Source organism: Oncorhynchus mykiss, chromosome 29, assembly GCF_057628025.1.
Source record: "Oncorhynchus mykiss isolate SJ-2025 chromosome 29, ASM5762802v1, whole genome shotgun sequence".
Lineage (NCBI taxonomy): Eukaryota > Metazoa > Chordata > Actinopteri > Salmoniformes > Salmonidae > Oncorhynchus > Oncorhynchus mykiss.
The window spans coordinates 34,464,506-34,598,996 of NC_143050.1; the positions used below are offsets into that span (position 1 = coordinate 34,464,506).

Consider the following 134,491-nt stretch of genomic DNA (forward strand, 5'->3'; position numbering starts at 1 on the left):
GTTTAACTATAAAAACTTACAGAGTCAATTTCTTTTTAAAGCTCACAGTTTATTCACTGTTAGTCAGCACCTCTACACTAAATCATTTTCTCTGTGTGCGCCAGCGCATGCTTTTATAAGCACAGGTTTAACAACAAAGCCCAAGGAGGTTTTCCAATGCCTCGCAAAGAAGGGAACTTACAGTATTGGTAGATGGGTAGAAATAAAAAAGCAGACATTGAATATCCCTTTGAGCATGGGGAAGATATTAATTGCACTTTGGATGGTGTATCAATACACCCAGTCACTACAAAGATACAGGTGTCCTTCCTAACTCAGGTGACGGAGAGGAAGGAAACTGCTCAGGGAGTTCACCATGAGGCAAATGGTGACTTTAAAACAGTTACAGAGTTTAAGGCTCTGGAGAAAACTGAGGATGGATCAACAACATTCTCAACATACTTCACAACAATAACCTAAATGACAGAATAAAAATATTCCAAAACATGAATCCTGTTGGCAATTGTAATACTGCAACAATTTGTCAGAGAAATTAACTTTTTGTCCTGAATACAAAGCATTATGTTTAGGGCAAATCTAACATAACACATCACTGAGTACCACTCTTCATATTTTCAAGCATTGTGATGGCTGCATCAGGTTATGGGTATGCTTGTCATCGGCAAGGACTAAGAAGTTTTTTTTAGGATAAAAAGAAAAGGAATAGAGCTAAGCACAGGCAAAGTCTTATAGGAAAACCTGGTTTAGTCTGTTTTGCAACAGACACTGGGAGATGAATCCACCTTTCAGCAGAACAATAACCTAAAATGCAAGGCCAAATATACACTGGAGTTACTTACCAAGACGACATTGAATGTTTCCGCCTTATTCTGAAATGGATTAAATGGTTATTTTCCCTCATCAATCTACACACAATACCCCATAATGACATCACAATACCCCATAATGACATCACAATACCCCATAATGACAAAGCAAAAACAGGTTTTTAGAAATGTTTGCAAATCTATAAAAAGTAATATACACTACCGTTCAAAAGTTTGGGGTCACTTAAAAATGTCCTTGTTGTTGAAAGAAAATACATTTTTTGTCCATTAAAATAACATCAAATTGATGAGTGTAGACATTGTTAATGTTGTAAATGACTATTATAGCTGGAAACGGCTGATTAAAATAAAATAAAAACATTTTTTAATGGAATATCTACATATAGGCCCATTATCAGCAAACATCACTCCTGTGTTCCAATGGCACGTTGTGTTAGCTAATCCAAGTTTATAATTTTAAAAGGCTAATTGATCATTAGAAAAGGATTTTATGTTTATGTTTTATGTTAGCACAGCTGAAAACTGTCATTTTGATTAAAGAAGCAATAAAACTGGCCTTCTTTAGTTGAGTATCTGGAGCATCGGCATTTGTGGGTTCAATTACAGGCTCAAAATGGCCAGAAACAAATAACTTTCTTCTGAAACTCGTCAGTCTATTCTTGTTCTGAGAAATGAAGGCTATTCCATGCAAGAAACTGCCAAGAAACTGAAGATCTCGTACAACGCTGTGTACTACTCCCTTCACAGAACAGCGCAAACTGTCTCTAACCAGAATTAATGAGGAGTGGGAGGCCCTGGTGCACAACTGAGCAAGAGGACAAGTAAATTAAAGTGTCTAGTTTGAGAAGCAGATGCCTCACAAGTACACAACTGGCAGCTTCATTAAATAGTAACCACAAAACACCAGTCTCAACCTCAACAGTGAAAAGGCGACTCTTTTACCTATCTTAATCTTTTCATTTTATTGGGCAGTCTGATATATGGATTTTTATTTGCAACTCTGCCTAGAAGGCCAGCATCTCAGAGTTGCCTATTAAATGTTGACGTTGAGACTGGTGTTTTGCGGGTACTATTTAATGAAGCTGCCAGTTGAGGACTTGTGGGGCGTCTTTTTCTCAAACTAGACACTCTAATGTACTTGTCCTCTTAATTGAAAGACGAACTGTTGCCGGTTGTCGTGGTAATACTATGAAAGTTTAGATGCCAATCACCATATAAGTTAAAATATGAAAAAGCCTGGAAGGAGGAGAGATGACTAGAAACGATGCGGTTGACCGTTTTTATGTGTGGATTAACTGTCGGAGTAGAGGACCTTGTGCATTTCAGGTAAAATAACAACCTAATGTTTATATCCCAGGACAAATTAGCTAGCATATATTGTTGTAGCTTTTGTCACAGGGATAAACACTTTTTTTTTTTTATATGACCATCAAAAGGTTTGGGGCTGGACCAAAAACATCCCGGGCTGAAGCCCCAGAAGCCCAGGCCTAATGACGCCACTTATAATGGCTGTCATTAGCTTAGTGATTATGATGTCACTGGTTTATTACGGGAGAGATGCACATCCCACTGGGCACACACTGGCTGAATCAACTTTGTTTCCACATCATTTCAATTCAATTACGTTGAACCAACGTGGAATAGATCTGTGCCCAGGGAGATGTTTTCTCCAAAGAGGACGAGCCTCTTTTGTCTCCCTATTCCCCTTTCCTTCACAAATACGAGAAGGTACAGTTAGCAATGGGATGAGTTCTGATATCACAAACTCACTTTAATTCTTGACGTTTGTCCAACTGTCGCCAAGCGTCCAATTGCAAGGCTACGTTCAAAAGTCAAATAATGCTGTCTGATGTGAGACCAGGTTCCAGCATGGGCACTTTATGAAGTTAGAGCAAAAACTATCATCTGGATGTGCAACTGTAATACTGTCACCACCAGGAAATGAAATGACAATAGCAGCTCTATGAATAGAGTTTGGTGGTCTGCACTTTGGTCACGCAAGCAGCATCTGGTTGATTTGCTCTCCACACCTACAGAATATTACCTGGCATTTCTGTTTGAGCCTAAATCACCCATGGTGTTCACAGAGACCTTGGTTTCTGGCTTGAAAACAACACTACAGTTCTCTTCAAACCAAGGCGATTGGAAAAGAAATGCAACAATCAAGTCTTGCAAAATCAACCAAAACAATAAAAAAAGCATCCACTACGATTCCACAATTCCACAATCCCTCAGAAGACTGTCTTCTCCTACACTCTCTACTCTCTCTACTATAATATACGTTTATCTATCTGATATTGTGTCTGAGTCCTGTCTCATACGATGAAGGAATAGTGGGAAAGCCTGGAGGCTAAAAGCACCGTTCAGGGATTTCATATGCACAATGTTTCTCTCTGTTGTCCAACTCACTGAAACAACAGGGTTTCAACAAGAGCTGGGAGCAGAGAGCTGCTCAGTCTCTTCGATGGAGAGAGACACACACAGAGAGTGTGTGTATTTGCGTAAAAATAGCAGATCTCCTCAGGGCATAGAGACCTGAGAGAAAGGTATTGTGACAGTTTGGATGGAGCACACAACAGCGTTGTGACATTGAACAAAGCTCAAGTCAGGATAGCTAGAACGTACAATGACTCGAACTGATTTGTTCACTCTCAAGGTAGACCAACAGCATAGATTTCATGCTGAATGTGTGTTGAGGAGCAATCAGGACAAATGGCTGTACAGTAGTTTAGTACATTTAGTACTCTCTTTACAGTGACATGTTCTGGTAAAAAATGATCCTATTATGTTCGATATTCACCCCCTCAATTCTAACTTTCTTAACACAAACAAATTCTGCCGTTTCACCCAACATTTCTGCATACGTTTATCTGTTTTAAACATCACCAAGCTGCCACTCATTGTCTCTGGAAATGACAGCCCCAGAGCTCAATTCAAGGTATATGGTCATACTATCTGTTGATAAGCAACCGTTTGCTAAGGTTAGGGTTAGGTTTAGAATAAGGGTTTAAATCAAAATCAATCACATTTTATTAGTTACATGCGCCGAATACAACTTTACCGTGAAATGCTTACTTACAAAGCCTTTCCCAACAATGCAGAGTTAAAAAGTACACTTTAAAAAAAAATAACAATAACGTGGCTATATACAAGGAGTACCAGCACTGAATCACTATCCTGCGGGAGTTAAATTAAGGGTTAAGGTTAGGGTAAATTAATTATAATAGATAATTCCTAAACGTAGGCGTTAGAAGGCCCAGCCAATGTCTGTGCCTTATCCTGCAGGCCAGATACAAAGCTGCTTCCAGCTGATGGTGTAGTCTATGGACAGGTTCGTTACCCATCCACATCTCTCCTTTAATCAACTCCTGTAGTTGTTTACCGACTCACTGTAATCTGACACATCACATTTACCCTCGCACAGTAAAACTTCACACCTTGCCACTACTGACACACACATACACACCCACACACCCACGGTGGGCCACTCAAACGTCACACCTTGCCTCTAATCTTCCCTAACCCAGCTGATACTCTGACGTCGTAGTGATGTGGAACACCACAGGGGATAATGGACACACACACACGCGCACACGCACACACAGATTCACACAAGGTCCACTCACATTATGCACTGATAAACTGTGATCATAGCTGTCTTTTATTAACATGGGAATATCACCACCAGTGTGCTAAAAACAGATTTAGACATAGCCCATCACACACACACAATGCAAACTCTTCTATAAGATGTAAGCTGTGTTAGTGAGTGGCCATCGGTCCTACCTATGCGTTAATATAGTAAAAGGAGAGTGAAAAACAGGGAGACGTTGCCTGGAAGACGTCTCTAACAAGGGGGGATGGCTTGAGCGTGCATGTGTGTGCGCGGCTGTGTGCGTGTGTGTAGGGCTCCCAGCTCTGATGGACAGGTCTAGTAATTGATCATAAGCAATCTGGTGCAAATACCCTCAGGTCCTTGTGGCTCTGGATGAGTCCTTCTAGATTACTGTAGGAGAAGGTCACATTATTACAGCACTGTAAAATTCACATCTGGTACTGTAGGTGCTCCGCCGATGTGCTGAAAGAAAACAGTTTACACTACAAGAAAGTCACTCCCACTCACTATGCATGCAAAACATAACTTATTTATTGTGCTGATGTTTCGACCTTTCCACCTTCGTCAGAACATTAGCATAATAAATAAGTGATGCTTTGTGAACTCCTGTGTGCCGGAGTTCCTAGTCGTTTTTTAAATTAGAGCATAACACAGAGAATAAAAGAACACCAGGTTCAACATAGGGTTTTAAACATGGTTTTCTCCTGGATGCAAACACCTATTTTCGGGACTAAGGTGGGTAACTTGAGTCTGGCAATCCAAGACATCTACGTATACAGTATCTCTACTCGTACAGCTATTATGATATTAGAACTACAGTACTTTACAGTTCTATGGGCCAAATATCTATGCCACGTTTTTCTCCACCTCAGATATGTGAAACAGAACTAGTGAAAGGGAGCGTTATTCGGGTGGATTCTAGGATGGCGATGTTGTATAGGATAGGGATAGCGAGGATCCTCTGGTGAAGCTGCCATAATTCATCCTGCTGTGATGTCATTGTGCCACGTGGCGTCTGGGATTAAAAGCCAATCCCATCCATTATGTTGATATTCATTATTTAGCTGACTGACAGCTTATTCAGGGAGGATGACACCTCACCAAGATGAACTGCCTCAGGCGTCTGGAGAGCATAGGGCCAGACAGGAACTCAAGTCTCACCGACGCACGCACGCACGCAAGCACACACACCTCCCCTCAGACTCCACCCTCCCACAGCCCAGTTTCAATGCAGACGTCAGCCTCATGGCAAAGTCTCCTGACAGACAGAGCAGATTGATTTGACTCCAGCTCAGTGCCCTTCATCAGAGTACAGTCCAGTCCACTGGATACCCTTCCCAGGCTGGTTGGTAACATGGCATTCCCATCAGGGAGCTGCTGTTGTGTGTGTGTGTGTGAACTGTGAAGGACTTGTATTAAAACCTCTGTCTGACAGTTTTATCCAAGTGTCTGTTCTCATTTCAGTAATTCCTCTAGGCTACTTTTAACATTGTAGAACTAATGTAATACTTTCAAATGATCAGTACAACATAATTGGAGAGATTGGGTAAGCCAGACAGCCAAGTGGTAATCAGCATCGTTTTTGGCGGTGTGTGGGTGTAAATATGGGACAATCATCTTTTTTTACATCGGTGGTGTCCAATTCCACCACCTGGGGGTTTCATGGAATAAAATCCGATGTAATGACTTCTGAGGCCAGCATGCATCCCACACACTTGATCATGTAATGACACGCCAACAGCCTGGATTATCAGACATAAACCAAAGAGCAGAAAACCAGTTCAATATGATCCCCATCGTGTGGATCCCCAGTGACCTTCCCAATCGCTTCACACCGGGAGGACCGGAAAATACCCCTTCAAATTAGTGGATTCGGCTATTTCAGCTACACCTATTGCTGACAGGTGTAAAAAAAAATCAAGCACACAGCCATGCAATCTCCATAGACAAACATTGGCAGTAGAATGGCCTTACTGAAGAGCTCAGTCACTTTCAACGTGGCACCTTTATAGGATGCCACCTTTCCAACATGTCAGTTCGTCCAATTTATGCCCTGCTAGTACTGTATTCTGTGGAGTACTGCATTCTCACTAACGGGTGCAACAAATATAGCCTCTTACAAGGCATGCCTCAAAATGTGTTCATGAGATAGAGAGTCTTTCTCCGCCCACAACCTTTTCCCACAATGCACCATAATTCCCAGTATGCTGCTGTAAATATACAGCAACATTGCTGTAATTTTGCATCAGAGTAGTGGAATGCCATTGAGCCCCCATAATGCATTGCTCTTTACAGTACTGTAATAAAGAATTAGAGTAGCTAACAAATGTACAGCAATTTGTTACAGTGCAATGACGTACAGGATATCTCTTTTACCTCACAAAAATTTCAAAGGAGACTATTTCCAATTTTACACAGATCACATTGGGGATACTGTATTTTAAAATGTGAATATTATAATACCAACCAGCATTTTCACATTGTGGATTACCATTTCTCATTAGGAGGAGTTGTCCTACGCATGGAGAATGTCATCCACATGCAGATGCCTCCCTAAACACTGCTATTCTGGGAGATCCGGTTACAAGTATCAGCTCGAATCCCCAGCCCTCCACCCACCCTGACATCCTCTCTGTCAGCAGCGCCCACTTTACCTTTCCTCCACTCCCTACCACTATCCTCCCTTATTCCACTTCTCTCTATGGGCCAGGAGATCAGGGCCTTAATAACTAACAGGTTGATGCGAAACCTGACCAAACACTCACACGTTCCAATGTATGGAGCATGCAACACCCCCACCAGGGCCAAGTGTATCCGGACCGCTGTAGTAGTGTGGTGAATTCATTTTGACTAGGAACCAGCATGCAGAATCGGGGAAATGGGGTATCGAGTCAGTTGCACAACTGAATGCATTCAACCGAAATGGGTCTTCCTCATTTAACCCAACCCCTCTGAATCAGAGAGGTTCCCGGGGGAGGGGGGGCTGCCTTAATCAACTTCCACATCATCAGCATGCAGGGAGCTGTGTTTGTTGGGGGTTAACTGCCTTGCTCAAGGGCAGAACAACAGATTTCTCAACTTTGTCAGATCAGGGATTCAAACCAACGACTGGCCCCACTCTCTTAACCGTCAGGCTGCCTTGGGGAAACTGAAAACTGTTTGCAGGTCTACACACTTCAGTGGTCACAGCAAAAGAACTGAGGGATTAACATCTCATAGTGTGGATGACAGAAAGGGAGGGACAGGAGTCTGGAAGGAGGGAAAAGCCTAAAGACACAGGGATGGAGGAGTATGCGCTCATGTCTGTGTGTGTGTGAGAGAGAAAGAGTGGTTAAATACTACAACCACCTAAAAGAAAGCAATACCCAAACCTTCCATAACAAAGCCATCACCTACAGAGAAATAAACCTGGAGAAGAGCTCCCTAAGCAAGCTGATCCTGGGGCTCTGTTCACAAACACAAACACACCCCACAGAGCCCCAGGACAGCAACACAATTAGACCCAACCAAATCATGAGAAAACAAAAAGACAATTACTTGACATTTTGGAAATAATGAACAAAACTAATTAACACAAACTAAAATGCTATTTGGCCCTAAACAGAGAGTACACAGTGGCAGAATACCTGACCACTGTGACTGACCCAAACTTAAGGAAAGCTTTGACTATGTACAGACTCAGTGAGCATAGCCTTGCTATTGAGAAATGCCGCCGTAGGCAGACCTGGCTTTCAAGAGAAGACAGGCTATGTGCACAATGCCCACAAAATGAGGTGGAAACTGAGCTGCACTTCCTGACCTCCTGCCAAATGTATGACCATATTAGAGACACATATTTCCCTCAGATTACACAGACCCACAAAGAATTTCGAAAACAAATCCAATTTTGATAAACTCCCATATCTATTGGGTGAAATACCACAGGGGCCATCACAGCAGCAAGTTTTGTGACCTTTTGGCAAGACTTTTCCCATGACAAATAAAGCCCTTAAATTGAAATTGAGAGAGAGCGAGAGAGATGTGTGACCTGTTGCCACAAGAAAAGGGCAACCAATGAAGAACAAACACCATTGTAAATACAACCCATATTTACGTTTATTTATTTTCCCTTTTGTACTTTAACTACTTGCACATCATTACAACATTGCATGATATTTTAAATGTCTTTATTCTTTTGGAACTTTTGTGAGTGTAATGTTTACTGTTCCTGTTTTATTGTTTATTACACTTTTGTTTATTATCTAGTTCACTTGCTTTGGCAATGTTAACATATGTTTCCCCATGCCAATAAAGCCCTTAAATTGAAGAGGGAGGTAGAGAGAGGCCCATGTGGTAGGTACTGTACTTGTCTGTATCTTGAATCCCCTTGAATGTTCAGCAGCAGCACAGTGAGGTCACGGATACGCATGGAACGCAAATACCTATTTTCTTTAACCTTGATTTAACTAGGCAAGTCAGTTAGGAACAAATTCCTATTTACAATGGCGGCCTACCTCGGCCAAACCAGGACACCACTGGGCCAATTGTATGCAGCCCTATGGGACTCCCAATCACGGCAGGATGTGATACAGCCAGGATTCGAACCAGGGACTGTAGTGACACCTCTTGCACTGAGATGCAGTGCCTTAGACCACTGCACCACTCAGGAGCCCCAATTAAGGGAGTTGGAGTGCATTAAATCTTAAAGGCTCGTGCATTACATAAATCACTCATCACACTTCCTGTGTGTGTGTGTATGTGCACACGTACCTGCACTGGGCTCCCGGGCCCTCTATGCTTCCTCCATTATCTATGCCTGTAAAATGAGTCAACTAATTAAGCCTGTATTTCCAGCCAATTAGTAGACGGCTGACATCCTCCTCTCAGTGAGTAACAGGAAGTCACATCCCTCTTCAGCACTCCGCTGTAACTCCCTTTTACATTACAATCTCTTTATTAATTTGCATGTGTGCAGTGGCGGTTCTAGCTTGTATGGCTCCCTTGGCGAACCCCCCTATATAAATATATATATACAAAAATTAAGAGTCATAAATATAAAAAAAGAAGTAACAAAGAAAAATAGAAACAAATTGTAGTATATAAATACAAATAAAAAAGAGAATGCAATTATTACACTATTACCCTATTGCTAACAAAAACACACAAATACAACTAAATTGCACAAATCCTATATCACACAAATAGAATAACACACTTTTAAAGAAGAGAACCTGATTATTACACTATTGCACTTCAAACAAGAAACGCACAACTAATTGCATTACTAATTGCATTAGTACGTGCGCTATTTGATAGATTCCCCCACTCCCGGGCTCACAAACTCAGGGCGCCCACTCCGACAAGGTTATCTGACCCACAGTCCCACACGGTGACATCACTGCCGTGACGTGCAAATCAGCAACAGAAAACTGATCGTGCAAATGTCACCATTCGGGATATATTTGATTTATTTATTCATTTGTGCGGGCGCCCCATGCCGCCCCCGGCAAGATGCCGCCCTGGGCGGCTGCCCATGTCGCCTATGCCTAAATCCGCCACTGCGTGTGTGTAAGACTCTGTGACTCTTCATTAGGACCCTGGCAGTATTCTGCTGCTGCCACTACTTGGTCTAGTAATAAAGAGGGAAAGTGTTCTACACAGGTGTTGAGAAAGAGAGGAGAGAGTGTCACTGTTAATGGAGTTTCTCACCTGTTTTTCATTTGTGTGATTTGTTGAAGTTGTTTGACTTCACGACATTTAACAGTTGTATTTCTTAATGTTTGGATTTGGAACGGTCAAAAGCTGGAAAACAAAGCTTGGCACATCATTTGATCATAACCTCAACATCAATACTTGTGATGACCCCTGCTGGTTTGTATGTGGAAGTATTTATTAAAAGAGCATTGAGTGCAGTGAGTATTTACATTTCTCCAGTCTAAATCAAATTAAGTCAAATCAAATCTAATGTTATTGGACACATACACATGGTTAGCAGATGTTAATGCGAGTGTAGCAAAATGCTTGTGCTTCTAGTTCCGACCGTGCAGTAATATCTAACATGTCATCTAACAATTTCACAACAACTACCTTATACACAAGTGTAAAGTAATGAACAAGAATATGTACATAAAAATATGGAATAACGATGGCCGAACGGCATAGGCGGATGGTATAGAGTACAGTATATGAGATGAGTAATGTAGGGTATGTAAACTATATATAAAGTGGCATTGTTTAAAGTTGCTAGTGATACATTTATTACATCCAATTTAGAATTATTAAAGTGGCTAAAGATTTGAGTCAGTATGTTGGCAGCAGCCACTCAATGTTAGTGATGGCTGTTTAACAGTCTGATGGCCTTGAGATAGAAGCTGTTTTTCAGTCTCTCGGTCCCAGCTTTGATGCACCTGTACTGACCTTGCCTTCTGGATGCCGAATTTCTTCAGTCTCCTGAGGTTGAAGATGCGCTTCTGCGCCTTGTTCACCATGCTGTCTGTGTGGGCGGACCATTTCAGTTCGTCCGTGATGTGTACGCCGAGGAACTTAAAACGTTCCACCTTCTCCACTACTGTCCCGTCGATGTGGATTGGGGGCTGCTCCCTCTCCTGTTTCCTGAAGTCCACGATCATCTTCTTTGTTTTGTTGACATTGAGTGTGAGGTCTAACAGAACGTTTTGAAAGTCGATGTGAATGATAATCGATAGCATCAGTTTTATTTGATTTTTTTTTATAGCACAAACCTCTGAGATAGCTGTGTATTTTTATTCAACCAGAGATAATCAGTTATTTCCAAACATGTAGCCTATTCTCATTCCAAACCACAGGTGGCGCCCTCTGCCAACAGTGTGCTGTTGTACCGTAGAAGAAGAAAGTGACGTAATACGTATAAAAAATAGAGGCCATGGTCGAAGTGGATTGTAAACACATCAACTGTACCAATTGTAACTCTCTTTATTATCAACAAAACATGTGGTCGGATGTGTCAGCAATGCAGGGTGGTTACAAGATGTTTATGTTCAACTTTCAGGTTGATATTCTCGGCGGAGAGAAAGGAGGGCGAGCGTCCAAGCGAGGAATACAAACGAATCGGTAAGACCATACAGCTAACTAGGCAGTTTAACCTTATCAATGAATGAAGGCGCAAACACTAATTTCAACTGTACTCTACTGATTATCCACTTAGTTCGGCCTTGGACATTTGACGAAATATATACAATTAACATTAATATACAATTACAAACAATTAATTAAACAGGCTTTTTTTTTATGCATACGTATATTCATTACGGAAACCGTTTAACGTTTAAGAACCAAACGGAAACAAACGTTGTAAACGAAACGGGAAGGGACCTACCTGAGTTTGTCAAATAGAATAGAAACACTTGTTTCCGTTTGGAGTAACGTTAAACAGTTTCAAAACATGTTGCAACAGAATCGGCGTAATGATTATCGTAAAAATACATATTATAGTAAACCCACTTCAATTTAAAAAAAATACAAATATCCCTACGGCAATCTCATGTTTTATTAAGTTATTGACTAGTGGCCAATTTCAAAGTTGCAAAAAAAACGTTGAGGCGACCATGGGATTAACACATTTTCCAGATATGTGTTTGTACTTTCTCAGATAATTTGACATAAAATATGATTACTTAAGAGATTAATGTGCTGGTATATGCACATGATAGCATATTTTATGTGTATTATTTGATATTTACAAATACAAATAATGTATGCTGTCAGTTGTGCCTGCATGTCACATTCACACAGTAGCAACCTGACTTGGTGAACTACAAGATAATAGATTTTGGCCATTCACAGTTCACATTAATTGAATGCATTTTGCCTCATTTTACTGTAAAATTAACCTTGCATTGTTATACATAGATGCCATTTTTGTAAATACAGAATGTAAATTACAGTAAATACATATTGTTCAAGATGATCATTACTAACGTTGCATAATATTGTAGTCTATAGTGTACATTTATACCCCAAACCATTGGTTTCCAAATATTTAATGAGTAGGCTTTGCCAGTCATTATTTTTCACGATAAATCACTGTTCCAATTAAACCCAGTTGGCTTCTATTAAGCCCACGTGGCATTGAAACACTTGGAGATGGTGTGTTGTTATCCCTAATATTCAATGAACATGAGCATAAATATACTTAACAAAAATATAAACACAACATGCAACAATTTCAACAGTTTTACTGAGGTACAGTTCATATAAGGAAATCAGTCAATTTAATGTATAGATTTCACATGACTAGGCAGGAGCACAGACATGGGTGGGCCTGGGAGGGTATAGGCCCACCCACTGGGGAGCCAGGCCCAGCCAATTAATTGGTTGGCAAGAACAAAAGCCTAAGTCCATATTTGATCTCTGTGGATACTATTGGACCCCCCCTGTTATAAGTGCTACTTTCATGATGAATAGTATGGTTCAGTTTATTTTTAATATCTTTAGTGGTGATTGATATAATTAAAATGGATTATTTTAGAGGTGGGTTTATTTGGAACCCCCGCTGGGCTTAAAGGATACACTCGGTACCCATTAAGCCCAGTCTGGACTTTTCACTTGTTTTATCAAATATTTAAACATGTTATTAAAACATTTTTTAAGTAAAGTCATAAAAATTCACGAGAGATTAATCTTTCATTTTAGTCTCCACTTTTCTTACAAAAATTAGGGCACTATATTATAGAAATGTCTAAACTTAGATTTTGTTTGGCTTATAGGTAAACTTACCCTGTGTGTCTGTGTGTGGCGCTGACACCGAACGCATGCGTACATGGTTTTGCGCATGGTCAGGTCAATTCAAAATACTTTTTTTTTTCAACATTCACTTTACCTGTGGCCTTGTGTGTCGATTCCAGCTGGGAGTATGGCGACAAATGGAGAGGAGGCGAGTGGAGGAGAGGATGGGTCGGAGTCCGATGTGGCTGAGCTTCGCCAGAAAGTAGAGTCGCTACAGAAGCAACTGAAAAACTGCAGAAAAGAACTGACCACATTACAGAAACAACTGACCACATTACAGAAACAACTGAGCAAGTCTGAGAGGCTTCAGAAGAACACAGAAGGCTACAACGAAGACTTGAGGAAACAGGTAGGCTAGCTGCTAAGAACAATCTAGCCATCATTGAACAAGTCTCTGAAATGCACAAATAAATGAATTTACAAATGACGCTTATGTTTTTTTCTTTGCCGTGAATTGATACAATAGGTCGACAGGCTGAGTACAGAGATTCATGAACGGAAGACAAAGGCGAAAGAGAAAGCTGAAGCTGAGACACAGACAGCAGAATATACCTGGTCAGAAACTGGTGAGCAATCATATTGTGTTTGGATGGTTGTAAAATGAACACATGATTATTTCCCAGGACCAGCAGTTTGTGAATGATTTAGTTGTTTTTTATGTTGCTCTGCTCACATACAGATACGTTGACCCTTGTCTGTGTGCGTTTCAGATTATTACAACTACTACTATGGAGGAGGCTACTACCACGGTGATGGTGTGGCAACAGACACCGAGGGGATTGTGGTAGCAGAGGGGCAGGAAGCCACTGATGCCTCAGAGATGACAGCTGCAGAATCAACCAATGACCCCGAAACATATATGATTACAGATACAATGACAGCCACAGAGACAGTTACAGAAGTGTCTCTGGAGGGTGGTGTTACTGCTGCTCAACCAGGGGTGAGTTTGGATACCGTCCCCCCCACTCATTCTGTTCTGACTGAGGACATTGAGGTCTCTTGTCTAACCAAAAATAATCTTTATTTAAAGAGCTCATTTCCCTAATACAGGACCACAATCTATTTGGCGGGGCACAAGAAATAAAGGTTTTAGGTTGATGACCGTGCAAAAACGAGTTGGGAACTTTACTTTCTTTACTTGTGTTTGTTCCAGCAAGAGGTGGATGCAGGCTCTATAGCTGACATGCTGAGAGCCACTGCTGAGCAGGCCATGACACAGACTGGCTTTGTGTTTGATGAGGCCACCGGGATGTACTACGACCACAGCACTGGCTTCTACTACGACTCGGTACTAAACCACACACGCCATTACTATGCCATTATGTAACAGTCTTTTTAATTGCGTCACTCTCTCCCTCACCTAGGCCAGTCAGTTGTACTATGATAACAACACAGGGATGTACTACTACTACGATGCAGAGAGTGGCAAGTACCAGTTCCACTCCAGGATAGAGGTCCCTACTGTACAGCCTGTCTCAGAGACCAGCCAGGAGAAAAGGAGCCTGGACAAGAAGGGCAGGAAGTGGAAGAAAGTTCCAGAGAGAGCCTCTCGTCAGGAGGATAAGGTAGGTGACTATCCTGGAGATGAAGCGCTACAGGAGAATTACAGCATATTCTGGATTTATGTTCCTTTGAAATAATGATTAAGAAGGGGTAATTGTTTTAACTAGCTACATATTTCTCATTGTTGTATATAACTGACCTGTTATCCCTACTGTTTTTGAATTGTGCTCATTGGCTGACATGAGGCTCCTGAGGCATCTCACCTTCAGAAGTTTAGTGATTGTAATGGACTTCTTTAAGATACATTTCAACTCTGATCTATGTGGTCTCAGTTTTTAGTTTTTATTTCCAGGAGTGGTTTTAGAATTTCTGCAGCTATAGCCTTGGTTATTTATCCTGCAGAGTCTACTACATTTTCGTCAGGTACAGAGTTTTAGCTATTGCTCGCTGCCATTTAGTCGACTGAATGCTATTCCTCTGGTCGTGGGTAGAAGATGTGATTCACTCACTGACTAACATGGACGATTTCCTATTTCTGGAACTCAGTTTCTCGTAGAGATACACTTTTTACACTCCTCACATCAAACTCTACTTTTTTAGCAGAAAGACCCCATGCAGACATGATGTATAGCTCCACCGCTCTAGTGCAATGAAAGGGCATGTTTCAGAGCTCAGGGATGTGGCTGCTTGGTCTGGTCAAGAGGATGCTTTTGAGGATCACTCTCATTGTGTTGCAGCTTGAGTCAATGAATTGACTGTGAAGGCAGTATAGGCCTACTGTCTTTGAAAACGGAGACCCATATATCCAAAAATGATCCCTAAACAATGCAGGGAGGTTCCGATGCGGAGCACGCTGTCCAAATTCCTAGAAAGCCTCTTGTGTCCCGTGTCCACCTATTTAGTTCTCTGGAGATGCTTCAGGTGAATCCTCCCTTCTGATTGGTTGCATGTCTGCTCACAGGGCCTTGTAAAGGAGCTCGAGTTTGAGGAGTGGATCGAGCGGCGAATCCCCAAGAGGGGAGTGGCCTCGCGCAGGCAAAGGGGGCGGTCTGTCACTCCAGACACTCCTCCACAGAAGAAAAGCTCTTCAAAGACTCGCCGGGCAAAGAGCGCCGAACGCTTGCTGAAGAGGAAGAAGAGGAATGACTGGTCGCGCTCTGATGATGCGAGCAGCTCAAGGAGGAAGAAGGCTAAGTCGGACAGACTGGGCAGCAAGGAGGAGGCAGCTGCGTCAGGATGTGATGGCTTGCGTGGGAACAGCGAGCCTGAGGAGGGGGAGATCACCGAATCGGAGGGAGAATGGAAGTCTACTTCCTCCTCTTCTTCCCCCCCTCTTCGCACCAAATACAGCTCAGAGTCAGAGATGGAGAGTCAGGAAGGTGAGGAGAGGAGGGACACCGTTTAGGGTTATTCAGTCTGTCAACTTTTTCTCACTGTATAGCTTTCACTTTGTTAAACGTCTAACACCACCTGATTATTTGTTCATCGGTCTTCCTCAATATTTCCTGTAGTTAAAATCTTGCTCAGTATAATTGTCATGGGTATGTGATATTGTGTGCACATTCTGTCCCTAGTTGCTGAGGAGGTGTGGCCGCCCTGTGTGAGGGTGACAGTGGTCAGATCTCCTGTGTTACAGACAGGAACACTCTTCATCATCACAGCTGACTCTCCAGCCACCATTGGCAGGTCAGTACAGCACTACAGTCTCTGGGAGATTCTCAATTGGGAAAAGTCTGTCCTCTCCTCAACTCCTCCGTCCTCTCTCCTCCGTGACACAGAAACTGTTAAGTGGTCGAGGAGAGTGTCAATTCGTTAGTAGGCGAACGAAGGAGTCTGATCCGCTCCTCGATTACCTACTTTGACAGAGGATAGTGTTTTAAAATACGTCACACCCACTTTGAAATAGGTGCACACGTTTAAAAATGATATGCCACTTATCCTTTAATCCAAGAGTTGTTATCACTTTACACATTTAGTTTGAGATTCCACCACTGTAAACGTCATTTGCCTGATGACCCGCGAGTGAAGAAGGAGTCTCGTTTTTTTTCAGAGTTTCCTCCGCTCCTCGGTTACCTTTGACCTTTTTCAAAAAGGGGCGAGGACGGAGAAGAGGAGGCAAACAAAACTAGTTGGGATTCTCCCAATTATTTTGATTGAATAGGCCTATGAGTGGTCAGTTCATCAATTTCATCACAAGGGGGAGATGAGAGCTCAGATCAACACTTCTGACATAGAAGTTGAAACTACCTGTGGCATTTTGAATTACTGTTTTAACATAATTCTATATTTTCAGGGAAAAGGATATGAACCATGCCATCAGATTATCTGAAATGGGAGTCAGTAAGGTATGGCAACCTATTTCATTGATTTGTTTGATTCTGCTACATGCATTACAGGAAATCTACAGGGCTTCAAATTAGATGTGAATGGTATTGATGGGTTCTATATACAGTACCAGTCAAAGGTTTGGACACCTGCTCATTCCAGGGTTTTTCTACATTGTAGAAAAGTAGAGAAGACATCAAAACTTTGAAATAACACATAGGGAATCATGTAGTAACCAGAAAAGTGTTAAACAAATCTAAATATATTTTATATTTGAGATTCTTCAAAGTAGCCACCCTTTGCACACTCTTGGAATTCTCTCAACCAGCTTCATGAGGAATGCTTTTCAAACAGTCTTGAAGGAGTTCCCACATGCTGAGCACTTGTTGGCTGCTTTTCCTTCACTCTGCGGTCCAACTCAACCCAAAGGGATTTTTTTTTGTTTTATGTAAAAATGTATTTAATTGAACCTTTATTTAACTAGGCACGTCAGTTAAGAACAAATTCTTATTTTACAATGACGGCCTACCCAGGCCAAACCCTCCCCTAACCCAGATGACCCTGGGCCAATTGTGCGCCACCCTAGGGGATTCCAGATCACAGCCGGTTGGGATACAGCTTGGGTTCAAACCAGGATCTGTGGTGACACCACTAGCACTGAGATGCAGTGCCTTAGATCGCTGCGCAAGGTCAGGTCATCTGATACAGCACTCCATCACTCTCCTTGGTCAAATAGCCCTTACACAGCCTAGAGGTATGTTTTGGGTCATTGTCCTGTTGAAAAATAAATGGTAGTCCCACTAAGCGCAAACCAGATGGGATGCCATATCGCTGCAGAATGTTGTGGTAGCCATGCTGGTTAAGTGTGCCTTGAATTCTAAATAAGTCACCAACCTTTTCACCAGCAAAACACCATCACACCTCCTCCTCCATGCTTCACAGTGGGAACCAAGCATGCGGAGATCATCCGTTCACCTACCAAAAATCTCAAATTTGGATTATCAGACCAAAGGACAGATTACCACCAGTCTAATGTCCATTGTTCATGTTTCTTTGCCCATGCAAGTCGTATCCTTTAGTAGTGATTTCTTTGCAGCAATTTGACCATGAAGGCCTGATTCACACAGTCTCCTCTGAACAGTTGATGTTGATGTGTCTGTTACTTGAACTCTGAAGCATTTATTTGGGCTGTAATCTGAGGTTACAGGTAACTAATGAATTTATCCTCTGCTGCAGAGGTGACTCTGGGTCTTCCTTTCCTGTGGTGGTCCTGATGATAGCCAGTTTCATCATAGCGCTTGATGGTTTTTGCAACTATGCTTGAAGAAACTTTCAAAGTTCTTGAAATGTTCTGCATTGACTGACCTTCATGTCTTAAAGTAATGATGGACTGTCATTTCGCTTTGCTTATTTGATCTGTTCTTGCCATAATATGGGCTTGGTCTTTTTCCAAATAGGGATATATTATGTATACCACCCCTTCCTTCTCACAACACAACTGATTGGCTCAAACGTGTTGAGAAGGAAAGAAATTCCACAAATTAACTTTTTAACAAGGCGCACACCTGTTAATTGAAGTGCATTCCAGGTGACTGACTACCTCATGAAGTGGGTTGAGAGAATGCCAAGAGTGTGCAAAGCTGTCAAGGCAAAGGGTGGCCACTTTGAATTATTATTATTTTTAACACTTTTTTGGTTACTACATGATTCCATGTGTCATTTCATTGTTTTGATGTCTTTACTATTATTCTACAATGTAGAAAATAGTAAAAAATAAAGAAAAATCCTGGAATGAGTAGGTGTCAACTTTAAAAAAAAAAAAAAAATGTTTAATCCCAGTTTCATGCAGAGGTGTACTTTGACCAGGACCAACAGTGCTACATGCTAGTGGACCAGGGAAGCCAGAATGGAACTGTCCTCAATGGCAACCGAATCCTTCAGGTGGGTCAGACCCACACACACACACACCTTGGTTGGAAAGTGAGGTAGTAACAGTATTGTTTTCACTGCCCTCAGCCCAAAGCAAAGTGTGACCCTTGCCCTCTGACCCATGGGGATGAAGTGAAGATGGGAGAGACTGTTCTCTCCTTCCACATCCACTCTGGTACAGACACCTGTGACGGCTGTGAACCTGGACAGGTCATGGCTCACCTCGGCAAACACCAGAGAAACCAGCCTGAACAGACAGGTGCAGAACACAGCTGATGAATTTGCGTCAATAAATGTGTTACATCCATCTCTGTATGTTGTCTGTATAAGCCTGATGCGATGCTCACACACCTAGCTACCCATGTCCCACACAGCATGATTATTAGTGTAACTAATGCTACAGCCCTGTTTATAACTTTCCGGGTGTGTCGTTCCTCAGGTCCAGCTCCAACCAAAGAGGACAAGGAGCTGCTCAGACAGAAAGAACTGAAACAGATGAAGGTCAAATATGGCCTGAAGGTAAGTGACTTGTTCATCCACTACAACTTCATCTGTTGTCCCCTTATGCTGTTATGTTAATCAGTGATGAGTGATTCCCATTTGTAATCCTTTGTTGAAAATGTCCTTGCCAATCAGATCCTGCCCTGCCTTCTCTGTGTATACAGTACAAAGATGTTATCTTACAGAGGGTTTCGTCCAATTAAACGGTTCTGTTTTTGCTCGTCTCACATCTTGTTGACATGCACGTTGCAAGAGACTGAGCAGTCCCATAGCTTATGAACCTTCTTTCCTTGTCACTAACAGCAGGATATTACTATGTGTGTGTATATAACTGTGTTTAGTAAGTGTGTCTCCCTCTGTCCCAACAGAGCACTGAGTATGAGGAGACCAAAGCCCTGAGGAACCCCAGGTATGTTGACAGGGCCGAGTCTCGTCGTCAGACTGTGGGCAGCGAGGGAGCCTTCCAACGTGACGACGCACCCGCCTCCGTTCACATGTACGTGGTAATCTGATTGGTTCAGTTGATGGCAAGTGTGTGTGTGCACATAATGTGTGTGTGTAAGTAGAAAGACCAGGATGTGGTGAGTCGTTGCAATGTGCCCGTTTCCCTCCTGGTACAGTGAGATCAGTGAAGTCAACAAGGGAAGGAAGATGCTGGAGAAGATGGGCTGGAAGAAAGGAGAAGGCCTGGGCAAAGATGGAGCTGGAATGAAAGACCCGGTAATCTTAACATTTTCCCTTTCTATTAGGATTTTCCTTTTTTCAGAGATGGGATTTTCCCTATTTTTAACTAGGAATTCATAAATGGCTATATTTAAATTGACCAAACCTCAGACCAATATCCTCCACTTCATTTGTCTGGTGTCATCCCAGTTCTTTCCCACTTTGCTCACACATCTGATCAGATTTTTCCCCACTATTCCGGTTTTCCCATAGATCCAGCTGAAGATCCGGAAGTCCCAGTCAGGTCTTGGGGCGGGAGCTGCTGTGTCGGTGGACGAGGCTGGGTCTCTGAGCAAGAACAAGACCCAGAGAAACTGGGAGAAGGCCAGAGAGAGGTTTAATGACACCTGCCAGCCAGATACACCCACAGTCAAGAAGGAGCAGGGCCTGGTAACCAAACCTTGGGTTAAAGGAGAAGTGACTGAATGACATCCTAGGCCAATGTTTCTCAACAGTTCTAATCTGTATCTCAGAAAGGCCGGTCACACAATCCACCATGGAGAAGTGAGTAGATGACTGGACACAGACACACAGGGTGGCCTAGTTCCAATATATTTACTGACTGAATACACTTCTTGGAATGAGAATGGTGCTGGTACTCACTTAGATGTTATTCCAACTTGCACTAAAGTGGGATATCTCTTATGTTTGCAGTCCCTTCAGAACTGTGCACTGTTAGGAATGGGCTGTTAGGAATGGGCTAAGGGCGGAAGCAGAATTGGGTATTGTATGTTAAATTGTAAAGAATTAACATGCTAAATAACCTCCTTGTAAAGCAACTGTTTGTGGGCTACCTGCGGAATCTATCAACTGTACAATCATGCCTAATAAATGTTGCTTTGATTTTGTCTGCAGTACAAGAGATGTCATTGTTGTAGGCCTGAATACGTTAGTTACATGTACATGCACTTTTCCATGGCCATAACAAGCACCCACGTAAAAACCCGATGGCATTAGGACTGCACGGATGGACTCCTGTTGCCCGCCTGAAGCGGAGCCGAAAAAGTTTCTCAGAAGTTATAACCAACCGTCTTTAAGTTCGCCAATATCTCGGGTCCTCCGCCATCCATCCGTTAACTCGATGGGCAGCACGACCGAGAACCGCGGATGCAGTTTCGCGCGTTTCTAGACAGGAATTATTCATCCCAACGTTTTACTACTCGTAAAGGACCTAACCCTGGTTCAAGACATGAGTCGGACTTCGACAGAAGAAAGTGAATTGTTCAATGGACCTCAAAAGGTAAGGCAACTGTAAACCGTTAATACTGATGAAGAGGAAACAAGGTCTCTCTTGCGCTTGAGTAGTAATCCAGAAAACGTACAGGGAAAATACGTGTAGGGATAGAGGTGCAGGCCAACTTGATTGTTATTTTTATTCAACCCATCAGGTATGCTGTGGAATTTTATACAGGTTTACCACGAATGGCTCTTGATAAGAAACGTTGCGGAATTGACCTATAAATACGTTTGGTGAATTTCAATGTGTACTGTTTTTATTATGTAAGGTAATTTATTTTACTATAGGTAGCCTAGAGCGTTGGGCCAGTAACCGTATGGGCACTGGTTCCAATCCCCGAGCCGAATAGGTGAACAATCTGTTGGTGTCCATAAGCAAGGCACTTCGACATGATCGCTCCGGTTAGTCGTTCTGAATAAAAAGCGTCTGCTAAATGACTCAACTGTAAACTGCCACTATATGCATCATTTACATAGGCTACTGGAAGCTCCATATAGATTTAATATTTTATAAGGGAAAGAAATGTTCCCCTTGAACTGATTTTGGTGACAGACATTTTGGCCTACTCACTCAATCGAGGGAGATGTATTTTATAACAGACTGTAGTCATTGGTGCAGAGAGGCGACCTTGCCGGCAGGGGGCAGCCTTCGGAGTAAGTAAGGTGAGCCTACTGAAATGTGAATTAGTATAGCAATACATACTGTATGTTTCTTCCTGTTTTGTGCATATGCACTCAGGATACATGGTTGTATTATAATTTAAGGACACATTTGAAGGTGTTAATGTGTGGATGTAACCCCACTGTTACTTTATAACCTGGTTATAATCAGATCATAAGACACAATTTGGTTCAAATCAGATTAAGGGAATCATGCAGTGTACAGCGTTTCCCCCACTGTGCCAAGAATTTGATTGTTTTGTCCTTGGTACTGTTTGATTTACACTATGTCTAAGCTAGTTGCCAGGCAATAGGCACTTCATGCCTCAAAAACATCCACAGTCCCCCCCCCCCCCCCCCTCTTTCAACGACTCTCAAGTCCCTGAACACTAACCATGTGTACAAAACCAAACAAGGCAAGTCAGTAATTAATATCAAATGTGACCTTTGGACTTTAAAGGTGCAGGATATACTGTATCACCTACACACATATAGATAGCTTAGATTACCCAACACTTCCTCATCAATCAATTAATGATTGGATTTATGGAGTGTGTTTCCAGGAGCTCACAGTGGAAACTCTGTTTAGGTGGCCAACAGCTTTCCAGTAGTCCTAATTCGAATCAAATTTTATTGGTCACGTACACATATTTTGCAATGTTATTGCGGGTGTAGCGAAATGTGCAATGTCTGAGTCCGGAATATGAATGTATATGATGGTGTGTATAGACATTATGGGCAGTATATGAATAGAAAATGTGTGTACAGTAGTAATTACATAGGGTAAGACTTGACTAGAATACAGTGTATACATATGAAGTGAATTCCATTGCATTCGGCTTAGTACACACTGACGAGAGTCGCAAGTTGTTGCGTTTATCAGTACGGTGACAGTTTCAGTACAGTAGGAAGTATAACTGTACCACTGCTGTTCATGCTCTCATTTACATCGACGGGGCTGTAGAGGAGCAGGACGAGAGCTTTAAGTTCCTCCGTGTCCGCATCACTAAGGACCTATCATGGTCCAAACACGAAAGCACAGTCGTGAAGAGGGCACGACGACGCCTCTTCCCACGGAGGCTGTAAAGATTTGGCATAGCTCCCTCAGATCCTCAAAAAGTTCTACAGCTGCACCATTGAGAACATCTTGACGGGCTGCATCACCGCCTGGTACGGCAACTGCTCGCCATCCGACCACAAGGCGCTGCAGACAGTAGTGTGTACAGCCCAGTACATGTACTGGGCTCGATTTCCCAGCCATCCAGGACCTCTATACCAGGCTGTGTCAAAGACTCCAGCCACCCAGGTCATAGACTGTTCTCTCTGCTACCGCACCGCAAGCGATACTGGAGCGCCAAGTCTGTGACAAAAAGGCTCCTGAACATCTACCCACAAGTTAGAAGACTGCTGAACAGTTCATAAAATGGCCACCCAAACCATTTACATTGATCCCCTTTATTCTTCATTTTTTCGTATCTTTATTTTTTTGCACTGACTCTCTTGCACTGGCTCTATGCACACTCAGTAGACTACCCACACACTCACACATCCTACACTGACACTCCAACACACAGATACACACACTACATACGCTCATACACACATGCATATTAACGCCACACACACTCGCACACAGACAACAGTTTCACACTCTTCACATGTGCTGCTGCTACTCTTATCTATCCTGATTGCCTAGTCACTTTTACCCCCGACCTACTTGGAGACGCTGTATTACCTCAATTACCTCAAACTATCTTGTACCCCTGCACATTGACTAGGCACTGGTACGCCGTTCTACTGCCAATGTTTGTCTATGGAGATCGCATGGCTGTGTGGTCAATTTGATTCACCTGTCAGCAACGGGTGTGGCTGAAATAGCTGAATCCGTTCATTTGAAGGGGTGTCCACATACTTTTTTATATATAGTGTATATAGTCTCGTTATTGTTATTTTATTGTGTTACTATTTTTCCTTCTGTATTTAGCAAATATTTGTCTTTTTAACTCTGCATTATTTGTAATGGGTTTGTAAGTAAGTATTTCATGGTAATGTCTGTTGTATTCAGCATATGTGACCAATACAATTTGACTTTATTTGACTAGGCCATCATACTTTCCTCTTGCATGTCACTGATGCGGGATACTATATGGGAGATGTAATGTAAACACCTGTTGCCATGGTGAGTGTCTACTCTGCATGATGGTTTGTGGTAGGCACACTGAGGGAAGCCACAACCTATAGAACAGACAGAATGTCAATCATACTAGCCTTGGATGTCTATTTGCTGTTATGGAAAAACAGTTTATTTTCTTGGTTTGCACCAATAGAATCAAGATATCAGATCAACTACGTTATGGACCTTGATTTACATATCACATCATCATTTCTCTGTTTTGCTCCTGTGATCCACCTACATGTGAGATGTGTGGACGTGACGTGTGACACGTGTTTGTGTGCGTGCGTGCGTGCAGTGGTGTAAAGTACTTAAGTAAAAATACTTTAAAGTACTACTTAAGTCGTTTTGGGGGTATCTATTCGAATGCTTAGTAGGATAGATTTTTTTATACAAATCACGCACTTATCAAGAGAACATCCCTGGTCATCCCTACTGCCTCTGATCTGGAGGACTCACTAAACAGAGAACATCCCTGTTCATCCCTACTGCCTCTGATCTGGAGGACTCACTAAACAGAGAACATCCCTGGTCATCCCTACTGCCTCTGATCTGGAGGACTCACTAAACAGAGAACATCCCTGGTCATTCCTACTGCCTCTGATCTGGAGGACTCACTAAACAGAGAACATCCCTGGTCATTCCTACTGCCTCTGATCTGGCAGACTCACTAAACAGAGAACATCCCTGGTCATTCCTACTGCCTCTGATCTGGTAGACTCATTAAACAGAGAACATCCCTGGTCATTCCTACTGCCTCTGATCTGGTAGACTCATTAAACAGAGAACATCCCTGGTCATTCCTACTGCCTCTGATCTGGCAGACTCACTAAACAGAGAACATCCCTGGTCATTCCTACTGCCTCTGATCTGGCAGACTCACTAAACAGAGAACATCCCTGGTCATTCCTACTGCCTCTGATCTGGTAGACTCATTAAACAGAGAACATCCCTGGTCATTCCTACTGCCTCTGATCTGGCAGACTCACTAAACAGAGAACATCCCTGGTCATTCCTACTGCCTCTGATCTGGCAGACTCACTAAACAGAGAACATCCCTGGTCATTCCTACTGCCTCTGATCTGGTAGACTCATTAAACAGAGAACATCCCTGGTCATTCCTACTGCCTCTGATCTGGAGGACTCACTAAACAGAGAACATCCCTGGTCATCCCTACTGCCTCTGATCTGGCAGACTCACTAAACAGAGAACATCCCTGGTCATTCCTACTGCCTCTGATCTGGAGGACTCACTAAACAGAGAACATCCCTGGTCATTCCTACTGCCTCTGATCTGGCAGACTCACTAAACAGAGAACATCCCTGGTCATTCCTACTGCCTCTGATCTGGTAGACTCACTAAACAGAGAACATCCCTGGTCATTCCTACTGCCTCTGATCTGGTAGACTCATTAAACAGAGAACATCCCTGGTCATCCCTACTGCCTCTGATCTGGAGGACTCACTAAACAGATTACATCCCTGGTCATCCCTACTGCCTCTGATCTGGAGGACTCACTAAACAGAGAACATCCCTGGTCATTCCTACTGCCTCTGATCTGGTAGACTCACTAAACAGAGAACATCCCTGGTCATCCCTACTGCCTCTGATCTGGAGGACTCACTAAACAGAGAACATCCCTGGTCATCCCTACTGCCTCTGATCTGGTAGACTCACTAAACAGAGAACATCCCTGGTCATTCCTACTGCCTCTGATCTGGTAGACTCATTAAACAGAGAACATCCCTGGTCATCCCTACTGCCTCTGATCTGGTAGACTCACTAAACAGAGAACATCCCTGGTCATCCCTACTGCCTCTGATCTGGAGGACTCACTAAACAGAGAACATCCCTGGTCATCCCTACTGCCTCTGATCTGGTGGACTCACTAAACAGAGAACATCCCTGGTCATTCCTACTGCCTCTGATCTGGAGGACTCACTAAACAGAGAACATCCCTGGTCATCCCTACTGCCTCTGATCTGGTAGACTCACTAAGCAGAGAACATCCCTGGTCATTCCTACTGCCTCTGATCTGGAGGACTCACTAAACAGAGAACATCCCTGGTCATCCCTACTGCCTCTGATCTGGTAGACTCACTAAACAGAGAACATCCCTGGTCATTCCTACTGCCTCTGATCTGGCAGACTCACTAAACAGAGAACATCCTACTGCCTCTGATCTGGTAGACTCATTAAACAGAGAACATCCCTGGTCATTCCTACTGCCTCTGATCTGGAGGACTCACTAAACAGAGAACATCCCTGGTCATTCCTACTGCCTCTGATCTGGCAGACTCACTAAACAGAGAACATCCCTGGTCATTCCTACTGCCTCTGATCTGGTAGACTCATTAAACAGAGAACATCCCTGGTCTGGAGGACTCACTAAACAGAGAACATCCCTGGTCATTCCTACTGCCTCTGATCTGGTGGACTCACTAAACAGAGAGCATCCCTGGTCATCCCTACAGCCTCTGATCTGGAGGACTCACTAAACAGAGAACATCCCTGGTCATCCCTACAGCCTCTGATCTGGCAGACTCATTAAACACACAGGCTTTGTTTGTAAATTATGTCTGAGTGTTGGAGTGCGCCCCTGGCTCTCCATACATTTTAAAAACAAGAAAATTGTGCCGTCTGGTTTGCTAAATATATGGAATGTAAAATGATTTATACTTGTACTTTTTGTACTTAAGTATATTTTAGCAATTACATTTACTTTTGATACTTAAGTACATTTAAAACCAAATACTTTTCAACTTTTACTCATGTATGTCATTTGCTGGGTGACTTTCACTTTTACTCAAGTCATTTTCTGTTAAGATATTTGTACTTTTACTCAAGAATGACAGTTGGGTACTTTTTCCACCACTGTGCGCATGAATGTTTGCGTGCTACGTACACTCTTAAGTAGTCTGAAGTGCTTTTTTTCATGTTATTCATTTGATGTTGAATACATGTTCTGTGTCCGTCAAGAACATTTCACAGATTTTTATGGGTTGGGACAGTTTTATTGCTTTTTTTGTAATTTGCATAAGTATTAGCCCTAAGCCCTACCTAGACACTAATCTAAGGTTATTTTTTATTTCATTTGTCCTGTAAATGGTTCAGGGTAGGATACTTAGGTAAGCTGGTCCAATATCTTTGTAAAAGGTCAGCTGCTGCCTGGAGAAGTTATTGTGGATTTATCATATGAAACACACACACACAATCTCTCTCACATGCACTCTCTCTCTCTCTCTCTCTCTCTCTCTCTCTCTCTCTCTCTCTCTAACACATTTTGTTTTATTCAAATGATTTGTCTCTTGTTATTTTCTGTGTTTGTGTATGTTTATGATTACAGTGGCAGGTAAAATTAGACAATAATTGATAGCCTAGAGACACATTTACAGATCATAAGTGCATGTGTTACTCACTACGTTTTGTCGGACGTCTACTTGACACCTATGGATATTGTTCCAGTCTTCCAATTGCTGACCAGTGGTGACCGGCTGTGATTGTGCGCACTGGAGAGGATGACAGCACAGCAGCCTATACAATCATTATTTTCCCTTTTGTGCCTTGCCTATTTGCACATCGTTACAACACTATCTAGCCCGAATATGACATTTGAAGTGTCTCTACTCCTTTTGAGCTTTTGTGAGTGTAATATTTACTGTACAATTGTTTTGTTTGTTTCACTTTTGTTTATTATCTATTTCACTTGCTTTTACCAATGTAAACATGTGTTTCCCATGCCGATAAAGCCGTTTAAAATTAATTGAATTGAAGAGTGAGAGAGAACAGAGAGAGAGAGAGAGAGAGAAGAGAAAGAGAAGACAGAGCGAGACCTCAGCCAACGAAATGCGATGGCCAGATAGTGAAGACATGAGCGAGTGTGATCCAGCGATTTCATGCGCGTTTGTCTTCTTCCAATCAAATATGATTTGGATAGGATGAGAATAGTAGCGTCTTTGTTGACATAATTTAAGGACAGCCTGGTGGTTACAGATGGTTACGTTCGCAGGCTGGGCTATAGCCTATAGGCTAGAGAAAATCATTTCATCAATCGACATTATTGCGAGCCATGATGGAATTACATAACGCCTATATGCTGCAGTCTATAATAACGTAAATTATGCTATTTTCTCACTGAACGACTGAATGTAAAACGCAGCGGCAGCTGGACAGATCACAGAGGAAATCACATTGAGCTCCACATAACGAATCGAGGAGCCGAGCGCATTGCATGAATTAACAGAGCAGAGGGCTCAGCGTCGATACTAGAGCGATGAAGGACCTTTCGTTCTCCCCTTGATGTGTTCAACCGGCCACTGGTGAGAGACAACCAGGAGCAGCCGATGCTCGGAGAGAACAGCGGCCGCAGCGCCAGACATCGGCGAGAGTGATAACTCAGCGCTGTTTACTGTCATTTGAGAGCTGGCACCGTACCCGCGGTGAGGCATGGGCTGCGCTCCCAGCATCCACGTCTCCCAGAGCGGTGTGATCTACTGCCGAGACTCGGACGAGTCCAATTCTCCGCACCAAACCACCACTATCTCGCAGGGCACCGCGGCCACCCTACATGGGCTGTTTATCAAGACGGACGCGGCCGATACCATCTCATCCGTCATCACCTACCAGAGCAGGCACTCCGGAACCAACTCTCAACGAGAGAGAAGAGAGAACAGCCGGGGACACATCTGCATCGAGGCTGAGACCCAGACCAGTCACACCAGTGTCAAGGTAGATAGATTCGCTCTTTCACAATCACAGGGAATGAATCAATCAGTTCACGTAGGCCTGTATTCTGTTCAGCCGAACTCCCGACCTATTCAGAAGGCCAAACATTGTAGTATCGTATCAATTAGCTGCTCCTAATTAAAACCAATTATCCATGAAGCTTATTCCGTCTTGCGTGGGGGTATAGCTAGACTGATATCATTCATGAATAACGTTTTGTGTTCATGGAATGTCTTATTATTGTTTGTTATCTATCTATGTGCAGTCAGTGTGTTGTGGTAGAATTAGCAAACGGGTTTTGTTTTGTTTTGGGGGCATACCCTATAGGTAGCTCGGGCATTCCTGGAGTGATTCATCGAATCATACATAAAATACAGAGATGGAAGTTGTAGTCTGGTAAGATTTGTCAGCTGGTGTCATCACAACAACTTTTCATTTCTGAAAGGTTAGGGTGAGTGAGTGAGTGAGTGAATGAGTGACACCATGGTGAAAGTACGATGCATGATAACGAACATTATAATGAACCCTAACCCTTTTGGGTAGTGTACGTTTTTTTTTAACATAACATCATTTTAGCATTATGTCATGATGAGCAAATGTTCAACTTAATAAAAAACATGTTTTCAATCTCAAGAAGTTAAATAAGAAAAATGACTATGATAAGTGCTTATTAACTGCCAAATCAAGTAACAGGGTTGATGATTTCATCTTAAATCAGCTCTTATGACAGGGTGTGTAGCTGTGTGCAACAGAGGGGCAATTGAACCTTTTACTGCAGTGGGCTAAATCAGGGTCACACAGTGTTTCTTGGTAGTCTTATACAAATCTACTTTGAAACCAAAATATACACCTCACACACATGATTATGGGCTTAAAAAAGAAGACACCTGTACCATGTCAGATATAGAGTTGAAATGTATTACATTTTGAGTTTGCGTCCCAATATTACACTTTATATACGTCACAGAAGACATACATATATATATATATATATATTTAAATGGACATATAAACACTAGATTTTTGGCTGTAAAAGAAAAGAAGAAAAAATAATATATATATATATATCAATAACAATCCACATTTGAGGCCACTAGTCATTTGACTGCAGGAAAGGGCCAGCTGCCAGCTTCACACAAAAAGGCATGTAGTTGTTAAAACATTTTTAGTCAGTCTATCTATGGGTAACAGGGTTTTTTACCACAAAACACCAGAAAATTGCCCCAAAAAAAGAGTAGAACCAGCTCACCCGCTCTTTCACTATAATTTGACAATTAGATGTTTGTAATGTTTCCTTTGAAAAAATATTTTAAAAGGATTCACAATATTAAAATGAGAATTCAAATATATAAGGGTAAAACGTTTTTTTTACCCCCTTTTCCTCCCAAATTTCGTGGTATCCAATTGTTCGTAGATTCTGTCTTGCCTCATCGCTACAACTCCCGTACAGGCTCAGGAGAGACGAAGGTCGAGAGCCATGCGTCCTCCGAAACACAACCCCACCAAGCCGCACTGCTTCTTAACATCCAACCCGGAAGCCAGCCGCACCAATGTGTTGGAGGAAACACCGTACACCTAGTGACCTTAATCTACTTCCCTGGAGTCAGATGAACTCATGGATACCATTTTAATGTATCTGCGTCCAGTATGACAGACGTAGAGGTAGTGTCGCAAGCCAATGCTAACTAACGTTAGTGCAATGTCCTCCAGTGAATGCGCTAACGCTAGTCGGCAATTGTGCAAACGTTAGATAGCAACTTCCTTCACACTGCACGCAGAGACGAAAATGGTCTCCAAGAGTTCACCTGACTCTGTGGACGTAGATAAAGGGCCCCATTGCCAAAATCCCGGAATGATCTCTTTAAGGATTCCAGCTTTAACATGAATCACTAATCACATTAAATAATCATCTTCCGAAATAACTTAGTCAAAGCAACAAAATAACTAGGGGCGTTATCATGAAGGTGAACACTTGTAGAAACGTTGGGGTTAAGGAGGTTTAAACCTCCCGAGAAGTCACATAGAGGTTGCACAGAGAGACATATCAAAATGCAGAATTTTGGCACAATAGCAAGTCTTTATTAAAAAAAAAAATAAAAAAAAACAGATTTATTGAATTCTCCATGTGGTCTATATTAAAAGGCACTTTGTTTCATATAACAGGCTTTTAAAAACCAATATTGGTGTGCAACTTCTACTTAAAATACCTGAAGGATGAAAAAAAAGGACTCATTTCGTCAAACAACCGCTCTATGAACTCATTGCTCAAAACTGTTAAGTGACACTTTGAATCCTCTGAGGCGCAATCATGCGTAATAAAGCAGGCATAGGTTTGACATTGTTTGGTAGGTGTACTTTCTGCTCTCTGAGGGCATAGGCCTGGGTTGCTGTTATGGATTATGTGACAAATGTGTCAGGGTACAAACAGCATTATAACAATAAAACATTATTGACTAATTGATTGATAGACAAACTGACGGATTAATTAACTGACCAACTGACTGACATCTCTCATCTGTAATCAAATCAAATCAAATTGTATTTGTCACATACACATGGTTAGCAGATGTTAATGCGAGTGTAGCGAAATGCTTGTGCTTCTAGTTCCGACAATGCAGTAATAACCAACAAGTAATCTAACTAACAATTCCAAAACTACTGTCTTATACACAGTGTAAGGGGATAAAGAATATGTACATCTCCTTAGTTTTGTTGACGTTGAGTGTGAGGTTATTTTCCTGACACCACACTCCGAGGGCCCTCACCTCCACCCTGTAGGCCGTCTCGTCGTTGTTGGTAATCAAGCCTACCACTGTTGTGTCGTCCGCAAACTTGATGATTGAGTTGGAGGCGTGCGTGGCCACGCAGTCGTGGGTGAACAGGGAGTACAGGAGAGGGCTCAGAACGCACCCTTGTGGGGCCCCAGTGTTGAGGATCAGCGGGGAGATGTTGTTGCCTACCCTCACCACCTGGGGGCGGCCCGTCAGGAAGTCCAGTACCCAGTTGCACAGGGCGGGTTCGAGACCCAGGGTCTCGAGCTTGATGACGAGCTTGGAGGGTACTATGGTGTTGAATGCCGAGCTGTAGTCGATGAACAGCATTCTCACATAGGTATTCCTCTTGTCCAGATGGGTTAGGGCAGTGTGCAGTGTGGTTGAGATTGCATCGTCTGTGGACCTATTTGGGTGGTAAGCAAATTGGAGTGGGTCTAGGGTGTCAGGTAGGGTGGAGGTGATATGGTCCTTGACTAGTCTCTCAAAGCACTTCATGATGACGGAAGTGAGTGCTACGGGGCGGTAGTCGTTTAGCTCAGTTACCTTAGCTTTCTTGGGAACAGGAACAATGGTGGCCCTCTTGAAGCATGTGGGAACAGCATACTGGTATAGGGATTGATTGAATATGTCCGTAAACACACCGGCCAGCTGGTCTGTGCATGCTCTGAGGGCGCGGCTGGGGATGCCGTCTGGGCCTGCAGCCTTGCGAGGGTTAACACGTTTAAATGTCTTACTCACCTCGGCTGCAGTGAAGGAGAGACCGCATGTTTTCGTTGCAGGCCGTGTCAGTGGCACTGTATTGTCCTCAAAGCGGGAAAAAAAGTTATTAAGTCTGCCTGGGAGCAGGACATCCTGGTCCGTGACTGGGCTGGATTTCTTCCTGTAGTCCGTGATTGACTGTAGACCCTGCCACATGCCTCTTGTGTCTGAGCCGTTGAATTGAGATTCTACTTTGTCTCTGTACTCACGCTTAGCTTGTTTGATAGCCTTGCGGAGGGAATAGCTGCACTGTTTGTATTCGGTCATGTTACCAGACACCTTGCCCTGATTAAAAGCAGTGGTTCGCGCTTTCAGTTTCACGCGAATGCTGCCATCAATCCACGGTTTCTGGTTAGGGAATGTTTTAATCGTTGCTATGGGAACGACATCTTCAACGCACGTTCTAATGAACTCGCACACCGAATCAGCGTATTCGTCAATGTTGTTGTCTGACGCAATACGAAACATGTCCCAGTCCACGTGATGGAAGCAGTCTTGGAGTGTGGAGTCAGCTTGGTCGGACCAGCGTTGGACAGACCTCAGCGTGGGAGCCTCTTGTTTTAGTTTCTGTCTGTAGGCAGGGATCAACAAAATGGAGTCGTGGTCAGCTTTTCCGAAAGGGGGGCGGGGCAGGGCCTTATATGCGTCGCGGAAGTTAGAGTAACAATGATCCAAGGTCTTTCCACCCCTGGTTGCGCAATCGATATGCTGATAAAATTTAGGGAGTCTTGTTTTCAGATTAGCCTTGTTAAAATCCCCAGCTACAATGGATGCAGCCTCCGGATAAATGGTTTCCAGTTTGCAAAGAGTCAAATAAAGTTCATTCAGAGCCATCGATGTGTCTGCTTGGGGGGGATATATACGGCTGTGATTATAATCGAAGAGAATTCTCTTGGTAGATAATGCGGTCTACATTTGATTGTGAGGAATTCTAAATCAGGTGAACAGAAGGATTTGAGTTCCTGTATGTTTCTTTCATCACACCATGTCACGTTAGCCATAAGGCATACGCCCCCGCCCCTCTTCTTACCAGAAAGATGTTTGTTTCTGTCTGCGCGATGCGTGGAGAAACCCGTTGGCTGCACCGCCTCAGATAGCGTCTCTCCAGTGAGCCACGTTTCCGTGAAGCAAAGAACGTTACAGTCTCTGATGTCCCTCTGGAATGCTACCCTTGCTCAGATTTCATCAACCTTGTTGTCAAGAGACTGGACATTGGCAAGAAGAATGCTAGGGAGTGGTGCACGGTGTGCCCGTCTCCGGAGTCTGACCAGAAGACCGCCTCGTTTCCCTCTTTTTCTGAGTTGTTTTTTTGGGTCGCTGCATGGGATCCGCTCCGTTGTCCTGTTTGTAAGGCAGAACACAGGATCCGCGTTGCGAAAAACATATTCTTGGTCGTACTGATGGTGAGTTGACGCTGATCTTATATTCAGTAGTTCTTCTCGACTGTATGTAATGAAACCTAAGATGACCTGGGGTACTAATGTAAGAAATAACACGTAAAAAAACAAAAAACTGCATAGTTTCCTAGGAACGCGAAGCGAGGCGGCCATCTCTGTCGGCGCCGGAAGTAGTTGTCATCCGTCTGACACAGTGTCACGTGGGTCGTATAGAGTCTAGTGACAAAGTAACATGTGACGTGACAGGGCTGGCTGGGCTGGATGACATGTGGACATCTGAGAAACGGGTTGTAAATGTGAGGAGCATGTCAACACACGCTGTGTGTCTGTGTGTGTTTGTGATTAAAGCATGAGGGCGGACCGACGCAACGTCCTCACGTTATTGAACTTCTTTCGCCACTTCTAATGAGGCTGAGGTAACCGTTCACGTTCACATTGCGGATCGTCCTTTCCAATGGACATCAGGCCTGAATGGGGCCGATTCAGACCCACGTTTACGTAATTGTCTAGCACACTGGGAGGAAGACCTGTGAAGTGTAGTGATACACGATGGCTTATTGTCGTTACAGCCTAATAACTGAATGGCCTTTATAGATCTGTATCATGAGTTGAGGACAGGTGAGAGATAGAGAGAGGGAGACTCTTTCTCTCGCGTTCTCTCTCATGGTACGAGAAGGTATCATTGATGCTATTGAGCGTCAAAGCCCTGGTGATGAGCTCACTCTATTCCCTACAGGACCTCAGTCATGTTGTTGATAAGCCACCCAAACACTGGTGTGTACGTGTGTGCACGCATTTGTGCGTGCATGCGTGTGTGTCTGTGTAAGAACAGTTGTTGTTTACCCTTGTGGACAGAGCAACAGTGCAGTGTTGTGAAGTGAATAGTCACATGTGAGAGGGCTGATGATGTTGGGCTTTACTCTGTACACTCCAGGGCTTCTCACACAGCCTGTCCAGTAGGGAACCTCCACTCTGTGGATGCAGGGTTTTGTTACAGCCCAGCACTAACTTGAATAAAATAATCAATGGAAGATTAGTCTATTTTATTTTAAATAACAGGTGTGATATAGTGCTGTAGCTCCTTGAGCAAACTGTGTGTAACCTAACGTAGCAGGTGTAAAATAAATATATCTATTTCTGGTCCTGAGTAGGAAAAAAAACTGTTGAGGGAGGTTCTCTTCTGCACTGTTTTTTTATTTATTTTTTAAACAACATGTTTATAGATTTTTCTTCTTTAATAAGCAGAAATATGACATGAACAAAATGACAGCAAAACCACATCAAAAGTTAACAGCAACCCCAAAATAACTAATAAAGAAATAAAAATCTAAGACAGAACAAAAGTGTTACAGAAGCATAAAACCACAAAAAGGACATTTTATAGTGGTCTGATCCAATAGGATAGAACATATTTGGGACAAATTTCAGATGAAACACAGCGCCACAAGCCAATTGGATATCTCTCACCACCACCACCCTGCATGCACACAAAGCATAGTACACTACCCAGAGTTCCCTTCGTTAGCCAATATTTCACCCACCTGACTCTGCTCAACAAAATACCAAAATGGTCCCCAAACCTTTTCAAATGTGTCTTGTTTACACTTAATGTTATATTTTCCATTCTTAGGCAAGACGACATTCCCCTAAGCCATTGGGCAATACTAGGCCTGTTCACACTTTTCCAGGCAAGATCTATCAAGTGTTTTGCTTGCAACAAGCACAAGTGTTTGTACTTGGTTCTTTAGATGAGGATTGATTGGGTAGAACCCCAGGATAAACACTTTGGGATGGCGAGGCAATTTTACTGATACTATTTGGGATGTCATATGTGTTTTAAGGTTTTCTTCCGGTGAAAGAGAGGAGGACCAAAATGCAGCGTTGTTATCTCGATACATCTTTAATAAAGATAATAACGAACAATACAAAACACTAAACGTAACGTGACAAACCGAAACAGCCCTATCTGGTGCAAACAAACACAGAGACAGGAACAATCACCCACGAAACACTCAAAGAATATGGCTGCCTAAATATGGTTCCCAATCAGAGACAACGATAAACACCTGCCTCTGATTGAGAACCACTCCAGGCAACCATAGACTTTCCTAGACTACTATACCACAATCCCATAACCTACAAAAACCCCAAGACAAAACACACCACATAAATAATCCATGTCACACCCTGGCGCGGGACGTGGACCCCACTCCAACATAGTCTTAGTCCACTTACATCGCGTCCCTAGATTGGCGACCCTCGCCGCCGACCTTGGCCTAGTAACCCTAACCAAGGGCCCCACTGGACTGAGGGGCAGCTCCGGACTGAGGGACAGCTCGGGACTGAGGGGTAGCTCGGGACTGAGGGGTAGCTCGGGACTGAGAGGAAGCTCAGGACTGAGAGGAAGCTCAGGCAGGTTGATGACTCTGGTAGATCCTGGCTGACTGGCGGATCTGGCAGATCCTGGCTGACTGGCGGATCCTGGCTGAATGGCAGATCCTGGCTGACTGGCGGATCCTGGCAGATCCTGGCTGACTGGCGGATCCAGGCTGAATGGCGGATCCTGGCTGAATGGCGGATCTAGCGGATCCTGGCATACTGGCGGATCTGGCGGATCCTGGCTGACTGGCGGCTCTGGCTGCTCCATGCTGACTGGCAGCTCTGGCTGCTCCATGCTGACTGGCGGCTCTGGTGGCTCCATGCAGACTGGCAGCTCTGGCGGCTCCTTGCAGACTGGCAGCTCTGGCGGCTCCTTGCAGACTGGCAGCTCTGGCGGCTCCTTGCAGACTGGCAGCTCTGGCGGCTCCTTGCAGACTGGCAGCTCTGGCGGCTCCTTGCAGACTGGCAGCTCTGGCGGCTCCTTACAGACTGGCAGCTCTGGCGGCTCCTTGCAGACTGGCAGCTCTGGTGGCTCCTTGCAGACTGGCAGCTCTGGCGGCTCCTTGCAGACTGGCAGCTCTGGCTGCTCATTTGCAGACTGGCAGCTCTGGCAGCGCTGGACAGGCGGGAGACTCCGGCAGCGCTGGAGAGAAGGAAGGCTCTGGCAGCGCTGGACAGGCGTGAGACTCCGGCAGCGTTGGAGAGGAGGAAGGCTCTGGCAGCGCTGGAGAGGCGAGACGCACTGTAGGCCTGATGCGTGGTGCTGGCACTGGTGGTACTGGGCCGAGGACACGCACAGGAAGCCTGGTGCAGGGAGCTGCCACCGGAGGGCTGGTGCGTGGAGGTGGTACTGGATAGACAGGACCGTGCAGGCGCACTGGAGCTCTTAAGCACCGAGCCTGCCCAACCTTACCTGGTTGAATGCTCCCGGTCGCCCTGCCAGTGCGGCGAGGTGGAATAGCCCGCACTGGGCTATGCAGGCGAACCGGGGACACCGTGCGCAAGGCTGGTGCCATGTAAGCCGGCCCAAGGAGACGCACTGGAGACCAGATGCATAGAGCCGGCTTCATGACACTTGGCTCGATGCCCACTCTAGCCCGGCCGATACGAGGAGCTAGTATGTACCGCACCGGGCTATACACCCGTACTGGAGACACCGTGCTCTCCACAGCATAACACGGTGCCTGCCCGGTCTTTCTAGCCCCCCGGTAAGCACAGGAAGTTGGCGCAGGTCTCCTACCTGGCTTCGCCATACTCCCTGTGTGCCCCCCACAATACATTTATGGGGCTGACTCTCGGGCTTCCATCCACGCCGCCGTGCTCGTCTCTTCAATTCCATTCTCCTATAACCCTCCTCGCACTGCTCCAGCAAATCCTCCGGCACTCTCCCTGGGTCGACCGCCCACCTGTCTTTTTCCTCCCAAGTCGTATAGTCCATACTTCGCTGCTCCTGCTGCCGCTGCCTGTCACCACGCCGCTTGGTCCTGTTGTGGTGGGTGATTCTGTTAAGGTTTTCTTCCGGTGAAAGAGAGGAGGACCAAAATGCAGCGTTGTTATCTCGATACATCTTTAATAAAGATAATAACGAACAATACAAAACACTAAACGTAACGTGACAAACCGAAACAGCCCTATCTGGTGCAAACAAACACAGAGACAGGAACAATCACCCACGAAACACTCAAAGAATATGGCTGCCTAAATATGGTTCCCAATCAGAGACAACGATAAACACCTGCCTCTGATTGAGAACCACTCCAGGCAACCATAGACTTTCCTAGACTACAATACCACAATCCCATAACCTACAAAACCCCCAAGACAAAACACACCACATAAATCACCCATGTCACACCCTGGCCTGACCAAAATAATAAAGAAAACACAAAATACTAAGACCAGGGCGTGACAATTTTGATACCTCCTTCCAAAAATCTTGAATTTTCTCACAGCCCCACAGACAATGAACCAGAGTTCCTTTAGAGTGATTGCACTTGTAGCATATATGTGGAATTGTACTACTAAACGTATTTAACTTAGCACGGGTTACATATGTTCGTATCAACCAGTTGTATTGCAATAGTTTTAGCCGAGTATTCAGTCTGTCTGAGCCTTAATACATATACTACTCACATTCGTCCAAGACTATGTCCTCCCGAATATCTTCCTTCCAAGAGTTCAGTTTGTGCGCAGAGGATTCGGTTGAGCCAGACTCATATTGTATAGAGCGGAAATTCTACCCCTACCATTACAATGGGTTGAGATCGTATTTTCTAAAGTGGACAGAAGGGGATCTGTTAGATTTTGGTTTGGGCAGCCGTGAGGAAGCTCCTTAGCTGTAAATAAAACATTTAAAAAAATGTTTTCTAGGAATGTCATATTTTGCTATGAGTTCTTCAAATGACATAAAAATACCTTCTTTATACAGATCTCAAACTTTCCTTGAACCCTTTCTGGCCCATAGTTGGAAACCCGGATCAGCTCTCCCAGGAGTGAAACTGTGGTTTCCCCAGATAGAACTAAACATGACAAAGAATGCGTTTCACCAAGGAAATTCTACATCTCATACCAAACGCTGATCGTATTAAAAACAAAGGGATTATTTTTTTTGTTTTGTCTTGATATCAGCTGAGTAAATGCAGAGGTTAAGGGGTGATTTGGGTACAACTGAAGACATTTCAATCCCCATCCACGAAGGGAGAGACTTGGAGGTAAAATAGTACATAGCAGTGCGAAGCTGAGCTGCCCAGTCGTACCACTGGATATTAGGCAAATTTCCTCCTCCTTTAGCGTCATAATTGAGGATTTTGCGTTATTTACGTTGTATCCTGAGAATGCCCCAAACGCTTTGATTAGGTCCATAAGTTTGGGTATGGAATTGCACAAGTCTGTAAGAAACAAATGTACATTGTCTGCATAAAGGGCAATTCGATGTTCCAGCTGATCTATTCTGATACCTGAACTATTGGGGTGGGACTTAACAGCTATGGCTAGAGGCTCAATGGCTAGGATAAACAGGAGAGGAGAATGAGGGTAGCCCTGCCTAGAACCCCTGCAGATGTCAAAAGGTTTAGATTTCTGAATTAGTAGTAAGGATCTCTGCAGTGGGATTTGTATATAGTATCTTCATCTATTTACAAAAGCTCTCACCACAACCACCACAAAACACTTCAAAAAGGTAGGGCCACTCAACCCTGTCGAAGGCCTTCTCTGGTCCAGCGACAGGATTGCAGTGTCTGACGAGCCAAATCTAGTATGTAGAACATTTATCACTCTCCTAACATTATGAAATCCTTCACGACCTTGAATAAAGCCATTTTGGTCTCTATCCAGCACATCCGGGAGAAAACCCTCCAACCTCCTCACAAGTGCTTTACTAAGAACCTTAGTGTCAGAATTCAAAAGTGAAATAGCACGATAGGAATCACATTTGGTATGCAGCGTTCCCGGGTTTTAGAAGCAGAGTGATCAGAGCTTCTCTTAAAGAAGGGGGCAGGAGACCATTTTCGTAAGATTCCAAAAAACATCTCCAGGAGGGGAGTGCAGTTTGTTATTAAATCTCTTGTAGATGTCAATGGGCAGCCCACCTGGGCCAGATGCTCTCCCCAACTTCATACTGTCAATTGCATTGGACATTTCATCCACAGTCAGCTCAGCATTAAGAATGTCCTGAGATTCATCTGAAACATTGGGGAACTCCAATCTATCTAAAAAAAATAAAAATAGCCTGGGTATCAGTTTCAGGAGGATATTCTGATGCATATCATTTTTCATAAAAGGATTTAAAGGTATTGTTCATCTCCCGAGGGTCTACCATCACAGCTCCCCCTGCATCCTGAATTGATTGCTCTCTCTGCTTGCTGCTGTTTGATTCGCCAGGCCAACAGCTTCCCAGCTTTTTCTCCCTTGTGATTTATATGATTTAATATGATTGGTTTAGTCTCAATAAGCTTGCTGCAGCTCTACCCGCAGGAATTCTGTTATATCAAACCCTGAGCAAGAGCAACACCTTGTGGAATTAGTGAGGAAAATTTCTCTCTCCACAGAGTTTTAATTTTGGTTTCGAGTAATTTCATTTTTTGTTGAGTATTTGTTGACTTGGAGCTGATGAAATTTATAATTTGACCCCTTATGAAAGCTTTACTGGCTTCCCATCTAGTACAAGTTGAAGTCTGTGTTGTATTAATTGAAAAGTATAGGTCAATTTGCTGTCCAATGTATTCTGTAAAACTTGTATCTTGCAGCCATTTAGGTTGGAAGTGCCATTTAGGTGGAACACCACCTAATTTAGAGTCTCAATATATAAGAGATGCTGGAGAGTGGTTAGAGATGACAATGCTATCATAGAAGCAATCTTCAATTTTAGAGCGTAATGCTGCAGAGATTTTTTTTAAATAGTCGATTTGGGAACAGGTCTGGTGAGTGCAAGAGTAACAGGAGTATTCCACATCTCTGGTTTCATTTCTCTCCAAATCTCTATTAAGTTTAAATCCTTCATAAAGGATCAATTCTGGCTCCATCTCCAGAGTCTCGGGAAGCCACCGCTCTAGGAATGAGCAAGCATCGCTCCCCTCAGCGCCTCCGGGGAGATATACTATTCTCAAGTTTGATCTCCTGCTGCGGCCCTCCAAATCAACTAGTTTAGAGGTATGCGATTCAACCTTTTCCTCAAGAGAGGTGATCGTTGCCTGCAGGGGTATAATGTTGTCTTCGGCTCCAGAGATGCGTACCTCAGCCTGAGAGATTTGCCCAGCACATTCTTTGACTTCCTTAACGTTGTCTTCGGCTCCAGAGATGCGTACCTCAGCCTGAGAGATTTGAACAGCACATTCTTTGACTGCCTTTTTAACCTTTCTGATCTCCCCATCCCGGATCCGGGATCGTGAATACAGACTCAAGCTCATTACCATAACGCAACGTTAACTATTCATGAAAATCGCAAATGAAATGAAATAAATATGCTAGCTCTCAAGCTTAGCCTTTTGTTAACAACACTGTCATCTCAGATTTTCAAAATATGCTTCTCAACCATTGCAAAACAAGCATTTGTGTAACAGTATTGATGGCTAACGTAGCATTTAGCGTAGCATTTAGCATTAGCATTCAGCAGGCAACATTTTCACAAAAAAACAGAAAAACATTCAAATAAAATCATTTACCTTTGAAGAACTTCAGATGTTTTCAATGAGGAGACTCTCAGATAGCAAATGTTCAGTTTTTCCTGAAAGATTATTTGTTTAGGACAAATCGCTCCACGTTTAGCTACGAAAAAACCCCTGTATCCAGGATTGTGTAAATCTATCAGCAAGCTCATTAGCATAACACAACGTTAACTATTCATGAAAATGGCTAATGAAATGAAATTAATCTATTTGCTCTCGGGCTTAGCCTTTTGTTAACAACACTGTCATCTCAGATTTTCAAAATATGCTTTTGAACCATAGCTAAACAAGCATTTGTGTAAGAGTATTGATAGCCTAGCATTGCATTAAGCCTAGCATTCAGCATGCAACATTTTCCACAAAAAAACATAAAAGCATTCAAATAAAATAATTTACCTTTGAAGAACTTCAGATGTTTTCAATGAGGAGACTGTTAGATAGCAAATGTTCCGTTGTTACAAAAAATATTATTTGTGTCGACTAATCACTCCGTTTTGTTCATCACGTTTGGGTAACAAAAAAAAAAAAAAAAAAAAAAAAAAGTCATTAAAACGCGAACTTTTTTCCAAATTAACTCCATAATATCGACAGAAACATGGCAAACGGTGTTTAGAATCAATCCTCAAGGTGTTTTTCACATATCTATCGACGATAAAATCCATCGTGGCAGTTTACTTTCAATTCTGAAGAAATGGAACGCGCATGGACTTACTGATTACGCACACTTATGGTCAATCTTCCAATGATATGCCTACAAACACGTCACAATGCTGCAGACACCTCGAGGAATATACAGAAAGCGCAGGCTCATATCTGGCGCATTCACAGCCATATAAGGAGACATTGGAACACAGCGCCTTCAGAATCCGGGGCATTTCCTGTATGAAACATCATCTTGGTTTCGCCTGTTGCATTAGTTCTGGGGCACGCACAGATAATATCTTTGCAGTTTTGGAGACGTCAGAGTTGTGTCTTTCCAAGGCTGTCAATTCCATGCATAGTCGAGCATCTTTTCGTGACAAAATATTTCGCTTAAAACGGGCACGTCTTTTTATCCAATAATGACACAGCGCCCCTATAGGTTCAAGAGGTTAACGTTGTCCACTGCAGACAGTACATTTTCAAATTTGTAGAGAATTTTGTATTCATATCTTTGATGGCCTTGAGGATATCTTTTGAGCTAATGGCACTGCACTTGTTTATCACCTCAGTCCTGCTTCCACCACTAGCACATGAAGCTAGCACGGCGCCTTTGTCCTCAGACTCTAAACTTTCACTCGTTAAGTCTGGCTTTTTGGTGTGACTTTTCTTTGTCGGCATTGTGGGTTTCAGAAGCTAGTAAACTATTACTGCCTTTCCTGGCACATTAAGCTTAAGGGTGAACTTATTTCAGGATTTCTTTCAAATTTGTAGCAGAGCTAAAAAAATAGATGTGACTGATCAGTCCTGCTCCACACCAGAAGCCCTCTTCTGCACTGTTGAACAATCAAGTAAATGTGAAGGAGGAGTTAAACTGGAGTGTTGCTTTGTTAAAACTTCTTAGGGCTAGGCCCCTTTTTTCTCCACTTCCTGTCTGAATGACGTGCCCAAAGTAAACTGCCTGTAGCTCAGGCCCTGAAAACACTTTGAAGTTTGTATAAATGTTACAATAATGTAGGAGAGGCCTCCCGGGTCGCGCAGTGGTCTAGGGCACTGCATCGCAGTGCTCTAGCTGTGCCACCAGAGACTCTGGGTTCGCGCCCAGGCTCTGTCGCAGCCGGCCGCGACCGGGAGGTCCGTGGGGCGATGCACAATTGGCCTAGCGTCGTCCGGGTTAGGGAGGGTTTAGCCGGTAGGGATATCCTTGTCTCATCACGCACTAGCGACTTCTGTAGTGGGCCGGGCGCAGTGCACGCTAACCATTTTAACAGGTGCACGGTGTTTCCTCCGACACATTGGTGCGGCTGGCTTCCAGGTTGGATGCACGCTGTGTTAAGAAGCAGTGCGGCTTGGTTGGGTTGGGTTGTGTTTCGGAGGACGCATGGCTTTCGACCTTCGTCTCTCCCGAGCCTGTACGGGAGTTGTAGCGAAAAGACAAGTAACTACTAACAATTGAATACCATGAAATTGGGGAGAAAAGGGGGTAAAATTTTAAAATAAAAAAATATATATAGGAGAATATACATATATATGTAGGAGAATATAAAACACAATAATTGAATATATTGAAAATTAGGTCCCTGGATGCAATTCCTATGGCTTCCACAGGGTGTCAGCAGTCTATGTTCAAGGTTTCAGGCTTGTAACTTAAAAAACGAATAAGAAATATCAGTTATAGCAGAAGGACAGTCTTGTAAATTTGTGTTTGCTCACGACATGAAGACATTACACCTGCTAAAATCGGTTTCCTATTGAACATACTTATTTCCGTAAGAAATATTATAGTTTAATTGCATTTTAGGGTATCTGCGGAGTATATTTTGACTTGTTGAAACAAAGTTTAGGGGTAGATTTTCTGATTTCTTTCTCTGCATGTTGATTACTCAAATCGATGGTGCCAACTAAACAGACTTTTTGGGATATATTGAAGGATTTTATCTAACAAAACGAAACTACATGTTATAGCTGGGACCCTTTGAATTAAAAATAAATAAATAAATACATTTTATTTAACCTTTATTTAAACAAGATGAAAAATGATGAAAAAAATGAAATGCATCAGCATATCCTCCTGAAACTGATACCCAGGCTATTTTTATTTTTTTAGATAGATTGGAGTTCCCCAATGTTTCAGATGAATCTCAGGACATTCTTAATGCTGAGCTGACTGTGGATGAAATTTCCAATGCAATTGACAGTATGAAGTTGGGGAGAGCATCTGGCCCAGGTGGGCTGCCCATTGACATCTACAAGAGATTTAATAACAAACTGCACTCCCCTCCTGGAGATGTTTTTTGGAATCTTACGAAAATGGTCTCCTGCCCCCTTCTTTTATCTTGCGACCTGGCCAAGATAAAGCATAGCAGTTCGACACATACAACAACACAGAGTTACACATGGAATGAACAAAACATACAGTCAATAATACAGTAGAAAAAAGAAAACAAAGTCTATATACAGTGAGTGCAAATTAAGTCAAATAAGGGAGTTAAGGCAATAAATAGGCCATGGTGGCGAAGTAATTACAATATGGCAATTAAACACTGGAATGGTAGATGTGCAAAAGATGGATGTGCAAGTAGAGATACTGTGGTGCAAAAGGAGGAAAATAAATAAATACAGCATGGGGATGAGGTAGATAGATGGGCTGTATACAGATGGGCTATGAACAGGTGCAGTGATCTGTGAGCTGCTCTGACAGCTGGTTCTTAAAGCTAGTGAGGGAGATGGGAATCTCCAGCTTCAGTGATTTTTGCAGTTCGTTCCAGTCAGTGGCAGCAGAGAACTGGAAGGAAAGGCGACCAAAATGACAAATCAGAGTAAGATTTTCAAAAAGTAAGTGAATACTTAATTGTTATTTGTGAATGCATGAAACCTGTGGAAAAATATTTTGATGTGGGGTGCCATCATCAAACAATCGCATGGCATGTTTTCACTGTAATAGATACTGTAAATTGGAAAGTGCAGTTAGATTAACAAGAATTTAAGCTTTCAGCCGATATACCGGTAATACACTTATATGTACATAAATGTTTTATATTGTCACGTTCGTTGAATGGAGGAGACCAAAGCACAGCGTGAGATGAATACATCTTATACACTTATACAAACTACAAAAACCACAAAACGAACGTGAAGCTAAATATAGTGCTGACACAGGCAACTAACACATAGACATAGATAATCACCCACAAAATACTCAAGGAATATGGCTGCCTAAATATGGTTCCCAATCAGAGACAACAATAAACAGCTGCCTCTAATTGAGAACCACTCTAGGCAACCATAGACATACAAAACCCCTAGACTGGTAACAACCCCATAAACATACAAAAACCCTAGACAGGGGCCCATATAATCACCCATGTCACACCCTGACCTAACCAAAATAATAAAGAAAACAAAGAATACTAAGGTCAGGGCGTGACAAATATCAATAATATTTATGATTATTTATTTGAATTGCGGGCCCTCCAGCTTCACCGGAAGTTGTCCCGCTAGCGGGACTGTTATCCCTAAGAAAATCTGAAGTCGCATCATAGACTCTCTTTCCATTTCCCCTGAAATCCGGATGCATCCGGTTGTTTCCGACCCCGCAGTGTGTGCACTGTGTGTAACACATTTTTGTTTTGTTTTCTTAATATCTGTGTAAGTAATGGGTCTTGCAGGTCCATGGTCTCCAGGAGTGTTGACCTAATTTCTACCTGATATGTAACCTCTGTCACAAGCCCACAACTCATCTCTCACACAAACCCTCCATACAAGTCAGCTAGCTGCCCATCACTTTCCTGGCCCTCTCATGACTTTCTATCTCATGAATGATGTCGTTGTTGTTGTTTTTCTAAATTACTTGTCTTTTTTTTGTTGCTTTAAAACACTGCAATTATTGATGTAATGAATAGCGCGATTAAAGTTGAATAAATAATTATTTATTATTACTTCAGGAGGCTCTGTAATCGTTGCCTGGCGATTCTTACATTTTAGTCGTTTTATCAGACGCTTTTTTCCAGAGCTTGGGGTTAAGTGCCTTGCTCAAGGGCACATCGTCATATTTTTGTTCCTCCTAGACGTCTCGGGATTCGAACCAGTGATATTTCAATTAGTGGGAAAGTAGTGGAGGAAAAAGCAAGGGTACTTACTTTGGTCAGCGCATGCTCAGAGTACGTGCGCTGTATGTTGTGAATGTTGACCTGTTTAAAGATCTTACTCACATTGGCTACGGAGAGCGTGATCACACAGTCGTCTGCTCGTCTGTGAGGCTCGTGTCACTGGGCAGCTTGCGGCTGGGCTTCCCTTTGTAGTCCGTAATAGTTTGCAATCCCTGCCATGATCTGACGAGTGTCGGAACTGGTGTAGTACGATACAATCTTAGTCCTGTGTTGATGCTTTGCCTGTTTGATGGTTTGAAGACATCACTACATTTATATATTTTTCTGAATAAACATAAAATAGCATTAAAAGTAAAAAATAATTGTAAAAAAAGTCACAAGAATTGACTTTCAAAAGTACATTTTCATAAAATAAAATAAAATAAAACAGATAAAAAGCCAGGGGTTACAGTTGTGTAAACAGTTGTGTAAACTTATGATAGAGTTCTAAGAATACAGTGTTTTTTTGGTAATTGACTAGATCTACTAGAGAATGAAGAAATGAACAACTCATTCAGTGCTTTTGTTTTCATTTGACTAATAACATATGACGTCTTCCATCGTAAATATATGGGTCTTATTGATGAAATAAAAACTGTAAATACTTAACTCACTCCAAAATAATAGTTTCTCCTTTTTTATCACAGAAAATGCATATGTCCTTGAAATCCATGAATTTTGACAACAAGTTATTGCAAGGGTACATTTTGTGCAAGATTTTAAACCTTCTGGTTGGGCTATGTACGTACGGTCACTGTGGGTACGACATCATCGATGCACTTCTTGATGAAGCCAGTGAATGATGTGGTGTACTCCTCAATGCCATCGAAAGAATCCCAGAACATATTCCAGTCTGTGCAAGAAAAACAGTCCTGTATCTTAGCATCTGCATCATCTGACCACTTCCTTATTGAGCGAGTAACAAGTTCTTCCTGCTTTAGTTTTTGCTCGTAAGCAGGAATCAGGAGGATAGAGTCAGATTTGCCAAATAGAGGGTGAGGGAGAGCTTTGTACGTGTCTCTGTGTGTGGAGTAAAGGTGGTCCAGAGTTTTTTTCCCCTCTGGTTGCATATTTAACATGCTGATAGAAATTAGGTAAAAGAGATTTAAGTTTTCCTGCATTAAAGTCCCTGGCCTCTGGATGAGCATTTTCTACTTTGCGTAAACATGTGTTTATACTTCAATATGTTTATACTTCTGTGTACACAATTAAACAAAATCATTCATTTTAAGTATTGCAAAGGAGACATTGCGCCTGTCATTATTACTTGAGTTGGTATAGCCTAGAATTATAAATTAGGCTACAGACGGTAGGCTATGCAAGCCATTCAAAGGTAGTGTTCGTCCCTCTATAGGGCATAAGAATGAATGCCCGACACACCCAAGGTCTCTCCTGAGAGTTACTTTTAATGCGAGTAACAATGTAACGTGAGTTACCTTTAAGCGTAATGTTCCCCAACACTGTTGATGAGTGTGTTGTGTCATGCAGACCATGTAGAATCTTATCTATAACTTCACCATCTTAGATCACACTGCATGGTAAGAAGACATTGTATAATTAAAATACCATGACTACGGATAATCCTGAATTAATCCGGAATAATGATGAGTGAGAAAGTTACAGAGGGTCAAAGATCATACCTCCCCTGTTATTGGTCATGGTGAGAGGTTAGCATGTCTTGGGATTATTTGACCTGTAGCTTTGTCACTCATTATTATTCACATATCATTCAGGATGATCCGTCATCATGGTAGAATCCACATTAATGTAGAAGTGTTTAGAAACATATTATATTCTTATTTACAATAAAAGGGACTCAAAAATGACAGTACATTTTTTCCCATTCATTTCTATTGGGCCCAAAATGATTTGAAACACACCAAAACAAACAGCGAATGCATCCAAGAAGTTTGTAGAGTCACAAGCTTGATGTAGTCATTGTGGGATTAGGAATATGGGACCAAAAACTAAACTTTTGGGGACTTTTTTTATTAGACTCTTTAGTTGTGTCAATCATTTTGACCCCTGCCTTTAAAAAACAGTAAGTGAATGTCATTGTGAATGCAGTGAGAGATGTGTACCTGTCGTTATGATGCAGTAATGTGACCTTGATGGGTGCTTATGGCTTCATATTTCCTGTCATGAACACACACACACACACACACACACACACACACACACACACACAGGTAGATGGTGCTCTGTGTTCTCTGTTACAGTATAACACAGCCTGTTCTATATTCAGGACGGACAGACAGACAGACAGACAGACAGACAGACAGACAGGTAGGCAGGCAGGCAGACAGGCAGGCTGGCAGGGAGGGAGGCAGACAGGCAGGCAGGGAGGCAGACAGACAGACAGACAGACAGATAGACAGGGAGGCAGGCAGGCAGGTGTCAGCTACCAGGTGGTCTGATGAAAGGCTAGAAGAGATTTTAGAGTGGAGAGGATGCATCTGTTTTTTGTTTTTGTGTGAGAGAGTGTGCTAATGTATCTGAGAGCTTTCAGGGAACCATAGTGTTTTGTTTTTTTTATCTGGGCCAGCGCTACAACACACACACAGCACTGTGGACGCATATAGGCCAGAATAAGTGGCACTACATGAAAAGAGAGAGAAACAGAGAGAGAGAAACAGAGAGAGGGAAAGAGAGAGAGAGAAAAACAGAGAGAGAGGGAATTATGATCAAACCTGTCTCTGCTTGATAGTGCTGAGCTATTAGTGTTTTTTTTTAGGTTGGTTCGGTTTCATTTAGATTATTACCAAATAATAACGTTTTTTCGATTTCGGTTTTGATCTTTTTTTACGTGAAATAATGACACTACAATGATGTTAGAGCTTTTTAAGGGACATTTCAAAACAAAAAATTGTGAACATTCAAAACATTGAAAATATTCCATTGTCTCCGTCAGGTCCAGATTGAGTAGACATCAATTGAAAAATAGGAAATGACTATGAAATAATAAAATATTTAAGTTGTGTATATTACTTTGTTTTATTTGATGACTTTATTATTTTTAATTCCTTAAAGTCATCATCTCATCTCTGCTCAGGTAGAAGCAGTCAGCCAGCCAGACCGTCTAATGCTATCTATGTGCTCCCCATACTGTACTGTCTTTAGTCATCCTTTTTAGCTAGCCTGCCTAAGTATTCTGCAGAGCTGTCAACAACATCATTTTACTAGTTCTTAAAAGGGCTCCCAAGTGGCGCAGCAGTCTAAGGCACTGCATCTCAATGCTAGAGGTGTCACCACAGACCCTGGTTTGATTCTAGTGTTGTCCGGGTTAGGATTTGGCTGGGGTAGGCCGTCATTGTAAATAAGAAATTGTTCTTAAGGATCGGACCCTTTTTTAACCTTTTTGCCTAAAATAACAAACCCAAATCTAACTCCCTGTAGCTCAGGCCCTGAAGCAAGGATATGCACATTCTTGGTCCAATTGAAAGGAAACACTTTGAAGTTTGTGGAAATGTGAAAGGAATGTAGGAGAATATAACACATTAGATCTGGTAAAGGATCATTTTTTGTTTTGTTTTGTACTATCATCTTTGAAATGCAAGAGAAAGGCCATAATGTATTATTCCAGCCCATGTGCAATTTCGATGTTGGCCACTAGATGGCAGCAGTGTATGTGCAAAGTTTCAGACTGATCCAATGAACCATTGCATTTCTGTTCAAAATGTTGTATCAAAACTACCCAAATGTGCCTAATTTGTTTATTAATAACTGTTCATGTTCAAAGCTGTGCACACACACTCAAACAATAGCATGGTCTTCTTTCACTGTAATAGCTACTGTAAATTGGACAGTGCAGTTAGATTAACAAGAATTTAAGCTTTCTGCCAATATCAGATATGTACAGTGCCTTGTGAAAGTATTCGGCCCCCTTGAACTCTGCGACCTTTTGCCACATTTCAGGCTTCAAACATAAAGATATAAAACTGTATTTTTTTGTGAAGAATCAACAACAAGTGGGACACAATCATGAAGTGGAATGACATTTATTGGATATTTCAAACCTTTTTAACAAATCAAAAACTGAAAAATTGGGCGTGCAAAATTATTCAGCCCCTTTACTTTCAGTGCAGCAAACTCTCTCCAGAAGTTCAGTGAGGATCTCTGAATGATCCAATGTTGACCTAAATGACTAATGATGATAAATACAATCCACCTGTGTGTAATCAAGTCTCCGTATAAATGCACCTGCACTGTGATAGTCTCAGAGGTCCGTTAAAAGCGCAGAGAGCATCATGAAGAACAAGGAACACACCAGGCAGGTCCGAGATACTGTTGTGAAGAAGTTTAAAGCCGGATTTGGATACAAAAAGATTTCCCAAGCTTTAAACATCCCAAGGAGCACTGTGCAAGCGATAATATTGAAATGGAAGGAGTATCAGACCACTGCAAATCTACCAAGACCTGTCCGTCCCTCTAAACTTTCAGCTCATACAAGGAGAAGACTGATCAGAGATGCAGCCAAGAGGCCCATGATCACTCTGGATGAACTGCAGAGATCTACAGCTGAGGTGGGAGACTCTGTCCATAGGACAACAATCAGTCGTATATTGCACAAATCTGGCCTTTATGGAAGAGTGGCAAGAAGAAAGCCATTTCTTAAAGATATCCATAAAAAAGTGTTGTTTAAAGTTTGCCACAAGCCACCTGGGAGACACACCAAACATGTGGAAGAAGGTGCTCTGGTCAGATGAAACCAAAATTGAACTTTTTGGCAACAATGCAAAACGTTATGTTTGGCGTAAAAGCAACACAACTGAACACACCATCCCCACTGTCAAACATGGTGGTGGCAGCATCATGGTTTGGGCCTGCTTTTCTTCAGCAGGGACAGGGAAGATGGTTAAAATTGATGGGAAGATGGATGGAGCCAAATACAGGACCATTCTGGAAGAAAACCTGATGGAGTCTGCAAAAGACCTGAGACTGGGACGGAGATTTGTCTTCCAACAAGACAATGATCCAAAACATAAAGCAAAATCTACAATGGAATGGTTCAAAAATAAACATATCCAGGTGTTAGAATGGCCAAGTCAAAGTCCAGACCTGAATCCAATCGACAATCTGTGGAAAGAACTGAAAACTGCTGTTCACAAATGCTCTCCATCCAACCTCACTGAGCTCGAGCTGTTTTGCAAGGAGGAATGGGAAAAAAATTCAGTCTCTCGATGTGCAAAACTGATAGAGACATACCCCAAGCGACTTACAGCTGTAATCGCAGCAAAAGGTGGCGCTACAAAGTATTACTTAAGGGGGCTGAATAATTTTGCACGACCAATTTTTCAGTTTTTGATTTGTTAAAAAAGTTTGAAATATCCAATAAATGTCGTTCCACTTCATGATTGTGTCCCACTTGTTGTTGATTTATATCTTTATGTTTGAAGCCTGAAATGTGGCAAAAGGTCGCAAAGTTCAAGGGGGCCGAATACTTTCGCAAGGCACTGTATATGGCCTGGGAAATGTTCTTGTTACTTACAACCTCATGCTACTCGCATTAGCCTACGTTAGCTCAACCGTCCCGCAGGTGACCCACCAATCCTGAAGAAGTTTTAACCTCTAAAGGTTCTAGAGTCCAGTCACTCTATGACAGTGGTTAGATGAGAGACTGCTGTGGTTTTGTCCACACACCCTCTAGTCTATACCCTTCAATACACTCTCTATACTCTCTATACACCCTTCTATACACTCTATACCCTCTCTATACACCCTTCTATACACTCTCTATACACTCTCTATACACACTATACACCCTTATATACACTCTATACACCCTTCAATACACTCTCTATACACCCTTCTATACACTCTCTATACACTCTATACACTCTATACACCCTTTTATACACTCTCTATACACTCTATACTCTCTATGCACCCTTCTATACACTCTCTATCCACTCTATGCACCCTTATATACACTCTATACACTCTTCTATACACTCTATGCACCCTTCTATACACTCTATACACCCTTTTCTGCACTCTATACACCCTTCTATGCACTCTATACACCCTTCTATGCACTCTATACACCATTCTATGCACTCTATACACCCTTCTATACACTCTCTGTACACTCTATACACTCTATACTCTCTATACACCCTCCTATACACTTTATATACACTCTATACACCCTTCTATACACTCTCTATACACTCTATACACCCTTCTATACACCCTTCAATACACTCTCTATACACACTCTATACACCCTTCTATACACCCTTCAATACACTCTCTATACACTCTCTATACACTCTCTATACATGCTCTATACACTCTCTATACATTATTCTATTCCCCTCTCTGTCCTCCTACACAGACATGGTTCAGGAACCATAGGAGACACATGGACAGGGCACAAGAGACCTGATGAGCTCATTGTTGGCACTAATCGCCATACATTGTTGGCCATACATCAGATCCTAACTGATGTCCCCACAAACAAACACAAACAGTCCCTTATCCATTGAATATGACTGCAGAGCTGGCCTCATTCAACTCTGTAAGGGAGGCCAAGAGGGACAATTAACACAGTACTGAGTCAATGAGCCGTGATGAGCTGTGATAAACAGATAATGACAGGTGTCCAGAGAGGCACAGAGACAGATATGGGTCAACGTGAAATACTGCATATGTGGAGACTTGGGTATTGGTCTGAGATGTCATTGCCACCGGTGTGGGTCGTTCAACGAAATTAGTTCCTTTTGCTCCCCTTTGGTATTTTAAGGATAAATTGTACACCAATATTGAATTTTAAGAGCCTGTTATATTAAATTAAGTGCCCTTTAATATAGGTCACATGGAGAAGTCAATACATCTGATTTTCAATATGAATAAAGACTTACTAAAGTGGCAAAATGCACCCTCGGTGACTTCTAGAAAGATTTTAAACCACTTAACTCCAGCATTTCTCCACGTGTTCACCATCATTGTAAACCCTAGTTACAGTATTTTGTTGTTTTGACAACGTCATTTCTGAAGATGGTTATTTATTCATTCACGTCTGTCCCTCATGTTTAATGTCAACCCTGTTACGTGAACTGAATTTTCATTTTAATATGATGAAACTATTCCTTTTAAAATATGTATTAAAAAAAAAAAACATTGAACATCAAATAGTCAAATCATAGTGTAAAAGCAGGTGAGCTGGTTCTTTTCGGCCATTTTCAAGCAGAACACGTCAACCCTCTTACCCATAGACAGACAGGCTAGGAATGTTTTTTTTTAAAGAAGAAAAAAAAGAGAGAAAAAAGCTTGCATTCAATTGCCCCTCTCTGTTGCACACAACTAGCTTCCATACCCCCTGTCACAAGGGGATTTATGGCTGATTTAAGGTGAAATGGTCAACCCTGTTACGGTCAACCCTGTTACGGTCAACCCTGTTACTTTATTTGCCACTTAATAGGCACTTTTTATATTTTTTTTACCTCATGAGAGGACTAAGTGGAACATGTGTTCTTTATGACAGAATTTTAAAATGATGTGAAATCAAACATATTTTTTTTCACCAAGGCACAATTCTCAAAAGGCACCGAATTGGTGGAAGGACCCATGTGCATGTCATGTTTGAAGCTGCGTTAGCTCCAGTCTATCAACAGTGTCAGTACTGCTTCTCAACAAGGCATTACTCACATACACCTGTCTGTCTGTATCCCTTAATACTCTTTAAAGAGGCTTGTAACAGACCTGGTCTAGCTGCGTCACTAATAGTGTGAGTGTGAGCGTGGAACATCCTAAGCCGTTAGTCAATAGTCCAGTAGCCAGAAATCCTTCCTGCTATAGTTGATACAGTAACATTGTTCAGTGAGCTAACCAGCGTTTGCTCAGGAGTGTAGAGCTTCTGTTTTTTTTACTGAATACCTGCATATGGAGTATTAGCTGGTTGAGACAGAGAGAGAAGGAAAGAGATAGAGAGAGGGGGAAAAGTGATAGCGAGAGAGAGGTTCAGGGCATGTATGGTACCTGAAGAAGAGGGTAAAATGGTAAGCAGTACTCTGTTTCCCCTGTTTCTATGTTTCATTTTTTACTCCTGCTCTCTCGTCTGTTTTTACTCTTGCTATTCATTGTTTTGTTGTTTTTGTTTGAGCTTGAACTCATTCCACCTCTCTCTCTCCGGTTGTGTTCCAGGTATCAGCCACAGAAGAATGCATAGGACCTATGAGACTGACCCAAGAACCTATTCAGGTACAACTTTACATTCTTCTGTATTTCTCCTGATAATAGCATGCTCCAGTTTAGTGCCCACCGTCCATCAATTATCAGGAGTCTGCTATATTTTGTTATGCAATTCAGTGATGTTACATGTTGTGGTGTAGCACATCATGGGCAGTTTGTCTCTTCTTCAAGCTACTAGAGGCTTTGGAGTGGTGGCCATTTTGATTGTCCCAGAAGAGGATTTTAGGACATGATTAGAAAGCGTAATCAGAGAGATTTTGCGAAAATGACTTTTTGGGGCCTGTACATTTTATTTGCATTTCTGTTATTTAGCATGCTGTTAGCCAGAGCTGTGTAAAACCGGTGGATTCAAATAAGCAGGTTGAACAACAGCATAGAAACACATAGGAGGAATCAAATCATATCAAATCCAATTTTACTTCTCACATGCGGCGAATACAACAGGTATTTCACCTTACCGTGAAATGCTTACTTACAAGCCCTTAACCAACAATGCAGTTCAATAAATAAAGTTGAGAAAATAATAAAGTAAAAATGTAGTAAAAAGTAACACAATAAAATAACATTAATGATGCTACGTACAGGGGATACTGGTACTAGTCAATGTGCGGGGGTACAGGTTAGTTCAGGTCATTTGTACATGCAGGTTGGGGTAAAGGGACTCCACCAGTCATTTTTAGGGGTCATAATCCCAGAATAAAACAAATGCACAAGACAAGTACAGTGCATACGTTACAGCCTTATTCTAAAATTGTTTTGTTTTTTAAAGTCCTCATCAATCTACACACAATACAAAGCAAAGCAAAATGACAAAGCAAAAACAGGTTTTTAGAAATGTTTGCTAATTTGTTAAAAATTAAAATCAGAAATGCCTTATTTACACAAGTATTCAGACCCTTTGCTATGAGACTCGAAATTGAGCTCAGGTGCATCCATTTATCATCCTTGAGATGTTTCTACAACTTGATTGGAGTCCACCTGTGGTAAATTGTATTGATTGGACATGATTTGGAAAGGCACACAACTGTCTATATAAGGTCCCACAGTTGACAGTGCATGTCAGAGAAAATACCAAGCCATGAGGTCGAAGGAGACAGCATTGTGTTGAGGCATAGATCTGGGGAAAGGTACCAAAACATTTCTGAAGTGTTGAAGGTCCCCAAGAACACAGTGGCCTCCATCATTCTTAAATGGCAAAAGTTTGGAACCAACAAAATTCTTCCTAGAGCTGGCTGCCTGGCCAAACTGAGCAATCGGGGGAGAAGGGACTTGGTCAGAGAGCTGACCAAGAACGCGATGGTCTCTCTGACAGAACTCCAGAGTTCCTCTGTGGAGATGGGAAAACTTTCCAGAAGGACAACCATCTCTGCACCACTCCACCAATCAGGCCTTTATGGTAAAGTGGCCAGACGGAAGACACTCTTCAGTAAAAGGCACATGACAGCCAGCTTGGAGTTTACCAAAAGGCACCAAAAGGACTCTCAGGCCATGAGAAACAAGATTCTCTGGTCTGATGAAACCAAGCTCGAACTCTTTGGCATGAATGCCAAGCGTCACATCTGGAGGAAACCTGGCACCACCCCTATGTTGAAGAAGGGTCGTGGCAGCATCATGTTGTGTGGATGTTTTTCAGTGGTCCAGCCAGAGCCCAAACTTGAACCCGATCTAACATCTCTGGAGAGACCTAAAAATAGCTGTGCAGTGACGCTCCCCATCCAACCTGACAGAGAACCTCCCCAAATACAGCTGTGCCAAGCTTGTAGCGTCATACCCAAGAAGACTCGAGGCTGTAATTGCTGCCAAAGGTGCTTCAACAAAGTACAGTAAAGGATCTGAATAAAAAAAAACTGTTTTTGCTTTGTCATTATGTGTTATTCTCTTGGCTGAGGTGGCTGCTTTTCCTTCACTCTGCGGTCCAACTCATCCCAAACCATCTCAATTGGGTTGAGGTCGGGTGATTGTGGAGGCCAGGTCATCTGATGCAGCACTCCATCACTCTCCTTCTTGGTCAAATATCTCTTACACAGCCTGGAGGAGTTGGGTCATTGTCCTGTTGAAAAACAAATAATAGTCCCACTAAGCGCAAACCAGACGGGATGGTGTATCGTTGCAGAATGCTGTGGTAGACATTCTGGTTAAGTGTGGCTTGAATCACACCTCTTCCTCCATGCTTCACGATGGGAACCACACATGCAGAGATCATCTGTTCACCTTCTCTGCGTCTCACAAAGACTCGTCGGTTGGAACCAAATATCTCAAAGTTGTACTAATCAGACCAAAGTACAGATTTCCACCGGTCTAATGTCCATTGCTCATGTTTCATGGCCTAAGCAAGTCTCTTCTTATTATTGGTGTGCTTTAGTTGTGGTTTCTTTGCAGCAATTTGACCATGAAGGTCTGATTCACACAGTCTCCTCTGAACAGTTGATGTTGAGATGTGTCTGTTACTTGAACTCGGTGAAGCATTTATTTGTGCTGCAATTTCTGAGGCTGGTAACTCTAATGAACTTGTCCTTTGCAGAAGAGGTAACTCTGGGTCTACCTTTCCTGTGGCGGTCCTCATGAGAGCCAGTTCCATCATAGCGCTTGATGGTTTTTGCGACTGCACTTGAAGAAACTTTCAAAGTTCTTGAAATTGACTGACCTTCATGTCTTCAAGTAATGATGGACTGTTGTTTCCCTTTGCTTATTTGAGCTGTTCTTGCCATAATATGGACTTCGTCTTTTTCCAAATAGGACTATCTTCTGTATACCAACCCTACCATGTCACTACACAACTGATTGGCTCAAACGCATTAAGAAGGGAAGAAATTCCACAAATTAACTTTTAACAAGGCACACCTGTTAATTGAAATGCATTCCAGGTGACTACCTCATGAAGCTGGTTGAGAGAATGCCAAGAGTATGCAAAGCTGTCATCAAGACAAAGGGTGGCTACTTTGAAGAATCTCAAATATAACATATATTTGGATATGTTTGACACTTTTTTGGTTACCACATTATTTCATAGTTTTGATATCTTCACTATTATTCTACAATGTAGAAAGTAGTCAAAAATAAAGAAAAACCCTGGAATGAGTAGGTGTGTCCAAATTTGTGACTGCTACTGTATATATTTTTTACTTGCGTCCAATTATTTGGTTTAAATGAATATAGGGGAAACACTGGAGATATCATTGCATGATAGAATGGTTTCAACATGGCGTAACAATGAGACACCACATGACACAACATGGCATGCGGCATACATGTACACTATATAACTTTTTTCACTAGGGGTTAGAACCAACAGTATTTTCCAATTGTTCCGTTCCGAACAGAAACCCTATTTCTTGGGTTCCGAACAGAAACCCTATTTCTTGGGTCCCAAACAGAAACCCTATTTCTTGGGTTCCGAACAGAAACCCTATTTCTTGGGTTCCGAACAGAAACCCTATTTCTTGGGTCCCAAACAGAAACCCTATTTCTTGGGTTCCGAACAGAAACCCTATTTCTTGGGTTCCGAACAGAAACCCTATTTCTTGGGTTCCGACCAGCATAATAAAGTTCTGAACCTGTTCAAACCCTCCAAAAAATGTATGGTTCATAAAAGTTCCATTTCATTTATATTTTAACCCGTGAAATGTACATAGTAATTACATGTAGCTTGTGAATTTACTCCACCAGTTAGTGCAGATAGAGCATTTTGGTATGGAACGGGTAAGCTAGATGTTAACATGTTTGATTGGTCAGATATGTGCAGGAACAAACAAAAAACATTATTATCCGGTTCTCAAGATTTTCAAATAACGGAGATCACTTTCGTTCGCAGTTCTGTTTCTGTTTCCTCTGAAAATGTCGTTTGTTTCCCCCCGGTTTTCAGTTGTGTTCCCTGAACTGGTTCCATCCCGGCTTTACACCCGATGGTGTGTGGGTTGGTGGTAGTTAAGTTTCCGGTAACCAGCTGTGAACAGCTGCTAGTTTGAGGTTAAGGTTGTGTCCTGTGGATTGGGATTAAGGCAGTGTGAGCCTTTGAGAAGGTCAGATTATCTCCCAGGCATTAACGCTGTTGTGTAATTTAGGGAAGGGAGTGTTAGTTACACAAGATCATAGGTGTTTTATGTTTCTTGTGCATCTAGACATCCAGGTCTCTGTCTTCTTACATCTCTGTCATTGTGCTTGATGGAGTAATGGAATAGTCCCAAAAGTGCAACCCCCCCCCCCCCCACCATCTGGCAGGCTGAATCAAATGCTCAAAGTGTTTGAAGGAAAATACATACTGAAAGGCTCTACCCTTCATCCGTCCATCTTTATTGTGCTGAATAAAAACCTCATCCAAACCTCATATCCAGAACTCATCCATTCTTCGTTATCAGGCTGTGTGAAAGCCTCTGCTGGAGGTAGTGTCTGGCAATGTCTGGCTGAACCAGGTGGAAGGACTAGAGACTTTATTACAACCCCTCCTCCCCATACAGCCCTCAACACACGCTCCATTAAAATAACTACTCTCCTCAAGATGTGGAGCGCACCCAGACACACACACACACACTAAGAGTCACGCAAACACGCACACAAAGTCATACACACAAACAGACACACAAGGGAGCACACGCACAGAAACAGACACACACTCACACGTACAGTTGCATACACACTCACAGAGAGTTATGCACACGCACAAACAGACAGCGGAAGCGCACACACATCCGCACACACACACACACAAGTCTCGTACGCACACAGAGTCATGCACACACAAATTCTACTGTACCATGATCTAACTCCCCACTCCCTCTTTACCTCCCTCCCACTTGAACAGAGAGAACGAGATAGAAAAGAGAGAAGAAATGATAAAATGCTCCGGAGGAGAGAGTTGCGTGCTGAAAGTTCCCTCCTGACATTTATCGTTCCCTCTGAGCCCTGGAAAGACTAGGTAACTCCAAATCTACTTCTCTCCGCTCCTTCGTTTCTGCACCCTGTCACAGGACTCCTCCTCAATCAGAGGGATTATTTTCCTGAGGGCTCAGAGGGTGAACTGTTGTTGACTGTAGGCTGCAGAAGACAGTGTACAGGGTGCTCTGCTCTTACTTTGGACAGGGGACTTAGGATGGTCTCTTAACTTAAGAAACCATATGGAGAAACATGCTGTAGCCCCCACTTCAAAACACGGGAAAGCATTTACATGTTGTTCTGAGTGTGAGGAGTAAACCATGCTTATTAGGAATGATCCATCAGATTGATGACTACTAGTATGTCTCCTCCACACCGTACTCCTTGGCTCTACGCCAAGAGGAGTCCCACTGACAAGACTTGGTGTAAAGCCAGTCAGCTAGATGTCTCTCGCTATCGCTCTGAGAAACTATCTGTCTAGCTATCAGTCTAACTGTCTGTCTGTCTGTCTGTCTGTCTGTCTGTCTGTCTGTCTGTCTGTCTGTCTGTCTGTCTGTCTGTCTGTCTGTCTGTCTGTCTGTTCCATACCTTTGTTCCCCTATCTGTCTGCCTGGTCAAGGGTGTGCAGAGATGGAGGCTTAAAGGATTCTAGCTTTAACCTCTGAACTGTGATTGGCTGAGTCAGCGTAGCACAGCAGTCAGGGGTAGAGGCCCTTCTCTATGTCAGTCCTGCCTTGAGGGCCACACAGTGTGTAAACCACTTAGGGAAACCACTGGGGTTAATCACTATGAAGTGATTGTGTGTTCGAACACACTCCAACTATTTAGCACTTGGATGATAAAGATAATCATGAAAGACATCCACTCGGAGGAGGTACGATCAGTCACTTTAACTCTACCTACATGTACATATTACCTCAATTACCTCGGCTAACCGGTGCCCCCGCACATTGATTCTGTACTGGTACCGCCTCTATATAGCCTTGCTATTGTTATTTTTCTGCTGCTGTTTAATTATTTGTTACTTTTATTTTCTATGTTTTACTTATCTATTTTTTACTTAACACTTTTTTTTCTCTTAAAACTTCTTAAATCAAATCAAATTTTATTTGCCACATGCGCTAAGTACGTGTAGACCTTACAGTGAAATGCTTACTTACAAGCCCTTAACCAATAATGCAGTTTTAAGAAAAATACTTATATAATAATAAATAAATGTTAGAAATAATTAAAGAGCCGCATTAAAATAACAATAGTGAGGCTATATACAGGGGGTACCGGTACAGAGTCAATGTGGAGGCTATATACAGGGGTACCAGTACAGAGTCAATGTGGAGGCTATATACAGGGGGTACCGGTACAGAGTCAATGTGGAGGCTTTATACAGGGGGTACCGATACAGAGTCAATGTGGAGGCTATATACAGGGGGTACCGGTACAGAGTCAATGTGGAGGCTATATACAGGGGGTACCGGTACAGAGTCAATGTGGAGGCTATATACAGGGGGTACCGGTACAGAGTCAATGTGGAGGCTATATACAGGGGGTACCGGTACAGAGTCAATGTGGAGGCTATATACAGGGGGTACCGGTATAGAGTCAATGTGGAGGCTATATACAGGGGGTACCGGTACAGAGTCAATGTGGAGGCTATATACAGGGGGTACCGGTACAGAGTCAATGTGGAGGCTATATACAGAGGGTACCGGTACAGAGTCAATGTGGAGGCTATATACAGGGGGTACCGGTATAGAGTCAATGTGGAGGCTATATACAGGGGGTACCGGTACAGAGTCAATGTGGAGGCTATATACAGGGGGTACCGGTACAGAGTCAATGTGGAGGCTATATACAGGGGGTACCGGTACAGAGTCAATGTGGAGGCTATATACAGGGGGTACCGGTACAGAGTCAATGTGGAGGCTATATACAGAGGGTACCGGTACAGAGTCAATGTGGAGGCTATATACAGGGGGTACCGATACAGAGTCAATGTGGAGGCTATATACAGGGGGTACCGGTACAGAGTCAATGTGGAGGCTATATACAGGGGGTACCGGTACAGAGTCAATGTGGAGGCTATATACAGGGGGTACCGGTACAGAGTCAATGTGAAGGCTTTATACAGGGGGTACCGGTACAGAGTCAATGTGGAGGCTATATACAGGGGTTACCGGTACAGAGTCAATGTGGAGGCTATATACAGGGGTTACCGGTACAGAGTCAATGTGGAGGCTATATACAGAGGGTACCGGTACAGAGTCAATGTGGAGGCTATATACAGGGGGTACCGATACAGAGTCAATGTGGAGGCTATATACAGGGGGTACCGATACAGAGTCAATGTGGAGGCTATATACAGGGGGTACTGGTACAGAGTCAATGTGGAGGCTATATACAGGGGTACCAGTACAGAGTCAATGTGGAGGCTATATACAGGGGGTACCGATACAGAGTCAATGTGGAGGCTATATACAGGGGGTACCGATACAGAGTCAATGTGGAGGCTATATACAGGGGGTACCGGTACAGAGTCAATGTGGAGGCTATATACAGGGGGTACCGATACAGAGTCAATGTGGAGGCTATATACAGGGGGTACCGGTACAGAGTCAATGTGGAGGCTATATACAGGGGGTACCGGTACAGAGTCAATGTGGAGGCTATATACAGGGGGTACCGGTACAGAGTCAATGTGGAGGCTATATACAGGATGTTACGGTACAGAGTCAATGTGCGGGGGCACCGGTTAGGTAATATGTACATGTAGGTAGAGTTATTAAAGTGACAATGCATATATAATAACAGAGAGTAGCAGCATCATAAAAGGGGGGGGGGGGGGCAATGCAAATAGTCTGGGTGGCCATTTGATTAGGTGTTCAGGAGTCTTATGGCGTGAGTGGTAGAAGCTGTTTAGAAGCCTCTTGGACCTAGCCTTGGGGCTAGAGCACAGTCTATGACTAGGGTGGCTGGAGTCTTTGACAATTTTTAGGGCCTTCCTCTGACACCGGGTATAGAGGTCCTGGATGGCAGGAAGCTTGGCCCAAGTGATGTACTGGGCCGTACGCACTACCCTCTGTAGTGCCTTGCAGTCGGACGCCGAGCAGTTGCCTTTACCAGGCAGTGATGCAACCCGTCAGGATGCTCTCGGTGGTGCAGCTGTAGAACCTTTAGAAGATCTGAGGACCCATGCCAAATCTTTTCAGTCTCCTGAGGGGGAATAGGTTTTGTCGTGCCCTATTCACAACTGTCTTGGTGTGCTTGGACCATGTTAGTTTGTTGGTGATGTGGACACCAAGGAACTTAAAGCTCTCAACCTGCTCCACTACAGCCCTGTCGATGAGAATGGAGGCGTTCTCCTTTTCCACGTTGAGGGAGAGGTTTTTATCCTGGCACCACACTGCCAGGTCTCTGACCTCCTCCCTATAGGCTGTCTCATTGTTGTCGGTGATCAGGCCTAACACTGTTGCGTCATCGGCAAACTTAATGATGGTGTTGGAGTCGTGCCATGAAGCTGTTGTTGGTTAAGGGCTTGTAAGTAATGTGACAAATAAAATGTGATTTGATTTGATTATGTGTATGTACACGCACTCAAGCGGCAACACACACAGAACTGTGTACGTGTGGCGCCCCCTGTCTGGCCTGTGTGCGGGTGCAGGGCAGGTCGGCAGATTTTGGGACGGCGTCGCCTGAGATGTGTGTGTGTGTGTGGAATTTCACACGGCAGCTCCATGGTTACACAGCCCAGCTCGGGATCAAAGGGTGTAGACCTTTCACAGCCTCCTACCAATGCCAGCTCCTTTTCCCCCCCTTCCCTTTTCTCCTCTTCTTCTCATCCATCCTCTGCTCCCTTCGTTCCCTCATGCTCCTGCCAGTCTGTCCGGCATGACTGGCGAGACGGCTCGCTCTCTCTCATCTCCCTTCTCCTCTCTTCTTGGTCTCCCTCGGTCTGTTTCTCTTTCAATCAAATCAAAATCAAATCAAATTCTATTGGTCGGCCTACACATATTTAGCAGATGGTTTGTGCGGGCGTAGCGAAATGCTTGTGTTCCTAGCACCAACAGTGCAGTAATATCTAGCAATTAGTACACAAAGCTAAAAAGTGAAACGTAATTAAGAAATCTTTATAAATCTCTATCCCTACTTCCTTTCTCCCTGTGTTAGTTGTCCATTGGTGTATTGGTGTGTGTGTGTGTGCGTGCGTGCGTGCGTGTGTGCGTGCGTGCGTACACACACAAGTCCCTCCATTCTTGCCTCTTGTCTGTTACTGCTCTACTATAGGAGTCAAGTATTGGTAAAGTTCCCATACAGTATGAAGAACAACCGGTCGGTGTACAGTACAGGCCAGACAACTGTTGGTGTGAAATACAGCTCTCATCAGCCATCATTAACCATCATCCACCTGGTTCCTGTTTACTCTTATACTGAACAAAAATATGAACGCAAAGCGCAACAAAAATATATAATATTTCAACTTTATTTAACCAGGTAGGCCAGTTGAGAACAAGTTCTCATTTACAACTGAGAAGATAAAGCAAAGCAGTGCGACAAAAAACAACAACACAGAGTTACACATAAACAAACATACAGTCAATAACACAAAAGAAAACATAGATTTTTCATTTTTTTCTATTACAGTTCATATGAGGAAATCAGGCAATTTAAATCAATTCATTAGGCCCTAATCTATGGATTTCACATGAATGGGCAGGGGCACAGACATGGGTGGGCTTGGGAGGGCACACTGTGCATTCGTAAACTATTCAGACCCCTTAACTTTTTTCCACATTTTGTAACATAACAAAATGTGTGAGTTGTCAAGGGGTCGGAATACTTTCCGAATGCACTGTGAGCCCACCCACTTGGGAGCCAGGCCCAGCCAATCAGAATGAGTTTTTCCCCACAAAAGGGCTTCATTACAGACCGAAATACTCCTCCGTTTCATCAGCTGTCCGCGTGGCCTGTCTCAGACTCTTCGGCAGGTGAAGAAGCCGCATGTGGAGGTCCTGGGCTGGCTTGGTTACACCTGGTACGTACATGCGGTTGTGAGAACGGTTAATCATACTGCCGAATTCTCTAATATGACGTTGGATGCGGCTTATGGTAGAGAAATTAACATTAAATTATCTGGTAACAGCTGTGGTAGACATTCCTGCAGTTAGCATGCCAATTGCACGCTCCCTCAAAACTTGAGACATCTGTGGCATTGTGTTATGTAACAAAACTGCACATTTTAGAGTGGCCTTTTATTGTCCCCAGCACAAGGTGCACCTCTGTAATGATCATGCTGCTTCTTGATATGCCACACCTGTCAGGTGGATGGATTCCTTGGCAAAGGAGAAATGCTCACTAAAAGGGATGTAAACAAATTTGTACACAACATTTTAGAGAAAAAAGCTTTTTTTGTATATGAAACATTTCTGGGATCTTTTATTTCAGCTAATGAAAAATGGAACAAACATTTTACATGCTGCATTTATATTTTTGTTCTTTATAGATTAAGGAACAATAGCAGGCTTTCATCCCAGGAGATGCCTGGGAAAGTGGTGTGAAGTTGTGTGTTTGAACGGTTAATGTTGCAATATGTAACGTTTTGGGCGACCCGACCAAATTCACATAGAAATGTGAGTTACAGATCTGTCATTCACATTAAAATCCGGTCTAAGAAGCGGTAGATATGTTCTATGTGAGCTATTTCTATGCTTCCCGTTCTCCTGTTTCGTTTTTGCATCTTTTACGTTCGGTTTTGTACACCAGCTTCAAACAGCTGAAAATTCAATATTTTTGATTATAGGAAAGATATTTCACAGCAGCTTTCTATGGTGCAATGATTATCTACGGTACAATATACATTGCTTGTTTTGTCACATAAACTGAAATTAGTCAAACTATTTGAATTTTAGCAACCAGGAAATGGCGGAGCGATTTATGCATATTGCACCTTTAAGTGATGTATGTTTTACTATTTAATGTATTATTCTTTGTGATACTGTGCTGTATATCAACACTGATATGCTTATTAGTCTACCGGTCCTAGCTTCATGTTTGTATAAAACAACTTCAGAAAGATTATAACCACACACCATTGCTCCGACAAGCAAACAAATGATTTATTAACAAATTACTTATTAAAGTAACCAATGTTTTGGCAGCAAGCTGCCTCTGTTCAGGTAAGAGGTATTTCAGACCATCTGCTCTCTCTCTCTCTCTCTCTCTCTCTCTCTCTCTCTCTCTCTCTCTCTCTCTCTCTCTCTCTCTCTCTCTCTCTCTCTCTCTCTCTCTCTCTCTCTCTCTCTCTCTCTCTCTCTCTCTCTCTCTCTCTCTCTCTCTCTCTCTCTCTCTCTCTCTCTCTCTCTCTCTCTCTCTCTCTCTCTCTCTCTCTTCTCTCTCTCTCTCTCTCTCTCTCTCTCTCTCTCTCTCTCTCTCTCTCTCTCTCTCTCTCTCTCTCTCTCTCTCTCTCTCTCTCTCTCTCTCTCTCTCTCTCTCCCAGGTCCTGCTGGTGTTTGCGAAGGAGGATGGTCAAAGCGATGCCTTCTGGTGGGCGTGTGACCGGGCGGGTTTCAGGTGTAACATCGCCCGAACGCCTGAGTCCGCCATCGAGTGTTTCCTGGACAAGAGCCACGAGATTGTAGTCATCGATGGACGCCACTCACGATACTTTGAGGCAGAAGCTGTCTGTCGGTAAACTCAAACTGTCTGTCTGTCTGTCTGTGATGGGCAACTTTGATGGGGCTGGGGGCCACAAAAAATCTTGCTCACAGGTCTGTGTACCCGAATCCATACCCTCACACACACACACATTGCATTGTGAGCAAAAAAAAATTGTGGCCACCATCTTGACAGTGGAGATAAAAAAAATGTTTTAAAAAGTAACTTTTGTGCAATTCCACACATTTTGCCATGGGGTGTAGAGAAAATTATGCAGTTTTATAGCACGTTTGCTGCATTTTTGCCATGGAGCAGAGTGAAGATTTTACAGTTTTAAAACTAATTTCATGCAATTCTCCACATTTTGCGATAGGGTGGAGAGAAATGTTTGCAATTTACAATATGATATCTGGGTGACACTGACGAACCAAATCAATGCCCCCCCCCCACACACACAGCCGGTAATTCCACCTTGATAACAAGTTTAGATAGCTGGCCTCTAAACTAATTTAGCAATCTAAAAATGTTTAGCTGATCTATGGATTTCACATGACTTGGAATACAGATATGCATCACAGATACCTCATGATTTAAGGTATCTATTTAAACATTTAAGGGTGTGCATCATAAAACCAGTCAGTATCTGGTGTGACCACCATTTGCCTCATGCATCTCCTTTTGCATAGAGTTGATCAGGATGTTAATTGTTCATTGTTAATGTTGATTGTGGCCTGTGGAATGTTGTCCCACTGCTCTTCAATAGCTGTGCGAAGTTGCTAGATATTGGCGGGAACTGGAATACACTGTCGTACACGTCGATCCAGAGCATCCCAAACATGCTTAATGGGTGACATGTCAGTGGGGGTATACAGGCCATGGAATAACTGGGACATTTTCAGCTTGTGTACAGGTCCTTGCGACATGGTGCCGTATATTATCATGCTGAAACGTGAGGTGGCGGCGGCGGATTAATGGCAGGACAATGGGCCTCAGGAGCTTGTCACTGAACGTTCAAATTGCCTATCGATAAAATGCAATTGTGTTCATTGTCCGTAGCTTATGCCTGCTCATACAATTAACACCGCACCATGGGGCACTCTGTTCACAACATTAACATCAGCAAACCGCTCGCCCGCACTGCGCCATATACGTGGTCTGTGGTTGTTAGGCCGGTTGGAATAGTTCAATAATTATCTAACATTCAAGTCTCTGTCAACTGTTCTGGTGGACATTCCTGCAGTCAGCATGCCATTCGCATGCTCCCTCAAAACTTGAGACGTCTGTGTCATTGTGTTGTGTGACAAAACTGTACATTTTAGAGTGGCCTTTTATTGTCCCCCGCACAAGGTGCACCTGTGTAATGATTATGCTGATTAATCAGCTTCTTCATATGCCACACCTGTCAGGTAGATGGATTATCTTGGCAAAGGAGAACAGGGATATAAACAAATTTGTGCACAAAATATGAGAGAAATAAGATTTTTGTGCATATGGAAAATTTCTGCGATCATTTTTTTTGCAGCTCATGAAACATGTTGTGTTTATATTTTTGTTCAGATACACTAAAAACTCAAACTGTCCTAATAATCCCACCCAGTATTTATCATGTGGTCAGACCATCATATGCTTCTTTATACAGTATCTAGTGATTAGAGTTATTAGTCACGCATGGTAATATTTTCCCAGAAGCAGTGGCTTCTTTCTTTCTTTCTTCCTCTCTCTCGTCTCTCTCCTTACTTTCCTCCCTCCCTGCATGTCCCCTGCCAGCCAAGAGGCTTTTGCCATCACTCACATTTATCCTTTCCTCCCACTCTCTCTCCTTCTCTCTCTCTCCTTCCCTCTTTCTCCTTATCTCTCTCCTCTCTCCCTCCTTCCCTCTTTCTCCTCTCTCTCATCTCTCTCTCTCTCCTTCCCTCTCTCTCCTTCTCTCAAACTCCTTCCCTCTCCCTCTCTCCCTCCCTCCCTTCCTCCCTCCCATCCCTCCAGTACATTGTGTCCATGGTGAGCCTGTGTAAAGTAGAGAAATGTTCTCTCAAATGCCAATGACATCACTCCTCCACTGCCCACATGTTTATACTGGCAATCATTCTAAAGCCTCCTCTCGTGTTGTGTGTCTGTCAAATGAAGCGATCAACTCAATCACACTTATTGCTCTCAAACCTGCCTCGTGAGTTAGCGAGGGAATTTTTTTAAGGTAAAGCACAAAAGCACTCCAGGTCTTCGTATGTCGTCCAAAACATATATTTGATCATTTTGTGGTTGTGAAAATATATATTTTTCTTTGACCATCTGCGGGATTCCGAGCGCTTCTGTTTTTATCCGTCTCTTAGATGATCAATCTCTTGTGTTGTTGATCCAGGTTGATTCGTGCCACAAAGCGCTCAGAACACACAGTCATTCTGGCCGTTGTGCCACAGACGTAAGTACACACGTCTATCAAATCGGAATTGATTGATGGCGTTTATTGCCATTCAAGGGGATTATTTTTCTCACAACTGAAGTTACATACATATTCACACAAACACCAAATATAATGATACATGTTTTCACGTTGATGGTGATAATGACATGCAGTACATGTATGTGTATTCTATAATGATACAGTGCCTTCGTAAACTATTCACACCCCTTGACTTGTTCCACATTTTGTTCCAGCCTGTATTTAAAATGTATTACATTTACATTTTGGTTCACTGATCGACACACAATACCCCATAATGTAGCCTAGTGATTAAGTTTGAATCCCCGAGCGGACTAGGTGAAAAATCTGCCGATGAGCCCTTGAGCAAGGCACTTAACCCTAATTGCTCCTGTAAGTCCCTCTGGATAAGCGTGTCTGCTCAATGACTGAAATGTACACGTCAAAGTGGAATTTTGTTTATAGAACATTTTTTAAATGAATACAAAATGAACAGCTGAAATATCTTGAGTCAATAAGTATTCAACATCTTTGTTATGACAAGCCTAAATAAGTTCAGGGGTAAAAAAATGTGCTTAGCAAATTGCATAATAAGTTGCATGGACTCATTGCATGTTCAATAACAGTGGTTAACAGGATATTTTAACAACTACCCCATCTCTGTATCCCACACATACAATTATCTGTAAGGTCTCTCAATTGAGTAGTGAAGCACAGATTCAGCCACAAAGACCAGGGAGGTTTATTCAATGCTTCGCAATGAGGGGCAACAATTGGTAGATGTGTAAAACAAACCCAGCTGAATAGCCCTTTGAGCACAGTGAAGTTATTAATTTCACTTTGGATGGTGTATCAATACACCCAATCACTACAAAGGTACAGGCATCCTACCTAACTCGGTTATCGGAGAGGAAGGAAACAGCTTAGGGATTTCACCTTGAGGCTAATGGTGATTTTAAAACAGTTACAGAGTTTAATGGCTCTGTAATGAGAAGGCTGAGGATGGATCAACAACATTGCTCCACAATACTAACCTGACTGCCTAGAGTGAAAAGAAGGAAGCCTAAAAAGAATACAAATATTCCAAAACATGCAACAAAGCACTTAAGTAATACTGCAAAATCTGTGTCAAAGAAATTCACTTTTTTCCTGAAATACAAAGCGTTATGTTTGGGGCAAATCCAACACAACACACTTCATATTTTCAAGCATGTTGGTGGCTGCATCATGTTGTGGGTATGCTTGTCATTGGCAAGGACTAGGGAGTTTTTTAGGATAAAAATAAACAGAATACAGCTATAAGCACAGGCAAAATACTAGACGAAAACCTGGTTCAGTTTGCTTTCCAACAGATACTGGGAGAGGAATTCACCTTTCAGCAGGACAATCTACACTACCAAAACAACATTGAATGTTTCTTAGTGGCCTAGTTACAGTTTTGACTTAAATCAGCTTGAAAATCTATGGCAAGACTTGAAAATGGCTGTCGAGCAATTCATTTTAAAAGAATAATGGCCACACAGCTGTAATCTTCTCCAAAGAGGCTTCTACAAAGTATTGACTTAGGGGTTTGAATACTTATGTAAATTAGATATTTATGTATTTCATTTTCAATAAATTTGCAACAATTTCTAAAAACATGTTTTCACTATGTAAATATGGGGTATTGTGTGTAGATGGGTGAGAAACAAAATATATTTATTACGTTTTGAATTCAGGCTGTAACACAACAAAATGTGAAATAAGTCAAGGGGTATGAATACTTTCTGAAGGCACTGTATATCTTATGTGAGCTGATGATGATAATGTCATAGTGTGTACTGCCTATGCTGTTCTCTCTACTCTATAGGCCTTCAGGTCAGGAGGAGCAGTCTGTTCTTCCTCTCCTCTGCGCTGGATTCAGCAGAGTATGCACTCTTCTCCTTCTACGTTCTCTATGTACTATAGGGGGAAGAGGGGATATGACTTTATATGGCATGACATCTGCCCCCACCATCTCCTCTGGAACTCTGTAAAGTGTACTGAGCCAGACAACTCAAAACACTCATCCTATCCTATCATCCATCTGCTGAGTCAGTCAGTCAGCCAGTCAGCTAGCTCATCTTATAAACACATCACAGTGTTTACCAACTGTTCTGTACTTTATTGTATGTGACCAGTCTATTTAACATGTCAGCAGGTCACAGCTCTCGTCACATGTCCTACCTCCAGGCTCATAGCTGACCTTGTTGGTCATATTTCACTTCATGTCTCTCTCTCTCTCTCTCTCTCTCTCTCTCTCTCTCTCTCTCTCTCTCTCTCTCTCTCTCTCTCTCTCTCTCTCTCTCTCTCTCTCTCTCTCTCTCTCTCTCTCTCTCACTCACTCACTCACTCACTCACTCACTCACTCACTCACTCACTCACTCACTCACTCACTCACTCTCTCTCTGTCAGAGGTATGTGGAGAACAGCAGTGTCTCTGCCTGCTATAATGAGTTGCTCCAGATTGAACATGGAGAGGTGCGCTGCCAGTTCAAACTCAGGTACATTGGGCCTCACACACACACACACACACACATACACACACACACACACACACACACACATACACACACACTATGTATGACTAAACAGATCACTCTCTCTTATCTCCCTCAGGGCGTGTAACTCAGTGTTCACTGCTCTGGACCACTGTCAGGAGGCTGTGGAGATCACCAGTGAAGACCATGTGATACAGGTATACACACACACCATTGGCGTAGCGAAAACCCTGCAGCCCCCGCGTGGAGGGGGCCCACAAGCTCTGGGGGCCCATGCACTGGTCATCTCATATTCACAGTTGAAGTTGGACGTTTACATGCACTTTAGCCAAGTACATTTAAACTCAGTCTTTCACAATTCCTGACATTTAATCCTAGTAAAAATTCCTTGTCTTAGGTCAGTTAGGATCAACACTTTATTTTAAGAATGTGAAATGTCAGAATAATAGTAGAGAGAATGATTTATTTCAGCTTTTATTTCTTTCATCACATTCCCAGTGGGTCAGAAGTTTACATACATTCAATTAGTCTTTAGTAGGACTGCCTTTAAATTGTTTAACTTGAGTCAAACGTTTCAGGTAGCCTTCCACAAGCGTCCCACAATAAGTTGGGTGAATTTTGGCCCATTCCTCCTGACAGAACTGGTGTAACTGAGTCAGGTTTGTCGGCCTCCTGGCTCGCACACACTTTTTCAGTTCTGGCCACAAAGTTTCTATAGGATTGAGTTCAGGACTTTGTGATGGCCACTCCAACACATTGACTTTGTCATCCTTAAGCCATTTTGGCACCGGAGGAGATGGCCGCCGTTTTACGGTCTCCTAACCAATTGTGCTATTATGTGGGGTTTTTTGCGATATTTGTAGATTATTTTATACATAATGTTTCTACAACATCAGGACAGCGATCACTCACCTCGGATTAGACAAATACTTTTTTCAGCAACAACAACAACAAGCAGGACTCACACGATATTCTCCAAACACCCCACAGGGCAGACATCCCAATTATTCGCATAAGGAAGCGATGCAGAGGAAGAAGAGCCGGATCTGCAGAAGCCAACTAGGAAAGCTGCCGTTACCGTCAATATTACTCGCCAATGTGCAATCATTGGACAATAAACTAGACGAGGTACGATCACGAATATCCTACCAACGGGACATCAAAAACTGTAATATCCTATGTTTCACGGAATCGTGGCTGAATGACGACATAGATATTCAGCTAGAGTTCTCAGCTATACTTTTTGTGGCTGTTTATTTACCACCACAATCAGATGCTGGCACTATAAGACCGCACTCAGTCAGCTGTATAAGGAAATAAGCAAACAGGAAACCACTCACCCAGAGGCGGTGCTCCTAGTGGCCGGAGACTTTAATGCAGGGAAACTTAAATCAGTTCTACCAAATCTCTATCAACATGTTAAATGTGCAACCAGAGGGAGAAAAGGTTACGAGTTCAAAGCTCTCCCTCGCCCTCCATTTGGTAAATCCGACCACAACTCTATCCTCCTGATTCCTGCTTACAAGCAAACATTAAAGCAGGAAGCACCAGTGACTCGGTCTATAAAAAAATGGTTAGATGAAGCAGATGCTAAACTACAGGACTGTTTTGCTGTCACAGACTGGAACATGTTCCGGGATTCTTCTGATGACATTGAGGAATACACCACATCAGTCACTGGCTTTATCAATAAGTGCATTGAGGACATCGTCCCCCACAGTGACTGTACATACATACCCCAACCAGAAGCCATGGATTACAGGCAACATTCACACTGAGCTAAAGGGTAGAGCTGCCGCTTTCAGGGTGCGGGACTCTAACCCGGAAGCTTACAAGAAATACCGCTATGCCCTGCGACGAACCATCAAACAGGCAAAGCGTCAATACAGGGCTAAGATTGAATCATACTACACTGGCTCCGATGCTCGTCGGATGTGGCAGAGCTTGCAAACTATTACAGACTACAAAGGGAAGCACAGCTGCGAGCTGCCCAGTGACACGAGCCTACCAGACGAGTTAAATCACTTCTATGCTCGCTTCGAGGCAAGCAACACTGAGGCATGCATGAGAGCATCAGCTGTTCCAGATGACTGTGTGATCACGCTCTCCGTAGCCGACGTGAGTAAGACGTTTAAACAGGTCAACATACACAAGGCTGCAGGGCCAGACGGATTACCAGGACGTGTGCTCCGGGCATGTGCTGACCAACTGGCAGGTGTCTTGACTGACATTTTCAACATGTCCCTGATTGAGTCTGTAATACCAACATGCTTCAAGCAGACCACCATAGTCCCTGTGCCCAAGAACACAAAGGCAACCTGCCTAAATGACTACAGACCCGTAGCACTCACGTCTGTAGCCATAAGTGCTTTGAAAGGCTGGTAATGGCTCACATCAACAGCATTATCCCAGAAACCCTAGACCCACTCCAATTTGCATACCGCCCAAACAGATCCACAGATGATGCAATCTCTATTGCACTCCACACTGCCCTTTCCCAACTGGACAAAAGGAACACCTATGTGAGAATGTTATTCATTGACTACAGCTCAGCGTTCAACACCATAGTACCCTGAAAGCTCATCACTAAGCTAAAGAACCTGGGACTAAACACCTCCCTCTGGAACAGGATCCTGGACTTCCTGACGGGTCACCCCCAGGTGGTGAGGGTAGGTAGCAACACATCCACCACACTGATCCTAAACACTGGAGCTCCACAGGGGTGCGTGCTCAGTCCCCTCCTGTACTCCCTGTTCACCCACGACTGCATGGCCAGTCACAACACCATCATTAAGTTTGCAGACGACACAACAGTGGTAGGCCTGATCACTGACAACGACGAGACAGCCTATAGGGAGGAGGTCAGATACCTGGCCGGGTGGTGCCAGAATAACAACCAATCCCTCAACGTAACCAAGATTAAGGAGATGATTGTGGACTACAGGAAAAGAAGCACCGAGCACGTCCCCATTCTCATCGACGGGGCTGTAGTGGAGCAGGTTGAGAGCTTCAAATTCCTTGTTGTCCACATCAACAACAAACTAGATGGTCCAAACACACCAAGACAGTCATGAAGAGGGCACGACAAAGCCTATTCCCCCTCAGGAAACTAAGTTGGTACCTGGAGTGCCAAGTCTAGGACAAAAAGGCTTCTCAACAGTTTTTACCCCGAAGCCATAAGACTTCTGAACAGGTAACCAATGGTTACCCGGACTATTTACATTGTGTGCCACCCCAATCCCTCTTTTACGCTACTGCTACTCTCTGTTTATCTTATATGCATTGTCACTTTAACTACACATCCATGTACATACTCCCTCAATTGGCCCGACCAACCAGTGCTCCTGCACATTGGCTAACTGGGCTATCTGCATTGTGTCCCACCTCCTGCCAACTCCTCCTTTTACACTACTGCTACTCTCTGTTCATCATATATGCATAGTCACTTTAACTATACCTACATGTACTGTACATACTACCTCAATAAGCCTGACTAACCGGTGTCTGTATATAGCCTTGCTACTCATATTTTCAAATGTATTTTTACTGTTGTTTTATTTATTTACTTACTTACACACACACACACACACACACACATTTTTTTCGCACTATTGGTTAGAGCCTGTAAGTAAGCATTTCACTGTAAGGTCTACACCTGTTGTATTCGGCAAACGTGACAAATAAACTTTGATTTCATTTCATTTGATGCTTGGGGTCATTGTCCATTTGGAAGACCCATTTGCGACCAAGCTTTAACTTCCTGACTGATGTCTTGAGATGTTGCCTCAATATATCCACATAATTTTCCTGCCTCATGATGCCATCTAGTTTGTGAAGTGCACCAGTCCCTCCTGCAGCAAAGCACCCCCTCAACATGATGCTGCCACCCCCGTGCTTCACGGTTGGGATGGTGTTCTTCGGCTTGCAAGCCTCCCCCTTTTTCTTCCAAACATAACGATGGTCATTATGGCCAAACAGATCTATTTTTGTTTCATCAGACCAGAGGACATTTGATTTGCACTGAGTGGTATGATGGCTGCGTGGTCCCATGGTGTTTATACTCGCGTACTATTGTATGTACAGATGAACGAGGTACCTTCAGGCATTTAGAAATTGCTTCCAAGCATGTACTAGACTTGTGGAGGTCTACAATTATGTCAATTTGCCTATCAGAAGCTTCTAAAGCCATTATATAATTTTCTGGAATTTTCCAAGCTCTTTAAAAGCACAGTCAATTTAGTGTATGTAAACTTCTGACCCACTGGAATTGTGATACAGTGAATTAGAAGTGAACTAATCTGTCTGTAAACAATTGTTGGAAAAATGACTTGTGTCATGCACAAAGTAGATGTCCTAACCGACTTGCCAAAACTATAGTTTGTTAACAAGAATTTTGTGGAGTGGTTGAAAGATGAGTTTTAATGACTCCAACCAAAGTGTGTGTAAACTTCCTACTTCAACTGTGTATATAAAAAAATATATCAATCATTTTGACAGTAACTCCCCTTTTTAATTTGCACATGTAGCAAGCCAAGTGTTTGTGTTGACGAATCTACATTGGTATGGGTGAGTCAGGCAGACAATAGTCTTCATGCATCGTGCATCTAGTTAAAAAAAGTTAAGGGAAATCAGGTCAGACTCTTGATATGGATGGAGAGTGAGTATGTTCTTCAAGATGGATAAAGACAAGGCCAGATCAAGTGGTGCACGAAAACAACGCAAGAAAGCGTTACCTGATCAAGGTCGTGCCAAATTACCGAATTACCAACTCGTCCTCAACCAACGAAACACCATCGCAGGCAGAAGCTAGTAGGCTTAGTTATGTAGCAGCCTACCAGTCCCGACCACTGTCCCCGGTCCCGGCCATTAAAGTGGCCTTCCTCCTCCTCTTCGTCCTGCCCTCGAGAACAGTGGCAGTTCCTCTAGTGAGAGTGCCAGCCCTCCTCCTCTTCCTCTTCGTCCTGCCCTCGAGAACAGTGACAGTTCCTCTAGTGAGAGTGCCGGCCCACCTCCTCCTCCTCCTCTCCCAGAAAACTAAGCTGATGACTGCCGGAGACCCAGCGGCAGCTCATGAGAGCAACCCCCCTTCTGTGAACACTGGTAAGCCTACGAGTGATGAGACGGATGGCCCTGTAGGCCCTGTAGGCCTATAGCTTCATGAAACATAAACGTTAGGCTTAACATGAGATAATGACAACCACATCATCTGATAGCATATCGATAGGCAGCCGCGTAGACGTTGCAATTTCAGAACCATGGACAGCGATCGATAGTATATGCTTTGTGAGTGGCTGAAGCGTTTTTTTTTTTTAAATGTAGGGAGGGGAGGGCCCAAACTCTGACTTTGCGGTGGTCGAGAAACTACGCTACGCCAGTGACGCACGCGCACACACACACGCGCACACAAAACGCAGTCGGTCTTGACCTTTGCTGGGTCGTTTAGGTATTCAGTGAAATGATGGTGAAATAAATAAAGTTCAAATGGAAAAACCAATCCATCTCTCTCCCTCCTCCCCCAGTATGTGAACCCGGCATTTGAGTGTATGATGGGTTACCACAAGGGAGAGTTGATAGGGAAAGAGCTGACGGAACTCCCCAAGAGTGACAAGAACCGAGCAGATCTTCTAGACACCATCAACACCTGCATCAAGAAAGGAAAGGTGAGAGAGCATTAGACACTGAAAAACCTCGGGACCTCATTGAAGAACATCCAACTATTCATCTAGATTTTTTTCCTCCTGTGTTTTCTATTCAGTTGTCCGATTGTAATTCTCTAGGAGTGTTATGGTGTCGCCTGACTGTAGCTTTCTCTAAGTCTAGGAGTGGCAGGGGATCTACTATGCCAGGAGGAAGTCGGGTGACAGTATACAGCAGCATGTCAAGATCACGCCTGTGATTGGCCAGGGAGGGTAAGTCACTGCCTTCACCCCTTCCACTTAAATAACAGAGTTTATCAACTCTGGCAAGCCGCTGTCTTCCTCAGTAGATGTGCGTGGGTAAAATCACTGGGGAAGCCAAGCCAATAAAAAAGCCAAAAAGCCAAATTGTGTCGTTTCCTGTATAATCCATTCGTTCAGACTCCACCGTGACAACAAACAAACAGTCACACAGTGGCGGTATGAATTCAACTACACATACGTTTGTTTCATCACAAAACCAGAGAGAGCAACCATTCACCTTTCCGGTGAATTCCACAAAGCAAATATTGCACATTTTGTTACGTTACAGCCTTAAATGGTTATTTTCCCTCATCAATCTACACACAATACCCCATAATGACATCACAATACCCCATAATGACATCACAATACCCCATAATGACAAAGCAAAAACAGGTTTTTAGAAATGTTTGCAAATCTATAAAAAGTCATATACACTACCGTTCAAAAGTTTGGGGTCACTTAAAAATGTCCTTGTTTTTGAAAGAAAATACATTTTTTGTCCATTAAAATAACATCACATTGATCAGAAATAAAGTGTAGACATTGTTAATGTTGTGAATTACTTTTGTTGCTGGAAACGGCTGATTTTTAATGGAGTATCTACAGAGACCCATTATCAGCAACCATCACTCTTGTGTTCCAATGGCACGTTGTGTTAACTAATCCAGGTTTATCATTTAAAAGGCTAATTGATAATTAGAAAAGTATTTTGCAATTATGTTAGCACAGCTAGAAACTGTTGTCCTGATTAAAGAAGCAATAAAACTGGCCTTCAGACTAGTTGAGTATCTGGAGCATCAGCATTTGTGGGTTCGATTACAGGCTCAAAATGGCCAGAAACAAAGAACTTTCTTCTGAAACTCGTCAGTCTATTCTTGTTCTGATAAATGAAGGCTATTCCATGCGAGAAATTGCCAAGAAACTGAAGATCTCGTACAACGCTGTGTACTACTCCCTTCACAGAACAGCGAAACTGGCTCTAACCAGAATAGAAAGAGGAGTGGGAGGCCCCGGTGCACAATTGAGCAAGAGGACAAGTACATTAGAGTGTCTAGTTTGAGAAACAAACGTCCTCAACTGGCAAAGTCCTCAACTGGCAGCTTCATTAAATAGTACCCCCAAAACACCAGTCTCAACCTCAACAGTGAATAGGCAACTCCTGGATTATGGCATTCTAGGCAGAGTTGCATAGAAAATGCCATATCTCAGACTGGCCAATAAAAAGAAAAGATTAAGATGGGCAAAAGAACCCAGACACTGGACAGATGAACTCTGCCTAGAAGGCCAGCATCCCGGAGTCGCCTCTTATGTAAATAAGGTATTTCTGTTTTTGAATATTAATACACTTGCAACAATTATGGGGTTTTGTGTGCAGATTGATGAGTATTTGTTTTTCAATTTAATCAATGTTATAATAAGGATGTAATGTAACAAAATGTGGAAATAGTGAAGGGGTCTGAATACTTTCTGAATGCACTGTATATGCTTAGTTTAATACAGTGGAAACAAAGTTTAAGATAGCAAAAACAATTTAGTCCGATCAATGTTTCTAAATATCATGTGCTGTCTGTGTGTGTGTTTGCGCACAATTGAAAAAATTATAGGCTTTTGTAGACTAGTTGAATGCCAATGCCATCCTCTTCTCTTTCATGTTGGCAAAATGGTCTATGGCTCTGTCATACAGTATGCTTTTAGTTTTGTTTTCATTGGCTACTTAGCTGAAATGCTTGCGAGCCTAACTTCCTCTCATGGGCAGCAATGAACCAGCTAAGCTAGCTAGTTAACGTGATGGTACTTGCTACATCTAGGCTACATATTGAACTTCAATCGTCTCAGGCCAGTGTCACAACATATTCATTTATGATAAGATCAGAACTGCTGTCTTAATCGTTTGGCGTATAAAGAGAATTAAGTCAAAACCACAAGTCCAAATCCACATCTCCGTCCATGGCTTAGGAACGGGCCGGTTTTGCAAGCTAATTACTGCAGGACATCAACACAAGCAGACAAGAAAGATTACATTTTGCTTAGGATGTGATTTGATTGGTGCGAAGCCAAATCCAAACAGGTCTCCCTTGGGGGGTGTTTTTCTGCGCCAGGACAACCCACAGTTGAGCTCAACGCTGATTGGCTAATTATTTTTAAATCGTTTTTTCAAGGGAGGCCAAATGCTTGCTGGCATCAATCAATCAAATGCTACGGGCGGACACATGTCATACTCTTTTGTTCCAGACAGAATCAGATACATGGGCTACACATACTGAGACAGAAGGGCGCTGTTTCCCTCGCTCGGATGATTTCTCCGGTGAGATTCAGCCACTTGCGAATTGACAGAAAACGATCATTTTTATTTTTGGGGGTCAAATATTTGTGGAAGCCTGGCTTCTCTTGGCATCCATGAATACACGCCACTGGTCTTCCTTCTAGGAGGACCGCTTACAGTTAATTGGTTGTTAACTGGTTATTAACTGGTTGTTTAAATGGTTAACTGGTGGTTGATAGGTTGTTAACTGGTAAATGGCTACATATGGTTCCCAATCTAATATGCTTTTCTTTCAATCTCTTTACAGAAAGATCCGCCATTTTGTGTCCATCAAGAGGCCCCACAGTGACAACAACAAACAGGTGAGCCATGCAGCCAGTAGTTAGATAAACAGGCATGAAAGTTTATTTTTATGTTTCATGTAACCAGAGCAGTCAAAGTGGTCTTAATCGTTGGTAGATAGCTACATTACCTATTCTTCAACTATGTGTACATAAGAGAAATATATACCCCGTCAAGTATAACTCATATGGCCTCAAGGTTTTGTGGAGCAATGGCAGCTCTATGCTGTATGGAAGGCAGGTGGTGTTTCCTGTGATTTTCCCTTATATGCTAGCATTGTAGCTAAATGGTACACATTCAACCTCAAGTGGTTCAGGGACAGCCCTATGGTAGCCATGTGAAGACCATTTTTCTACTACTGTATGATGCCTTTCATTGCAGTACAATGTGTATGGCAACTGCTCTGCATCCGACCGCAAGGCTCCCTGCCATCCAGAGGACCTCTATACCAGGCGGTGTCAGAGGAAAGACCTAAAAATTGGCAAAGACTCTAGCCACCCAAGTCACAGTCTGTTCTCTCTGCTACCACACGGCATGTGGTACCGTAGCAACAAGTCTGCGACCAAAAGGCTCCTGAACAGCTTCTATCCCAAAGCCATAAGACTGCTGAACAGTTCATTAAATAGCTACCCAGACTTTCTGCTTTTCACCCCCTACCTAAATGTACATAGTACTTCCATCAATCATCGAAACGACATGTACATATTACCTCAATCAATTACCCCAACTATCTTGTACCTCCTGCACTGACTCAGTGCTCCTTGTATACAACCAACTAGTTTATTTTGCTCTATTTGTTAATTTTCTACCTTTTTAACTGCATTGTTGGGAAATTGGCTCGTAAGTAAGCATTTCACGGTAAAGTCTACACTTGTACGTTACAAATTTCATTTAATTTGAATTTGTTGGCCTCACGTGTTCCGTACCAGTCTGACAGCCAGCACTATGCTATGTGGTAGTCATTGCTTGTCCACTCTACTGTGTATGTACAGTACCATGTGAGTAAGAGAAGGTGTCTAATGTCTGTGTAAGTTGCTTTGGCATGCTAGCATTGTTATGGCATTTATGGCATCTGTAGTCTATAGTGGCCTGTATTGTTTTGGCTTGCTCACGAGCACATGGTGCTCAGTAGGGTTGTAGGCTAAGAGCTAGTGTTCATGCTAAGCTAAGCTAGCGCTAAGCTACAATAAGCATCCCCTGCTAAGGCCTTTGAGGGCTAGCAGCCAGACACCGCCAGAGCTATTAATACCTTAAGGCCAAGTTAGCTGTTCCCTGACCTGTGCTACGCTACGCTAGGCTAGCTAGCCGCTGCCTTTCATCTGCTGTCTCTGACTGGCGGTGAGTCCAATGTTTCCATCTGCATGCCAAAGCCGAGCACTGTTCTGTTCTCTCTCCTGACTCTTATCCTTGGGAATCACTAGGTTGTCTCCAGTCCTACATGTGACAGATCTCCTCATCCTATTTGTTTAGCATTATAACATTTAAAAGAGATTTGTTTTTCATCTCAATGGGGGACAGTTAGCAATTTTTTACATTCACCATCACTCTGTCAAAGGAAATATAGTATTCTTTCTAACAAAGATATCTACACTGAAAATATATACAAACGCAACATGCAACAATTTGAAAGATTTATCTGAGTTACAGTTCATATAAGGGAATCAGTCAATTGAAATACATGCATTAGGACCTGATCTATGGTTTTCACATCACTGGGAATACAGATGTGCATCTGTTGGTAACAGATACCTTAAAGATAGTGTGACCATGATTTGCCTCATGCAATGTAGCACATATCCTTCTCATAGAGTTGATCATGCTGCTGATTGTGGCCTGTGGAATGTTGTCCCACTCCCCTCCATTTGCTGTGTGAAGTTGCTAGATATTGGCCGGAACTAGAACACCCTCTCGCACACGTTGATCCAGAGCATCCCAAACAAGCTCAATGAGTGACATGTCTGAAGAGTATGCAGGCCATGGGACATTTTCAGCTTCCAGGAAATGTGTACAGATCCTTGCGACATGCGGCCGTGCATTATCATGCTGAAACATGAGGTGATGGCGGCGGATGAATGGCACGACAATGGACTTCAGGATCTCGTCACGGTATCTCTGTGCATTCAAATTGCCATCGATAAAATGCAGTTGTGTTCGTTCATTATTCCTGCCCTTACCATAAACCCACCACCACCATGGGACACTCGGTTCACAACGTTGACATCAGCAAACCGCTCATCCACACGGCACTATACTGCCCGGTACAGTTGGAACCCAGGATTCATCAGTGAAGAGCACACTTCTCCAGTGAGCCAGTGGCCATCGAAGGTGAGCATTTGCCCACTGAAGTCGGTTGTGACGCCAAATTACAGTCAGGTTAAGACTTTGGTGAGGATGACGAGCCCCCAGATGAGCATCCCTGAGACGGTTTCTGACAGTTTGTGCAGGAATTCTTTGGTTGTGCAAACCCACAGTTTCATCAGCTGTCCGGGGGGCTAGTCTCAGATGATCCTGCAGGTGAAGGCGTCAGATGTGGATGTCCTGGGCTGGTGTGGTTACACATGGTCTGCGTTTTTTTGAGGCAGGTTGGACGTAATGCCAAATTCTCTAAAATAACGTAGAGAAATTAACATTCAATTCTCTGGCAACAGCTCTGGTGAACATTCCTGCAGTCAGTGTGCTAATTGCATGCTCCCTCAAAACTTGAGACATACAGTGCATTCGGAAAGTATTCAGACCCCTTGACTTTTTCCACATTTTGTTACGTTACAGCCTTATTCTAAAATACATATTTTTTAATTACATCATCAATCTACACACAATACCTCATAATGCCAAAGCAAAAACTGATTTTAGACATTTTTGCAAATGTATATATAAAAAAACTGATATCACATTTACATAAGTATTCAGACCCTTTTCTCAGTACTTTGTTGAAACACCTTTGGCAGCGATTACAGCCACAAGTCTTCTTGGGTATGGTGCTACAAGCTTGGCACACCTTTATTTGGGGAGTTTCTCCCATTCTTCTCTGCAGATCCTCTCAAGCTCTGTCAGGTTGGATGCGGAGTGTCGCTGCACAGCTATTTCCAGGTCTCTCCAGAGATGTTCGATCGGGTTCAAGTCCGGGCTCTGGCTGGGCCACTCAAGGACATTCAAGCCACTCCTGCTTTGTCCTGGCTGTGTGCTTAGGGTCGTTGTCCTGTTGGAAGGTGAACCTTCGCTTCAGTCTGAGGTCCTGAGCGCTCTGGAGCAGGTTTTCATCAAGGACCACTCCGTTCATCTTTCCCTTGATCCTGACTAGTCTCCCAGTCCCTGCCGCTGAAAAACATTCCCACAGCATGATGTGGGAATTCCAGGTTGTAAGGCAACAAAATAGGAAAAATGCCAAAAGGGTGAATACTTCGCAAGCTACTGTACCTATATATATTTGAAACCATCATGAAACCTATACCACAATCATTTCATTTGACTTTGTGAAAATCCTTTTTTTTTTTACCTAACTTTTTCCATGTGGTTTCTTCTTTCACAGACTCCATGAAATTATAAATATTTGGTCAAATTATGAATTTTGTGTATGTTTTCCTAGAAACACGTGTGGTTCAATTCACCCCTTTGGCTCAACTTACCCCACTCTCCCCAAAAGGTAAAGGATACATAGAAGTAGAAATCAAGTGATGTGCTGAGCACTGCTGACTAAGGGAAAAGTCAACTCTGGGAAAGAACTGAAAGTAGCACACCCATCTCTTCATTGCAGTGTGATTTATGACGTTGCCCTATCAGCCCTTACAGTACTTTTCTGATTTGGAATCCTTGCGGCCAACTGTTGTCAAGACAGCAGTGTTGTACTTCCAAAAACATTCCTTACCTCAGGACACTTCAACGGGAGACTATCCAGTAAAATAAAGAAAAAAAGGGAGCAGTCTGTTTCTGCGTAGACCTGGATAGATTTATTGACGACTCATCCTGAATGGAGAAGAATTGTTAGTGGGCGTGGCGTTTGGCCAGAGCGATGTGGATGGGTAGCCAGGCAGAGTTGCTTTGAGCACGAATCAGAACAACTCCTCTTTCTGGTCTTTCCCAGCGGGACACTTGGCCGATGTCCCAAGTCTGCATGTTATAGTCTAGTTGTTGAGTAGACAGCAGGGTCTGTAAGTAGACCTTCACCATGTAGGACCTATTTCTATTTAACTGCCCCCCTCTGCTCTCACTGTCTATCATTCTCATCACATGCACCGCCCCTCCCCCTTCATTGCCAAAGCAAGTGAAGTAGATAATATACAAAAGTGAAATAAACAATATAAAATTATCAGGTAACATTACACTCACGGAAGTTCCAAAATAATAAAGACGTTACAAATGTCATATTATGTATATTTACAGTGTTGTAACGATGTGCAAATGATTAAAGTACAAAAGGGAAAGTCAACATAAATATGGGTTGTATTTACAATGGTGTTTGTTCTTCACTGGTTGCCCTTTTCTTGTGACAGCAGGTCACAAGCTGTTGTGATGGCACACTGTGGTATTTCCCCCAGTAGATATGGGAGTTTATCAAAATGGGGTTTGTTTTTTATTTCTGTGTGGATCTGTGTAATCTTTAGGGAAATATGTGTCTCTAATATGGTCATACATTTGGCACACGGTTTAGGAAGTGCAGCTCAGTTTCCACCTCATTTGTGGGCAGTGTGCACATATCCTGTCTTCTCTTGAGAACCACGGCTACCTTTCTCAATAGCAAGGCTATACTCACTAAGTCTGTACATAGTCAAAGCTTTCCTTAAGTTTGGGTCAGTCACAGTGGTCAGGTATTCTGCCACTGTGTACTCTCTGTTTAGGGCCAAATAGCATTTTAGTTCGTGTTAATTAGTTTTGTTCATTATTTCCAAAATGTCAAGTAATTGTCTTTTTGTTTTCTCATGATTTGGTTGGGTCTAATTGTGTTGCTGTCCTGGGGCTCTGTGGGGTCTGTTTGTGTTTGTGAACAGAGCCCCAGGACCAGCTTGCTTAGTGGACTCTTCTCCAGGCTCATCTCTCTGTAGGTGATGGCTTTGTTATGGAAGATTTTGGGAATCACTTCCTTTTAGGTGGTTGTAGAATATCGTCTCTTTTATGGATTTTGATAATTAGTGGGTATCGGCCTAATTCTGCTCTGCATGCATTATTTGGCGTTTTACGTTATACACGGAGGATATTTTTGCAGAATTCTGCATGCAGTCTCAATTTGGTGTTTGTCCCCTTTTGTGAATTCTTGGTTGGTGAGCAGACCCCAGACCTCACAACCATAAAGGGCAATGGGTTCCATAACTGATTCAAGTATTTTTTGCCAGATCCTAATTGGTATGTCAAATTTTGTGTTCCTTTTGATGGCATAGAATGCCCTTCTTGCCTTGTCTCTCAGATCTTTCACAGCTTTGTGGAAGTTACCTGTGGCGCTGATGTTTAGGTCGAGGTATGTATCGGTTTTTGTGTGCTCTAGGGCAACAGTGTCTAGATGGAATTTGTGTTTGTGGTCCTGGCAACTGGACCTTTTTTGGAAGAACATTATTTTTGTCTTACTGAGATTTACTGTCAGGGTCCAGGTCTGACAGAATCTGTGCAGAAGATCTAGGTGCTGCTGTAGGCCCCCCTTGGTTGGTGACAGAATCACCAGATCATCAGTAGACATTTCACTTCAGATTCTAGTATGGTGAGGCCAGGTGCTGCAGACTTTTCTAGTGCCCTCGCCAATTCGTTTATATATATGTTGAAGAGGGTGGGGATTAAGCTGGATCCCTGTCTCATCCCATGGGTCTGTGGGAAGAAATGTGTGTGTTTTTTGCCTATTTTAACCGCACACTTGTTGTTTGTGTACATGGATTTTATAATGTTGTATGTTTTTCCCCCAACACCACTTTCCATCAATTTGTATAGCAGACCCTCATGCCAAATTGAGTTGAAGGCTTTTTTGAAATCAACAAAGCATGAGAAGACTTTGCCTTTGTTTTGGTTTGTTTGTTTGTCAATTAGCGTTTGCAGGGTGAATACGTGGTCTGTTGTACAATAATTTGGTAAAAAGCCAATTTGACATTTGCTCAGTACATTGTTTTCACTGAGGAAATGTATGAGTCTGTTGTTAATGATAATGCAGAGGATTTTCCCAAGGTTGCTGTTGACGCATATCCCATGGTTGTTATTCTCTCTCTCTGTCTCTCGTTCTTTGTCTTTCTCTCTCTCCCATCTCCCTCTCGCTCTTTCTCGTTCTTTGTCTTTCTCTCTCTCCCATCTCTCTCTCTTTCTCTTTCTCACCTCTTCCTCTCTCTCCACTCACAGTCATCATCCATATTCCTGAATGTTTCCCATGCAGCCCCAGCCAGTGTAATGTACTGCGTTTTACTTCATATATGTTTGTGCATTCCAGCCCAAGGAGGCAATTAAGATGCAAGCCAGCTAAATCTGGCAACCTCGTGTGTCCTCAGCAGTGTTTAATCCTATTTCCCCTATTTGGTGCGCGCTGGAGAAAACGAGAGATGGAGAGATGGAGAAGGAGGGAGAGAGAAGAGAGAGATTGTTGAGAGTGAACTGGAAGCAGTTGTCTTGTGCCCTGATACATCCTGTTGTGCCTGATGACAGGAGCAAATTGCATTAGACCTAGAGCAAGCTAAGTTGTCGATAGAGAGAGAAAAAGTCTACTGCTCTTTTGAAAGACCAGTGCAGGAACATTAGAGTGTGTCTCACCGCCCAGCTGGCAAGCAGGTATCAGGCCACTGTTGACTCTGATCCAGCACACCACTGTAGACAAGCCCATATCAAACTATCAGACCTGTGTTGACAGCTAATGCAGCTAGCAGCCCAACAGAACTGACTGTAGCCAACAGACAGTCTGCATGCTGCTGTTAGCAGTGCTGGCTACCAGGGTTGGTGTCAATTCCAATTGAATTTGAAATTCCAATTCAATTCTTGAATTTACTCATGAAGTAAAGAATGTACGTTCAATTCAATTTGAATTTCACCAGTCTGTCAGTCTGTAAGTTATGGAATTGGATTTTAATTGGAATTAGACTCTTTGGACTGTTTGGAATTGAATTGGAGTTCAATATTTCTACATTTCCCAGTAAATTGAATTAATGCACTTAATATCAAACCTTGACTGCAGTCCTAAATAATTTATACTTGTATTTTTCCAGTAAAGCTATGATATTGAATTGGGAATTTAATTATTGGAATTGACCAAACATGGAAATGGGAGGGATTTAATTATCTCTAAATTCAAAGACTGCCCTGGAATTTTAATTGAATTCAATAGAATTTACAGGGAGATGGAATTTAATTAGAATTAACCCCAACCCTGCCGGCTACCTGCTGCCATTAGCCCCCTAAAGAGCCGATGTGTAACATAGGCAGTGACAGTACTGACTTTTCCTATGTAACGTCCTGTTTGAGTAGCATTGTGTGTCATGGCCAGAATTAATCCTGAGTCCGTGTGAGGATGCACTAAATGGATCAGAGGTCACTAGTCATCTCAATCCTAAGGGCACGAACACACCAATAGCGTCTGCCTGCCGAGAGTACCCTCTTAGAAAAAAAGGTGCTATGTAGAACCTTAAAGGGTTCTTCAGCTGTCCCCATGAAGAACCAATTTTGGTTCCAGGTGGAACCCTTTTGGGTTCAATGTAGAACCTTTCCACAGAGGTTTCTACCTGGAAACCTGGAAACAAAATGGTTCATACGTTGTTGTAAGAATCGGACCAAAATGCAGCGTGGGTTGGGTTCATCATCTTTATTTAACGTGAACCTGCAAGAAAAACCAATAAAGAAACTAACGTGAAGCTATGCAGTGCTCAAGGCAACTATACACAAACAAGATCCCAAAACCAACAGGTGGGAAAAGGCTGCCTAAGTATGATTCCCAATCAGAGACAACGATAGACAGCTGCCTCTGATTGGGAACCATACCAGGCCAACCTAGAAATAAATAAACTAGAATGCCCACCCTAGTCACACAACGACCTAACCCAAAATAGAGAATAAAGGACCTCTAAGGTCAGGGCGTGACACAGCCAAAGAACCCTTTTTTCTAAGAGTCGACTTGCAAACTGATTTTGCATTTAGAATCACGGGAAAATGTCGGAAGTCAGACGTCAACAATGTGCTGAACGAACGATAAACAAATGGGAGATCTACATTTGGTGCGGTGTGTGCGACCCTTTACAGAACACTGGAGCCCTGCACGGGCATGAATTTGACGTCATACCCATGTCCCCGACGTTCAAGCCCTACCCGGGGCCGAATGCTGCTACCAAATTTAAAGACTGGCCCAGTTTGGAACCCGAAATAACTTTGTCAGTTCGTAAATCCATTAGCTCCATTGGCTGTCTGTCTGTCACTTGATCCCTGCGCGCAGGCAGCTCGCTCTGCATGCACCCTGCTCATGGCGCTCTGAGTCTGAGTGTCCATAGCAATGGCTCCTCTTGGGCTGCTCTGCTCAATGACGAGACATGAGAGAGCGGGGAGTGTTAGCTACTTTTCGTCATTCTAAACGACAAAACTCAAGGAACATTATTATTTCCTGTGACATAAAGTCTCCTGTCTTTATGTTTGACGTGGTTGAAGCACTTCTGACACCATGTTATGATCTTAGTCAGATACGACTGTACTGTGCAGCAGAGAACCAGCAAATTGCTCCGCATCAAAATGTTAGTGATGAATTTAGTGATACCCGAGCCACGCCCGTACCCTTGTTATTGATGAGTAAAGAGGCTCTATCCGGCCCTAACCCAATGTATAATGTCGGGGCCCGTCGGGCTCGGGTCGGGTACCAGAGCTCTACATCAAACATCACCTTCATCTCTCTCTTTCTCCTTCTCTCCATCTATCTTTCAGTCCCTCTCTCTCTTTGTCATTTTTCTCCATCTCACTCCTTCTTACTTTCTCTGTACTGTACTCCCTCTCATCCCTCTTTCTCTCTCTCATCTCTCTCTCTCTCTGAAGGGGAGCAGTAGAGGTAAACTAAGATGACTCACAGTATCACATCCCAAAAGTCGCCTATAGTTTTGGTTTGATCACCCCCCCCCCCCACCCTGCTAATAGAAGTAAGGCCAAATACATTTTTTCATCATATATATATATATATATATATATATATATATATATATATATATATATATATATATATATATATATATATATTACAGGTTATATATGTTTTTTATGACACTTCAAGGGGTCTTAAAGATCAAAATCAAATAACCAAATGATCCTTGATATGACCTTCTTAAAACAATTCCTTCTTAAAACAATTCCTTGTTGCTTAGTAGTTTCGTTATCCTAACCTGTAATTTACTTAACCTGCTACTGGGGCCGAAGGAACCGTTAGTAACAGTGGAGCCCAACCAAATCAGATAGACCGACCTCATTATATTTTCTGATCTGACCTTCCAGTGACTTTGAGCTCACAAAAGGAAACAATATTTTCAAATCGTAATTGTTTGTGTTGTGTTGTGCCTTTTTCTATTGCATTTGACAAGCGTTTAATTACATTTCTTACACATAAACTCAGCAAAAAAATGAAACGTCACCCCTCCCCACCTACCCTCACCCTTCCTCCTCCTCCTCCTCACCTCATCTCCCCTTACACCTCTCCCCTCATCCTCCTTACAGCCCATCAGCTCCCCCACCCGTCTTCACCTCACCTCACCTCACTTCTCATCCTGTGCCAGCTGGCAAATAGAAATCAATGGCTGTGGAAACAGTAAGAACCTATATTGACTGACACCTTCCCAAACATGAACCCAGTTGAACCCTACATGCGTCAGGCCTATAGATTGACCCTCCTGTGTGCAGTAATGTGTAGATCTATGGGCGCAGTAGTTGGGTAATGTTGAGTCCATGTTGAGACTGTCTTATTAGTATGTTATACGCGCTCACTGCAAGAGAGGAAAACTCACAGCAGCCAGACAGACCGTCGGGTCGAAGGATTGCACAATAAAACTGCAAAAGGAACTCTTTCTTACAAAACGCCAGCCAGATCTACTAATGCACTCATGCTCTCTCTTTCTCTCTCTCTCCCTTTCTCTCTCTCTCTCTCTCCCTTTCTCTCTCTCTCTCCCTTTCTCTCTCTCTCTCCCTTTCTCTCTCTCTCTCTCTCTCTCTCTCTCTCTCTCTCTCGCTCTCTCACTCTCTCTCTCTCTCTCTCTCTCTCCCTCTCTCTCTGTCTGTGATATGGTCCATATCAAACTGCATTTCTCCTGTTATTGTCTGTCTCAGGTCCATAAGATCAACAAAGATGGAGAACATTCCCAGTCAGGTAAGCTACACTCCCTCTCTCTTTAATATTTTAATTCATCATAAGGCCACTGATGTAACTTTCAGGGACTTGTTTCGTGTGACAAAATCCCTGAAACCCCCCCCCCCCCCCCCCCGTCACGTAAGGATTTCAGACAATTTATCTAAACTGCAAAGTTGAACACTGAACCCTCATAGGCGACGAGAAGTGAGGCTGTTGTCTATCTTTAAGAATTTGTCTCAGTCCTAATCTGGGTCATATCGTCCGTCATCCTGATTTCTTTCTTTTCCCAGAGAGCCATTCCCTGCGTCACAGAGACAGGAGGAAAGAGTCGGTTGATACCAGGTCAATCAGCTCACGTGGCAGTGATGGTGAGTGTGTATGAACACCAGGGTACCGTGCGTGCGTCTGTGAGAAATGGTAAGAGAACACTGAGTGAGGGATCTCAATGGAGATAGGGGAAGACAAATATAGAGACAAGAATTTACATTTTTTGGTCATTTAGCAGAGACTCTCTACTGGTCCCCCTCCCCTGCGAATTGAACCCACAACCCGGGTGTTGCGAGCCACCCACTAAGCCACACAGGACCTAAGGAGAAGGACACAGAGAGAGGGGGAAGATAGAGAGAGGAAGGAGGTAAAGAGAAAGGGGGATGAGGAGAGAGGGAGGATCAGAGAACAATGTGAATCAGATTACAGTACATTATGGAAGGCAGTTGAGCTGTTGGCCTCTGATGACATCCCCCTCACTATGACGCAGCTGTTGCTATTTTCATTAGCTGGGCTAAAGTTGTCCTTCTCTTGTCCTCCAACCTCTCTTTCTCTTTCTTTCTCTTTCTCTCTCTCGTCTGAATTGACGAGGGAAGTCCACAACAGCAGACAAAGGATATCAAGGATCTGGAAAGATTCTGAATGGTGGAAGGGTAGAAGATCCCTCCCAACGTGTTCTCCAATCTCATAAAACATTTCAGAAGAAGACTCAGTGTCATTATCCTCGCAAGAGGAGGGTGCTAGACCCTTGAAAACAGGTTCAAAATTATTGGCACGCCTATCTGTTTTCCCCCAGTTGTTTTTATTACTTGTTAAACAAAATCTCTTTCTCTGAGCAATTGTATTAGTATAAAATAATATAATTCCCCAATTTTTTGGAGTGTACAATTATAGCTCACTGTTTGTATAATTTATTTTATACCGTCCTTTTTTTGCTCGCATTTATCAAGGGTGCCAATCATTTGGGACCCAACTGTACATAATACATCATTGTACAGAGCAGCCTGCCACCACAGGTCCAGTGGTCTGATGTGCCAGTCCGTTGTACGTGGTTCAGTTCACAAGCTCATATAATATCAGCTAGAATGAAATGTTTGACTGGACGAAGAGCATGTTATAGTACTAGTAGTCCTGGTAACTTGTGTCTTGTTGTCTCCAGCACCCAGTCTGCAAAACCGCCGGTACTCATCTGTAGCCAGAATCCACTCTATGACCATAGAGGCCCCCATCACCAAGGTACAGTGCACACAGACGCCACACACGCGCGCACACTCACATGCGCACGTTATCCTCGCGGGGGACCTAAAAATGAATTTCCATTCAAAGTCCTATTTTCCCTAGACCCTTACCCTTACTTACCCTTAACGTAACCCTGACCTTAACCCTAATCCTAAATTTAACACGTAACCCTAATCCAAACCCCAAACTTAACTCCTAACTCTAAACCTAACCACTAAACCATTACCATAACAGTCATTTTAACCCTATTTGTAACCCTAAACCTAACCGCTAATCTGAAAATAACCTCGATCCTCGTGGGGACGTGGGAAATGTCCCCGTGACAGAGAATTTTCCTTGTTCTACTATCCATGTGGGGAATTTTGGGGGATTTTAGGTCGCCACAAGGATAGAAGAACCAACCAACCCACACACACACACATTCCCCTCTCCTTTCCCACTCTGTGCTCCTTCCAAACCAATAGAGGATGTTCCTAGAACCATACCTGACACTCCCCGAAGCAAGCGTGAGGATGAGGACCTATCAGAGGCAGTAGAAAGCTCAACAGATCTTCTCAGAGCCCTCTCAACCACACCACATCGGCGAGGATCTGGGACACAACAAGTGTGGTTTGAAGTTCCCATATTGTTGGGACATAACGTCTAGACGACCCAACTGACTATTGATGGTTCTCAGAATGTCACAGGAATGTTCCCGGAATAGTGCTCTGAGAATCCGAAGGAAATCCGAAGGAAAATTGTTCTCTGAACATCTGCCGACATTCTTGGAATGTTATGCAATTTCAAGCTGTTTGCAGTTCTGTGGCCAGTGAAACTCGAAGTCGGTCCATCTGACTGAACAGTGTCCAATAAACCTGATTGGCAAGCATCAGCCTTGATTAAAACGTCAGGTTTGACCTGACGATTCTAATGATTGTGACAACAGAGTTGAAAGATCTGTCAGTCTAATCTGACTCTAGTGCCAGTCTAAGTTTTTTTTAAATATATCTAATTCACTGATGAGAGTTCAACAGGAATGGATGGTGATTTGATGGGATAGGTGAAGGCCTTATTTAATTGCACAGATCTGGGATCAGCCTATGACTGAAAGCCTCTCCAGAGACCAGAGTGTAACTCTAGGCTTTAGGATGTTCCTATCTTCTCTGACTAGCTGCTTCATTTGTCCATTTGGTTCCCGACATGATTTCTACGGCATCACATGCAGAGCTCCCTGAAACAGGCTCAAAGAAAGGCACTTTCTGTCTGAAGAGTGAAGTTTCTCTTAGGGCTGTGTGTGTGTGTGTGTGTGTGTGTGTGTGTGTGTGTGTGTGTGTGTGTGTGTGTGTGTGTGTGTGTGTGTGTGTGTGTGTGTGTGTGTGTGTGTGTGTGTGTGTGTGTGTGTGTGTGTGTGTGTGTGTGTGTTAAATCAAATGTAACTGTGTGCTACATCTCCCTCCTCCAGGTGATCAACATCATCAACGCGGCCCAGGAGTCCAGTCCGGTGTCCGTAGCAGAGGCGCTGGACCGAGTCCTGGAGATCCTGAGGACCACAGAGCTCTACTCTCCTCAGTTGGCCTCCAAGGAGGACGACCCACACACCAACGACCTTGTAGGCGGTCTCATGAGCGTGAGTCAGGGGCTACACACACGCTCTCACACACACACACACACACACATGCACACGCACACTCAAACATACTTACACACACATACACACACACACACAGATCTATTAAACCAAGTTAAGGGATCATTCACAGTGATCAACGTCCTGAAACAGAGAGTTATAGACTGTTTGTCGTACAGGGAATGTATCTCTCCTCACCTCTCCTCATAATCTCTCCTCACCTCTCCTCATAATCTCTCCTCATCTCTCCTCACCTCTCCTCACCTCTCCTCTCCTCACCACTCCTTTCTCCTTACCTCTCCTGTCTTCAACTCTCCTCACCTCTCCTCTCTTCACCTCTCCTCACCTCTCTTCACCTCTCCTCACCTCTCTTCATCTCCCCTCACCTCTCCTCAACTCCCCTCCCCTCCTATTCTCACAAACACAATACTCAAACACAAGAGTTCCTGAGTTATGTGGGATGTGTCTCGTTGGGTGAATTAGAATGCCGAAGTCATTGTATAATGTCAAATAAGTTGTAATTAGCCAGACTTGGGATATACAGTACCAAAAGAGAGTGATTTGTCGTCTTTTTGCTTCTGCAGGACGGCTTACGGAGACTGTCTGGCAACGAGTATGTCTTCTCCAAAAGTACTTTTCCAAGTAAGCACCAGTCTGTTTCATCATAAAACATCACATAGATGTGATATTTATTCATTATCCTACCAGAATACTTCTGCTACTTACATCTAGGACCCTGGAGTTCACTCTAATCACACAAACTGAGTCTAATCATGTGTAGTTTTAGTGGTATATTTGGGTTGCATAATGTCTTTTTTTTTATATTTCATAAAATGTAATAACACTGGAAGCATTCACAGTACTACACATGATGGGGGACATTTAGTGTATGGACCTCTGTCTGTCTGCAGAGTGATCGAAAATAGAAAATGTCTCAGATCATTTATTTAATCAGTTGGAGTCTAGTCCATCGGCAGTCACTGGCAGTCGTTGCGTAATCCACTTATATTTGTTTAAGTCATGATGGGAGAGATAATTACGTACGTCTTCTTTCTGAGAAATGGAAGGGCACTGCTGAGAAGTCCAGAAAAGTCCTCTCCTGCTAATCTTAAGGAAACAGCATGTGCTTTTTTCCCCTTGCACTTCTTAATAGACCTTAGTAGACTTCTTAGTAGACCTGTATTTGACCCTTTACCATGAGGCAGTGCTGCTAAGTAACTTAGGGACACAGCTACATTGGAAATTGTTGTTGTTGCGTATTGCTCTTAAATGTCCCAAATGCAATCAATCAATTGATCAATCAATAAATCAATGTTTGTGCGTGCGCGTCAATGAATGGGTGCGTGCATGTGTGTCTACAGATTTGAGCCAGAGTCAGCTGGCCATCCCAGTAACACTGAATGACATCCCTCCGGCCATCGCTGAAATGCTGGATGACGAAGACCAATGGGAGTTTAACATCCTGGAGCTGGAAGCTGCCACCTGTAAGAGGTACGGAGGGAGAGGGAATAGATGAGAGAGAGAGGGGGGGAGAGAGAGAGAGAGAGGGGGAATAGATAGGAGAGAGAGAGAGAGGGAGGGATATATGAGAGAGAGAGAGGGAATAGATGAGAGAGAGAGGGGGGGAGAGAGAGAGAGAGAGAGGGGGAATAGATAGGAGAGAGAGAGAGAGAGGGAATAGATGAGAGCGAGAGGGAGGGATAGATGAGAGAGAGAGAGAGGGAATAGATGAGAGAGAGAGAGAGAGAGAGAGAGAGAATAGCTGAGATGCTGGATGACGAAGACCAATGGGAGTTTAACATCCTGGAGCTGGAAGCTGCCACCTGGAAGAGGTACGGAGGGAGAGGGAATAGATGAGAGAGAGAGAGAGAGGGGGAGAGGGAATAGATGGGAGAGAGAGGGGGGGAGAGAGGGAGAGAGAGAGAGAGAGGGAGAGGGAATAGATGAGAGAGAGAGAGAATAGATGAGAGAGAGAGAGAGAGAGAGAGAATAGATGAGAGAGAGAGAGGGAGAGAGAGAGAGAGAGAGAGAGGGGGGTAGAGACAGAGCTGCATTTCCTATTACACTGTGACAAATACTCAGACCTAAGAGAATATTTATTTCCCAAAATTATAACTCAATACAAAGAATTTGAAACTACAAAAGATGAAAAGCCAAAATGTGCAATTTTGGCAGCCAAATATAGTGGGGCAAAAAAGTATTTAGTCAGCCACCAATTGTGCAAGTTCTCCCACTTAAAAAGATGAGAGAGGCCTGTAATTTTCATCATAGGTACTCTTCAACTATGACAGACAAAATGAGAAGAAAGAAAATCCAGAAAATCACATTTTAGGATTTTTTATCAATTATTTGCAAATTATGGTGGGAAATAAGTATTTGGTCAATAACAAAAGTTTATCTCAATACTTTGTTATATACCCTTTGTTGGCAATGACAGAGGTCAAACGTTTTCTGTAAGTCTTCACAAGGTTTTCACACACTGTTGCTGGTATTTTGGCCCATTCCTCCATGCAGATCTACTCTAGAGCAGTGATGTTTTGGGGCTGTTGCTGGGCAACATGGACTTTCAACTCCCTCCAAAGATTTTCTATGGGGTTGAGATCTGGAGACTGGCTAGGCCACTCCAGGACCTTCTTACGAAGCCACTCCTTCATTGCCCGGGCGGTGTGTTTGGGATCATTGTCATGCTGAAAGACCCAGCCACGTTTCATCTTCAATGTCCTTGCTGATGGAAGGAGGTTTTCACTCAAAATCTCACAATACATGGCCCCATTCATTCTTTCCTTTACACGAATCAGTCGTCCTGGTCCCTTTGCAGAAAAACAGCCCCAAAGCATGATATTTCCACCCCCATGCTTCACAGTAGGTATGGTGTTCTTTGGATGCAACTCAGCATTCTTTGTCCTCCAAACACGACGAGTTGAGTTTTTACCAAAAAGTTATATTTTGGTTTCATCTGACCATATGACATTCTCCCAATCTTCTTCTGGATCATCCAAATGTTCTCTAGCAAACTTCAGACGGGCCTGGACATGTACTGGCTTACAGTGCCTTGCGAAAGTATTCGGCCCCCTTGAACTTTGCGACCTTTTGCCACATTTCAGGCTTCAAACATAAAGATATAAAACTGTATTTTTTTGTGAAGAATCAACAACAAGTGGGACACAATCATGAAGTGGAACGACATTTATTGGATATTTCAAACTTTTCTAACAAATCAAAAACTGAAAAATTGGGCGTTTATTTATATACAAATATTTTTTAGATCTAAATATATATTTTCATTTTATTTATATTTTTGATATGTATACTTTGACAATGTACGTAATAATGAACTTGCCATGTCAATAAAGTTACTTGAATTGAGAGAGAGAGAGAGAGAGAGAGAGAGAGAGAATAGATGAGAGAGAGAGATAATAGATGAGAGAGAGAGAGGGAATAGATGAGAGAGAGAGATAGAATAGATGAGAGAGAGAGGGGGAATAGATGAGAGAGAGAGAGGGAGGGAATAGATGAGAGAGAGGTAGAGGGGGAGAGGTAGAGACAGAACTGCATTTCCTATTACACTGTGACAAATACTCAGACCTAAGAGGATATATCTTTCCCAAAATTATAACACAATACAAAGAATTTGAAACTGTAAAAGATGAAGAAAAAATCAAATATTTATTGGGTGAAAAGCCAAAATGTGCAATTTTGGCAGCCAAATATGTGTCCTCCTGCCACAACCTGAGGGGCAGCCAGTGAAAAGTGCAAAGTAATGTCGATAATATTTCCCATCTTGTTTTGTTTTATCTTTGACAATGTAAGTAATAATGAACTTGCCATGTCAATAAAGTCAATTGAATTGAATTGAATTGACAGAGAGAGAGAGAGGGAGAGAGAGGGGGGGGATAGATAAGAGAGAGAGTGGGAATAGATGAGAGAGAGAGAAAGAGTGAGAGACCAATACAGAAGGGACTTGGAACGAACGCCCTCTCTCTCTATATCACTCATCTATCTCCCCTGTCCTCTCTCTGTCATCCCCGCAGACCTCTGACCTACCTGGGCTTGAAGATCTTTGCTCGGTTCGGGGTGTGTGAGTTCCTGAGCTGCAGTGAGGCTACGCTACGCTGCTGGCTCCAAATCATAGAGGCTAATTACCACGCCTCCAACTCCTACCACAACTCCACCCATGCCGCTGACGTCCTCCACGCTACAGCCTACTTCCTACGCAAGGAGAAGGTCAAGGTAGGCCAAACACACACACACAGAGAGATAAAGACTCTCCTCACGGGCCTGATGAAGACCTTTCGGTCACACCTGCAATATGCTATGGAAGCATACAACAGTGCACTGTACCTAGAGATTGGTTGAATGTGCACACGTAAACTACTTTCACAAGTGAAATGACTACTGACACCAGCTAGCTTGAATGTATCACCGCAACATCATCATGGCCTGACATCTCAGTGTGTTGACTGATGAGTTGATCTATGTAATTCCCTGCCATGTGTTTTCAACAGCGTGTAGAGTATCAGTTTGCTTTGCTTGGCAGGAGATGAATGTATGTCAGTGACCAGTGAGAGTTGGAGTGGGGATGTTTTTATTGTTTTCATATTGGACTCAGTCAATACGTGTTTTGCCTTGCCGGCAATGAGATCCTAATACATTGCCTTTCTTTTCTCCCCACTTATCCCCTCCAATAAATATCTCCTCTTCTTGTCATAAAGTGAACATTTGCTAGTGATTATTATTATTAGTTGTGCTCGCATTGCGTGCATTTTTTTAGGTATTATTCCTTTGTTGAGTATGAGGTTATGCTGAGAGAGATTTACACAGTATTTATAGTTTATGCACGATCTCAGACATTTGGGCACGAGTAATCGAGCCCTCAAACGGGCGTCAAAACGTGATCTTTAACCAGCGATCGAAATGTTTTCTTGGAGACAACGTTCGTTTGCTTTGACTCCAGTGTTCCATTTGTACATGTGCATTTGCGGTGCACAAAAAAAAAGAAACCAAGCCAAGCGTCACACAGTTCTTCTCACTAAATCCGCCCCGTGTCTCAATCCCTCAATTGCGTTCCGACCGCTGTCTCTACACACGCGTGCTGAGTGCGCATACAAGCTTTCATTAGGCCTACAGATGTAAATGCCAAAAAGTGTATCCAACTGATGGGATACACAAGCTGCACTTCTTGCCAAATGATGACAGTTTTATCACAAATTCAAAATGGACTGGTTGATTGAAATAGGGAAATATGTGTTCTAACAACGACCGCTGCAGGTTTGGAATAATTGCTTCCCGTCTATTTTCCGGTTTAGGCTACTTTGCGAACTACCTAGTGCCATTTAGAATTGGTTAGTTTAGGCTATAACCAGAGATAGCAGTATTTCTGTTACATGTATTTGAAATACGTATTTTTAATTTCTTCTGAGTATTTTGAATTTCACTGGGCTGAACTACTTATTTTGCCAACTTCCTCTGATAAACTAGGTTCACGAAAGAGGACTTTGTTTAGACTTGCCCTTAAAAAGGATTAATGATTTGCATCTCTCAATGTATTTTCTGTTTTGTATGAACAATTGCAAAGCATGCTAGTATATTCTAATGAGCTCCACCCCAAAACAAGGCCAATAATACCCAGTGTGCTTTGCAGTTCATTTTGATATGTTCATTTTCACATATACATTTACATTTTTTATCCAGAGTGACTTGCCCAACTAAGGTAGATAAACAACATATCATAGTCATAGCGAAAACAACTTTTTTTGTAAACCGTTATTGAAAATGTTGTTGCAGTTCTGTATTTTGATTAAATACATTGATATTTATTGTATTTTGTCATTGTGTTTTGTCATTTTTGCCATCCCTGGCTGTAACCCCCCCCCTAAACATAGTCATGAAAATATGCAAAAACACTGGTTTAATCAAGACAAAGAGCATATTTTAAGCATTGGCCTACACACCAAACTGGTGCCATGGCTGTAGTTAATCACCATGCAGTTTTCAATGTGGAATTGTGATTCCATTTTTAGAAAATTCCAAAGAACAGGAAGAATAAACTAAATTGAACGTCTGTACATAGAAGAAGACGTTTTGGTTTGTAACCTAAAATGTTTTCTTTTAACTCACCAAATTCAGCCCCGTTTCAAATGATCACTCTTTGAAAATAACTGTTCCAGACACAAGATGCACATCACTTCGCACTGGCATAAAATAGTTGTGTCTTAACTGGTATAAGGGCTTGGGAAATAGGAACGCTTTGTCTGCTAAATGAACAAAACAGTGCTATGCCATTGCACAACCTTCTACAAGCAAGCTTTTTGGAGATTGTGATCCACAATATAATCTGTTTATGTTACTTTTTATTTGTATTTAACCAGGCAAGTCAGTTAAAGAACAAATTCTTATTTTCAATGACAGCCTAGGAACAGTGGGTTAACTGCCTTGTTCAGGGGCAGAACCACAGATTTCTACCTTGTCAGCTCGTTCAATCTAGCAACCTTTCAGTTACTGGCCCAACGCTCTAACCACTAGACTACCTGCTGGTTGCAATAAATTAATCTTAAATGGCACTTGTTTTGTTATTGACTGAATATATACAGGGACATTTTGCAATTAGTATTTGTTATCTGTAATGGTTATGATAAATTATGCATTGTTGCGCACTGTTGGCATATACAGTGCCTTCAGAAAGTACTCAGACCCCTTGACTTTTTCCACATTCTGTTATATTACAGTCTTATTCTAAAATTAATTAAATACAACATTTTCCTCATCAATCTACACACAATACCCCATAATGACAAATTGAAAACAGGTTTTTAGAAATGTTTGCAAATAGAAATACCTTATTTAAGTAATTATTCAGACCCTTTGCTATGAGACTCGAAATTGAGCTCAGGTCCATCCTGTTTCCATTGATCATCCTTGAGATGATCCTTGAGATGTGGTAAATTCAATTGATTAGACATGATTTGGAAAGGCACACACCTGTCTATATAAGGTCCCACAGTTGACAGTGCATGTCAGAGCAAAAACCAAGCCATGAGGTTGAAGGAATTGTCCGTAGATCTCCGAGACAGGATTGTGTCGAGGCACAGATCTGGGGAAGGACACCAAAACATTTCTGCAGCATTGAAGGTCCCCAAGAACCCAGTGGTTTCCATCATTCTTAAATGGAAAAGTTTGGAACCACCAAGACTCTTCCTAGAGTTGGACGCCCGGCCAAACTGAGCAATCGGGGGAGAAGGGCCTTGGTCAGGGAAGTGGCCAAGAACCCAATGGTCACTCTGACAGAGCTCCAGTGTTCCTCTGTGGAGATGGTAGAATCTTCCAGAAGGACAACCATCTCTGTAGTACTCCACCAATCAGGCCTTTATGGTAAAGTGGCCAGATGGAAGCCACTTCTCAGTAAAAGGCACGTGACAGCCCACTTGGAGTTTGCCAAAAGGCACCTAAAGAAACAAGATTCTCTGGTCTGATGAAACCAAGCTCGAACTCTTTGGCATGAATGCCAAGCGTCACATCTGGAGGAAACCTGGCACCATTCCTATGGTGAAGCATGGTGGGAGCAGCAGCATGCTGTGGGGAAAGATAAACGGAGAGAGAGATCCTTGATGAAAACCTGCTCGAGAGCGCTCAGGACCTCAGACTGGGGTGAAGTTTCAACTTCCAACAGGACAACGACCCTAAGCACATAGCTAAGACAACACAGGAGTGGTCCCTGAATGTCCTTGAGTTGCCCAGCCAGAGCCCGGATTTGAACCTGATCGAACATCTCTGGAGAGACCTGAAAATAGCTGTGCAGCGACGCTCCCCATCCAACTTGACAGAGCTTGAGAGGATCTGCCGAGAAGACTGGGAGAAACTCCCCGAATACAGCTGTGCCAAGCTTGTAGCGTCATACCCAAGAAGACTTGAGGCTGTAATTGCTTCTTTTTTTCCAAGTACTCAAGTACAACAAAAAAAAATCTGTCGAAAAATGTACAATTTCTATTCCTTGTAGTTAAGTACCATTACTTCCTGGTTGTATCCTTTTCTCAGGGCAGTCTAGAGCAACTGGACGAGGTGGCTGCATTGATCGCGGCGACGGTCCATGACGTGGACCACCCGGGGAGGACCAACAGCTTCCTGTGCAATGCAGGAAGTGAGCTGGCCATCCTGTACAATGACACGGCTGTGTTAGAGAGTCACCACGCCGCCCTCGCCTTCCAACTCACCGTCAGTGACAGCAAGAGCAACATCTTCAAGAACATCGACAGGTACAGTCACACAGAGTTTAGAGCAACATCTTCAAGAACATCGATAGCCTAGCCCAGTCCCATATCTGTTTGTGCTGTCTTCCATACCTTTGTGCTGTCTTGCTGGCATGTCAATGACCATAAGAGTTGGCAAGACAGCACAAACAGATCTGGGACCAGGCTAGAGTCACATAGAGTTTAGGAAAGTAAAAGGTGGTTTCCACCTGAAGCCTAAAGTGTTTCCACAGTAGAATTCCAAACCAGAGGCCATGTCCTTGTCAGAAGAATGAATTGGCATGCCTCTTCCTCTACGCCATAAGAGGGATCACGTAACCACTGGCGACAGATATGGAGCATGTTGGGTTATTACCCTGGAACAAATCATGTGATGTGATTCACTTCTAGATGTGTATGAACCCAGAACATTGAGGACAGTTGATTATCCTGGTCCTGTAACCCCCCTCTCTGTGTGTGTGTTTATATTAGGACTCAGTTCCGGACATTGAGGCAGGCCATCATTGACATGGTGCTGGCTACAGAGATGACCCGCCATTTTGAACATGTCAACAAGTTTGCCAACAGCATCAACAAACCAATGGCTGCCATCGAGGAGTCCAGCTCAAATGTAAGACACACACCCTTCTCTGTGTATGTGTGTGTTTGTGTGTGTTAGCGTCCGTGTGCAATTTATTATTACATAACAAAGTCATTAACATCTGCTCATTGTGGTGTGGGAATGGAAAATACTAATATATATACGTATAAACTCAGCAAAAAAATAAACGTCCTCTCGCTGTCAACTGCATTTATTTTCAGCAAACCAAGTCCATGTGTAAATATTTGTATGAACATAACAAGATTCAACAACTGAGACGTAAACTGAACAAGTTCCACAGACATGTGACTAACAGAAATGAAATAATGTGTCCCTGAACAAAGGGGGTGTGAAAATTAATCAAAAGTAACAGTCAGTATCTGGTGTGGCCACCAGCTGCATTAAGTACTGCAGTGCATCTCCTCCTCATGGACTGCACCAGATTTGCCAGTTCTTGCTGTGAGATGTTACCCCACTCTTCCACCAAGGCACCTGCAAGTTCCTGGACATTTCTGGGGGGAATGGCCCTAGCCCTCACCCTCTGATCCAACAGGTCCCAGACGTACTCAATGGGTTTGAGATCCGGACTCTTTGCTGGCCATGGCAGAACACTGACATTCCTGTCTTGCAGGAAATCACGCACAGAACGAGCAGTATGGCTGGTGGCATTGTAATGCTGGAGGGTCATGTCAGGATGAACCTGCAGGAAGGGTACCACATGAGGGAGGAGGATGTCTTCCCTGTAACGCACAGCTTTGAGATTGCCTGCAATGACAACAAGCTCAGTCCGATGATGTTGTGACACACCGCCCCAGACCATGACGGACTCTCCACCTCCAAATCGATCCCGCTCCAGAGTACAGGCCTCGGTGTAACGCTCATTCCTTCGACGATAAATGCGAATCCAACCATCACGCCTGGTGAGACCAAACCGCGAATCGTCAGTGAAGAGCACTTTTTGCCAGTCCTGTCTGGTCCAGCGACGGTGGGTTTATGCTCATAGGCGACGTTGTTGCCGGTGATCTCTGGGGAGGACCTACCTTACAACAGGCCTACAAGCCCTCAGTCCAGCCTCTCTCAGCCTATTGTGGATAGACTGAGCGCTAATGGAAGGATTGTGCATTCCTGGTGTAACTCAGGCAGTTGTTGTTGCCATGCTGTACCGTCCTGCAGATGTGATGTTCGGATGTACCGATCCTGTGCAGGTGTTGTTACACATGGTCTGCCACTGCAAGGACGATCAGCTGTCCGTCCTGTCTCCCTGTAGCACTGTCTTAGGTGTCTCACAGCACGGACATTGCAATTTATTTCCCTGGCCACATCTGCAGTCCTCATGCCTCCTTGCAGCATGCCTAAGGCACGTTCACGCAGATGAGTAGAGACCCTGGGCATCTTTCTTTTGGTGTTTTTCAGAGTCATTAGAAAGGCCTCTTTAGTGTTCTAACTTTTCATAAATGTGACCTTAATTGCCTACCGTCTGTAAAAAGTTTGTGTATTAACAACCGTTCCACGGGTGCATGTTCATTAATTGTTTATGGTTCATTGAACAAGCATGGGAAACAGTGTTTAAACACTTTCCAATGAAGATCTGTGAAGTTATTTAGATTTTTACAAATGATCTTTGAAAGACAAGGTACTGAAAAGGGGTGTTTCTTTTTTTGCTGAGTTTGACGTATAGATAATATATATATATATATATATATATGGAAATTGTATGTATGTATGTATGTCCAGTTGGGCAAAAAAAGTATTTAGTCAGCCACCAATTGTGCAAGTTGTCCCACTTAAAAAGATGAGAGAGGCCTGTAATTTTCATCATATGTACACTTCAACTATGACAGACAAAATGAGAGAAGCAGTGATGTTTTGGGGCTGTTGCTGGGCAACACAGACTTTCAACTCCCTCCAAAGATTTTCTATGGGGTTGAGATCTGGAGACTGGCTAGGCCACTCCAGGACTTTGAAATTATTCTTACGAATCCACTCCTTCGTTACACAGGCGGTGTGTTTGGGATCATTGTCATGCTGAAAGACCCAGCCACATTTCATCTTCAATGCCCTTGCTGATAGAAGGAGGTTTTCACTCAAAATCGCACAATACATGGCCCCATTCATTCTTTCCTTTACACGAATCAGTCGTCCTGGTCCCTTTCCTCCAAACACGACAAGTTGAGTTTTTACCAAAAAGTTCTATTTTGGTTTCATCTGACCATGACATTCTCCCAATCTTCTTCTGGATCATCCAAATGCTCTCTAGCAAACTTCAGACGGGCCTGGACATGTACTGGCTTAAGCAGGGGGACATGTCTGGCACTGCAGGATTTGAGTCCCTGGCGGCGTAGTGTGTTACTGATGGTAGGCTTTGTTACTTTGGTCCCAGCTCTCTGCAGGCCATTCACTAGGTCCCCCCGTGTGGTTCTGGGATTTTTGCTCACTGTTCTTGTGATCATTTTGACCCCACGGGGTGAGATCTTGCGTGGAGCCCCAGATCGAGGGAGATTATCAGTGGTCTTGAATGTCTTCCATTTCCTAATAATTGCTCCCACAGTTGATTTCTTCAAACCAAGCTGCTTACCTATTGCAGATTCAGTCTTCCCAGCCTGGTGCAGGTCTACAATTTTGTTTCTGGTGTCCTTTGACAGCTCTTTGGTCTTGGCCATAGTGGAGTTTGGAGTGTGACTGTTTGAGGTTGTGGACAGGTGTCTTTTATACTGATAACAAGTTCAAACAGGTGCCATTAATACAGGTAACGAGTAGAGGACAGAGGAGCCTCTTAAAGAAGAAGTTACAGGTCTGTGAGAGCCAGAAATCTTGCTTGTTTGTAGGTGACCAAATACTTATTTTCCACCATAATTTGCAAATAAATTCATAAAAAATCCTACAATGTGATTTTCTGGACATTTTTTCTCTCATTTTGTCTGTCATAGTTGAATTGTACCTATGATGAAAATTACAGGCCTCTCTCATCTTTTTTAAGTGGGAGAACTTGCACAATTGGTGGCTGACTAAATATTTTTTTGCCCCACTGTATGTATGTATATAATTATATATATATATATACACTACCATTCAAAAGTTTGGTGTCACTTAGAAATGTCCTTATTTTCCATGAAAACATACATGAAAACAGTTGCAAAATGAATAAGAAATATAGTCAAGACGTATAGATAATGATTTTTAATTGAAATAATAATTGTGTCCTTCAAGCTTCGCTTTTTTTCAAAGAATCCTCCATTTGCATCAATTACATCTTTGCAGACCTTTGGCATTCTAGTTGTTTATTTGGTAATCTGAAGAGATTTCACCCCATGCTTCCTGAAGCACCTTCCACAAGTTGGATTGGCTTGATGGGCACTTCTTACGTACCATACGGTCAAGCTGCTCCCACTACAGCTCAATAGGGTTGAGATCCGGTGACTGTGCTGGCCACTCCATTATAGACAGAATACCAGCTGACTGCTTCTTCCCTAAATAGTTATTGCATAGTTTGGAGCTCTGCTTTGGGTCATTGTCCTGTTGTAGGAGGAAATTGGCTCAAGTTAAGCACTGTCCACAGGGTATGGCATGGCGTTGCAAAATGGAGTGATAGCCTTCCTTCTTCAAGATCCCTTTTACCCTGTACAAATCCCTCACTTTACCACCACCAAAGCACCCCCAGACCATCACATTGCCTCCACCATGCTTGACAGATGGGGTCAAGCACTCCTTTCATTTTGTCTGCGTCTCACAAATGTTCTTCTTTGTGATCCGAACACCTCAAACTTTTTTTCCAATCTTCCTCTGTCCAGTGTCTGTGTTCTTTTGCCCATCTTAATCTTTTCTTTTTATTGGCCAGTCTGAGATATGGCCTTTTCTTTGTAACTCTGCCTAGAAGGCCAGCATCCTGGAGTCGCCTCTTCACTGCTGACGTTGAGACGGGTGTTTTATTTAATGAAGCTACCAGTTGAGGACTTGTGAGGCGTCTGTTTCTCAAACTAGGCACTTTAATGTTTTTGTCCTCTTGCTCAGTTGTGCACCGGGCCTCCCACTCCTCTTTCTATTCTGGTTAGAGCCAGTTTGCGCTGTTCTGTGAAGGGAGTACACAGCGTTGTACAAGATCTTCACTTTCTTGGCAATTTCTCACATGGAATAGCCTTCATTTATCAGAACAAGAATAGACTGACGAGTTTCAGAAGAAAGTTCTTTGTTTCTGGCCATTTTGAGCCTGTAATCGAACCCACAAATGCTAATGTTCCAGATACTCAACTAGTCTAAAGAAGGCCAGTTTTATTGCTTCTTTAATCAGAACAACAGTTTTCAGCTGTGCTAACATAATTGCAAAAGGGTTTTCTAATGATCAATTAGCCTTTAAAATGATAAACTTGGTTAAGCTAACACAACATGTCAATGGAACACAGGTGTGATGGTTAATGATAATGGGCCTATGTAGATATTCCATAGAAAATCTGCCGTTTCCAGCTACATAGTCATTTACAACATTAACAATGTCTACACTGTATTTCTGATCAATCTGATGTTATTTTAATGGACAAATTTTTTTTGATTTTCTTTCAAAAACAAGGACATTTCTAAGTGACCCCAAACTTTTGAACGGTAGTGTATATATCATAATCATTAAGGAGAGAATGGGAATAACAGGCTAAGTATTTTTACATTTATCAATGAACTGTTCTAGTGGAAAATAGTTGTATTCAGAGCATGTGACTCCAATTTGAAGCCCTATCTGATATTAGTAACCATGGCCCTTGTGGGCAAGCAGCGTGTCTAGCCTGATTCTATCTCAGCTCTACCACTTACTTAAAATATTATATCATAAAGCAAGTTGAGCAACTTCAAGGCTCAGGCTATTGTTATGTATAACTATATACACTAGGTGTACAAAACATCAAGAAGGCCCTCCTCCCCCCTTTTGCCCTCAGAACATCCTCAATTCGTCGGGGCATGGACTCTACAAGGTGTCGAAAGCGCTCCACGGGGATGCTGGCCCATGTTGACTCCAATGCTTCCCACTGTTGTGTCAAGTTGGCTGGATGTCCTTTGGGTGGTGGACCATCCTTGACGCACACGGCAAACTGTTGAGCGTGAAATACCCAGCAGCTTTGCAGTTCTTGACACACTCAAACCGGTGTGCCTGGCACCTACTACCATACCCCGGTCAAAGGCACTTCAGTCTTTAGTCTTGCCCATTTACCCTCTGAATGGCACACATACACCATCTATGGCTCACTTGTCTAAAGGCTTAAAAATCCTTGTTTAGCCTGTCTCCGCTCCTTCATCTACACTAATTGAAGTGGATTTAACAGGTGACATCGATTGGGGATCATAGCTTTCACCCGGATTCACCTGATCAGTCTATGTCATGGAAAGAGCAGCTGTTCCTAATGTTTTGTACAATCAGTGGACATTCACACACACAGCCAGTTCCACGTAAATGGACCCATGTGCACCACCGTGTGAAGTTCATAGGAGCATATCAAATGTAGTGTCAAATGAAAGATAAGCGTCCATATGTGTGTGTTTGTGTCTCTGACCCTGTCTGTGTGCGTTTCTGACCTTGTCTGTGTGCATTTCTGACCTTGTCTGTGTGCATTTCTCTGTAACAAGAGTGAAGGCAGTGATAGCGAGGGGCCAGCCAGTATCAGGAACAGCCCAGAGAACCGGCTGCTGATCAAGAGGATGATGATAAAGTGTGCTGACGTGGCCAACCCCTGCAGACCCCTGGAGCTCTGCATAGAATGGGCCGGACGCATATCAGAGGAGTACTTCGCACAGGTGAGTGGGCAGTGTGTGTATAAAAAAGTGTACAAAAAGATTTTCTATTCAAAATGGTTTTGGAGGCAGGTCGTAGTACTCCTAACCAAAACTTCAGCTAAAATCAGCTGTGTTCAGAGTGGTTTTAGCCCGGGAGAGTATGTCAAGCCTTGGTTTCATGCATGTCAACATCAGAAGCCTCCTCCCAAAGTTTGTTTTACTCACTGCTTTAGCACACTCTGCTAACCCTGATGTCCTTGCCGTGTCTGAATCCTGGCTTAGGAAGGCCACCAAAATTTGGAGATTTCCATACCCAACTATAACATTTTCCGTCAAGATAGAAATGCCAAAAGGGGAGGAGTTGCAGTCTACTGCAGAGATAGCCTGCAAAGTAATGTCATACTTTCCAGGTCCATACCCAAACAGTTTGAACTACTAATTTTTAAAATTACTCTCTCCAGAAATAAGTATCTCACTGTTGCCGCCTGCTACTGACCCCCCTCAGCTCCCAGCTGTGCCCTGGACACCATTTGTGAATTGATTGCCCCCCATCTAGCTTCAGAGTTTGTTCTGTTAGGTGACCTAAACTGGGATATGCTTAACACCCCGGCAGTCCTACAATCTAAGCTAGATGCCCTCAATCTCACACAAATCATCAAGGAACCCACCAGGTACAACCCTAAATCTGTAAACAAGGGCACCCTCATAGACGTCATCCTGACCAACTGGCCCTCCAAATACACCTCTGCTGTCTTCAACCAGGATCTCAGCGATCACTGCCTCATTGCCTGTATCCTCTACGGGTCCGCAGTCAAACGACCACCCCTCATCACTGTCAAACGCTCCCTAAAACACTTCTGCGAGCAGGCCTTTCTAATCGACCTGGCCCGGGTATCCTGGAAGGATATTGACCTCATCCCGTCAGTTGAGGATGCCTGGTCATTCTTTAAAAGTAACTTCCTCACCATTTTAGATAAGCATGCTCCGTTCAAAAAATGCAGAACTAAGAACAGATATAGCCCTTGGTTCACTCCAGACCTGACTGCCCTCGACCAGCATAAAAGCATCCTATGGCGGACTGCAATAGCATTGAATAGTCCCCGCGATATGCAACTGTTCAGGGAAGTCAGGAACCAATACACGCAGTCAGTCAGGAAAGCAAAGGCCAGCTTCTTCAGGCAGAAATTTGCATCCTGTAGCTCTAACTCCAAAAAGTTCTGGGACACTGTAAAGTCCATGGAGAACAAGAGCATCTCCTCCCAGCTGCCCACTGCACTGAGGCTAGGTAACACGGTCACCACCGATAAATCCATGATTATCGAAAACTTCAACAAGCATTTCTCAATGACTGGCCATGCCTTCCTCCTGGCTACTCCAACCTCGGCCAACAGCTCCCCCCCCCCCCCTTCCCCGCAGCTACTCGCCCAAGCCTCTCCAGCTTCTCCTTTACCCAAATCCAGATAGCAGATGTTCTGAAAGAGCTGCAAAAACCTGGACCCGTACAAATCAGCTGGGCTTGTCAATCTGGACCCTCTATTTCTGAAACTATCCGCCGCCATTGTCGCAACCCCTATTACCAGTCTGTTCAACCTCTCTTTCATATCGTCTGAGATCCCCAAGGATTGGAAAGCTGCCGCAGTCATCCCCCTCTTCAAAGGGGGAGACACCCTGGACCCAAACTGTTACAGACCTATATCCATCCTGCCCTTTCTATCTAAGGTCTTCGCAAGCCAAGTCAACAAACAGGTCACTGACCATCTCGAATCCCACCGTACTTTCTCCGCTGTGCAATCTGGTTTCCGAGCCGGTCACGGGTGCACCTCAGCCACGCTCAAGGTACTAAATGATATCATAACCGCCATCGATAAAAGACAGTACTGTGCAGCCGTCTTCATCGACCTGGCCAAGGCTTTCGACTCTGTCAATCACCATATTCTTATCGGCAGACTCAGTAGCCTCGGTTTTTCTAATGACTGCCTTGCCTGGTTCAACCGTTCACTGCCTGCACCCGCACGCCCGACTAGCATCATCACCCTGGATGGTTCCGACCTAGAATATGTGGACATCTATAAGTACCTAGGTGTCTGGCTAGACTGTAAACTCTCCTTCCAGACTTATATCAAACATCTCCAATCTAAAATCAAATCTAGAGTTGGCTTTCTATTCCGCAACAAAGCCTCCTTCACTCACGCCGCCAAACTTACCCTAGTAAAACTGACTATCCTACCGATCCTCGACTTCGGCGATGTCATCTACAAAATAGCTTCCAATACTCTACTCAGCAAACTGGATGCAGTTTATCACAGTGCCATCCGTTTTGTTACTAAAGCACCTTATACCACCCACCACTGCGACCTGTATGCTCTAGTCGGCTGGCCCTCGCTACTTATTCGTCGCCAGACCCACTGGCTCCAGGTCATCTACAAGTCCATGCTAGGTAAAGCTCCGCCTTATCTCAGTTCACTGGTCACGATGGCAACACCCACCCGTAGCACCTTGCTCCAGCAGGTGTATCTCACTGATCATCCGTAAAGCCAACACCTCATTTGGCCTCCTTTCATTCCAGTTCTCTGCTGCCTGTGACTGGAACGAATTGCAAAAATCGCTGAAGTTGGAGACTTTTATCTCCCTCACCAACTTCAAACATCTGCTATCTGAGCAGCTAATCGATCCCTGCAGCTGTACATAGTCTATCGGTAAATAGCCCACCCAATTTACCTACCTCATCCCCATACTGTTTATATTTACTTACTTTTCTGCTCTTTTGCACACCAGTACCTCTACCTGTACATGACCATCTGATCATTTATCACTCCAGTGTTAATCTGCAAAATTGTAATTATTCGCCTACCTCCTCATGCCTTTTGCACACAACGTATATAGACTCTTTTTATTTTATTTTTTTCTACTGTGTTATTGACTTGTTAATTGTTTACTCCATGTGTAACTCTGTGTTGTTGTCTGTTCACACTGCTTTGCTTTATCTTGGCCAGGTCGCAGTTGTAAATGAGAACTTGTTCTCAACTAACCTACCTGGTTAAATAAAGGTGAAATAAAAAAATATATAAAAAAATTAGCAGCTTTGACCTTTCTCCTGCTGTAGGACAGTGTCTGCAGCTGGCAATCCTGACCTTAACAACTGTCTACTTAGCTATCTGTGTGCACCAATAGATCTGTTCCCGACCTTTTCTCCCTTTCTCTTTCTGCCTCTATCACTGTTTGTCTGTCTGGTTGTATACAGTACAGTGTGGGAAATTCATTTGTGTTGTCCCGTACATTATATATTTTTTTGTAATATATTTTAGATTAAAAAAATAAAAATTGGCCAAATAATGTATTTTATATAGTTTTTTTTAAATACATTCAACATGTATTACAGAATGTATTTAAAATGTATATATAATCGTATGTAAAATGTTTTTCACAATATATGTTAAATGCTTTGGAAAATCTAATGAATGTATTTTTTTTTAAATACATTATTTTTACAAGTATTTATTGATATATTTTTTAATGTCATTGGAAATGTTTTGTTAAATATATTCCAACATACATTTAAATGTATTTGTAAGAGATATATTTTTTGATTTAAATGTATGGCAAATAGCTCAAGACCCAAATGTGAAATGTATTGTCCTCAAATGACCCAAACTAAGAAGAAATAGTGCGTCATTATAAATGTTTTACTCATAACTCCCGATCCACTGTTCACATGCTCAGGGCTCACTTTGGGTCCCCAAACTATAGTTTAACAAACCCTGTTCTAATAGGCTGCGGCCGCTACAATATATTTTGTCAAAATATATGTATTGTACTTAACGCATACCAAAAGCATACTAAAATCACTAACGTGCATTTAAATGACTACGGAAATGACAACAAACATGATACATGATCCATCATGTAAGTGACTCCACGTCTTTCATTGTCCATATGACAGATCAACAAACAAACTTTAGGAGAGCGCTCCAACCAATGTCCAATGAGCAGAACTTAATATGTATTGGGTCATTCCACAAAATGAGGGTGTTAAGTGGAAATTGAGCGCAATATGTCATATGAAATGAAGTGCCCTTTAACGTAGACCACGTCGAGAATTCATTAACTTGACTTGACTTTGTGACTTCTAGGGAAGATTTTAACACACTAATCCCCCCCCCCCCCCCCCAAAAAAAGACTCCCAAGTGTTCGCCACCATTGTAAAGACCTAGTTATTTTGTTGCTTTGACCAAGTCATTTACGAAGATGATTATCTATTTCATGTGATTAGTGAATCATTTATGTCTGTCCCTCATTTTAAGGTTCACTCTGTTACGTGAATTGAACTCTATTTATTTATAAAGAAACATTGAGCATCTAACAGTCCAATCATTGTGTAAAGAAAGGTGGTTGTGCTCTTTTTGGCCATTTTCAGATTTTTTGGTGTTGAAAAACTGAGCGGGTCGAGCATAACACATCCATCCTGTTACCCCTAGATAGACAAGCTAGGAATGCTTTACCAACCGAAAAATGTGTGTGAATCTTACATTAAATTGCCCCTCCCTGTTGCACACAACAAGCTTCCATTCCCTGTCACAAGGGGATTCATGGCTGATTTAACTAGTAATTACCAGTTGGAGGACCGTTCAAGTGGATTTTTCCCAGATGTGGCAAATTCACTTTTACGCAACATAACACCGCTAACCATCCACTCTAGAGCCATATAATACCACTCATTGGAAGCACAGGTCCTAGACCTACACTTGGACATATTCCGGAGCGTTGTAGGATGTATCGTTTTTGTTTAAATAAGAACAGTAATAATAAAAGCAGCTCAGTGCCCGACCGTGGGCACTAGATTTGTTTCATTATTTAATTAAGCAGAAGAGAGGCACTTACTTTTTTGAGATGGGAAAACTTGTTTTTTTGTTTTGTTTTTAATGGAGTTGAACGTGTGCTCTTCATGACAGAATGTAACATTTTTGTCAAATCCTTAGTTTGACATTTTTTACTCACCATCACAATTTAAATTATATCACAGTATATCACAATCTCCGTCAATCAATATGTAAAGTTTATTAATTTAAGGAGCCAAATTAGGAAACACATTGGCCACGCTGTAGACTAGATGTCATGCCATGCCTTTCTGGAACATTGTCAGGTATTACATCCATTTTTAGCAAACATGCAAATGTATCCACAAGTATTTGGAGAAATACGTCCGTATGCGCTGCGACTGTGTACATATATCTCTTGTATACTGCAGTATATGTGTGGGTGTTAACCTGTGTGTGAATCTATCCTTATATTTCAGACTGATGAGGAGAAGAGACAGGGTCTACCGGTGGTCATGCCTGTCTTTGACAGGAACACCTGTAGTATCCCCAAGTCTCAGATCTCCTTCATAGACTACTTCATCACAGACATGTTTGACGCTTGGGATGGTAAGAACACACACACACACACACACACACACACACACACACACACACACACACACACACACAAACAGAGGACCCACAGGGAGGGGGGAGGAAATATGAAATAGAACTTTCCCATGCCTTCCCTCCTCTCCTCTCCTCCTCTCTTCTATTCCCTCCATCCCTGTAAAAGAGGTAGAGTCTTCCTTCTCACGTCACAGTGGAGCACAGTAGCCCAGAGGAAGGAGAGAGGGAGGAAGAAGGGGAGGGGTCAAAAGAGGATAGTATACAGTTATTCCCCATTTCACCGTTCCCTCTGACGTTGGGGTGTTGCTGGAGGTTACCCCTCCACCAGAGAAGAGAACACGTGTTTAAATTCAATAAAACTGCTGATGTCACGGAAAAGTTCCTAGAGGCCACTGGGACTGGGGGGGGGGGGGGGGGGGGGGTATCCGGAGGCCGGAGGGGTTAAGTCAAGACGCAGTGAAGCAGGACCTACTGTACACACACTCACTAGCACAGACACACACACAAGTACACATAAAGTGCAAACCAAAGCACACACATTCACCAATTAGTGGGAAAAATATCAGAATTGGACTGCCTGTCTAAACGCAGCCTTTGTGTTTCAGTTTTGTGACACACACACACACACAATCATATCGCACATATGCACTCACACAGCAGGTTTTAATGAATCAGGGTCAGGCCTGGGCTATTGCCGGGTGGTTGCCAGGTCAGGCTCATGCAGAAGGGTAACAAATGAGTCGGGAACTAGGAAGTAAACAACAGACACACACGCTGCCTGAGACCCAGCTGTCATTTCCGCTGGCTCATGTGTTTGTGTGCGTTAACCTCAAACTCTCCTCTGCCCCCCCAGCCTTCGCCAGTCTACCTGGCCTCATGGAGCACCTGTCAGAGAACTACAAATACTGGAAGGGTCTGGACGACATGAAGTGTAAGAGCCTGCGGCCGGCCCCTCCTCCGTGACCCCTCCATCCCTCCCTCTCTCTCCCTTTATCCCTCCATCCCTCCCTCTCATTGGGCTGGGGGAGACAGCGAATGTAGCCTGGCGCTGGTATTAAGCCCATCCCACGATGATTCTACCCAGCTCCACACACAATGGACTGTAGACCTCAAGAGTCTGTAGACCTCGGAGTCTGCAGCTTGGAGCCCTCAGAAGAGACCAGGGGACTGACATACCGGCTGACAAATGACACCCCAACTCCCCATATAGTGCTCTCCTTCTGTGCAGACATCTTTCCCATGCCTAGTTATCGGATGTTACTTCAAACTGATTTCAAACAGAGAATCATTACGATGCCCCATGGCAAATTTAGCATGGGGGGGGGCCTCTGGTCATAAGTAGTGCACTACATAGCGAATAGGGGGACATTTGAGAATTGCCCACTGAGACTCTCCAGCCTCTTCAGACCCCTCTGTGGTTCCTCTTGGGCCCCTAATGTGACTCTACAGCCCTCCTGACAATCTATCCCAACCAACCGCACTTTAGCAGCTCAAAAAAACGTGTCACTTTCTCACATCTTTTATTTTTTTCCCTGTGATGTTGTCTGTGTTCTATATCCGTTTCTTTTGTCTCAGGCAAGTGTCTGCTGTTGTTTGTCGTACCTCTGATTTCTGTCCGTCCTTGCTTAGTCCCTACGGTAGTGTGTGGTGATGTGGGAACCAAAGGTTTGCTGACACATGAACTACTTCTACTGTACCAGGAATAAAAGAGGAGAGAGCACAGAACTAAAGTATGTAGAGAGAAACCTGTTCCCTGAATCACACACACACACACACAGCCAACTTATAAAACTGTAACTTAGCTCTCCTTGTTCTCTCTCCAGATGGAAGTATTAGGTAATATTGAGCTCTGATAAGCCCAGTAAGGCGGAGTAGAACAGAGGTGTGTGTGTGTGTGTGTGTGTGTGTGTGTGTGTGTGTGTGTGTGTGTGTGTGTGTGTGTGTGTGTGTGTGTGTGTGTGTGTGTGTGTGTGTGTGTGTGTATTTGGCAGCAGACCCAGAGCGGTCTGTGTTCGCTCCATACCTGGGAGGTTTACAGAGCAGAGTCCAGCTGAACTGACTGCTGTAATATCTCTCTCTACGGGGGAAAACCAGAGCTTTGCTCAGAGAGCCAGGCCTCACGGGCAGCTCGCCCACCACCATGCTCCCCCCCCTGGGGCTAGAACCAGCCCTCACTCTGCCCCCTCTGGAACTCAGCTCCAGACATGGCTCTTAAAAGAGAACACTGGGGCTTAGTGGGAACAGCATTAGAACAGTATTCTAACTCTATTAGCAACAAGTGGGGGAAAAAACAGCAGTATATATTAAGTACAGTTGATCTTTACAATTTAGAAGCCACAGCAGTGAATTATCTGAGCGACAGTAGGCTAGTGTACTGTTTTATGACAGCTTGTATTGAAGCTAGTCCTAATTCATTACTTAAATGGGTCATAAAGCTCCAGTGAAACAGTACATTCATTTAAACATGAAAGGCACATTGAAGTGGACACATACTGTAGCTAATTGCAATCTCCAAATACGAAGGGAACTAATTAGCGTTGGCTAAGCAAAATGCTATTCCAAAGCACAACTCTGTGATTTCTAACATTTCAGTTGTGCTGTGGTGTGCGGTGCAGTAGTAGGAGTGCGTTTCATTTTCCAACTGCTTTTTGTCCCTCCTGCCTCCCGGTAATGTGTTGCTGGTCCGTTGTGAAGTAGCATGGTAGTGTGGTCTGAGCAGAGAGCCGCCTCACAAGAGCCTGATGAAACCACCATGGGACAGACAGCATGAAATACTTGGCTGGTCCTGGCTCGAATTACACCCTATTCCCTATGTAGTGCCCTACTTTTGGGACAGATATTTATGTGGTGAAAGACTGGCACACTTAGCTCTTGGGGCTTAAACAGTTGCATCTTAAATACACTTGATTGCCTATATAGTGCACTGTGTTTCACTACTCTTATCAAAAGTAGTGCACTATCAAGGGTATATGGGGTTATTTTAGATTGACCCTGTCTTTGGATCCTCTCTGGGAAAATAGCACTTTCAGCTCCCAGCACACTCTACTGCTACTTGGTTCGGTTTGGTTCAGTTTTCAACTCAGGCTAGACTGCTATTAAAATATGATTTCAAAAGTCACTATCATAAAACATGCTGTCCATCCATTTCTTTCTCGTCATCCAGAATCACATTACTGTGTAGTTGTCTCCCTCCAGTGGTTGGCAGTGGGGAATGCAGTTTCAGTTCATTTCCTTGTGCAACAGCAGCGGCCATACAAGACAGGCTTCGTCAGAGGTGTTGTGAATGGATGATACGCTTTGAGTTTAAAGTATGTGTTTGCGTGTGCGTGCATATTCAACCAACAAAACTGGAGTACGTATTTAACCAAAGCCACAGGGATCTTCTTTAAGGTGCCTTACTTTGACCCTCTCCTCTAAAACAGGGTTCAGAGTTCAGGCTTCAAATGGTTTGTTTGGCTTCATGTGGTTCGTTTGTGTTCGCGAGCAGCTGAACAAAGACACCGGACTAAGCCATAGAGTACTTAACCTTACTATTTTAACCTGTATTTTATTGTTCCAAATGGCACCATATTCCCTATGTAGTGACAAAGAAGTGTGCTATGTGGGAATAGGGTGTCATTTGATACTGGTGAATACTACAAGTATTATGGAGAGAAACTTGTGTTTGATGATGACTGTGTGCTAGTTTCAGAACATGGTAAGACAAACACACGCCTTAACTCACTCAGTCAAGGCTATGCTAGTTTCACTGCTATAGGACACTGTAAACTACCTAGCTTCTGCTAACGTAAACAACCCACTATCTAGTCTCCCATGGACTGTTTTCTATTGAGCCTGATCTATTTTTAATGAATTATGTTTCTGTTTGTTGTCAAGCGAGTTTTGGTCAGATCTGATGTCACACCCACATGCTTGTCATCCTTTCCTTTCTTTGAACTCTCAAAGACGAACCGTTTCTGCTGTGAGAGCAGGGCGTGGCATCTACTGTGATGTCATTTTAACCCGGCTCTGTCATTGGTCAGAGACTCTGGGTATGGAGAACGTGCCAATCCCTTTATTTTCTATTGTTTCCAAGCAGAACAACCAATAGATATTCTGCAAGCATTAATGTATATAAGCTTTATTTTGTGGTTATTGGCTGTGAAAAGGCAAACGTAAAATATTGTAGAAATGTTTTATGTATTTCTGAAGGACTTGATGGTTTGATGCTTTAGTTGTGTATCAACCCACCGGGCAGAAACTGGTTGCATCAACGTTGTTTCCACATCATCAGATAGATTTTAAAAAATATATGATGTTGAATCAACGTGGAAAATTGATTGGATTTGCAAAAAGTCATCAACGTAAGGGAATTATATTCGTTTTTTTTGGGGGGGGGGGGGACCTAAATTCAATGACATGGTGACATTTTTTTATTTTTTTTATTATTACGTTGAATTCACTACAGGTGACGTCACAATCAAAGTGGAAATCCAAACTAGATGTTGAAATTACATCTGTGCCCAATGAGAAGCTATTCTGCTTGGATCCTAGAAGGGGTTGGGTGGATATAATTTCAGTTTTTTTTGGCCTGTGTCAAAGGATGTCTTCTTTTGTTGTTGATTGTCAACACTTATTTTAAAATGTATATGTGAGAAACAATAAAAGTATTTTAAAAAATACAGTTGTTTCTTTCATTTGTGACATTCATTTGAGGCTTTAAAAAATAAGCCAGTGAGGGTTTACAAGTTGTTAAATTAAGCATACAGACATTTGGCAAATAAATGTGGCCAACTTGATGACGATGCAGGCTTTGAGGACATCAGATTAAACAAGCACATCAGATTCAAATTGGAGACTTGGAATGCACACAATTTCAGTTGAAAAAATCACTGAGCCAACAAACATGTGTAAGAAATATCAGTCACATCACACAGTCACTAGACTGATCAAACAGGCATTACACATCCATTTACGTCAGAGACAGTGATCGGATGACTACACTAGAAACCAACAACATAAGAACACTTATGGAAATTTAAATACAATCCACCCCTCTTTAAAACCTTAACACCTGTTTCATTACATTATGGACATGATACCTGCACAGCATTTATCTTAATACGGATAATGAAAAAGGCCATAAAAATCCAAAAAGGACCAAAACAGTATTTTGGGGTCTCCTTGGGGTAAGTTGAGCCAATGATTGAGCCAATGTCTAGTTGAGCAAATGGAAGTGCTTTCTTCCCCGGCGCAATGCAAGACATTATCGCTGGGATATGCGTTAACGACAGGGCCTTGCCCATGTTACACGTGTTTGTTAGGTGTCTAGCCTGTCTTAAAAGACGCGTAAAATTATTAAAAGACAAAAAAAGTTATTGTGATTGTGTTGTTTTCTGTTTGGGAAATAGAGACAGTACAGACATTTGTAGGCAGCTTAACTTACCTGTCCTGTGGCTCAACTACCCCATACCCAGGGTAAATTGTGCCAAGAGACCACGTTTTGGGGGGACATGTTTTCAAAACTGTCATGTTTACATGAATTCTGATTATTTCCAGGGATACAAAAATCCTGAAATATATGTAGATATCTTTGTTAGAAAGAATAATATGTTTCCCTTGACGGAGTGACGCTGAATGTAAACTATAGCTCAACTTACCCCACTCTCCCCTAAATTAGAGTGGAAGTGCAAAAAGAAAAGCCAACTCAGGAAATGTGATTTGGCTGAGAGCGTGAATGTGAGTGTTTAAACTGTGTGCGTGCGTGCGTGTGTTGACTGATGAGAGCGCTTCAAGAAGGAGGCATCACAATGACGGACTCTGAGCTGTGGTGAGGTGATGGATGAAAAAAACAAGAAAGAGAGGCAAAGAGATAAATAAAGAGAGAAAGAGAAAGAGAGCGAGAGAAAGAGAGTGAGATCAAGAGTAAGAGTGAGAGAGTCTACAGCCCAGGCACAGAGGAGAGTTTCAATCCCCTTCAAAGCCAGGAAACAGCTGTGTAGCATTAGTAGAAGCCTAGCAACGTCACTGCTGTAATCTGTCTCACCAAGAGCCCCTCTGATCACACCACTGACATACACTGACTCCTGTACTGCTCTGAGTCACCTGAACTACACTGACTCACCTGAACTACACTGACCCATGTACTGCACGCACTCCTGTACTGCTCTGACTCACCTGAATTCCACTGACTCACCTGAACTACACTGACTCACCTGAACTACACTGACTCACCTGAACTACACTTACTAACCTGAACTACACAGACTCCTGTACTGCACTTACTAACCTGAACTACACTGACTCCTGAACTACACTTACTAACCTGAACTACACTGACTCCTGTACTGCACTGACTCAACTGAACTACACTGACTCCTGTACTGCACTGACTCACCTGAACTACACTGACTCACCTGAACTACACTGACTCCTGTACTGCACTGACTCACCTGAACTACACTGACTCCTGTACTGCACTGACTCACCTGAACTACACGGACTCACCTGAACTACACTGACTCACCTGAACTACACTGACTCAAATCAAATCAAATGCTTCTGCTTCTAGCTCTGACAGTGCAGTAATATCAAACAAATTCCACAACATATACACAATACACACACATCTATGTAGGAATGAATTTAGACTATATACACATGGACAAGTGATGTCAGAGCGGAACGGACTAAGATACAGTAGGATAGTATAGAAAACAGTATATACATATGAGATGAGTAATGCAAGATATGTAAACATTATTAAGTGACTAAGATTACGTAGAATAGTATAGAATACAGTATATGCATATGAGATGTGTAATGCCAGATATGTAAACATTATTAAAGTGACTGGTGTTCCATTCCTTAAAGTGGCCAGTGATTTCTAGTCTATGACTATAGGCAGCAACCTCTAACGTGCTAGTGATGGCTGTTTAACAGTCTCATGGCCTTGAGATAGAAGCTGTTTTTCTGTCTCTCGGTCCCAGCTTTGATGCAGCTGTACCGACTTCACCTTCTGGATGACAATGGGGTGAACAGGCAGTGGCTCGGGTGGTTGATGTCCTTGATGATCTTTTTGGCCTTCCTGTGACATCGGGTGCTGTAGGTGTCCTGGAGGGCAGGTAGTTTGCCCCCGGTAATGCATTGGGCAGTCCACACCACCCTCTGGAGAGCCTTGCGGTTGCGGGCGGTGCAGTTGCCGTACCAGGCGGTGATACAGTCCGACAGTATACTTTCAATTGTGCATCTGTAAAAGTTTGTGAGTGTTTTAGGTGACAAGTCAAATTTCTTTAGCCTCCTGAGGTTGTAGAGGTTCTGCTGCGCCTTCTTCACCACACTGTCTGTGTGGGTGGACCATTTCAGTTTGTCAATGATGTGTACGCCAAGGAACTTGAAGCTTTCCACCTTCTCCACTGCTGTCCCGTCGATGTAGATAGGGGGATGCACTCTGCTGTTTCAATCATCTCCACGATCATCTCCTTTGTTTTGGTGACGTTGAGTGAGAGGTTGTTTTCCAGGCACCACAATCCCAGAGCCCACACCTCCTCCCTGTAGGCTGTCTCATCATCGTAATCAAGCCTACTACTGTTGTGTCTTCTGCAAACTTGATGATTGAGTTGGAGGCGTGCTTGGCTATGTAGTCATAGGTGAACAGGGAGTACAAGAGGGGGCTGAGCACACACCCTTGTGGGGCCCCAGTGTTGAGGATCAGCGGAGGTGATGTGATGTTTCCTACCTTCACCACCTGGGGGCGGCCCGTCAGGAAGTCCAGGACCCAGTTGCACAGAGCGGGGTTCAGACCCTGAGCTTGGAGGGCACTATGGTGTTGAATGTTGAGCTATAGTCAATAAACAGCATTCTTCCATAGGTATTCTTCTTGTCCAGATAGAATAGGGCAGTGTGCAGAGTGATGGAGATTGCATCGTCTGTGGATCTATTGGGGCGGTAAGCAAATTGAAGTGGGTCTAGGGTGGCAGGTAAGGTAGAGGTGATATGATCCTTGACTAGTCTCTCAAAGCACTTCATGATGACAGAGGTAAGTCATTAAGTTCAGTTACCTTTGCCTTCTTGGGTACAGGAACAATGGTGGTCATCTTGAAGCATGTGGGGACAGCAGCCTGGGATAGGGAGAGATTGAATATGCCCGTAAACACACCAGCCAGCTGGTCTGCGTATGCTCTGAGGACGCGGCTACAGTAGGGACACTGTCTGGGCCGGCAGCCCTGCCAGGGTTAACACGTGTTAATGTTTTACTGACGTCGGCCGCAGAGAAGGAGAGCCCACAGTCCTTGGTAGAGGGCCATGTCGGTGGCACTGTGTTATCCTCAAAGCGTGCAAAGAATGTTTTTAGCCTGTCTGGAAGAAAAACATCGGTCTCGGCAACGTGTCTGTAGGGCTGGGCGGTATACCGTATTTTACTATATAACGTTATTTATGTCCGGACCGGTTGGGTTTTAATTTACCTTCTATAAAGGTATTTGAATGTTGGGTTTGTTAAATGTGATACGTGTGTAACATCCATTTTCATAGTTTACCCCGCTACTTGAGCTATCCGTCTCCGCTCTCTCTCTCTCCATGCCGCTTTCCACATAGACCTAGTCCCACCCCCTGTCCCTCGAAGAGCGCATTTGTTGTTGCTTGACCACGAGACACTTTCGTTCAGTCTGCATGGTCAATGCAGCACATGCAACAATGGTGATGACAATGATGTTGTTTCCACTTTGATCTTAATATAAATCCACAAGCGTTCTATAATTACAATATTAGTTTGTGTTTCTTACATCTGCAAACAGCTAGTTTGCATTTCCTTAGCAAGTTAAGCAAAATCGTGTTAGCCACTAATGCTAATCGCTAGTTAGCTGGCTAGTCAGCTGAGTCAGAGCAGACGTAGCTAGCTAATACAACCTGATACCAGTACTGGTGGAGGCTTAAATCAGCAAGTTCTTTGCGCAATAGTATCTTCTAAATCAAAGAGGAATAGGCGAAGCATGAATATGTTGGCTATGCTAGCAGTTGATGTTATTCTTCAATAACACAAACCCCAAAGCAAATCAGGGGGCAAAAAATATATTTATTTGAAAATGACAAATAATAGATGTTATGCTGGGAGGTCGATGTTCAGTCTCCCCTGTCCTCAGCTTTTCTCCACAGAACAAAGCAACAGGATCTAATTTATAACCCCCCACCCTAGCCTGTGGTTGACCAATCAGAAGTCCTTGGCCAAATAACAAGTATCCTGCTCCAGACTCATTGTACAGAACGTAGCACACGTAGCTCTGAGTTCAGGACTGACATTCCACAGATTCTAAACAGCTGTTGAACTGAAAACAAACTCCTATTTACATTGACAATTCCCTATTGACCATTAGTACACTATTTAGTTTTTAGTACTCTCGTCCTCTGCGTTGTGTATTTATCTTCAAATATTCTTATGCCTCCCGGGTGGTGCAGTGGTCTAGGGCACTGCAACGCAGCGCTAGCTGTGCCACCAGAGACTCTGGGTTCGTGCCCAGACTCTGGGAGGTCCGTGGGGCGACGCACAATTGGCCTAGCGTCGTCTGGGTTAGGGAGGGTTTGGCCGGATGGGATATCCTTGTCTCATTGCGCACCAGCGACTCCTGTGGCGGGCTGGGCACAGTGCGTGGTAGCCAGTTGCACGGTGCGGCTGGCTTCCGGGTTGAATGCGCGCTGTGTTAAGAAGCAGTGCGGCTTGGTTGAGTTGTGTTTCAGAGAACGCATGGCGTTTGACCATTGTCTCTCCTGAGCCCGTACGGGAGTTGTAGCGATGAGACAAGATGGTAACTACTAACAATTGGATACCACGAAAAGGGGGTCAAATTTAAATTTAAAAAATGGCCAAGCAGCCACACACAAGCCTAAGATCACCATGCGCAATGCCAAGGATCAGCTGGAGTGGTGTTAAGCTCGCTGCCATTGGACTCTGGAGCAGTGGTTAGCGTTCTCTGGAGTGATGAATCCCGCTTCATCATCTGGCAGTCCGACAGATGAATCTGGGTTTGTGGATGCCAGAAGAACGCTACCTGCCTGAATGCATAGTGCCAACTGTAAAGTTTGGTGGAGGAGGAATAATGGTCTGCGGCTGTTTTTCATTTCAGACCCCTTAGTTACTTACAGTTAAGGGAATTGTTAATGCTACAGCATACAAAAACATTCTAAACAATTCTGTGCTTCCAACTTTGTGGCAACCGTTTGGGGAAGGCCTTTCCTGTTTCAGCATGACAATGCCCCCCGTGCACAAAGTGAGGTCCATACATAAATTGTTTGTCAAGATCAGTGTGGAAGAACTTGACTGGCCTGCACAGAGCCCTGACCTCAACCCCATCGAATACCTTTGAGATGAGTTGGCCTAATCGCCCAACATCAATGTCCGACTTCACTAATGCTCTTGTGGCTGAATGGAAGCAAGTCCCAGCGGCAATGTTCCAACATCTAGTGGAAAGCCTTCCCAGAAGTGGAGGCTGTTATAGCAGCAAAGGGGGGACCAACTCCATAATAATGCCCATGATTTTGGAATGAGATGTTCGACAAGCAGGTGCCCACATACTTTTGGTAATGTAGTGTATCTTATGTAATTACCATGTCATGTTGTAAATATATGGTAATTTCAAAAGAAAGTGATGAACGTTTTGGTGTTGCCAGCCTTGATTGTTCATTTTTATAGAGGGGGTTGCTAGGGGAAACAATGCTGTGGGTGATAACAATAACATGTCCTTGTTTGTTCTGTATCTTTCGCCCACCTGTTTTCACTGCCTGTCATACTGTTTCTATAGATACCGTCAGTTCAATGTGATGTCTTGCTCGGGGGGCGGCAGTGTGAGGATGTTGGAGATGCAGGACCTCCTCTTACCTGCGGAGCCTGCCTCAGCAGGTGAGTCAGTGTAGCTCAGGAGTCAGTGTAGCACAGGAGTCAGTGTAGTACAGGAGTCAGTGTAGCTCAGGAGTCCGTGTAGTACAGGAGTCAGTGTAGCTCAGGAGTAAGTGTAGCACAGGAATCAGTGTAGCTCAGGAGTCAGTGTAGCTCAGGAGTCAGTGTAGCTCAGGAGTTAGTGTAGTACAGGAGTCAGTGTAGCTCAGGAGTCAGTGTAGTTCAGGAGTCAGTGTAGCTCAGGAGTCAGTGTAGCTCAGGAGTCTGTGTCGTACATGAGTCAGTGGAGTTCAGGTGAGACCGACCAAGTTCAGGTGAGACCGACCAAGAGAATTCTCTTCCGTCATTGCCACGGCCGTTTACATCCCACCTCAAGCCGATGCCTTGATGGCCTTTAAAGAACTTCACTGGATTTTATGCAAACTAGAAACCACATATTTTTTAACAAAGCAAATCTGAGGGCTAGGCTGCCAAAGTGCTATCAACATATTGACTTCCGTAATGCTTACAAGGCCCTCCCCTGCCCTCCTTTCGGCAAATCTGACCACGACTCCATCTTGCTCTTCCCGTCCTATAGGTAGAAACTCAAGCAGGAAGTACCCATGCTTTGAACTATTCAACGCTGGTCTGACCAATCGGAATCCACGCTTCAGGATCAATGGTAGCCGTGGATAGATGGCAGCATTCGCGCAAAACTGAAAGCGCGAACCACCGCATTTAACCATGGCAAGGTGACTGGTAATATGGCATAATATAAACAGTGTAGTTATTCACTCTACAAGGCAATCAAACAAATCAAATAAAATGTATTGTCACATACACCTGTTTAGCAGATGTTAATGCAAGTGTAGCGAAATGCTTGTGCTTCTAGTTCCGACCATGCAGTAATATCTAACAAGTAATATAACCTAACAATTTCACAACAACTACTAGGTTTGGTCAGAGCCGTGATGAGCGAGGTGTGTGTGTTCTCTCCGCTGGTGTGTGTGTAGGCTGTCCTGGCCGTTATCTGCTGTGAGTGACCCTTCAACTCTAACAGCCTCTCTCCTGTCTTGAGAGCACACATACACACGCACACACACAATACTGCAAAGGGCATTTAACATCTTCACAACACTGCCACCTATTGGTGTAGCTTGAACATCTTGCTGCAAAGGGCATTCAACATCTTCACAACCCTTATTCTGGCAACTTTCTTCACTTAATTTTTAAAAAATATTATATTTAAGCAATAAAGCCAGAGGAGGTGTGGCATATGGCCACTCCGCGTTGCGTCGTGCCTAAGAACAGCCCTGGGCCGTGGTATATTAGCAATATATCACAAACCCCAGAGGTGCCTTATTGCTATTATAAACTGGTTACCAACGTAATTAGAGCACTAAAAATAAATGTTTTGTCATACCCGTGGTATACCACGCCGGTCAGCCAATCAGCATTCAGGGCTCGACCCACCCAGTTAATAATTACAGATATAAAACTACTGCTGAAAGCTGTAGAATGTGTGCATGTTCCTATCACCACACTATCTATCCTCTCAGAGTAAGTCTCACCTCAACGTTCCACACCAACACCAGGCCATCATCTCCTGCAGAGGCAAACCTGGAAAACAACAGAGAGAGAGAGGAATAAATGTCTACTTATTACATGACAAAAACTCTTTATCTTATGGTATGCTACAGTATTTACCACTATATACCTAAAAATTACAATAAAATGGTAATTCGATTATAATGACCTAACAACAATGTAAATGACCAACTCCAAATGAGTTGTGAACCAGTAGGACGTGTTTCCTCTCCCCAATGTCCACTACCTCCCCTAGGATCTTAAAAATACCTCCACTCAGGCTTAGCTCCTTCACCTGACCTCTGACCCCCCCTACCCATCTACAACCAATCTACAAGATGAGAGGATCAGAAAGAGTGATGAGAAAGAAGAAAGAAGAGAAAAGGAACTATCTGTCTAGCGAACAAGAGCTGGAAAAGGATACATTTTGGGATTTGAAAAGCAATCTGGCAAGAATGTTCCGGCCCCTGCCCTCGGGTGCTGGCCTGTCTGGAGAGGACCATGCCTAGAGTAGGGGGTCATTACTGGGAGAGACGAGGCGTGAAGTCCTGCCAGACCCAACAAGCTCCACACACACAGTAGCATCACACACACACTCACACACACACACATATATATATATATACATACAGTAGCAGTCAAAAGTTGACACACCTACTCATTCAAGGGTTTTTCTTTATTTCTACAATTTTCTACATTGTTGAATAATAGTGAAGACATCAAAACTATGAAATAACATATGGAATCATGCAGTAAGCAAAAAAAGTGTTAAACAAATCCAAATATAATGTTATATTTGAGATTCTTCAAAGTAGACACCCTTTGCCTTGATGACAGCTTTGCACACTCTTGGTATTCTCTCAACCTGCTTCATGAGGTAGTCACCTGGAATGCATTTCAATTGACAGGTGTGCCTTGTTAAAAATACATTTGTGGAATTTCTTTCCTTCTTAATTCATTTGAGACAATCAGTTGTGTTGTGACAAGGTAAGGGTGTTATACAGAAGATAGCCCTATTTGGTAAAAGACCAAGTCCATATTATGTCAAGAACAGCTGAAATAAGCAAAGAGAAACAACAGTCCATCATTACTTGAAGACATGAAGGTCAAAATGGAAAATGTCAAGAACTTTGAACGTTTCTTCAAGTGCAGTCGCAAACACCATTAAGTGCTATGATGAAAGTGGCTCTCATGAGGACCGCCACAGGAAAGGAAGACCCAGAGATACCTTTGCTGCACAGCCACAGAAATTGCAGCCCTAATAAATACTTCACAGAGTTCAAGTAACAGACACATCTCAACATCAACTGTTCAGAGGAGACTGCGTGAATCAGGCCTTCATGGTCGAATTGCTGCAAAGAAACCACTTCTAAAGACAACAATAAGAAGAAGAGACTTGCTTGGGTCAAGAAACACGAGCAATGGATATTAGATCGGGGGAAATCTGTCCTTTCGTTTGATGTGTCCAAGTTGGGGATTTTTGGTTCCAACCTCGGATTAGAAGAACATCTCTACATGTGTGGTTCCCACCGTGAAGCATGGAGGAGGAGGTGTCATGGTGTGGGGGTGCTTCAATGGTGACACTGTCGGTGCTTTATTTAGAATTCTAGGCAAATTTAACCAGCAAGGCTACCACAGCATTCTGCAGCGATACGCCATCCCAACTGGTTGTGCTTAGACGGACTATCATTTGTTTTCCAACAGGACAATGACCCAACACACCTCCAGGCTGTGTAAGGGCTATTTGACCAAGAAGGAGGGTAATGGAGTGCTGCATCAGATGACCCGCAAAACACCAGTCTCATTGTCAACAGTGAAGAGGCGACTCCGGGATGCTGGCCTTCTAGGCAGAGTTCCTCTGTCCAGTGTCTGTATTCTTTTGCCCATCTTAATCTTTTCATTTTATTGGGCAGTCTGAGATATGGCCTTTTCTTTGCAACTCTGCCTAGAAGAACAGCATCCCAGAGTCGCCTCTTCACTGTTGACGTTGAGACTGGTGTTTTGTGGGTACTATTTAATGAAGCTGCCAGTTGAGGACTTGTGAGGCATCTTTTTCTCAAACTAGACACTCTAATGTACTTGTCCTCTTGCTCAGTTGTGCACCGGGGCCTCCCACTCCTCTTTCTATTCAGGTTAGAGACATTTTGCGCTATTCTGTGAAGGGAGTAAACACAGCGTTGTATGTGATCTTCAGTTCCTTGGCAATTTCTCACAAGGAATAGCCTTCATTTCTCAGAACAAGAATAGACTGACAAGTTTCAGAAGAAAGAGCTTTGTTTCTGGCCATTTTGAATCTGTAATCGAACCCACAAATGTTGATGCTCCAGATACTCAACTAGTCTAAAGGAGGCCAGTTTTATTGCTTCTTTAAATCGGGACAACAGTTTTCAGCTGTGCCAACATAATTGCAAAAGGGTTTCCTAATGATCAATTATCCTTTTAAAAGGATAAACTTGGATTAGCTAACACAACATGCCACTGGAACACAGAAGTGATGGTTGCTGATAATGGGCCCCTGTACGCCTATGTAGATATTCCATTAAAAATCTGCCGTTTCCAGCTACAATAGTCATTTACAACATTAACAATGTCTACACTGTATTTGTGATCAATGTGATGTTATTTTAATGGACAAAAATATGGACATTTCTATGTGACCCCAAACTTTTGATCGGTAGTGTATATATATTTATACACACACACACACACACACACACACACACACACACACACACACACACACACTGAGTGTACAAAACATTAGGAACACCTTCCTTAAAGGGTGGCCCTTTCGCCCTCAGAACAGCCTCAATCCGTGAGGGCACGGACTCTATAATGGTAGGCATTCATTGTAAATAAGAATTTGTTCTTTACTGACTTACCTAGTTAAATAAAGGTTTATATAAAAATTAAAATAAATATAATTAAACACACTGTGTCGAAAGTGTTCCCATGTTGACTGCAATGCTTCCCACAGTTGTGTCAAGTTGGCTAGATGTCTTTTTGGGGGCTGGCATTCCAGTTCTTGACACACTCAAACCGGTGTGCCTGGCACCTACTACCATAACCCCGTTCAAAGGCAATTAAATATTTGTTCTTGCTCATTCACCCTCTGAATGGCATACATTCACAATCCATGTCTCAATTGTCCCAAGGCTTAAAAATCCTTCCCCGACCTGTCTCCTCCCCTTCATCTACACTAATTGAAGTGGATTTAACAAGTGACATCAATAAGGGATCATAGCTTTCACTTGGATTCATCTTGTCAGTCTATGTCATGGAAAGAGCAGGTGTTCCTTAATGTAATTTCCACGTAAAAGGGCCCATGAGCACCAACATGTGAAGTGTATAGGACCATATCAAATTTAGTGTCAAATGAAAGTCTATATTTTTAGCAAATGAAAGCATAGATATGTTTTTCAACCATTTTCCATCTTGAAAAGGCTGACGTGTCTGGTCACACTGATGGGAAGGGGTTCATAAAAAACATAGACAATTATAAGTAAAGGTAAAGGTAGACCTACCAATTAGTTGCTCTTCATTCGGAGTAAATGAAAACTGAGGGAGATTTCATTTAGTTTCCAAACTGTTCCTCAAGTAAATTTGCTTTAGTCACATTTTCAGTGGCAATTGTTAAATGTAGACTTCTGCAAATAGGTTTATGGTTTGTTAAACTTTGCAATCAATAGTTTTCGCTTGGCATACATTTTAAAGTGAAAAAGTGAATTTCAGTGTCACTCTGTTACTGTGGAATTGCCCCCCCCCCCCCCCCCCCCCCCCCCCCACACACACACACACACAGACAGACACACAATAACAGCACTCATGCAGTACACACACACACACACATCGCTCAGATCAGCTAGAAAGCACTTATGTGACCACTTATGCAGACCCACAGTGCCATAGTGGGACGCAGCATGCTTTCGCCAAGCAATGCATTACCTGTGACGGCTGTTAACTGTGTATTCAGGGGTCAGTGGTGGGTGGAGGAGCAGGTGGGGTAGCATGTGTATGTGTGAGGGGAGGAGGGGGTTAATAAAAGGGGTAGGCTATAGTGTAACCACACACATACAGTATGAAACTACACATTCAGACACACAGTCCAGCAGTGGGGGTGATTAAGCTCTTGTCACGCTCTGTAAGTTTGCTTTTGGAGAGGATCTGCTGTCAATCACGCTGAGAGATGGAGTCCAGCAACGGCTAGAGATCAGAGAAGAGACAGAGAGGAGAAATGCTTACCTGAAGTTATCAATCTGCAACAGAAATCAAACAATGTCAAAATGTCCCCTTCGCCACCTGCAAGTTCAGTGAACCAGTTTTTTTTTTCTGCCCACATAAAGGAGAAGAGGAGAGAAAGACGGGTTGAAAAGCAACTCAGTGAACATGAGAAACAAGATTCTCTGGTCTGATGAAACTAAGATTGAACTCTTTGGCCTGAATGCCACAATGTCTGGAGGAAATCTGGCACCATCCCTACTGTGAAGCACGGTGGCGGCAGCATCAGGACAGAGAGATCCTTGATGTAAACCCTCTCCAGAGCGCTCAGGATCTCAGACTGGGTCGAAGGTTCACCTTCCAACAGGACAACGACCTTAAGCACACAGCCAAGACAACGAAGGAGTGGCTTCAGGACAAGTATCTGAATGTCTTCGAGTGGCCCATCCAGAGCCCGGACTTCAACCCAATCGAACATCTCTGGAGAGACCTGAAAATAGCTGTGCAGCAACGCTCCTCATCCAACCTGACAGAGCTTGAGAGGATCTGCAGAGAAGAATGGGAGAGACTCCCCAAATACAGGTGCCAAGCTTGTAGTATCATACACAAGAAGACCCAAGGCTGTAATCGCTGCCAAAGGTGTGCCTTGGAAATTATTTTTTTATTTTTTTATAACTTTTACCCCTTTTAATCCCACTTTCATGGTATCCAATTGGTAGTTACAGTCTTGTCTCATCTCTGCAACTCCCGTACGGACTCGGGAGAGGCGAAGGTCGAGAGCCGTGCGTCCTCCAAAACACGACCCAACCAAGCCACACTGCTTCTTGACACAATGCCCGCTTAACCAGCCACACCAACGTGTCGGAGGAAACACCATATACCTGTGCGCCGCCCCATGGGTCTCCAGGTCGCGGCCGGCTGCGACAGAGCCTGGACCCCAAACAGGATCTCTAGTGACACAGCTAGCACTGTCTTAGACCACTGCGCCACTCGGGGGACCCCGTCGTGAAAATTCTACACAGGGACACTCAAAGACAATCTTAAATGAATCATATTGTATTATTACCGAGCTGGAAAAGTTCCAACCAATAGAATGCACTAAGTACACATGTAGAGCGACATTACTAGTGACATTTATTTGGATACATCCATAACAATGAGCTCATGATGCGCGATTTCTTCTGGCGTAGAAAATGTGCTCTCTCGTCAGGACACTGCTGTTCAGAGGTGCTAGCCTACAACACAGCTAACACAGTCACTTTCAACTGAAGCTGGAAAGACAGCAAACTAGCTTCACTTCGTTTCGTTTGACCTGTTTTATATTGATAGTTATTTGTATACACTACCAGTCAAACATTTTGACACACCTACTCATTCAAGGGTTTTTCTTTGTTTTTACTATTTTCTGCATTGTAGAATAATAGTGAAGGCATCAAAACTATGAAATAACACATATGGAATCATGTAGTAAAAAGTTCAAATTAAAAAAAATATATTTTACATTTGAGATTCTTCAAATGGCCACCCTTTGAATCACGTAGGTCACTTATTTTGGATTCAAAACGACACATTTTGCCGAAAGGTGACTGGTTTGCGTCCCTGGATGCCATGACCACTTTACCATCTTTCCCGTGACACAATGTGCAAGGACATGCGATTGCTGTTGTGGCTGACAAACAGCTGACCCATGCATGTAAACAATTGTGACAAACTTTAGCTTCGCTAACTCAGGTTAACAAGCAGTGAATGGGATTCCATCTTCCTTTACTTACCAATCATTTTGCGTGAGACTTTCCCAGATAACGGTCGTCTTTGAAGCTTTTAAAATAGCTGTCGGGGATATCTCGCTGTTATTTAGCAGGAACATCTGCCACTTGATATCCAGCTTGCAAGCTAAGAACCGTGAGATTTTACATAAAATTGTCAAGCTGAGCTTTCACAACATAACATAACATTCATGTGACAGCAACTAACAGGATGTACAAATTATAGCCTAAAGGCCGGGCAGATGGCGATAACGATCTGGTATTGATGGTTTCATCTTACCATCCAAACGCATTATGTGCCGCCAGAAATTCACTTGTAGGCTAGTTCGTACCTAAAACATCCTCCAATCAGGCTGCAACTCGATTTAATAGTGAGAAGGCATTGGCTGGTAAAATGGAAAGGAGTCAATATCGCCATCTGCCTGCCTGCCTTTGGGCAAGACAAATTCATGCAAACGCGAAAAACAGGAAACAGAACGTCCTCTTGACAAATTGATATTACTGTTTAGGTTGTACTTTATTATTTTTTTAAATCAATATACAACAACAGAGGAGAGATTTGAAAATAATTGAATAACATGTTATTACATGAATATGCACCACATAGCTACTTTGTTTGTTACCTTGTAATTACACAATCATCAGTGACAACTAGATGGCAGTGTACAACAACTCCAGCCCCCTTTGGAAATCCATAGTGAAAGCCACTGTTTGGAGAATTATAGTGAACCAAAATGTTTGCTTTGCTATTTATCCATGAAGTGTTTAGACAAATATATTTGGCTTGAAATACAAAACACAGAATGTGCTTATTCATCTCAGTCAAATTGCCGGGCATCTCTGGACATTGCATTTGAAACAACATTGTCAAAGACTGCGTGCGCTATTAGATTCTTATTCATTTATTTCTCTCTAAATGGAGAGTGATTGTGTTTATGCGCCTCAGTAGTATTTGTAGATTAACATAACATGAAAACCAGTGACCCAAATCTCCCCTAGGTCCTCATTGACCTGCCCCTCTACCCTCGATCTCACTCTTTATATGCTCTCTACCTCCCCTCTCTCCCTACTTCCTTATCTCTCTACCACTGTGGCTACTAGCTTGGCTATGCTCTAGCAGTGTCTGTGTTTTCGCTCTCCCCTGTCTATCTCCCCCTCTACCTCTCTGGCTGGTGGCTGTGTGCTCTAACAGTGTCAGTGTTCCTGCTCTGTTCTCCAGATTGAGACGCGGCGGCAGAGGGTCTGTGACCTTCATGGTGGCTCAGATCGGCGGCTGGCACTGATTTCTGATTTAGTGTCGATCCGCCGCGCTTGTCAGGTGCTGCGAGGTGCTTTCCATGCGGTAATAGAAAAGCTCGAGGGCAGCTGGAGAAGGGAGGAGGGAGGCAGAGATAGAAGGCTTGGTGGTAATGGTGGAGGGAGAGGGTTGAAGGGGTGGAAGAGGGGTGAGCGAGGCTTGAATGTGTAACTATCTGTCGAATATCTGAGTTGAGTGGATCAGACGTACAGGGGTTTTGAAGAGGGGTGAGAAGGGAGGAGAGCAAGGAAGAAGGGGAAGTGAGCGAGGGGGAGAGAGGAGGAAGACGAATCACGTAGAAGGAGAGAGGAGGAGGTCAGGAGAGCTGAGAGGAAAATGGAAGAGGAGTAGAATCAAGGGAGAAGGACCCAGTGTCCACACACAATATGTCAACATGATCAATAGAAGGAATCAGCAGCAGGAGGAACTGATGATACAAGTCTGAGGACCACCTAACACGACCACTAATGAGAGAGAGAGAGAGAGAGAGAGAGAGAGAGAGAGAGAGAGAGAGGGAGAGAGAGAGAGAGAGACACAGAGAGAGAGAGAGAGAGAGAGAGAGAGAGAGAGAGAGAGAGAGAGAGAGAGAAAGAGAGAGAGAGAGAAAACGAGATCAAAGTGTGCCTCCTCCCCTTCCCTCCTGCTTCCCATCCTATCCCGTCTCGTCCTCCTTGAAAGGAAAACAGATGGTTATGGTGATGGAAGAGGAATTAAGGTGTGATTTAACAGAGCCGGCTACAGCATTCGATAAGTGCACTCCCACACTTACCCTGTGCTGTCTGTGCTGTGACTGTAGAAGCCTCATAGTGGAGAGAGGCTCATTCCTGACCAACATTCCTCACTGTCCCTCCTCATTACCTCCTCACTGTGTCCTGCTTCACTCGCAACCCTGCCTCCTCCATGCTCATACACACTACATCCACACCACCGACACCATACACACTATTCTGGCGCACACTACATTCACACTACAGATGTAGCATCTTAATTTAAGCTCGTTTGCTACAGCACAGTGTTGTAGTACTTGAGACCGGTTCTGGTCCCGTGTCCGGTCTCTTGATTCCATATTGAGCGTCTCAGTCATGTCTGGTGTCGGATACATTTGTACTTCTTGACTCCGAGACCAGCTGAGTAAAAAACTCCTAATTAATCAGCTTCTATTCTGTCAGTCCATAAAACCGCTTCGCCAGGCCACATAAATACATTATTTTCTTGAAACATGAATATCTTAACAGCCTTTATATCTATCTGGTATAATAGACCTGTTTGCGTAGTGGCGACCCTATAGTCCCTCAGTGTGTGACAGGTTGGTGATTCTGAAGGGACAGCATCCGTAATACCAGCCCACTCATGTAGCGGAGGACACTTTTAGTAAAACACAAAGGGCCAGTGGAGTTGTGGAGGGTATATGCTGGTATAAGCCGTAAACCCAGTTATTTTTCAGTGGGCATTGCTTATACTCATTTCTTAATCCCTAATGTCGCGTATCAAAGTAGTGTAGAGGAGGCATACGACCTGTCAATTGTGTAGTGCAACTGAGAAACCCTGCACAAAGTAGTTTACACAATCGCAAATCACCTGAAATATATTCACATGAGCGCCACACAACATAGCCTAGGAAAGACGTTTCAATTTATAATATCAAATCAAATGTATATGTCACATGCGCCAAACACAACAGGTGCAGGTGGACCTTACCGTGAAATGCTTACTGACAAGCTCTTAACCAACAATGCAGTTGAAAGAAATTAAGAAAATATTTACAAAATAAACTAGAGTAAAAAAAAAAAATATATATATATATATATATATATTCTAATAGTAACACAAACAAAATTACATAATAAGGAGGCTATGTACAGTACCGAGTCAATGTGCAAAGTGACTATGTATAGATAGAAAACAAGGAGTAGCAGCAGCGTAAAAAACAAAACGGGGTCATTTGATTAATTGTTCAGCAGTCTTATGGCTTGGGGTTAGAAGCTGT

General features: G+C 43.2%; 2 protein-coding genes across 6 annotated transcripts; both read left to right on the forward strand.

The window, feature by feature from the left end:
• The first annotated feature begins 11,270 nt into the window (after positions 1-11,270).
• Positions 11,271-21,020, forward strand: LOC110509672 (angiogenic factor with G patch and FHA domains 1). Of its 4 annotated transcripts, none has more exons than XM_021590695.2 (16): positions 11,271-11,363; positions 11,450-11,511; positions 13,305-13,534; positions 13,652-13,751; positions 13,896-14,125; positions 14,339-14,473; positions 14,550-14,750; positions 15,650-16,067; positions 16,263-16,374; positions 16,982-17,033; positions 18,853-18,954; positions 19,030-19,201; positions 19,382-19,461; positions 19,812-19,939; positions 20,064-20,163; positions 20,380-21,020. In XM_021590695.2, the coding sequence occupies exons 3-16, from the start codon at positions 13,313-13,315 to the stop codon at positions 20,593-20,595; spliced, it is 2,268 nt and encodes a 755-aa protein (XP_021446370.1). In that variant the 5' UTR covers positions 11,271-11,363; positions 11,450-11,511; positions 13,305-13,312; the 3' UTR covers positions 20,596-21,020. The 4 variants fall into 4 exon arrangements, with proteins under 4 accessions (XP_021446370.1, XP_090083205.1, XP_021446368.1 ...); XM_090227079.1 differs by having other exon boundaries at positions 11,276-11,363; positions 18,880-18,954; XM_021590693.3 differs by having other exon boundaries at positions 11,289-11,511.
• An 82-nt stretch (positions 21,021-21,102) lies between these two features.
• On the forward strand, positions 21,103-115,919 carry LOC110509326 (high affinity cAMP-specific and IBMX-insensitive 3',5'-cyclic phosphodiesterase 8B). 2 transcript variants are annotated; one of them, XM_036967466.2, is made up of 22 exons: positions 21,103-21,406; positions 54,365-54,421; positions 65,772-65,962; positions 68,289-68,348; positions 70,198-70,255; positions 70,782-70,870; positions 70,986-71,064; positions 76,387-76,527; positions 76,688-76,776; positions 79,380-79,434; positions 89,657-89,696; positions 89,969-90,046; positions 91,105-91,181; positions 92,626-92,790; positions 93,375-93,432; positions 94,152-94,281; positions 96,822-97,020; positions 100,822-101,039; positions 101,505-101,643; positions 107,218-107,385; positions 112,658-112,787; positions 113,644-115,919. In XM_036967466.2, exons 1-22 carry the CDS (start codon positions 21,356-21,358, stop codon positions 113,751-113,753), a joined length of 2,382 nt encoding a protein of 793 aa, XP_036823361.1. In that variant the 5' UTR covers positions 21,103-21,355; the 3' UTR covers positions 113,754-115,919. The 2 variants fall into 2 exon arrangements, with proteins under 2 accessions (XP_036823361.1, XP_036823360.1); XM_036967465.2 differs by lacking the exon at positions 21,103-21,406 and adding an exon at positions 28,016-28,964.
• Positions 115,920-134,491: the final 18,572 nt, after the last annotated feature.

Excerpts from the sequence above, each read along its gene's own strand:
- LOC110509672 (XM_021590693.3), top strand. The coding sequence starts at position 11,400 with ATGTGTCAGCAATGCAGGGTGGTTACAAGATGTTTATGTTCAACTTTC. Across the intron at positions 17,034-18,852 it reads CTGAAATGGGAGTCAGTAAG|TTTCATGCAGAGGTGTACTT; the intron begins GTATGGCAACCT and ends GTTTAATCCCAG. Across the intron at positions 18,955-19,029 it reads ATGGCAACCGAATCCTTCAG|CCCAAAGCAAAGTGTGACCC; the intron begins GTGGGTCAGACC and ends CACTGCCCTCAG.
- LOC110509326 (XM_036967465.2), top strand. The coding sequence starts at position 28,683 with ATGGGCTGCGCTCCCAGCATCCACGTCTCCCAGAGCGGTGTGATCTAC. Across the intron at positions 28,965-54,364 it reads CCAGTCACACCAGTGTCAAG|GTATCAGCCACAGAAGAATG; the intron begins GTAGATAGATTC and ends GTTGTGTTCCAG. Across the intron at positions 68,349-70,197 it reads CTGGCCGTTGTGCCACAGAC|GCCTTCAGGTCAGGAGGAGC; the intron begins GTAAGTACACAC and ends TCTACTCTATAG.